This window comes from Canis lupus, chromosome 20, assembly GCF_003254725.2.
Source record: "Canis lupus dingo isolate Sandy chromosome 20, ASM325472v2, whole genome shotgun sequence".
Classification (NCBI taxonomy): Eukaryota; Metazoa; Chordata; class Mammalia; order Carnivora; family Canidae; genus Canis; species Canis lupus.
In genome coordinates, this window is record NC_064262.1 from 45,207,321 (window position 1) to 45,314,461 (window position 107,141).

Genomic DNA, 107,141 nt, shown 5'->3' on the forward strand with positions numbered 1-107,141 from the left:
TCCCCAGGATCTGCTGCCTCCTGCAGGCCAGGACTGTCAATAGCAGTCGGGACTGATGACCTCAGGTGTGCCCACCTGAGCTGGGACTTGGAGGGCTACCAGGCCAGCACAGTGATGGGATGGGCTCTAGATCCCCACATCCGTCATGGGACCTGAAGTCAGGTGGCCCCCTCCCATGCAGTGAATATGAACGTCCCAGAGCCATGCAAAACAGGCGGCAGCTGGGTGGGTCCTGCTTTATTCAGAAGGCAAGGACCCCTCTCCTGGTTGCTCCATGCCCACCGGGGGCCTGGGGAGAATCAGGGGGCCCGGGGGCCAAAGGAAGCTCCTAGCTCCCCCAGCTCCAATCAGGGAGGAAGCGGGCAGTGGCCCACCCCTACCCTCGCCTGCAGTCTGGCCCTGTCTTCTGCCCAGACAGTCTGGGTGGGGAGGGCCCTGGTCCGCTCAGCCCGACTCAGCTTCGGCTCCTTGAACTCCAAGAGGCGCCGCTGTACAGGGCTTCCTGGATGGCGTGGAGGTGGCGGCCACACGATGGCCAAGATTGAGGGGTCCGGTGGCAGGCAGGGTTGTCACCCACAGTCTGAAGGGGCCATGAGGGGCCACTGGCACGGGGGGCTCCAGGCTGCCTGGTCCAGGGGTCCGAGGCCAGGCCGGGGCGGCAGGGGTGGTGGGGGCGGGCGTATGGCTTGGGCGATGAGGCCGGGCAGGGCCTGCAGGGAGGCGCCCAGGGCATCCAGGCGGCCTTCGAGGGCAGCCAGGCGGGCCTCAAGCTCCTCGTGCTGGGCGTGCAGCTCGGACATGAGGTCGTACAGGACATTCTGGGTCTGCCGGAGACAGCGGGAGAGAAAGGAGAGGCCAAGTGAGAGACAGTAGAGGACAGACACACAGAGAGATGGGTGACCAGCCCCAGTTGGGTGGGAGGCCACTAAGAAGGACCCAAGTGGGGGACAAGTGCGAGGACACCCCTGCCCCACAGGTCTCTCGCTGTACCGCAGGGAATGGGCGAGAGGAGAGACAGGTCTTGAATGCCAGGCTGGGGACCCCCAGGCCTGGGGAAGGTTGGGGTGGTCCCGGGATGGGGGAAGGCATGCCGGTTCTGGGCTCACGCTGCTCCAGGCTGGGAACATGGTCGAGGGGGAGGAGGCCCAGTTGTAAACCACCGTCCCTCCCGCACCCCACATTAGACTGGGGAGGGACAAGGGTCAGCGGCAGGGTGGGGCAGGGCAGGGGGGCAGTGACCAGTCCAAGGATCTGACCCAATCACAGATCGGGGAGCACAGCAGCCACAACAAGGACTGTAACAGTCGTACAGGCGATGAGGTATCCCCACCGCCTCGCCTGCTCCCCACAAGCCAACAAGCAGGAGCCGGTTCTGCCAACGTCCAGTTGGACCCCGGAGGGGAGGCGGCCACTCAGACCTGGGCGCAGCGCCGCTCTCGCCACCAGACGGCGACAGAACACTGTTCCTCATCTCTAACCTCAGTGGGGTGTCCACCGGACCCCCAGGCAGGCAGCACTGAGTGGGAGGATTGGTGCTGAGGGGAAAAGAGCCCCCAGCCTCCCGCTGCCCAGCAGGGGGACAAGATGAGGCACCTAGCGCGGCGCCTTGCTGCCTTCCGCCTTCTACCGCTAGCCTCTGCCTTCCAGCCTCCGTGCCTGAGCCTCGGTAGGTCTTCCCGGGTCCCCTCTTAGGGTCACTTGACCCTCACCCTGGCCTGCATCAGGGCACCACAGTCCCCAGGGCCTAGGGGAACATCTGAAGGCACCTGGTCTCTGATGATTTTTTTCTGGCCTGAGGTTTAAATTCTTCAAAACGTAGAATATGCGTTTTACTTTTGTCAGAGATACACAAATTAAATCAGCGACGTTGGGTAGGAGCGCATTAAAGTTTAATACTGGAAAACATTTTAACCTTATTAAATTTTAAAAATTAGGAACCCTATAATCCCATCCAATTAAAGCCTTACTTCAAAGGAGGCTTTGTTAAATGTACGGAGAGGACTATACTACCATGATTGAGAGGTTTAAATAACTCTGAAAAATTCAAACTTCAATCATCTATACTAATGGAAGGAAGTGCGATATGGATAATCCCAATTATAATAACTAGTACCTGAGCTTTTCAAAGGCATTTCGTATGTATTTCTAGCTATAATCTCATAGGACATCAAATTAGTTTGGCAAGGGTTTCTGTATGCTCTTAGGATTATGTTCTTGCTACCACCAAGTGATTTCTTCAGGGCTCTACAATATGGTTTTTTTTTCCCCCTATCTATAATGTTTCTTTCCAAATTAAATATATGTAGGTTAATATCACACTGCATTCTCTTGATAATGATGAAGAGAATGAGTCCAAAACGCTCTGGGTATAAGAAGGAGAATAGGACTTAACATCTTCCAAAGATAATATTAAATTAACCTCAGACTAATTAACTGATTATGGGTTGGAGCCAGTGAGCCGAGTTCACATGTGAACCATTCGTGAAAGGTTTGCTGCTGCTCAGAAGGGAGCTCAGAATCACGTGGCAGATATTCTAAGAGCTTGCCTGGCTAAAGATGGGTCACCTGTCCCATCTTGTAGTGGATGAATAAAAAGCGGGGAACAGGGTCGGGCTTGACAATGAAACCAACAGAGAGATTCCAGAAACTGGTCTTAGAGAGCTCCTGCAGCCAACTTTAATTTCCTGAAAGATATTTAACTGCTGCACAAATAAGCTTTCTGCTAATGCTATCATTTGAATTTGTATCCATATATCCAAAAAGAATCTTGTTTTCTCTCCAATTTTAAAGCCTCTATGTAGATATGCCTAAAAAAATAAAATAAAACAAAAGGGTACTTTATCAGTTTAGCCCACTAATTAGATATTCTGAATTAAGCTATTTTATTAGATACTATTTAAAAAAAATAAAATAGCTGCCAAAGTTAAAAAGTGGTCTACATGTAGATATAGATTCCTAGCATCTCTCTTTATTGAACACCCCCTATCCTCCTGTGGGGGCCTGACCAGCCTCTGCTGGCCCCAGGGAACCCCCCACCCAGCCCGGCCCTACTGACCTTGGCCAGGTCGGCGAGCGTGTTGGCCTGGTCATTCAGCTTCCCCTGCTCAATCTTCACACTCCGGAGCCTGGAGGACAGGTGGGAGGGTGGGTAGGGGCTGGGTGGAGGCTGTAGAGGAGTGGGGTCCTTCATGCACCCACCCTGCCTGAGGTGGCCTTGTGGGACGTGTGGAGGGGGCATGAGGTGGGAATTAGGGTCAGGCCCCATGCAGCCCATTCCCTCCTAGCACACAGCAGGGGGCAGGGTCTGGGGGGTGGTTAAGCTGTCTCCCAGTGTCCACCTTCTGGCCACATCTAAGTGGCCTGATTCAGGATGTCCTGGGAACTTGGACCTGCACGCCCCCCCCCCCCCCCCCCCCGCCTCCCTCCAGCCCAAGTGAAGACTTCACAGGCCTGCAGGGTGGATACAAGCCCTGGCCACCTCCTGAGGTCCTGAGGCCAGGGGCAGTGCTCCACAAGCTGCCCTGGGGGTGTGCCCTGCCCCAGGACCACCATGCACCCTGCGCCCCCAGGAAGACACTTACTTCTGAGCTCTGGCAGGACCCGGCAGAGCAGAGAGAAATCACAAGGCAATTTTAATCTCAGTGCAACTGGGTGGCATGTGCCCAACCCTGTCCGCCTCCCGCATGCACAACCCCAGGACCAGGCTGGGGGCCCTGTGTGGCTGAGGGGGCAATGCCAGCCCCTTGGGGATGCATTTCTTCTTTTGGACTCCCTCCAGTAGTGCCCACTCAGCAAATGCGGCTGCTTTCACCCTGTGGTCCCATTGTATTCTAGTCTGTGCCGGGCACCTGGCCCCAGAGGTGGCCTTCAGTCCAGAGAACTCTGCCCGTGATGTTTCCCAAGAGGGAGAATGAGGCTCAGAGAGGCAAAGCCAGTGCCCACCAGCACTCCAGCAGGATTTGAACCGGTACCTGCCACTTAGCCTCTGCACCTGGGCCTCCCAACAGCTGCCTGTGGGTAGGAGGGTGGGGAATTGGCCACAGAGTGTCCTTGTCCCTCATCTCCATCCCTTGTGTTGTTAAACTAGCCTAGGGAAACTATACCAGATAGGACTCCTCTCCACTGGTCCAAACTCCATCTCTGCGTGCCCACATGTGACAGATGCTCAGGGAAGCCCCTTAGGGCCCACCCATGCTGGGTACTTCCGGGATCCCTGATAGGACCAAGCCCTCGGTCTGGAGAAATGCGGTGGACGCAAACACTCCAGCCCTGGGGGTATGAGGCTGCCCCGGAGTGCGGGTAGAGGCCTGCCAAGCTCAGGAATGCCTTTAGCGGGGAACTTGGTCTTGATGTCTTGGCAACCTTCCATGTTATGCATTGAACAGGGTTCCGCCAGAAAGGTATCTTGAAGCCTTACCCCCTCACCCAGTTTCTCAGAATGTGACCTTATTTGGAAATAGGGTCTTTCTAGATTTAATCAAGAGGAGGTCTTCGGGGTGGGCCTGAATGCAAGGATGGGTGTCCTAATAAAAAGGGGGATATTTGGACACAGACATGCACAGAGGGAGGGATGAGAAGACACAGGGAGGTGGCCATGTGAAGATAAGGGATTAGAATGACATATCTAGAAGCCAAGGACCACCCGAGGCTGCCAGAAACTAGGAAAGAGGCCTGGACCAGATCTTCCCCTAGTGCTTTCAGATGGAAAACAGTCTTGCTAACTCATTGGTTTTCTACTTCTGAACTCTGGAACAGGAAGATCATAAAATTTGCTGTTTTAAATCAGCCACTTTGTGGTACTTTGCATCCCCAGCAAATTCATATACTTTCCAAACCCATGCTATGCTCCTCAATCCGTCCTGAGACCATTTCTTCCTTTTCAGTGGCTGCTCATACAGTGCTCCTGGCATGGAGACTCCCCAGCTCAAGAATATGCCATGGCTCCCTCATGGTTGCATATCAGACCTCCGGTCTCCCTAGCACCATGCTCATTCCTACCTTCCCACCATTGCCCAAACTGTGGACAATCCTTGGTATGCCTACCCACCTTTTGGTTTCTTAACCAAATTCCAACCACCCTTCAGGCCCTAGTTCAAACTTCTTTGATTTTATCAGCTTTACAGGGCACCTTTTTTTTCTTTTGGCTGGGAAGGGAGTAGGTTTAGGGGGACCTAAGAATGAGTGAGGGGCACCTGGCTGGCTCAGTCAGTGGAGCATGTGACTCTTGATCTCGGGGTTGTGAGTTTGAGCCCCATGTTGGGTGTAGAGGTTACTTAAAAATAAAATCTTAAAATATATAAATAAAGAGATGAATAGATAGATGAATCAATATATAAGAGTGGGGCAGTCCTAAAAAAAAAAAAAAAAAGAGTGGGGCAGTCTTGCCCCAGAACAAAGGGACACAGGTAACTCACAGAGCTGGTACATTCTCCACAAACCTGGCTCTCCTCAATTCTCATCTTCCCACTTACCCCCAACAACCGTCTGGAACACCCATTGGGGCAAAGTCCAGGGCAGGGCCACATCTGTGTCCCCCATGCCTGGCACACAAGCTGGCAAAGGAAATGCCAGAGCAATCACCAAATGAACATATGAAGGGTGGAAATGGCAACACTGATAGTTCCCATGTTTAGAAAACACTGTATGGCAGGTAGGCATAGTTGAAACCCCAGTTGTGTTCGATCCACACCTCATCCCTGGAGAAAAGGCACATTAATTATAATTACCACTGTCTCCACTTTAGGGAAATGAAGCTTGGAATAGCACAGTCACTTGCCCAGGCCCCACAGTCAGTGGCAGACAGCAGCCTGGGTCCCAGTGGTCAGTGAACAACTGTACGAGCATCAATAAGTGAGGGGTCTCTGTCCTCATGGGCCTTAGGGTCTTGTGAGGACTAAGACCGGGACACAGTGAGACTGAGTAAGTGTGGTACCAGCTCCTCTCTCTGCTTTTTAGATGATGGTGGAAGCAGAAGCAGGAGTAGGGGTTGGGAGTCGGTCCACCATGTGTCACTAGTGCAAGTTCTGTGCCAGGGACTGTGCTGGGCATTCCTGCATATCATCTCATTTAGATCTCTCATTTAGATCTCCTTGCAGTCTTCTGATATAGAGACTTAATATTTGAAACCAATCCAATTATAATAGTAAACACAATAACTGTAAATGGACTAAATTCTCCAGCTAAAAGACAGACTGTTAAGAGCCCCAGGAAACTGGGGGCAACGGATCTGTTTTTTATCTTGACTGTGGTAATTATCTCATGGGTATGTACCTATGTTAACACTGACCAGACTGTACATTTTAAGTAGATACAGTTGACTACATGTCAATTATACATCGATAAAGCTGAGGCAAAGATTATTTAACAGGATTCAAAAGTTGAAGTCCAGCTGGCTGAGCTTCCTCTCCTGTGGGCTGGTCTCCTCATGGGCTCACTCCTTTACCTTCTGGCACCCCGGGAGCTGGGCTGCCCCAGCCACAACCCTAAACTCTCCTCCAGCCCAACCTCCCTAATTCCGCCACTCACACTGGGGTTCTCCATGCTGCCTCTTGTCTCTTTTCTCCACGGCTGAATCAGCAGCCTTCCTGCTGGACTAGTTCAGACTGAACACTATTCACTTCACTTTGTGACTCACTGGTCCCTGTGTCTGGCCTGGGAGCTCTTCAGGCAGGGAACATCTGATTTTCTTAGGGGAGCCCAATAGTGAATAGGTTTTCTCACAAAGTGAGAGATGAGAATCCATGGGCTCATTCTGAGAAGTGCCTAAATACATTTTTTTTCTGTTGTTTGCAATTTTAAGTCAGGTACCACATGACTCGATTGTAAATATAAACTAAAAGTGCCACACTCCACAGGATTTGGAGCTGTTTAAATTCTAGACTGGGTGCTGTCCCATACATTCTATATGTGGCTGCTGAGCCTTGAAATGTAGCTGGTCCGAATAAAAATGGGCTGTAAATGTAAAATACACAATAGGCTTTGAGGATTTAGTGCCAAAACTTTCTAGAATATCTCATTACTGATTTTTATATTAACCATGTTAAAATAATATTTTCCATATATTAAATAAATATATTAAAATTTGTGTCATTTGTTTTCTTTTACTTTTTTTTTTTTAAATGTGGCTACTAGGAAACTTTAAATTATGTAGTGGTTTACATGGTATTTCTAATGGACAGTGATTGACATATTAGAGCCTGGCATAGCCCAAATCTGGCTAGTTGCCTATTTGGGAAAATAAAGTTTTATTAGAGCATGATCCACCCATTCCTCTTCACTGCAATCCTGCTACAACAGCAGAGTAGAGTAGTTATGACAGACTGTCTGGTCCACAAAGCCTCAAATATTTACTCTCTGGCCCTTTATAGGAAAATTTTGCCAACTTTGGCTGCACACTGGACTCACCTGAGGAACTTAAACTTAAAGCCAAGGTGCATTCCAGAGTCTGTCTGTGCTAACTGGCATTACGTGCAGCCTATAGAATTTTTAAAGCCCTGTGGGTGATTCCAGCCAAGGATGAGAACTACTTGATTAAATAATTTTCAGGGCAAAGGGACAAGAGAGGAAATCAAGTAATTTCCAATTACCCCACATGATCACATGAATCAGGACACAAAGTTAATTCTGAGCTTTCTGGCAGCCAAAGCAAAAGAGGGAAATTGCATTGCTTAACATCTAAAAGGTAAAATAATTTTGGCTATTTTGGAGAATAAAATATGCTTCTTGCCATTTATGTTGTGTGGGTTGCCTAACTTATCAAAAGGTGATTGCCCTGGATAATAGCTGGGCCCATCTCTTGCCTCCTTCTGACCATCCCACCCAGCACAGAGGCTGCAAGCCCCAACCAACTGACCACCCAGAATGGGAGGGGCCATGACGAAGCCACACTGAGCTGTCTGGCCTGGCCTGTAGCCTCCTCCTGAGGACCACAGCTGCCTCCGCACCAGGTGGACACAGAAACGTGAGTGGGAAAGGTGCTGGACTTACTGATGGATGGCTTGGAGGAACTTACGCTGGTGTTTCCGAACCCGGGCGTGGTCTGGCTTCTTTACCAGCCTGGTGTGTTTGTAGATGAGCCACGTCTCCCTGAGAACGTTAGCAGCGGCATTTTTTACCTGGGGCCCGAAAAAGAACAATTCCGTAAGGTAGGCACAAAACTGTAGACAGTTCTGGAAACTTCCAGAAACTCTTAGAAACTCCTGGAAATGCCCCTCTGGGGTCTTGGGCCTGTAAGGCACGGCCATATTTACATGTCCACATCTGTGCTCTATGAATCTGTGTGTGTGTGCATGTATGTCATTTCTATCATTCAGTACAGGCCAGACCCTTGTTATACACCCTACAAATGTTAAATCAATGAATTTACAGATGTTGATATCTCTCTCACTTTATACATGGGGAAACTGAGGCACAGAGAATGCAACCTGCCAAGATCAGACAGCTTATATATTGTACCTGGAGGCCTGCCTGGCCCCAAGATGCCTGCCTCTTGCTGTGTGGTTCAGGGTGGGGCTATGACTGGGCACAGAGGTGGCCACCTGGGGCCACTGCCATCTCTCTGTGCATGGCTCATGAGCATTCACATGGGCAACAGGGCACAAGGCAGTGCAATGACCTGTGGGCATGTGGACATGCCCAGTGTATTCAGGAGTAAAGTGGGGAGGCTCTACTCTTGAGGACTGGGGAGGGGGGGTGCGGCCGTGAGGGAGGTCTTTACCCGCTTGGTGAGCTGAGTGTCCATCATGAAGTTGTGCACATGTTTCTCTGCCTTGGTGAGCTCCAGTTTCCGGGCCACCACGGCCACCACGAGTGCTGTGCAGCCGGCCCCCTGCATGCAGAGGATGAGGAACACATCAGTGTCTTGCCTCACGTAGTCCCAGGCCGCAGAGAGGACACCCTCCATCCTCCAGGAAGCATGCCCTGATTCCACCCTCACCTTTACCCTCCAAGCCCATAATAGCGTTGGCAGATCCCACCTGTTATTAAGCTCACTGACTCCCAGCCCCACCTGCTTAATATCAGTTGAAAGTCTGGGGAATGTGTCCCACTGATTAGCTTATCTGGTCCCCCAAGAGCTCTGGTAGGTAAGACCACTCTTCCTCCATTGGGCAGAGGGGCTCAGAGATGAGAAAGAGAGAATAGGGCAAGATCTGCAGGTACATCCAGGGCTGACAACCATGGAGGAGTGAGGATTGGAAGCATTTCCATCAAGGCTTTGGGGTCTGGGTGCTGGGGATAGAGACCCAGAAGACATGTTTTTCCACACTCAAGGGAGGGGTCAGCTGGCAGCGTGAGAAGGCAGTGTGAGCGAAGGGTCAGGCTGGCTGCCTATTGGTGGTGGTGGGGGGGGAGCATTTGCAGGTAGGAAAGAGCAAAGTGGAGGTCCCAGGAGGTGGGGAAGGGGAGGATGCCTCCCCCATGGTGAGCTCCCTGCTGGATGCAACCACATTCCCCAGGGTGCCCAAAGTGGCAGCCAGACCTCCCAGCTAGTGAAAGAGGTCAGAGAGGACTTGCTCGTCTATCAGGGAGCAAGCAGCCTAGGAGAGAAGGGCAGGAGTGAGGACCCAAGAGAGAGGAAAGGGCTGACAGGTGGAAGAAGAGGCAGCAAAAAGGGACATGGGAGGGAGGCAGAGTCTGCCACAAAGGAGTAGGGGCTGGGAGCCTAGAACATCTGGGAGGTGTCATCGGCTCCAGAGGTGCCCAAGGCAGGTGGCAGGAGCAGGCAAGGCCAGGTGTTCCCCACCTGCACTGAAGTCAGTTCCTGGTGCCTTACCGACCAGGTGCTTCCTCCCCAGGCTGCTACCTCTAAGGAAAGAGGGAGAGGCTGGGCTCAGCTCCTAGGCTGGGGGGGCTGGGGGCCTAGGGGGCCTGGGCTGTAGTTCAGTCTTGCTTGGGGATGGGAGACACTTATGGGGAGGGCTGGGCAAGGGCTAGGGACACCATCAGACAGTCCTGGGCAGGTACAGATGCCCACATGCCCAGCCTGGGCAGGACATGCTCAAGGTTACCCTCTGAGGAAACCCTGTCATGGGTTCCGGGAAAAAGCCCTGTCCACTGTGGCACAGAAACATGCTGGAAAGTTCCCGTGGCATACTATGCACAAGGGAAAAGGACATCTGCCAATTCCACACAAGAGCACAGAAACCACGTCTGGCCAGAGACACCGGGCTCAGAGGGGGCCTGACGAGGATGCCCTGGAGTTCAACAGCCAAACGCACAGCTGCTGAATTACTGGAAGGAGGGGACACACCTGGGCAAGGGTGGAAGAGGAGGGAGCTAACAGAAGAGCTTGAGGGCAGCCCTGGTGGCTCGGCGGTTTGGCACCACCTTCGGTCCAGGGTATGATCCTGGGGACCCGGGATCGAGTCCTGCATCGGGCTCCCAGCATGGAGCCCGCTCCTCCCTCTGCCTGTGTCTCTGCCTCTCTCTCTCTGTGTCTCTCATGAATAAATAAAATCTTAAAAAAAAAAAAAAAAGAAGAAGAGCTTGAGACCAGGGCGCCTGGGGGGCTCAACTGGTTAAGTCACCAATTTGATTTCAGTTCAGGTGATGATCTTCAGGGTCCTGAGATCGATCGAGCCCCATGTCAGGCTCTGAGCTCAGTGGGGTATCTGCTTGTCCCTCTCCCTCTGATCCTCCCGCTTGTGTTCTCTCTCAAAGAAAGAGCGAGCTCAAGACTGACCCAAGCATGACTGTTGGCGTGCACGCCAGGAGCAGAGGCAGCAAGTAAGCTGCAGGACACACAAGGAATTCATTTTCTGGCAGAAGCCAAGGTTCCAGAGAACAGAACTCAGCTTTTCCATCTAATCTTGGGCTTTCTGTGTTTGACTTCACCTTACCTGAGTACTTTTCTTTGTTCGTTTGTAAAGTTTACTTGCTTGTGGTGGGGGCTAGACTGTGGCCGATCTTTTAGTCTTTTCCCCTCCCCTCTCTTGCAAAATAGTGTAATAAATTGGTGTGTGGCCATTTTGCCAGAGAGGGGCCATGTCAGCTTGGCCAGAAGGACGGCCCCAGTGGAAGCAAGGGAGAGGACAAGGACCCCTAGTTTATGCCCAAACAGCTTAGAGGGGATGAAAGGTGAAGAGGAGACACGGGCCTTTGGGAGATAGTGACAACTGAGAGCAATCCACAAGCCATGAAACAGGACGGGCAAAGCCACGACAAGACAACCTCTCCATCTGCGAGAAGAAAGGAAACTTGTGGCGATGGTGTCTTATTTTCCCAAGAATGCATCTCTCTGTGTGGAGAAAAGGAAGGACACAGTCCAAGGAGTGGCCTGGGGTCGAACCTGGGGTGGGATCAGGTTGGTTTCTTTGGCCTACTGGTGTTCACTGAGTTTCAGAAATGAACATGTTATTCACTGGGGGCTGGGGAGAGGAGTAGGAGACTGTGCATTCAACAATTCATAATCCAAAACATGGTGAAGTGTTTGTGAAGGAGGTGGAAGTTTGGAAAAAGAAGGTTCCAGAAGGAAGGGATGAGCAGGAAAATTGGTGATGGAATCAGGGAAAGGAGATACCCAATGTCAAAGGTTACCCTCACCCACAGTTGGCCTTGAGGAGTCTTTGGGGAGATGGGGTGCTGCCAGGGCCCACTGAGTCACATGAAACAAACTTCACACCATGGCGGCTCTCCGTGGGGTGCTTGGGATACCTCAAAAGTCATGCAAGGATGGGGGGAGTTGGGCTGTGATGGCACAACCCAGAGGGTGTTGATTGGGTGTTCACAGCATTCACATAAAGGAAGAGACTTGAACCCTACAACGAGCAGAAGTGGGCACTGGTTACAGCTGGGGAAACTGAGGCATGGAAGCATCAAGCCCTTAGGCCTGGACCCAAGGGTGTGAATTCAGCAGGCTGCAGAGAATAAAGGGCAAAGAAAACTCGGTGCTAAGAGTGGACCACAGCATATAGCCCTGTGGGCACCACAGGAACTACATACCCAGGGCTGGAAGAAGCCAAGAAGAGAGGCCTCCAGGAAGCCCAATGGTGGAGATTCTGAGGTCATGGCAGAGGTAAGGAGGAGGGAAGCGAAGGGGCAGGATGACACAAGGAGGAACTCTGATGCATTATAGCTCGCAGTAGGGTGAGCTGCCTTTCAGCAGAGGGTATGCAAGGGCCCCCCACCCTTACCATGATGCCAGTGAGCAGACACACGCCCTTCCCGCAGTAGGTGTGGGGCACCATGTCACCATAGCCGATGGAGAGGAAGGTGATGGAGATGAGCCACATGGCCCCCAAAAAGTTGCTGGTCACTTCCTGCTTGTCGTGGTACCTGAGGGGAGCCGGGGAAGGCCCAGTCAGTCCACACTGGTCTCTCTGCCTTCGTCACAGCCCTGGGCCCAGCAGCACCGGGACACCAGGGCCCTGGTTCCACCAGCGTGGGGGGACCCTCACTGCAAATTGTTGATCACTCTGAGGGTTCCAAGTAATAAAGGCTCCACTGCTGGGGCAGGGAGAAGGGGGTGGTTAGCACCCTCCCGAGGGTACCACAGGGCAGAGGGCACCCACACTCCCCTCCCAGGATTCCTTCCAACATTTTCCCTTCACTCAGACCCCAAGCTGCTGCCCAGATTGTGCTCTGTCCCCAGGCCCTGGCTATGGGGCAGAGCGGTCCGAGTGAGGGTAGGTCCACGTGTCCACACGTGTGCCCACGAGCCCTCTCCCAAAGACAGACACACAGACAGATGCAGACACAGGTGGCCACGGGTACCAGAAGCGGCAGGGAGTGGAGGTGAGGATTCAGGTCAGACCCCAGGAAGAACTCCCCCAGCCAGCAGGGCCCCATGGGGGGTGGGAGTGGGGAGAGGACTACTAGGGACGTAGGACGCTGGAGGACTGCAGGACTGCAGGGCTAGGGAGAAAAAGGGAAGTCAGTATGTTTGGGTTGGCACCAGTTGCCCTAATCTGAGCCTGGGGAGGCCTAGGGCTAACCTTTGGGTCTGGGGCAGGCCTCAAAGGACCTGATTTTGTCCCTGGTCACAGCCAGCCCTGGGAACCTGGTCACGTGGGTCACAAACAAGTCAACCTAGGGTCAGCCCAGGCTGGGGGTCTGCAGGGTCAGTGCCAGGTTCTGCACCAGCCCTGCCCCCAGCCTGCAAAGCCCCTCCAGCTCAGGGAGCCCTTTCCAGGGGACTCCTTCCCACGCCTCAGGCTCTGAGTGTGTGTGTGGGGGGGTGTTTCAAGGTTAGAGGTCAACTGAGGTGGCACAGAGAAGGTGGGCCCTCTTCTGTGGGCAGTGGCAGGGCAGGGGAACTGGGGAGCAGGGGAGCTGCTCCAGGCAGACCGGACTGGAGTCAGGGCCTAGAGAGGGGAAGGCAACAGAAGCCCAAAGGTGGGTGGGAGGGATGGAGACCTCAGCAGGTCTGATGTTTGGGAGTCTCTGCCCAGCCCTGGGGGCCAGATGGCCATTCCAGGGGAGCTGGGACTGAACCCCATCTTTCACTGGGGCACCTGAGCCCCAAGTTTCCCTGACCTCCCCCTCTCAGTAGACCAGCACCCCACGCCCAGGGGACAAGAGGAGAGGGAGGCCCTTCAGCAGTGGGGAGGGGAGCCCTGGGCCTGGCTGGAGCTGTGGTGATGGCTGCGGGACCCCCGGGACTACCTAGGACCAGGGAGTGGGGGGCATGCGGGAGGCAGGGTGGGGATGGGACAGAGCCACAGGGGCGGAGCGAGGCAGGCGAGGGGGCTTCAAGCAGCATCAGAGAGCTCAGAATTTAGGATTGGCTGCCCCCCCGGTCCTGCCCCGTTCCCTGCCCCAACCTGGGGACCCCTACAATGACCCAGACTGCACCTCAAGGACTCCCGATGAGGAATACCCCCTCTCACTCCCCAGAACACAATCCTGACCCTGCCCTGACAGGGTCGGGGGGTGGGCTGTGGACACTGGCATGGTGGTATATCAGGAGTCCAAGGAAACCCTGTCAGGTCCCGAGACGGTAGGCTCGATGACAATAAGAGCTGGGCCCTCATCCCTATGAGCCCCACATCAGGCTGAGGCAAGGACCATGGAGGGGGGCTTAAAGGGATGAAGACTGGGGCCCCTGGGAGGCCGGTCCAGCCCAGGGACCCCCCACCCCCACCCAGGAAGCCCAGTCCCAGTACCACCTGCCACACACCCTTCCAGGGCCTTGCCCAGCGAGGCATGAGGTAGAAGAGGCTCCTTCCGAGGCAAGGTACTCCCATGCTCTGAGAGGCCCAGTGGAGACCCTCCCTTTCCTGAAGCACCCTGCAGGTCCAGAGAGCTGACCAGGAATCAGGCCTTGGGAGTGTCCCTTTGCTCCCGAGCCTCTGTTTCCTCATCTGTAAGCTGGGCTGGTGGTCTGCACATTCCAGGGCTGTTCAGAACCAACCCCATGCAGGGAGGGGTACTAAAGGCCTGGCCGGTTTTTATTTATCCCAGACCCACTAAACACTTGGGAGGAGATGTCCAAGTCCCCCAAGGTCCACTGCCCAAACAAAACCCTCCCCGGCCTTGGACACAAGGACCTCCAGGATGCCCAGTGGACGCGGCCCAAGAGCAGCCTGCCGCCTGCTGTCCTCGGCCCGACTCCAAACTTGCCTGCCCCGGCCCTGCTGGGACTCTGGGCTGGTGGCAGCCACCCCACCTCACCTCCCTATGCCCTCCCCTTGCGGCAGCTAATCTTAAATTCCTGGCGGGCGGGACAGCAGCAGCTCTGTACACACAGCTTGGCCAAGGGTAGGACTCACATGTTTTCCCTACAGTCCGGTGGGGCGGGCAGAGGGCAGAAGGAGAGCAGGTTAAACTGGGGGGAAACAGGCAGTTGGGAGCTATCTTGTTCCTGCTGCCTCCACTGCCCTGGGCCAGAGGTCAGAGGTTGGCAGCTCGCAGTGGAGGAGCACAAGACCCCCCCCTACCCAGGGGGAGAGAGCCAAGGCCCCAGAGGGGTGTGGATTGAGGTAAGGGTTGAGTACCCCCTGGAGTCCCAGGGATGAGGGCACTGTGCTCGAGGGCTGAGGCCAGGAAGTGGGTGCGGGTGGGGGGTTATCCCAGGGATAGGGTGTGGGGGTTTGATGGCCGGGGGAGCCCTGGGGCTCTGGAGCCAGGGGTGGGCGAGGTGGTCACTGGGGCCAGGACCATACCTCTCACAGACTCGCACAGTCCAGGCAGCGATGATCCAGGAGGAGATGCTGAAGACGAGCAGCACGGTGCCGGGGCAGATGGTCATGAGCGTCTTCATGACGAAGCGCGTGTTGAAGGTGATCTTGTTGAGCGCGCCGATGCTGCGGCTGGAAGCGTCCGTGAATATCTTGCTGTGCAGCAGCATGACGCGGCCCAACAGGTAGAGGCGCAGGAACATGGGGACGGACAGCAGCACGTCCACGTCGGCCTCGGCTGCCGACGGCGCGTATGTGAAGGCCAGGCGGGCCGTCCACGTGAAGCGGTAGTGGCCGGGCACCGGGTGGATGGCGCACACGGCTAGCTCCAGAGAGATGAGGAACACGCGCTCGCACGTCATGGCGATGCGCCAGTCATCCGCCCCGTTGTCCACCATGAACAGCTGCGGGGGGTGGGGGACAGGCAGTGGTGGTGGGTCTCGTACTCGTGCCTCTGCCCCCCACCACGAGACCCCAGCCCAAGAACCACCCCCACCCCCACCCCAGCCCCACCGGCTTTGCTTTTATGAGAAACACGGCCTCAGATGCGAAACTCCCTAGTTTGGGGGGGTTAGCCACAATTCCAATTAAATGTGGAACAGGCATTCTGGAAAAAGAAAAACACAGAGTGACCAATGACCCAGCAATCTCACTCCGAGGCATATATGCAAGAGAAATGAAAACAGGCATGGGAACAAATCCCTGTACACGAACAATTGCCAAGAGTGGAAGCCACCCAACTGTTCATCTATGAATGAATGGGTTACCAAAATGAGGTCTTTCCACACAATGGAATATTATTAGCCACCCAGGGGCACCTGATGGCTCAGGTGGTTAAGCATCTGACTCTTAATTTTGGTTCAGGTCATGATGGCAGGGTCGTGAGATAGAGCCCTGCCTCAGGCTCTGCGCTGGATGCAAGGTCTGCCGGAGACTCTCTATCTCTCTGCCCCTCCCCCCAATTCTCTCTCTCAAATGAATAAATAAAATCTTTTTTTTAAAACGATTTTATTTATCTGACACAGAGAGAGCGAGAGAGCACAGCAGGGGGAGCAGAAGAGAGAGAGGAAGAAGCAGGCTTCAGTGGGGACGGAGCAGGGAGCTCGATGTAGCGTTCGATCTCAGGACCACCTGAGCCAATGGCAGTCGCTTAACTGATTGAGCTACCCAGGCACCACATATCAATAAAATCTTTAAAAAAAAAAAAAAAAAAAAAAAAGGAATGAGCTCTGATACTTCCTACCACTCGGAAGAACCTTTTGAAAACATACTGAGTTGAAGAAGGCAGTCATAAAAGGTCACCACCCAGAGCCAAGGGGGTAACACTGCCAATCCAGGGGGTTCGGAAGCTAGAGCACAGAGCCCAAGATTCTTTTTTTAAAAGATTTTATTTATTTATTCATAAGAGACACAGAGAGAAAGAGAGATAGAGACATAGGCAGAGGGAGAAGTGGGATAGATTGCCCAGTGTGGGACTTCAATCCTGGACCGTGGGATCACGCCCTGAGCCAAAGACAGCCGCTCAACCGCTCAACCGCTGAGCCACCCAGATGTCCCCAGAGCCCAAGACGATTATTCTCGAGCAGGGCAGGGGGCAGCGGGGGAGGAAGGAGGGAATAATCTCAAGCTGACTTCACACTGAGCACAGAGCCCAACTCAGGGCTCGATCTCATGACCCTGAGATCAAGACCTGAGTTGAAGCCAAGAGTCAGACAGATGCTTAACTGACTCAGCCAGGCGCCCCAGGGCTTCGTTTTTTAAGGGTTGAATCCTATTTCATTGTAGGACACAGGACATGCACCACCTGCTTTGGGTTATTTCTGCTGTTTGGTTATTGTGGATAGGGCTGCTATGCACACACGTGTACAAGCTCCCTGTGGATGTAGGTTTTCATCACTCTTGGATGTCGTGGAATTTCTGGGTCATATGGTATCTCCAAGTTTCACTATTTGAGGAACTGCTTCCTCCCAGCTCACATATCACAGTCCCCTCCACTGCCCCCAGGCACATCCAGGGCCCCTCCTTCGTGCCAGACCCTGGGTGTCCCCAGGGATATCTGTGGGTGATGCAACCCAGGCAAGATTTTCCAACACCTGTCTTTTTTTTTTTTTTTTTTAATTTTTATTTATTTATGATAGTTACAGAGAGAGAGAGAGAGAGGCAGAGACACAGGCAGAGGGAGAAGCAGGCTCCATGCGCCGGGAGCCCGATGTGGGATTCGATCCCGGGTCTCCAGGATCGCGCCCTGGGCCAAAGGCAGGCGCCAAACCGCTGCGCCACCCAGGGATCCCTAACACCTGTCTTCCATCAGACCAGGGCTCCCTGAACTCAGAGGTCAGAGGCCAGACTCAGAAGCCGGCTCTGACACCCTCTGGCACCCCCAGGCGATCTCTGCCTACTGTGGGCACAGGTGCCCAACGTGCTCTGAGCTGGGCTCTCTGGGGCCCACTGAGGTTTCGATCAACTCCTGAAATAGGAGAACAAACTCCCTGACAGGTAATAAATCCTTCAAGTGCAGGGTCTGATCGAACAGGAACAGAAGCCTGGTGTTACAAACACTGGTTTCCAAGGTTGTAAACCCTCGGAAGGCCCCAGGGCTGTGAAGGCGACTTATGTGTGCCATACCCCAGCTTACCTCCGGCTCCCTTACTGTTCTTTTTTTTTTTTTTCCCAAATAATCAGTGAAAAGTAAAACATAGACAGGCATTCCAAAGAAATTTAGAGGGATCTAAAGGGCGTGTCTTCACAGAGGTCTTTTTTCTTTTTTCTACAAAGAGACTACTGGTCCTTTTACATTTTAGGGGGCTAGGGTCCCAGGTGGCTGGTGTCGAGGGATCTCTGGGACACAGGGAGGGGAGCTGCCCTGGCCAGCTGGACACTGACCTGGATCTCCCGGGCGTGGTAGAGGATGACCAGGCCCAGCAGGATGACTGTAGAGAGGCTGATGAGGCATTTGAGTGCAAATGAGTACAGGGACTCCTGAGCAGAAAGAGAGAGCAGAGGGACAGGAGGACAAGAATGCTGAGGGGTGGGCAGCCCTCCTGACCCCCCACCTGGGCTCTCCACTAAGGAAGCTATGCTCCTACCTTACTCCTTAGGCCTGGGTTGACAGCAAGGCTGGCCTATACTTTAGAGTTTATAAGGCCTGGCCTCACGTAGGCACAGGACTTCACAGTTTATAAGGCCTAGCCTCATCCACCTTCACTGTTTCATAGTTTACAGGCTGATATGCCCCAATCTCTCTCTGTCCTCATACACGCTTGGGCAGCACGAGGGGACACACAGCCAGGCTCATAACCCAGCCTGATGACTCTCAGAAGCAGCAGCTCTTTCCAGGCTCTGTGGCCCAGGCCTTCTCTGAGGCTCTTCTGTCCTGGGCCTGGCCTGGGGGGCAGCCCCCTTTCCCCACCTTAAGCCAGCGTGTGTGCCCTCCTGGTATAGGGCAGAAGGAATGGGCTGGAGCCTAACTCTCCCAGGAGGTGGACACAGTGGGAGGCCCAGTATCCACCTGACCCCACCTCCAGGTCCCCCCCGCCCCAGCTTCCTCCACCTGTTTCTCCCGGGGCCAATGTGGTCCCTGAGGCCCTGCCCAAGGGGCAGTGGGGAGCCAGGTGGGCCCAGAGGGGACTCCCTGGAGTGCCGACGGGAAGGGCCGTGCCTACCTTGGTGTAGACCCCCCAGGATAGCTCCGTCTCGGTCACCATCACAACAATGCCGAACATGCCGAAGATGAGGGCATAGTCGCTGAGGCGCTTCCGCTTCTCAAAGAGTGCCCGCCGATGGCCCAGGCGGTGGCCCACATTTGGGGTCTTCCCTGAGTCCCTCCTCCTGCCTGCCTCATCCTCTTCATCATCTTCTTCTTCTTCCTGGTCCTGGGGCTGCCCCCGGGGACTGCCAGGTGAAGGCCGGGCTGGCTCGCTCTTGGCCACCACCACCTGGAGGCCTGGGCCAGGTGGGGGCTGGGGGGGGTGGCTGGCCTCGGGCTCTGAAGGGTCTCTGCCCAAGGCACCTAGCCCACTGCCCAGCGGCCGCCCCCCACAGCCATTGTGGCTGTGGCTGTTCATGACTATGTGGGTGCCGGGGTTGGGCTCACTGTAGGCCACCCGGGGCCCAGCATGGCTCAGTGACTGGACTCCTGCGCTGACCTGGGGGGGCATAAGGGACACAGTCATGGAGGGGCCTTGCCAATTGACCAGAGGGCCAGGGACCATTGCCACCACCCCAAAACATTCTGAGGTTCAGGAAGCCCTGAACCCAGAAGGGCTAACACGTGGACCAGCCTCCCAGAAATACCCAAGTCAGCCTACATTTCTCCCCTGCTCAAAAAGCCTCCCAAGGTTCCCCAGGGTTGTTGCATAAAAACCAAAATTCCTCAGTCTGGCCATTAGGTCCTCTGGGGTCTGGCTCTTACCTACCTCAACCTTCTCACTCTCCCCAGTCATTGCCTTCCAGCCACATAAGCATCCTCATCACCAGATCCTGACAAGCCTGGTCCTACCATGGGCCTTTGCACCTGCTATGCCCTCTGCCTGGAAAACCCTCTTACGGAAACTTTGCCCACTGATTTTCTGTCTCAGAGTACCTAGAACAATGCCTGGCACATAGCTGACACTCCATAAATGCTTCTGAATGTCTGGAGACGGAACCTGCCAGCAGGTTTGCCTGGGAGGACCAGAGGCTGTATAAGAGTGTGGTTAGGAGGTGGTTCCAAACCAGGCTTGAGTCCTTCTGACATTTAGGCTCTTGGACAAGTTAATCTCACCCTACTGAGCCTCCAGTTCTTCCCCTAGAGCTGTCCAAAGGCCTGAACACACATCAGTGTGGGGACATGAGGACCATGGCTGTGGCTACAGAGCCCCCCAGCTACCTCCTGCCTGGGTGGAAGGTCTGAGATCTCCAAAGAGATTCCACGACCAAGGTGGCAACCCGGTAGTTAGCTCTAAGATCCCAGAGAGGATTCTGTAGGGCCCTGTGAGATGTGTTCACCCTGGCCCTGTGACCTCAGGTCAGCCTCGGTCTCCCCACCAGGCTGCCAGGGAGCAGACTGATTGCCCCGACATCCTTGGATTCTGCCCTTGGAAAGGGCAAAGACCCTGATGATAGTGACACATATATGATGAGGCTGCCTGGAGTCTCGCCAGGGTTGCAACTTGCTAGATACTCCCCTGCCCTACCTCACCCCCGCCAACTCCCTCTCCCACAAGCTGCTGTTTAGTGAACATCTACTACATGCCAGGCTCTGTCCTCACAAATTTTTTCCATCAGCTTCAATGTACCCCCAAAAAGGGGGTCCTAGAATTTGGCAGGTTTCATAGATAGGGAAACTGAGGCAACATGTTGTGAAGGGGCCATCTCCTTATAGGGCAGATTCTAGACTGGGCTGCCTTGTGAGATTCTTCCAACAAGCAGGGCAGTGGTAGGCAGTGGGCCAAGTGTTGTCCCCTGGCATGCACTGTGGGCCCCATGTTCCAGGCCCAGGAGAGAGGGCTGTGTGCCCAGACAGGGTGCCTCCTCACACTCTGCGGGTGACAGACCCGGAAACTGTCCCATCAGGATGAGCCATGCTACCAAGCAGCACACAGGCCACCTTGGCCAGGGCATCCACCGCATGCACCACAGGACCACCTACCTGTGCCATTTGTCTGGCACCCCACCCAGACAGTATCTGTCTTGCTCCCTACCAGCCCCAGGCGCTGGTACCAGCACCCAGCAGGAGCACAAGAGATGTTCCTTCCATGGCAGAGTGACCTCATGAGTTTACAACATGTCCCCTCCCTCGCCATTCCCATCCATGACATCAACCAGCCCATGGCCACCTGTGGCCTGACACTTCAGTTCCTAAGGCCTGGCCTCACACAGGTCTGATGCTTCATACGGACTGGTCTCCTGCAGGCCCAGTACTTCACAGTTTATAAGGCTGACCTTGGCCCTGATCTCTCTCTGCCACCACCTTCATGAACATTCAGGTGCCACTCTCCTCCTGGGCTGGGGCCCCTGCTTGCCACTCGCGGGTCCAGCAGCTGCCAGGTAGGGCCGAGAGCTTGTCACCAGGACACATGCAGGAATCCCAGACCCTGCTCTCACCCAGGAGATGGGGCAACCCCAGGCACCACTCCTCCCATCACTCCTGAGAGTGCAAAAGGTCTTCACCCAGGGCTCAGGGGCACAGGCAAGAGAGGCGAGTGGCTTGGAAGACACAGCCTGGAGGGGGTGGGGGTGCTGTAAACGACCTTCCGAAACGCACTGATGAAGATGCAATTTGGGGATGTGACTCAGCCGGCCGACGCACAGGCCAAATTCAGCCGTGTGTCCGCCATGCTCCTCCTTGCCTGGCAGCCTCGTCCTAAGGTGCCCTGGGCAGGAAGGGGTTGCAGGGATGGGTGCAGATGGCTTTTGGGAGGGAGAAAGGCGGGGGAAGGAGGGGAGGCTTCCCAGGGCCTCTAGCATTAATGTGCATCTGGCGCTTACTGTGTGCTTATTGGGCTCTTTATCAGAACCATCACATTGAATCTCCATTGCCACTCAGTGAAACCAGTGGCATTCCTGCTCCCATTTTACAGATGGGAGGCAAGGCTCAGAGAAGTTTAGCACCTTGCCCAAGGTCACAAAGCCAGGAAGGGCAAGGACTAAGTTGGTCCCACCCGGGGGGCAGTGGGTGGCAGGATCTGCCAAGTTCCCTCTTGACAAGCCACCATCTGGCCACTATCTGGGAAGGGAGCCAGCCTGGCCCTGACCTTGAGGGGCCACAGAGCTCGGGACACAGGCATGGTAGGTGTCTGACCCTTCCCATGACCTCAGAGGACACAGAAGGACAGAATGGCCCCCCTGAGATTCCATAGAAGGGGGCAGCCCACATTTGCAAGTCTGGGTGGGACCAGAGGGCCCAGGCAACTAGAGACCCCAACCTTTCCATGTCTGCCTTCCCCTCCCCCATTGCAAGTGGGCCTAAAGCTGGTCCCTGGGACCTTCGGAAATTCTCAAAGAACCAGGAGCCCCTCTGAAACTCTGGCCAAGGTTTGGGTGTCTATGAAAGGGTGTATTTTTCTGGGTGAAGGCTCTGGATTCACCAATGAATTCTAAAAGGTTAGAAACACTCTGTGGGCTACATCTGGTTTTGAGGGTCCCTAGAATCGCCAAAACTGCCTAATGTGTCTGAGGCATGAGACCTCTGTTCACTGAAGGCTGGGATGGGAGGATGAGCCGAGCCCCCTTTTCACACCATCCCAAGAGAAACTGTGGGAATGTGAGCCACACGGGGCATGGGGCCCCTGGGGGGCTCTTGAGGAATGAGAAAGGGTAGGCAGGTGGCAGGGAACAGGGCAGCTGGCTCCTCCAAAGTTTCCCACCCAACAGAAATATAATCTGGCCAGACCCCAGAGGTCCTCAAGTGAGCCCTTTCACCAATGACAAGTTGGTGCAGTGGCCGCCTGAGAGGGACCCCTGGGCGTCCTAGCCAGGAGGAAGTCACTGGCCCCTCCTCAGCTGCCTCTTTCAGTAAAGGAATAACTTGGTGCCCCCTGCAGCAGGTCAGCGGCCAGGATGGATGTGAGATCTCACAGAGAAAATGCTTAGCACGTGGCTGTGGGTATGCCTGTGGTGGTGCTGCTGCCCAATGCCACAGTCTGTCCTTCGGAGCTGAACCAGAAGAAGATAGTCTGTCATTCTCCAAGGCAGAGCCCCCTTGGGGTGAAATGCCCACCCAACCACTCTGAGGAACCATGGCCAGAGCAGCACATGGCACAACCTCCCAGAATGTGCGGCAAGCTGTGGGGCATGTGTCCCTGTGGAGAGTGGGTAAAGACCTCAAGACAGCCCCATCAGCATTCTTCGAGCACTAGCTCTGCAGGGTCAACAGGATCCACTTGCCCTCCCACCCCTGGGTGGCCCGGAAGTGGGTACATGAGGCTGTGACTGCCCAATTCCCTTGGCGCCCCCTCCCCCCAACCACCACCAGTCAAGAACCTGCCAGCAGTCAGCGGGGTGCAATTAGCCTGCCCTGCCCTCCCCATGGCTGCCTCCAACAGCGCCCTCCACTCTGACCCTCCACTCTGACCCGTCTCCATCGCCATCTCCCATTTGGCCCCCAGCCTCCAGCACTTACATCTGCAGCCCTGCCCTCCAGGACAGCCGAGGCAGTGCCCCAGCGTCTGTCCAGGGACAGCTGGGAGACCCGGCTCCTTGGCCCCGGCAGGGGCGACTGACAGCGGTGTCTAAAGGCCAGTGGTGAGGGTCTCCTCCCTCCGGTTCCCAAGTCAGTCCCCGGTCACTGCCTTCACCCCAAGAGCTCCCCCCATCGTATCTATGGAGTTTAGAGACTCACTGCTCTACCCCCGCCAAAGTGAACCCAGTACCTTCCCCCTCCGGAATGGGGGGTCCGTGAATCTCCGCTCACTCAGGCAGTGCACATACACACATTCCCCCCCTCCGTGTCCTCTGGGTTGCGGACCCTACGGAGACCCTCTGTCCTGTCCCAAACCGCGTCCCCCTCCGGGACGTGCCCCCCTCCTTGGGCGCTCCCGTCCATCCCACCCCGTACCTGCAGGGCTCGGCTCCCGCGGGCAGAAGAGGCTGGAGGGGAGAGGGTCCCGCGCGGCCGCAGACCCTCGCGTGGCGCCCGGGGCCGGGGCCGGGGCCGGGGCCGGGCCGCGGACGGGGCGGGCAGCAGACGGCGGGCGCGGGGCCAGGAGGCGGCCGGGCCGGGGGCGGCGGCGGGTGCATCCCCCGCCGCCCTGTCCACGGGCCCGGCCGGGGGCGAGCGCCCGCCCGGGCCGGGAGAGGAGGGGGCGGTGCGACGCGGGCGGCGCCGCCGATTGGTCGAGTCCGGGTTGGCACCTCCCTCGGCGACCCCGCAAGCCCCGCCTACATTTAAAGATCCCACATTCCCGGGAGCCCCCTTCAGCCCCCAGCGCTCAGCTGGTCCTCAAACTCGCTCTCCGGAGGGGCTCAGTGGAGGGGACCTTACTTAGCGAAGCGACAACTCCCGCCCCCGACAGCTCTCGCTAACTCCTAGCCACCCCCTTTCCAAAATCGGGGCTCCAAACTCCAACCATCCCCGCAACCCTTCAAATACACGCATATGCGGAGGGGATAACTTTGCAAAAGCGACTGGACATCTCCCTCCTGAAATGACCTCCTCAGACATCCTGCTTGCAGGATGTTGCCAAGTGGTGCGTGCCTAGGACCCCGACGTGGGGTCCTAGCAGTTGAGGGGGTGCCTGCTAGGGCCATGGGTTCAAGAGGCCATGGGCCTCTTTGGGACTGAGCCCCCACCTCCATTTCTAACCCCTACCACCAATACTAGGAAGGCCAGGCCAGCAGAAGCCTGCTTTGGGGGTATCCAAAACCATGTTCTTTTCTCCTGGCACAGAGGGTGTCCTTGGGCCACTCATTCATTCAACTTAATAATGGCTGGAAGGGACCTTGGGGATGGGGACGGGGGTGGGTGGGGGTGGGGTGGGGTGTTGGTGGTGGCATGGGGCTGTCTTTCCTCCTCCTCCTCCTCCCCCAGGCTGCCTAACTACCTAGGCCTCACCCTGTCCCTGCCTGGCTGGGGGTGACTAAGCCCAGCTCTGACCCCTCATCTCTCTCCCAGGCCCCCACTGTTTTCTTCCCAGCTCTGAGCTTGGGATGGGGTCAGGAGCATCTGATTGCTCGTCACTGCCTATTGGCAGCTGATCTGTTTCCGCTGTGGTGTCTGGAAAATAGCTAGACTGAATGAATACGTGATCGGATGCCTGCCTGGGCAGGGGCTGATCTCATGGGCCAGTGAAGAGGCTGAGCAGGGCCAGGTGATAGCCTGGGGTCAGCAGATAAGACTTCTCTTTCTCATCGCAGCCTGTTGGGGACACCCTGAAGTCCTGGCTGTGGTGGCAGTGGAGGCCTGGGGACCATTCATGCCCTGCCACACAGGGGTCCGCATGGGTGCCATGAGCGGGAACCCTAAATGGATGCATTCTCAGCCATACTCTAAGAGCAGCTATGCCTTCTTTATTTCCATCCACCCACCCACTCACCAGCCCCCCACCCCAGGGTAGAAAGAGCTGCTGGGGGCTCTTTCTATAAAGCAGGGTGGTGATGGAACCACCCACATCCCCTCGGGACCCGGCACATATCCTTGCACTGCATTCAGTGCCCCAGCCCTTGCCAACCAGAGCCTGCCCCTATGCAGATCCCTGCCCCATGAGAAGCACTCACACTGTGCTCACAAGCTGACTCCGGCCTGTGCAGGCTTCTGCGGAGTCCTCGCAGTATCTGATGCTTTTTGAGTTCAAGTCCAACATGTAAATGTCCAGATATTCACAAAAGCAGCGGCCACAGACCCTGGAGGCTTCTCCAGGCCTCCCACCCTGAACAGGCCCTGCAGGTTCTGTACCCATCTTCTCTCTCTGGAAAGATCTCTCTTTCCCCTTTGGGCTCATCAGCCCTGAGGGATTGGGGACCCCCTTCAAGGGGCTAAACTTAGGATGGTTGACCTGATGAATGCTCACCATCCACTCAAGTCTGCCCTCCTGCCAGCTTGAATCTCACCCCTTGGAGACAAGGCTGGCTGAGGTGGATTGGGTCAGGGTGAGATTTCATTCCAGACAGAGCCTCTTATCAGCCCATGGTTGGCTGAAAGACCCAAGGAGCCTACAAAGGAACTTGTCAGTTGGGATGCCCTCAGGACTCACAGGAAATGGTCTATAGAGCAGGCAGGAGATGGGGTAGTGGCTAAACAGGAGGCCCCTCTTCTAGGGACCTGAGGGCTGGGCCACAAGTCTAGAGTAGTGGCCAAGGGTCCAGGTGCAGGAGACCTGGGAGAGCTTCACAGGGGCTGAGGGACCGACAGAAATCTCAGACCCACCCAGGGCCTAACAGATGGCTGCCCAGGAGGAGGTTGTACCCTGAATCTCCCATGAGTGTGGAAATGGCAGGGTAGGGGGAAGATCTTCACTCACTTACTCACTCACTCATTCATCCATTCATATAGCCACTGAGCCCCTTTTCTGTGTCTGGTGCTGGGAACATAGAGTCTGAGATAGAAACCTGTCCTTGGAGCTGAATTTCTAGAACTCTGGCAACAACCCTCTCCAAACAAAAGGACCAGTAAGAATTCTAGATACACAAAAGTATTAGAAAGAGATCCAATGAAGTTGAGGAGGATAGGAACAGATGGGGAGACTTTGGGATGGTGCTAGCAGGGCTCCCAGGAGAGGGAACTTTCAAAAGCAGCCAAGGAGCCAGACCTGGAAGAGCTACAGAAGGGGACATCTGGTGGAGGGCACTGCAAGGATCAAGACACTGAGGGGGAACCAAGGAGGGCATGTGTGGGGAAGAGAAGGGAGACCAGTGTGGCCAGAAGGAAGGACCAAGTCAAGCCCTGGCAGGGGTCCCACCTGCAGGGATGCATGTGTGAGGACAGAGCCAAATGGAAGTCATGGAGGGTTAAGCCCTCTAGGATTCTGTGAATTGTAGGGGCAGGAGGGGGAATAGGAAGGCCCAAGGGACAGGCATCTCAGCAGGCTTGTTCCTGGGCTCGCTGGGATTCAGGGACTTAGAGAAGTTTTTATTGAGCATCTCCTAAATACAAGACATGTGCCTGAAGTGGACATACCGTGGTGAAGAAGACACACGGAATCCCCCCAAACTCATGTTTTCAGCAGGCAAGATGAGATCTTGAAGCCAATAAATAAATACAACTGGCCCCTGCATATTGTCTACAGGAGAAATGAGGATCCAGAGTGGTGGTTGTCACCAGGGGCAGCCCCTCGGTCCCTACTCTAGAGGAGGTGGTAGGAGCCTAGGGGTGACAGGCAGGCAGGGAAGCAGCTCTATCATAAGCATAGATTCCCCACTAGCAGCTGAGGCCCAGGAGCCAATTCCACCCACACCAGGGGACCTCCCCTGGGGCTGTCTTGTCCATTCAGCGGGCCCGTTCCAGACACCAGCATCCCCTCCCTTCTCACACACAGACTGGAAGGCTCCAGACTTACTCTCCCTTTCTAGCCACACTCTACATCCAACGGGACCCTAGGCTTGTCCATCCTTGCCCCTGAATTCACCCTGGGATGCCCCTTTGTCCCTGCTTCAGCAAAGGCCCTGGGGGCAAAGACATGACTGGGCCGCAGTGTCCTGCTGTGTGGCCAGCCTGCTGTGTGGCTGTGTGGCTGTGCTAGTTTGAAGAGTCTCCCCCCTCAAACTCCAGTCCAGCCAGGACCTCAGAATGTGACCTTATTTGGAAACAGGGTCTTTGCAGATACAGTGAAATTAAGATGTGGTCACGCTAGATTGGGGTGAGCCTTAACCCAATGGCCAGATCCTTATAAGAAGGTCATGTGAAGACACACACAGACACGGACACACAGCTGAAGGCCACGTGAAGACAGATGCAGAGCCTGGAGTGATGTAGCCAGAAGCTACGGGACACCTGGAGCCCCCCAGAAGGGGAAGAGCCAAGAAGAATGACCCTCCCCTAGAGCCTCCAGAGGGAATGTGGGCCTACCCACACGTGAACTTCAGGCTCTGGCCTTCAGAACTGCTAGAGAAGACATTTCCATTGTTTAAAGGCTGTGGGCCAAAAAAAATAAATAAAAAAAAAAATAAAGGCTGTGGGCCTTTGTTCCTGCACCCCTAGAAAGTCAGGCAGTGGTCACAGGCAAGGGCCCCTCCCTCACTGAACCTCGGTTACCTCAGCAGGGCAGTGGGGCCCTCTGAGGGCAGTGAGGGGAGCTAGGCAGCTAACCCCCCTCAAATGTGCTAGGTACACAACAAGCGCTCACTGGATGCTCCTAGTCTTGGCCTGATCAGCACCTGAACCATTTCAAGTGCCTTCCTGGCTTCTCGGGCTCCAGTCCAGTCTCTGCCAGGCCCCCACAGAGAGATCTTTACTTGCTAAAATCTCATCATGTTGCTTCTAATTCCGAGTGCTCTGTGGCTCCCGGTGGCCCTCACAGCATCCGTACAATTAGACCGTCAGCACGACTCCAGGTGGACACCAAGCAAACGCCTACTTGCCCTTCTAGACGTAGCTCAAAGAGCAAGAACACCTCTTCCAGGATGGTTTCCCAGATTTCCCAGGGCATGACCAACCCCTCCCTCTGTCCCTCCCTATGGTTCCTCAGCATTGGGCAGAAACCTGGCCACACACAGGCCATCCTCCATGCCCGGCTCAGTCCTAGAATCTGTCCATCTCTCTCCATCCCTGATTGTACCCAGCTGTCTCCTGGGTTCCCCTCTGGCCTTCTGCCACTTCCACTCCTGCCCAAATAGTCCCTGCTCCCCAGTAGTCACAGAGGCTTTTGAGAATCCTAAAGCAGACCACCATGTCTCTCCTCTGCTCACACACCCTACTTGGCTCCCCACTGTTCTGCAGTCCGTTCCTTCACCTCAGTCCCTGCCTGCAGACCCCTCTGTCTTCATCTTCCGTCCTCTCTCCCCGTCACTCATTCTGTTCCAGTCATAGCAGCCTCCTCACTGTTCCTCACACATGGCAAACTCATCTCTGCCTCAGGACCCTTGCACGTGCTGTTCCCGTGGCCTGGTATGCTGTTCTACCAGTTCCCACCTGGTTGGCTCCTCCTCTTTCAGGTGTCAGCTCATGGTCACCTCCCTGGAGAGGTCCCTCTGCCTCCGTCATTCTCTATCTATCACATCACTATCTTTTATTTTCCTCCTAGTACATCTCACAAGGGCTGATCTGGTCCTGCCTCAGTCCGTGCTATGTCCGTAGCGCCCAGTCCAGGGCACACAATACCTGCTCAGTGTTCCTTGACTGATTAAATGACCACACGTATCTAGAACTGTTGCCTCCATTCTCCCCACACACACACCTGCCCCCTGGGAGCTCACTGTTGACCATGACCAGCCAATGTTTGCAGGGGAAAGAAGGAGCTAAGAAGCTGCTCCCAAACAGCTGTCTCGGGGAGTAAGACCACAGAATCTGGGTGGTAGAGGCTATGGGGGTGCGGGACCCTCCAACCTGGCTCAATGCCCCCCTCCTGGCTATGTGACAGAAAGCAGGTCACCCAGCCTGTCTGAGCAGGTTCCCCATCACCAGTGACTGGAGAAAACAGACAGTCACTCTCTGGGGGCTCTAGGAGGCATAGCTGTTTTGTTGTTTTATTTTGTTAGTATGATGTCAAAGGTAGGCACTTTTTTTAAAATTGCCAGTTTTTCTATCCAGCTCCTGGGCCACCTCTACTCCCAAACAATACCTGAGTCTGGATTCACTCACCCTGGTGTGCAGGGGTCTCCCTGATGAGCCACCACCAAAGGGCCTGTCCCTTTCAGTCCTGCTGGATTACCACTTGGCTGGCAGGGGGCTGAGCTGCCTTTCTTCTCTCTTTGACCTGTAAGGACCAGACATGGGGTATGGGGTAGAGGCATGACCCCAGGAGGGTGGGGTGCAGATAGCTCCGAGACTACAATAGTCTTTAGAGTAGATCTGTCGTCTGACTAGCTGAATTGCCTTGTAAGTTTTAAGGAAACTTAAGATCAGTGGTGGGTGTTGTCTGTCCAGTGGGGCCATGTTTCCCTGCTCAGGCACCTTGATGAGCCCCTGCTCATACTCCTACCCCTTATCAGGCACCCTCCCTCAAAACCCCCCTTCCTTCCATTGGACACTGGACACTAAAGGCTCTATCTGCCTTTCCTCATGCTGTTCCCTGTCCTGCCCTCCCGGTTCCCCCTACCCACAATTCATTCACCACAGGAAGATCTAAATGGGTGAGGCTGGGACAGGCTGGTGCAAGGATGAAGGAGGTTGGGATCCCTGGCTCCCTGACTTGACAAGCTACATTCTTGGCCACCCTCAAGTCCTCCTTGGTCTGTAGCTCCCCTGGGGTCTGTAACTCCCTCAAAAATTCACTTTGCACTGGGTTGTTGCCAAAGACCTTCAGTACTCAGGCCTCACTTTGGAGGAGGGGGCCAAAGAGGACACAGAGCAGCCCCATGGTAGAGAGGGGTGAGGGAGCACGACCCTAGAATGGGACTGAAGGGGACACACAGTCTGAAGTGGCAGTCCCAGTTGCCCTTCCTCTTGCTGAGGGTCTGGAGTGGGACCAGGGGCCCCCTGGGCAGCTCAGGGGCTGCCTGTTTCACTCCAACTCCAGCCCTGGGAGAACAGGGAGATGTCCAAGGTCACCCAGTGGGTCAGTGTGTTAGAGTGGAGGTTACTCTACCAGTTCTGGAAGTACCCCTTGCCCTCCCTCCCCATCTCCCCCTCATCAGCGAGACTTCCTTTGAGGTCTAGGGCAGCCAGAGGAGGCTGGGGGGAGAGGGTCTAGCAGGGACAAGAGACCTGGGAACCTGGAGGGAGCCAGGTGAGGGGCTAGTGGGTCTGTTCAGTCGGGCCTCCAGCAGAGTGGAGAGACCTGGAGTGGGTAGGGACCACCCCTCCCTATTCAGTTCCAGACAGGGCCCTCAGCCCCACCCTGACGGTTCTACGCAGGGAGCCCAGGACCCTAGAGCTGACACCACCAGCTGAGTTCTGGGGGTTAGTGAGTCCACCACAAACACAGCTCTCTGCCTCTCTGCCCAGCTGGGTGACCTTGGGTAAGTGCTCACCCTCCCTGGCCTCAGCCCCTTTCCCAGTCAATGGGGGTGGGGGCAGGGGGGGGTGGAGCTTAGGGAAGAGAACAGAGCAGGAGCTCCCACGCACAGTAGGCTGGCAGGTGGGGAGGGGGGGTTCCCTTCCACTCTGCAGTGGGCCAGCCGGGGGAATCCCCACCACGCCGTGAAGTGGGAAGCACTGAGGGGCCGGGAAGGGGAAGGAAGCATTGGATCCGGTCCTCACTCCCCCGCCTCACCCCCCTGCGAGCCCCGGAGGGTCCCCTTGTCTCCACCTTCACCTCTGTGGGAGGACGTCTCCGCATTCCAAATTCCGAGAACGGTCACCCCCTCCTCACAGGGGTCTGCAGGGGGCGTCGGGAGTGACTCGGGGCTAGGAGTTGGGCGGAGGAGGGGGTAGGGGGGAGGAGGTTGGGGGATGGAAGGGGTTTCCCTCCCTCCCGCATCTCTCCCTTTGAATTCCCGAAGTCGGGGCAAACCCTGACCGAAACGCCCACCACGGAGAAGGGGGGAGCCGCTGGGACCTCCGCCCTGAAACCGCCCCCCCGCCCCCCGATGGCCCACTGCTGCCTACTCACCGGCCGGGGACGGCCGCCGCCGCCGGAGCCCCAGCGCCCGGCCCGAGCGCGAAGACAAGTGCACGGCCGGGCAAGGGCGTGTGAGCCGGGAGGGTGTGCGCGCGCCGCCGCAGAGCTGACCCCCTCCCCGCCGACCTGGGCCCCGCCCCGCCGCCCGGGAGGGGCGCCTACCCGGTGGAGCGAGGCGGGCGGACTGCGGCGGCCACCGGGCGACCCCCTCTCCCGCAAGGCTTCTCCAGAAAGGGTGGGGAGGGAATCCCCCTCCCCGCAGGGGTGGAACAGCCAATCCCAAAGAACGCTCCAAGAGCTGGGAGGACCCTCGGCCGCCGCGGGCCCGCGACGTTCATGTTACAGACGGGGAAACTGAGACCCAGAGATGGGGAGCCCCTGGCCAGGGCCCAGCGCCCCAGCAGCCTAGAAATGCGGCTGCCCGCCTCTCTCTGGGGGTCTCTCTCCGCGTCCGGGGAAGGAACGGAGCCAGGGAGAGAAAGGAAGGCAGTTACCCCTCAACCTTGAGCGGGTCGTGGGGCCTGGGAGGTACAGGGGGGAACCCGGAGGCTTCAGGCAGTTGGTGACGTTGCTGGGGCTAGAAGGTCCCAGTGAGGGAGGGGTACCCGGGTGGCCACAAAACCAACCACAGAAAACTTCTCTAATGTCATTGTTGGGCTGTGACGTCTCCCCTCTCCCCGCACGATTCGGGGGACCCCGCAGAACGTGAACAGCAGGGGCCTGGGCAGCGAGATTGTGAAGGTCACTCCGCCAGATTACAAGAATGCGGCTCCCGGGGTTTGGGTCACTGGGGGGGGGGGGGGAGGGCGGAAGGGGCGCTGCGCAAGGCTCAGCCCCTCCCGCGACCTTGGCCCTGCCCAGGCCCCTCTCGGAGCCTCTTTCTTTCTTACGAGTGGACAGCAGCCACTTCTGGGGTCCCTCCAGCTCAGAGGTCTTTGGGGCTGCCGGCTACGTTTTGCTGTTCTCCTCCAGCTCCCCCCCAGGAGGAGTGGGGCCCTCCCAGGCCTCCGTGTTCTCCCTCACTGCCCCTTGCCCCCCCGCAGCCCCACCCGCCCAGTGTCTGAACCCCCACCCACCTTCTGCCTTGGCCTGGGATGAGGGGGTTTCCTCTGGGAGCCAGGAGGCTTCCTCCAGCCTCCATCCCCTTTTTTTTTTGTTGTTTTTTTCCCCCTCTTTTCTTCCATTCATTCTAAAAATAGCCCTCCCTCTCCAACTCTTCCCCCCCCACACCCCCTGGCCGCCCGGAGCGTCTCCTGAAAGGTAATGCACTCCCTGGGTGGGGTCCCCGAGGCTGGGATTCCGCGGCGCGGGCGGGGCTGGAGGATGCGGACCGCGGTGGTGGGGGGGGGACGGGGGAGGGACGATTGGGAGCGCATCCCCCCCCCACTTTCCATTGTGTGTGAGATGCTCAGAAGGAGCCGCCGGCGTGACCGTGACCGTGTGTGGAGGGAAAGAGAACAAAGGGGCAGGGGACCTCTAGGGTAGCATTGTGGAGGCTAAGAGAGGGAGGTCTGGGGGAACCGCGGGTACTCAACTGAAGAGGGGTCTCACCCAGTACCTCTGTGGGAATGACTCTCCACCCATGGAGAGAGTCTGAGGTCGGGACCTTGGTGGGACACAGGGAGGGAGAGTCAAAAGCCAGCAGTTACAGGGTGGCTTCATGGAGGGAGGGGAGTTCCCGGCCCTTGAACCCAGACAACTGCCCTGTGGAGCCCCCAGAACGCCCCACCCAGTCCTGCGGCTGGTCTTGTCCACTGTCTCTCCAGTCCCTTCTCCATGACGCAGCTACAGAAATCTGTCCTCAGCTACGTGACTGATCATGTCTCTGTCATAACTAGCACCTCCTCCTTGAACCTAAGGAAGGACTTGATTCTCCCCCTCCTGCAAGTCCTGAGTGATCTGGCTCCCGCTCCCTTTTGTCCCAGCAGCACTAGGGCTACTTCCCTAGATCACCCACCACCCTGTGGCCACACTCAGCCTCGGTCTTAATTTGTCCAGCCTCAGGGCCTTTGCATCCGCTGTTCCTTCTGCCAGCATCGCCTTTCCCTCACCCCCTATTGTCTTTCAGAGCCTGGTCTGAAGTTACCTCAGGCTCTGGGCACATCCCTCTAGTTTATGGTCTTCAATTCCTGGTGTGCTCCTTCTGCCTCATTAACCTTCTGCCTCCCCCAGGGAATGCCCCCACCCACCCCCCCCCAGCAATTTAGGTCTGGCTGATGAGAGGAGGGGCCAACTCTTACCCAGCACCACCCCAGAAGCTACCCAGCTCCAAATGAACAGATGGCACCAGTGCTCAGCAAGCCACCCTGGAAAGCACCCCTAGGACATGGCACAAAAGATCTAGCACTTGCTTCTGCAGGGGCGTCATCTTCCACAGTGAAACCAAAAACACAGGCGCCCAAATGTTCCCCACCAGGGGACGGCTTAGCTCCTTTCCAGAATAACACGCCTCTAGGAAAAATGGCCCACAGGTACCGAGTTCCGGGCCTGTCGGGCAGAAGCCAGTACGGAGGTGTGTCTGTTCAGATGGCAAATAAGTATGAAGAGCAAAGATGAGAACTGCAGGGAGGGGGAGGCACTGGGGCGGCCCTGGGCATGGGCCCTGGGGAGGGGTGTGACCTTTCCTTTGTTATTAGCTTTTCCATCATGTTTTCTTATCTTCTACTTTTTGAAACCTAAGGGGAGGATAAAAGGCTTTGTTGGAGGGTACAAAAGCTGAGAGGGTATATGCCCCCATGGGACAGAAAACACAGCTGCCTGTGTTGAGAAATAAAACACCAGCCCCCCAATACTTGCCTCCATAAATTTACCCTGAAATGTTTGAGCACCTACTATAAATTTATATGCCCAGGGATTAAGGGTGAGTTCGGAGGGGTGGGGATTCAGGGGTTCCTGAGAGTACAGAGCCCTGGGGGTTCTGGGAAAAGGTGACAGCTGGGATGAGCAGGAACGTGTGGCCTCAGCAGGGCCAGGCCCAAAGCCAAGGGTTTGGGGGGGCCTTGTGTGGGCTGAGGCAGAGGGAAAGCCCCTGAAGATGGGGGAGTGCCTTTTCTTTGTGTATTTCACTGCCAGGCCAGGACTCAACCTCAGGCTGGTGTTGAAGGCCAGAGGGTGGGAGATGGCATAGGAAGTGGGGGGACCCAGCATGCAGGGATATGGGGAACATTGGAGGGAAGAGACAAAGGAATCATCTGAGAGGTTTCAGAAAGCCTCAAAGGATGCGGGGGGTGGGGGGGGGGGGGTGGAGGTTGGGCAGTCAGGGGGGTGCTCAATCAAGATTAGGGCTGCCAGATAAAATACAGGGTAGGGAATAGGACACACTTATAAAAATAAAAATTATTCGTTGTTTATCTGAAAGTCAAGTTTAACGGGGCGACCTGTAGTTTTCTAAATCTGGAAACCCTAGGCCCAGATCTTCTGGCCAAGCAAACCTGGGGTTCGCTGGGAGGCAGAGCAGGAGGGGCTCTATAGGTGTCAGTCCGCTCCCCTCCCATCCCCCACCCCGTTCCCCACGTGCTCCCTTCCTAGGCTTTTCTTTGTGCCCCACTCGTTGTCCACGTCCCTTAACTGCTCGTTTCCCCCCTCCTCCCTCTTCCTTTGTTGTCCCCCTCCTTCCACACACTCCCTCATTACCCCATCCCCCGACTCCTCCTCTTGCACCCCACTCCCCATCTCCCCCAGCCCTTCGCGTTTCCCCCGCCCCTTCTCCGGCGCCCACCCCTCCTCCTCGTCCCTCCACCGTCCTCTCCCTCCTCCACAGCCCCTCTCTCCGAGATAACCTCCTCCCCAGATGCCCACCCTCTCCTCTCCTCGCGAAACCGTCTCCCCCGCCCACCGCGGGTACTCCGGGCGCACGAGGGGGAACCCCGGCCACCCGCGCCGAGTTCCACGCAGGCGCAGAGCCGCCCGGCTTCCCTGAGGCCGCCGCCCCCCTCGCTGCGGCCCGCGCGCCCCGTTGCCAAGGCGACGGCGAGGGCCGGAGCGGGAACCTCCGGAAGACCCCGCTCTCCCTCCCTCCCACGCCACCTCCTCAGCAAACCCCACTCTGGTTTGAGCCGGTTTCCCCACCCCGCCCCCAGTGCGCACTGCGGCGTGTGAGGATTCCCTTGCCCACTGGGCGGGGGTCGGGAAGGGATCGACGCATGCGCGCCAGGCGAGGCTTTCCCTCCCCGCCTGGCGCTCGACGGGAAAGCCCTGGCGCGTGAAGCGAGCACCCCCGCGCAGGCGCAGTGTGAGCCCGGCGTCCCCACGGCCCCGCCCGGTCGTCCCGGCAACGCGCGCGGGGCGGGCTGGGAGAGCACGGAACTCCCGTCTCACGCCCCCTCCCGCGCACTGCAGCGGAGCCGGGGATTCCCTGCTGCCCGCGCGCAAGCGCGGGGCTGGGATTCCGCGGGGGCGGGGCCGGAGAGAGAAGGGGCTTTTCCGTGAAAGGGAACAAAGGCTGTTGCCGAAGTCCAGTCCTTTTGTCAGAGGACCGAAGGCGGTCCTCTCAGCTCCCGTCCTGAGTTTTATCTCCTTGCTGGTCCCCCAGCGTCCCTCTCCAGAAGAGCTTGCCACACGCCGCTCCGATGCCTTTCCTACCTTGCTCACACACCCGCCGTGGCTCCCATCGCCCTGCGGTGAATCCCCGTTCCTCAGCCAGGCGTCTGGGGCCCTGCACGCCCCGCTGGCACCTTCCTTCTGGTTAATCAGCATTGGTCGCCAGTCCTCCCTAATTCCTGGCCACAAAGGCCTCAACGTGGTCATGCAGGAGGCTCCTTTGCCAAGCCTTTCTTCAGAATATGCCTTTCCCAGGCACCATCTCGTTGATTCTCGAGATAGCCTGGGGTTTGACACTGTTTTAGTCCCATTTTATTTAAGAGGAAACTGAGGCTTAGACCCATGAAGGCCCTGGCCTAAGACCCCAGGAGACTCTATTTGTGGGGAGACATCAGGATTCCTCCACCCACTATTTAGCTGACACCTTCAACCCTGATTCCAGATCCCACTGCTGCCCCTGCTGGCTCCCCTGCAGCCACAGGTACTTTCTCCGGCATGTGACACAGGCAGGTGACTTAGTTTTCTCATCTGTAAAGGGGATAAATGGCTCATGGGGCTGTCCCTAGGGTTCAGTGAAATATTACCATATGCTAGGCCAGGGCCCCGCATCCAAGGGATGGTTCTCACAGCTGGTCTAGGTGCCATTCAGTGGCCATCTTCCCTCTCCCTATCCACTCCAGGTTTCTTGGTGGCCTTCTGCCTCACTTCCTAACCCCCACAGGGTTTTCTGGGGTACTTCCTGGTTTCCTCACATGCCTTCTGGCCATTGTCTTAGAGTTAGCACCAGGATCTCCACACTAAGCCAGTGCTCCATATATGTTGGTTAGTTTTATGCCAGCTACAATCGTTTCAGGCACCTTCCATTCTGCATTTTAGTTGTACCCAATTGTTAATGGTGCCCCTCCCTTGAACGGGAGAGTTGTGACCTCCTGGCCTTTGCACAGGTGGCTCCTTCAGCCTTTTCTGCCCCTGTCTTTGCCCCTATGCATCCTTCAAGTCCCTCCCTCCAAGAAACCGTCATGGCCGCCTCTGGTCCAGCCCTGGCACCACACAGTTGGGGGGAAATGGGTCTCAAAGGTCACAAGAGCAGGCTTGTGGCTGCCAGGATGTTAGTAGGAGCCACAGCAGTGACCTGGTAAATGTTTGGAACCTGCTGAACACATGTGGGCCCATCTGGCTGCAGCCCTCCCTTTCTGCCAACTCTCTTATGACCAACCAAGCTCTAGGAAGCGAGAACTAGGCACAGATCTCACCCAGCCCTTCCCAAACATGTGGCCTCTGATGGGACACTTATTCCTACCCAGAGCCACTGGAGTGCTCCAGCCTCCAGGCCCTTGCCTGCCTATGCAATGGAATCTGATTCATCTCCTACTCAGGCCCGCTCCAAAGAAATCCTCCACTGGGAAGCCTGCCCAGGACTTGACCCAGATGCCTCCCATGTTGGAATAACACCAGAACAGCCAGCATTTCCTGACCCCCAAGCACAGTATGTGACCTGGCTGCTGACTCTGAAGCAGAATCTCAGGATGCTAACTACATCGCCTCCAGCTTGCCCTGAAGTGCTCCATGACCCAGAGCCGGTGCCTCAACCTCTCTAAGCAGTCCCCTTGCAGCAGCCCAGCAAGGTTTCCAGGGGTGGTGGTACAAGTCCCTAAATGGCCCAGCCAGATGGGGATGCCTAAGAGCCAGACACAGGTCTCAGTTGGCTTTGCTGCAACACGAGGGTAGTTGGGGGCTCTGATCTTTTCTGGCTGTGACCCCTACATTCCCCTCATTCCACCACCCACCTGCCACCCACCTCCCTACCACCCCACCTGCTGCCCACAGAGACTTCAAGAGCACACCCTGCCTCACCAACTGCCTTTATTGGGCATCAGCCCACGGGCTCCACAGGCCCAGGAAGGGGGTAGTGGGTGTCACTCGAAGCAGGGACTCTCCAGCGGGAGGAATGGCCAATGATGCCACGTAGCCCCCAGGACACCTGCCTCAGCCCTGGACCTCTTACTGTAACCCATGTAGCTGACCCAGCGGGAGGGCGTGTAAGGTCAAGACTCTGACCGCCTGTGGGGCGGCTCCCCCAGTTCTGGGCTCACTTGGGGGCATTGAAGGGCACGGCCCGCTGGTTCATGGGGTTGTCTGGCGACCGCAGCCACTCCTTCTTGAGCAACTGCTTCAGCTGCGACAGCCGCATGTTGGGGTTTTCTTGCTTGAGCCGTGGCAGCTGTGCCTCCTCAAAGGCGGTGAAGGCCGCCCGCATGCGGCGCTCTGGGTGCCGGTCTGCAGCCTCTTCTGCCACACTGGGAGGGGTACAGCGGCGTTAAAGAGCGGGTCTAAGCTGTGACCCCGCCCCTGCGTGGGTCAGGTACCAGCCGCCAGACACGCAGCCCCGCCCCCTTGCTCAAGCCCCGCCCGTTACCTGAGCACCGCGATGGCATCCTCAATGGTGCGGGCCTCCACGCTGCCCTCCTCCAGCACTCGGCGGTTCACATTCTCCTCCAGCGGCACCTCCAAGTGGCTCTTGGCTTTCTCGGCTGGGGCGGGAGGCAGTCAGGTGACAGAGACATACACAGAGACAGAGAGGCAGGGATGCACAGTTCCAGAAAGACGAGAGAGACCCAGTGCGGGAAGAGAGGGAAAGAACAGGAGAAAGGCAGGCAAAGAATGATGGGGGAGCCCTCTGCCCAGGCCACACTGCTCTCTTGACTTCCCTGCAACTGGGCACATAGGAGGCACCCCACTCATGGCTGCTGTCTCCTTAGCCTTAGCACCCCATTAATGCCCTGGGGACCCCATGGGCACAAGCTGAGGTTGGATGCAGAGCAAGTAAATCCTCACGTGTGTGTGCCCATGCTCTCTGTGCCCAAAGCCAGGCCTGCCAGGCCAATGCCCACCCAAGGTTCACCATGCAGCCCAGGCAGCTTCTCTGGGGCTGAGAAGGGGCTCTAGACTCAGCCAGGGTCAGTCCCACAGCTTGTCCTTTACTGGATAAAACGGCAGCTCCAGAGTGGGCCGCAGCCCCACCTGGTTCTGGGGCCTCTTTGTGCTGGTGGTCTCGGCGGAGTGTCTCCTCAATCTGGGCCCGGGTGACCTTGCTGGGTGCAGCCACGCGGGGGGCCTTGCCACCCTTGAGCTTGGAGTCCTCCTCCTCCAGCAGGCGCTGTGTCTCCTTCTTGCGCTCCAACTGCTCCAGGCGCCGCTTCTCCTTCTCCTCCTGGGGGAAAGGGGTGATCAGGAGTGGACCCCACCACTGGCATGGGGTCTGGGTTTTCGTCTCAGCCAAGGTGGACTGAGGCCCTGCTGAGCACTAGATCCTGTGCTGGGCACAGGAGACACAGCTGCAGTACAATGGGACTACCTGAGGCTCCCAGCCTACACCACTATGGGAACAACAGGGAACCCTGCCCACTGCAGGTGGCTGGGTGGCTCCTAAAGGAAAAGTGACACCTGGGCCGGAGGAGGAGCCAGCCAGGAGGAGAGCTGGAGGACAGGAAAGTCCTTAGAGGAGGGAATGCAGGTACAAAGGCCCTGAGGCAGGAACCTCCCAGCAGGACAGAGGAGCAGCACAGAGGCTGATGTGGCTAGAACAGGGAGGGAAAATGTAGAAGAGGTGGGGAGGGCAGAGGGTGCTGCTACCAGGATCCTCAAGGGCACGGGGAGGGGTTTGTACTGGATTTCAAAGGCAACAGGAGCCAGAGAGGGTCTGAACACATCTGCTGGCTGGGGCAGGGGCAGTGTCCCCAGCCAAGTGTCACAAGGGACTGGTCCCACCTTTGCTCCCCAGGGAGACCCTGATGCCATCTGGCCATTGCCCCTCCACCAATCCAGGGGGCAGAGCCACATTCAAGACCATTTGTAATGCAGGGTAGTCATGGGCCTGGAATATTCTGCCTCCCTCCCACCCCCATCCCCATAGGGCCCTGCAGCCCAGGCACCCCCACTCTCCTGCCCTCAGCCTGCAACTCTGCCGTCTGACTCCCTTGGCTTGGGATGGTCCCCACTCCTTCAGTGCTCTGTGTGACACTCCTACCGTGGGACTAAGAGTCCCAGAAGACCCTCAGTGTGCCTGAGGATACCCACTGGGCCTCTGACCTTCATCCGGTCTGTCCAGCAGGAGGGTGAGGGAGAGGTTAAAGGTTAAGGACTCCCTGGGCACACAGGAGGTGCCCCTGTGTTTTCAGGCACCTCAGGCAGGGCCATTGTGCTCTGAGCCTCAGTTTACTTATCAATCAGAGGTAATGTCCTTCCCCCAAGGTCCCTTCACCCCTGCGTGGTGCTCATACAACCTATGCTCATTCTCCCCTGACAGGGCCCTGCCTTGGCCTTTGCACTGGCTGCTCTCTCCTCCTGGTGCACCAAACGCAGCCTCCTCCCTTGGCTAACTCTGGCTCCCCCTGAGCTCCTGGCTCCCTATCAGGCCTCTCTACCCCATGCCATGGCTTTTTCCTGTGTTCCACAAATTCATTTCTGGTGGTGCCTGGGTGGCTTCGTTGGTTGAGCGTCTGGGTGATGGTCCTGGGATGGAGCCCCATGTTGGGCTCCCTGCTCAGCAGGGCATCTGCTTCTCCCTTTGCCATTCCTCTGGCTTGTGGTCTCTGGCTCTTTCTGTCTGTCAGGTAAATAAAATCTTAAAAAAAAAAAAAAAATCCCCATTTCTAGTCTTCTGACTATGTGATTTGTCCCGGAGGCAGACCTTGGCCTGGGTTTTGAACAGCTGCCTTCTGGCTCCAGGCCCAGTATACAGTAGGTGCTTAGTAAAAGTATGCTGAATGAATGCATGAATTCCAAAAGGTTTTGAGGATCCCTGAGTAGCTCAGCGGTTTAACACCTGCCTTTGACCCAGGGGGTGATCCTGGGGTCCCAGGATCGAGTCCCACATTGGGCTCCCTGCATGGAGCCTGCTTCTCCCTCCCTCTGCCTGTGTCTCTCTCATGAATAAATAAATAAAATCTTTTAAAAAAATAAAAACGAAAACAAAACTCATAAAACTCAATAACTCACGAAAGGCATGCAGCTTGTGGCCATTAGTCACTAGGGATGCAGGACTGAGGAGGGAGCATGAGCATTTATACTTTGACATTCAGCAAAATTTTTTGAAAAAGTCACTTTGCAGTTTCTGAAAAAGAGCTATTAGCAGTTGGTAGTATCTGGTGATGGGTGAAGATAAGTCCACTTTGCAGAATATTCCAGAGCTGTAAGAAATGAGTCTCATAAATAATTGACATGGAACTCAGACAGTCAGGTGCTCTTTGCCCAGTTGCTTAATATGGAACAAGTGGAGATGAAATGCTGACTTCCATGTGGGATGATGAATTACAATCCCATCTGAGGCTGATGCCTGGTGACCAGGAGAAAAATGGCTGTGGGACCCTATTTAGCTGAGGACATGGGCTTTGGGTAGGACATTGGGTAAGAAAGGTCTCTGGTGTCACATTGGGGAAGGAGGTGTTTTATTTTTTAGTGTTTTGGAGTAAGCATAAATTTGCTTTTTTCTTTTCCTTTTTTAAGATTCTATTTTTTTCCTTGTTAGTTTTTCTTTTTTTTTAAAGTAGGCTCCCTGCCCAGCATGGAGCTCAACATGGAGCTTGAACTCATGACCTTGAGATCAAGACCTGAGCTGAGATCAAGAGTTGGAGGCTTGGGACACCTGGGTGGCTCAGTGGTTGAGCATCTGCCTTCATCTCAGGGCATGATCCCGGGGTCAGGGATTGAGTCCCATTGGGCTCCCTGGGCAGGGAACTTGCTTCTCCCTCTGCCCATGTCTCTGCCTCTCTCTGTGAGTCTCTCATGAGTAAATAAATAAAATGTTAAAAAAAAAAAAAAAAAAAAAGAGTTGGAGGCCTAACCAACTGAGCCACCAGGTGGCCCTTTAAATATTTTATTTTAAATAATCTCTACAACCCAATATGGGGCTCAAACTTACAACCTAGAGATCAAGAGTTGCATGCTCCACTGACTGAGCCAGCTAGGCACCTGGATTTGCTTTTTTTAAATAGAAACAATGTTTTTAAAGTAGTTGTCTTTTAAGAATAAAAAGGGGGGAGCTGGGGTGGCCAGGGTGGCTCAGCAGTTTAGCGCCGCCTTTGGCCCAGGCCCTGATCCTGGAGACCCGACTGAGTCCCAAGTCAGGCTCCCTACATGGAGCCTGCTTCTCCCTGTGCCTGTCTCTTTGCCTCTCTCTCTCTCATTAATAAACAAACAAACAAACAAACAAATCTTTAAAAGCGGGGGGCAGGTCTTGCACAGCAGGAGGAGGGGTGGACAAACTGCAGAAAACCACCCCATGTAAACCAGTCAAGACAGTGGACTGCCTTGGAGGGGAGTGGCAGCTAGGAACGTTCTAGAGAGCAGGGGGTGGCAAATGATGGCCCTCCACCTGTTGCAGTAAAGGTTTTAGCCCATTTGCGTGTGGTAGCTTTGTGCTAGAATGACAGGGTCAAGTGGTTTTGAGAGCTCATCTGGCCCCTGTACCCTATCTGATCTCTGTTCTTCCAGATGCATACTACACAGCTGAGCAAACAGACAGCTCCCTAAACTACACACCCAGGACACAGACACTTGCTCATTGGTTAATCCAACCTCGTAAGAACCCAGAAGGCAGACCCATGGCTTCAGCTAGCACTAGCCCTTCCTCACAACCCTGTGACTTGGGCTTCCTGCCTTATCCGTGCCTCACTTTTCTCATCTGGGGACCCCCCAAGGCCCAAGACGCCAGCCTGGGGAGGGTTCCTGGGGCCTGGGCTGCTGCCTCCCGGACTATTAAAACGTCTCCGGCTTTTCTCTCTGCCTAATGGCTCTTTGGCAGGCATTGTTTTTTCTTTTGGGTTTTCAACTTTCCTGTGTTGTTAAAATACTGACGGTTAAAAAGAAAATCTGAAGACCTCCATGGACCCACTACAGCACAGGCCGTGGGAAGGGAACCAGTAACATTCAATGTCCAACTAAAAACAAGGCAGGATACAGGCTTGCATAGAAAGACGGTGGAAAAAAACTCACAAAAGTGCCCAGGCTTGCCAGGAACGGGCAAGCAGGGATGGCATGTCACCACTGCTATTTTCTGCCACCCTCACCAGTCTAGGCAGGAGCTCTGACCAGCCCTGGTGGAGGAAGCGAGGAGCGACAGCTAAAATGGGTCTCTGGCGCCACCTGCTGGACCCAGCGAGTCAGCACCAGGCCTGATCCACGCCCAGACACTAAGTAGCCACTGTGTGTGATGCTGGGGCCCATCAGGGGACAGATGGCCATCCCTGCACTCTTCTGTGTTTTTACACACACCTGGAGGAGCCTGTGAGCTCTGGCGCCAGCAGGGTGGATACGGAGGCCCTATTACAGCAGTTCCCAGCCTTGGCACTGCTGATGCGTGGGGACTGGCTCATTCTTTACTACGGTGCTGTTCTATACCCTGAAGGGTGTATAGCAGCCTGCCTGGCCCCCACCCACCAGATGCTAGTAGCACCTTCCACCCACTGGCTGTGACAACCCAAAATGTCTCCAGATGTGCCAAGTGTCCGCTGAGTGCAGAATCATGCCAGGGTGAGAAGTGCCAGTCTAGCCCAACACTCTTCGACATTACACGAAGAGAAGCCCATACAGGGTAGTGGCTGCCTCGCCATTCCTGGCCACCACAGGGCCTTTGCATGACCCACTGCCTCCACCTCCTCCTTGCCCTTGCTCCACGTCCAGTGCTTTCTCATCCTTTAAGCCAAAGCCCCAGAGGCCTCCTGCCATCTTCTACCATGCTTCCACGTGGCAGACTGCCCACCTTAGCCACAGATGCCAGAGCCTGGGAACCACCCACCTTGCGCTGTTCCTTCCTCATGACGTGTTTGTCCTCATCCTTCCAGTAGGCATCCTCCAGCTCCTTCTGCTTCCTGGCATCAGCTGCTGCCTTGGCCTCAGCCCTCCGCGCCCGGGCCGCTGCCGACTTGGTGTTCTCACCCTGGAACTTCTTGGGCATCCCTCAGCAGGCTGCGGGAGGAGGGCAGGACCAGTGAGTGGGGGGCATCCACCCTTGGTAGCCCCAGGCTCACACTTGTAGTCAGGCTCCCCCTTGGGGCCTCAATGACCTTGCCTGTAAAACGAGGGCTGCAGACTTAGTGATCTTTTTTAAAAAATTTTTATTGAGGTAAAATTCACACAACAAAAAAAGAACCATTTTAAAGTACACAATTTGGTGCCATTTAGAACATTCACGATGTCGTACAACCATCACCTTTACCTAGTTCCAGAATAATTCCATCCTCCCAAGAGGAAACCCCAAGCCTGAAGCAGTCAAGTAACCCCTTCTTCAGCCCCTGACAACTGCTAATCTGCTTCCTGTCTCCATGGATTTGTCTCTTCTAGATACTTCATATACATGGAATGATACACCCTGTGGCCTTTTGTGTCTGGCTTCCCTCACTGTGTGATGTTTTCAAGGTTCATCTGTGTTTTTCAGTGTGGCAGAGCTTCATTCCTTTTTAGGGCTGAGTAATATTCCATTGCATAAATTGATGTTTTGCTTATCCATCTGCCACTGATGGGACACCTGAGCTGTTTTGGGATTTTGGCTTTTAGGGTCAAGCTTCTGTGGCCTCTCTAACTCTGCCACTGATGAGGCCTCAGTCCCCAGAACTCTAGAGGCCAAGTGCTCCTCACCCTGGGTAAGCAGCAGCAGCTGCGAACTGCTCCCAGTGACCCAGCCCAGGTTCGCACAGCTGAAGATGTCTAACAACTGGGAAGCTGCTGTCCAGCAGGCCTCTGGTCTGTACGACTCCCACGCTGGGTGCTGGGGAAATGATGCACGCAGATGGCAGGCACCACCCTCCCTCCACTAACCCCTATATTCAATAGTATGCCTCCAAAGCTTTAACTGTGGGGACTGCCTTTGTTCCCATTCTGAGGTGGGGAAGTCAAGGTACCTGGCCAGGTTGCATAGCACTGAGCTGAGGGTCTCACCTCCAAAGCCTGCCTTCCAGATGCGGAAGGGAAGGCTGTGCAGCCCAGGCACATACCTTCAGCTCTCTAGGGTCTCAGTTTTCCTCATCTGGGAAATGGGCTGATGTCCCCCATTCCTGGGTTGTTTGCTTCCCCTAAACATATCCAGCACAGTCACCTTGGGGAAACAGACCTGGCATCCAAGAATGAGAGAATATGGGGGCCACTCTGATTCAGGACCAGGTCACCTCATTCTAGCCTCCTAGCTGTGTGATTTGGGGGGCAGGGGGCTCCCACCAAGGGTCCCACTGGAAACTCTAACATCAGCTCCCATCTGCAGCTGTGCGCACCAGGCTCTGTACTTTATACACAGCATCTGAGTGAATTCTCCCAACACTGGTATGTGGCAGCAGAGCTGAGACCTGAAGGGTGGGTCAGTCAGAGGTAGCGCTGTGAGGATGAAGGGATGACTTCTGGGCAGACGGCACAGGATATGCAAAGACCCTGCAGTGGACCCTCAATCCCAACTCTGTGCTCCTAACCACTGCCCCACCACAGGGTCCCAGCTGGCCCCCTGGGGGAACATCAATGCACAGACCACTGGGGTTGCTCACTTAACATCAAGGGGTGGCCCCTTGGCCAGGTGCTCCAGGCTGAGACTGAGGAGAGAGCCCCATGGGGCAGAACAGGGCAAAGTGGGAGAGGTCAGTGGACCTAGAGGACTCAGGGTTGAACTCCAGCTCTGCAATCACAGCCAAAGTGCTCCCCCTGAGCTGAGATACAGGGTCGAATTCCCATTGCTCCCCGCATGGGATGCATGAGCTGCCACAGGGGAAATGCTAGCCTGATCCTGCACTTCTCCCAGCTGCTCCTTGGCCCCTAAATCAAGCATTTATTACTGAGCGTCTACAAGGTACTCAGCAGAACACCCCCACCACAGATTCCTAGGGAAGTGCCAAGAATTGAGAGTCACTGTCCAAGTTACAGATTAGGAACCCTCCCCCTACTCTCCTCCGCATGGTCCACTCACGGGAGGCAGCCACACCAGCCTCCCTACCATTTTTCAAACATTCCAAGCAGGTTCTTACTTCGGGGCCTTTGCACTTGCTGTGCCCTCCACCTGGCCGCTCTTCATTCCTCTTTTTACCCAGTTAACTCAACTCCTATTTAAAGTTCAGGGCTGAATTCAGGTGTTTCTGCCTCCAAGAAGCCTTCCCTGAGACACCCTCTCTCAGACCTCAAACTTCTTTGAGGCACCACTATTAGCTGTCCAATTATATGATTATTTGACAAACGTCCACCTTTCTTAGCAGGCTGGGAACTCTGGGAGGGCATGACTACCTTGGTCACTGCTGTGTCCCTAGTGCCCTGTACAGTCAGGGCTCAATAAATGTTCTGAGCACATGAATGAACAAGTGTCTATTTCCAGAGTTCCCTCAGTATTTACTTCACACTCTGGGGTGTGTCCAAGCTCAGCTTCTCACGATTCTTCCCACTCACCTCCCTCTCCAGCCTCCAAGCCTTTGCTCTTGCTGTGCCCTCACCCAATACACCCTCTGACATTCCCTCCCCCCTGTGAAAATCCTGCCCGCTCACAGGCGCTCTGCCCCAGCCTCCTCTCCTCCCACATCCGGCTGCTCAAGACCCCCAACCTCATCCCAAAGCCTGACCAGGCTATTTTGATCCTCTCTTCAGGCCAGGACTACGTGTTTATCTTCCCTTAATGTTAATATGTTGAAGCCCTAATCCTCAGTGTGACTGTCTTTGGAGACAGGACCGGTAAGGAGGTGACAGATTAAATGAAATCATAAGGGTGGGGCCCTAATGTAATGAGGCTGGTGCCCCTGTAAGAGCAAAACACCCCAGCGCTTGCTCTCTCCGCCTTGTGAGGACGCAGTGAGAGGGTGGTTGTCTGCAAGTCAGAAGAGTGTCTGTACCAGGAACCAAACTGGTGGGCACTTTGATCTTAAACTTCCTAGCCTCCGGAACCGTGAGCAAATAAACGTCTGTTGTCAAATAAATAAGCAAATAAATGTCTGTTGTTGAAGCCACCCAGTCTGTGGTATTTTTTATGGTGGCCCCAGCCAATACAGACAGCTCTTCTGTGTGGCAAATACTCACACACTTCTGTCATTCAGTAAACATGAACTGAGCACCTAGTAGGAGTGGGGCGCTGGGGAAAGAGGCAGCACCCATTTACTAGCCAGCTAGGCTAGCTGAGAGATAGACAGTAAAGGGGACAACTTGCCATGAGAACTGTGATGGGACTTGCGGGGCGCTGGGCAAGCCTCGAGGGGGTTTCTGACCCAGCCTGGGGGCTAGGGGGCGTTAAAGGGCTTCCCGAGAAGATACCGAAGAAAAGGCCTAAAGGAGCGAGGAGCTCCAAGCCCCCAGGAGCGGTGGGCGAGGCACGCTGGGAAGCGTCGATCTGTATTCCGCGGCGACGAGGAGATGCCGCCGAGCGCGTTAGAACCGGAAAGAGCAGATCTGCGAGTAAGAGCCCTGGGGTTGCTGAGGTGAACTGGAGGGGTGAGATAAGCAGGGCGCTCCGGCAGGGAAGCTGGGGGTGGCTCTGGATGGGCAAGGGGGTACACTTAGGAGGGAATCAAGCCCCACGTGGTTGACTGGGTGTAAAAGAAGGTGAAGCTCAACACCGTCTGTTCCAAGAAGCCCTCCAGCTACCCCTCCTGAGCTCCCCCTGCCCGTCGTCCCTCTCCCCAGCCCTGACCCTACTGCAAGAGGCTGGGGGGCATCCGACCCAGCTGGGCCACCCCCAATCCTGGAAGGTGCTCAGAGTCAGGACCGGAGCTAGCTGGCCTCGTACAGGACGCAATTCCTCCGGGTCTCAGTCGCCCGCTCCGGGAAATGGGCACAGACCCCGCGAGAGCCCTCTTGACTGGGCGCCAAAGGTGCCCCTGTCTCTGAGCACCCCGCCTCCAGCCCTCGGGTCGGGGGGCTGCTCCCAGACCCAGCCGCCCCGCCGGGCCCACCCGCACCCCGCCCCCCACACCCCGGCTCCGCCCGCGCGGCGGCCGCTCCTACCTCCTTCCCCCAGCGCCGGCCCGGTCGCGAGTCCGTGATGTCACCGCCGGGCTTGCGCGCCGACCTCCCGGAGGCGCGCGCTGATTACGCCTCGGCGCCGTCGCCATCTTGGTAAGGGAAATGCCACCCTCGCCTCCCTGAACCCGAGTCCAGGTCATCGGCCGTTTCTTTGCCTCTTCGAGCGGAGGCTATGTTACATAAGGCTCCACCTCCTTCTCTCACTTCAGATACTGGCAAACTAGGAGAGGAGGGTAAACACTGTAATTTAGAATAGTGCCTTTACCAAGATGGCCGTTGCCCGGATGAAATATGGCCGCCGCCACTTCACACGTGGTCCGGCGGCGCCAGGCGGGAGCTGCCCGGCCGCCAGGGCGCGCCAGAGCCCGCGGTCCTCCCGCGGGCCTTAGAGCTGCCAAGCCCAGAGGAATCCTCTGAAGCCTTTGCTGTCGCTTTGCGCTTGGAAGGCGCTCTTCTAGTCCACCCTCTCTGCTTCTCACCTGCGAAGCTGGAGAAGGAGAGGGCAGGAGAAGGGAACCGGGAAATTAACACACTCCACCCAGCTGAGATGGGAAAACAGGCCGAGAGACACCAGGAACTGGATTTAGCCAAAAATGTAACCACAAGCAGCTCAGATTCCTCCCCTGTCCCTCCTGAATTGCTCCCCTCTTCACCCACTCCCTCCAAACATACCTTGCTTATTTTATTCAAAAATTAGGTTTGGAAAAAAAGCAAAAAAACAAAAATTAGGTTTGGGAAAAAAAAAATAGGGTTCGGAGGCCAAATTGTCCGAGGCACCTGTAGAATTTTTTCATTTACTGAGGCTCAGTGACCTCATCTGTAAAAATGGTGGTACTAGGGGTCTGAGGTTGGTTACACTGAACCTGGCCGTGGGGAGGAGGCAGGCTTTGGATCTAAGTTCAGGAGGATGAGCTAACCACAGAGTCATTTTCTGAAAGGCAACCGCAGAGACACGGCTGGGACCTCTCTGCTCTAAAGCCTGGTGGGTTCCCACTGTCCTGCAAAACTCCTTACAGCTCCCCATCCCATCTCCCCCCTCTTCTCCATTCTCCCTCAGCTCTAGCCACACCAGGCTCCTTTCTCCAAATTGCCAGGGATGACCCTGCCTCAAGGGTTTTCCCAGCGCTGTTCTCTCTGCCCCCAGCTTTTCCAATAGCCAGCTCCTTTACTTCCTTCAGGCTTTGACCCAGATACCCCTTCCAGAGAAGGACCTCCCTGACTTGCCCATGTAGTTGGTGCTCCATCCCCAGACTTTTTCCCTTTTGTATTTCTGTCACAGCAGCAACTTGCTTTATCCATTTGTTGACCTGTTTGTTTTCTGCTTCTCCAGTGTCTGTGATATCTGGAGGATGGAATCCATGCAGCTGAAATGGTGTTTATCAGCAAGAAGGGGCTCGGTATAAAATAGGTACAACTGACCCTTGAACAACACAGGGTTTAGGAGCACCCACCTCTATGTAGTCAAAGATTTGTCTATAACTTTTGACTCCCCGAAACTTAACTACTAATAATCTGTTGTTGATCTGAAGCATTACCAATCACAATCAGTTGATGAACATATATTTTGCATGTTGTATGTATTATATAATGTATTCTTACAATAAGGTAAGCTAGAGAAAAGAAAATGTTAATAAGAAAATCGTAGGGTTGGGGCACCTGGGTGACACAGTCAGTTAAGCATCTGCCTTGGGCTCAAGTCATGATCCTGGAGTCCAGGATTGAGAACCACATGGGACTCTGCTCAGTGGGGAGTCAGCTTCTCCCTCTGCCCCTCACCCCACTCATGTTCTCTTTCTCTCTCTCTAACAAATAAAATCTTTAGAAAATCATAAGGTAGAGAAAATACATTTATATACAGTATTGTATTTTTTAATTAATTAATTAATTAATTTATTAATTTATTAAGTAATCTCTACCCTTAATGTGGGGCTGAGCTCATGACCCGGACTCATGACCCTGACATCAAGAATTCCGTGCTCTACTGGGACGCCTGGGTGGCTCAGCGGTTGAGCGTCTGTGAGACCCCGGTGATCCTGGGGTTCTGGGATGGAGTCCCTCATCAAGTTCCCTGTGAGGAGCCTGATTCTCCCTCTGCCTGTGTCTCTGCTTCTCTCTGTGTCTCTCATGAGTAAATAAATAAAATCTTAAGGAAAAAAAAAAAAGAATTGCATGTTCTACCAACTGGGCCAGCCAGATGCCCCAAGTACTCTACTATATTTATTGAAAGAAAAAAAAATCCTTGGGTAAGTAGACCCACAGATTAAATACCCATGTTCAAGGGTCAGCTGTATTGTTCATTATCAGGGTGTGGGATGTGTGGAGGTGGCAAAGCCAACACCACCTCGTGAGCCTGCCACTGGTAAAGAGCCAGGTTTAAAAAAATAATAAAAATTTTTAAAAAGATTGGCTTGTCACGCCTTCTTGGGGCAGGAAGCCTCTTACTTCATATTAACATAACTTTGAGGTATAGGTCAAGTGAATCGTTCCAGAACAAGCTCAATCTTCTGCAAGGTGACTTTTGCCATCAATCAGACACCCTTGCTATGAGGTGCGGCTCTTAGACCTGAGGATTCTTTTTTTTCTTTTTTTTTAGACCTGAAGATTCTTGACTTCTATCATTGTGACATTCTATAGCTTTTGGATATTCACATTTTCAATTAAGTATTGAGTGTCTACTTTGAGCCTGTGCTGGAAATACAGTGACAAATTAGACAGATATGGCCCCTGGTCTCCTGGAGCTCACAGTCAGGAAGTCACACACAAAAAACTCACACATACATGCCACCCGGGCATCCAAATAAATAAAATCTTTTTAAAAATTATGATCCGGGGCAGCCTGGGTGGCTCAGTGATTTAGTGCCGCCTTTGGCCCAGGGCCTGATCCTGGGGACCCAGGATTGAGTCCCATGTCAGGCTCCCTGCATGGAGCCTGCTTCTCCCTCTGCCTGTGTCTTTGCCTCTCTCTGTTTCTCTCATGAATAAATAAAGTCTTAAAAAATAAAAATAAAAATTATGATCCTAACTATAGTCAGAAGATAGTCCCCATGTTGAGAGTGGGTTATGGAAGCCAGGAGGCTGGGTGATCAAAGAGGCCTTCTCAGAGGAGGTATCATTTAAGCAGTGTTGGGTGAAGAAATGGAGCAAACGGACAGAGGGAATAGCATATGCAAAGGCTGGGTGATGAGTGTGAAGTGAGAAACAAGAAAGCAGACCCTGACTTTGGCAGCTGGGAATTGGCCCAATGTCCACAGCTAAACCACTGTGTTCTCCTGTTGAACATACTTTCACAGAATATCATTATCAGAAATGGCCAGTCTGGCCAGCATGAAACAAGACAAAAACAATACCCCTCTTGTTTATCTGACCACAGACAAAAACAAGGGCATTATCCAAATCACAAAAAGGCCCTCTCCATCTGTCCCCTGGCTAATGTGAGTGACAGCTCCTTCTCACTAATCACAGTATTGGCCTCACTTGGTTCCCCTGACTCCTAGGTAAAAAGGATTAAAATAAGTAGAAAATTGTCCTCACTTGCTATTTGCTACCAATCCAGAGCAAAGTCCACTTCCTTAAGCACCCCCAAGTCACCTAACATAAACTTCAGTTTTATAACAAACCCTTCTTCACACCGTCTTTCTGGGATGCTCTGTGGAGCCCCATTGCAACAAGACAATACACCCAACTTTGTCTGACTACAGGTGTGTTTCTGGTGGGTTTTGGCTGAAGGGAGTCAATAGGAATGGAGGTCCACCAAGTAGACCCTCCCTGCCCCCATCTGGGACCTTCCAAGAGCTCGCAGGAAGCATCTTTCCTTGCCTTTACACCATCTGGTAGCCCCAGGCGTCTCTCAGCTTATTGGCCACATCACTGCAATCTCTGCCTCCTTCTTCACATGGCCTTCTCTTGCATCTCTCTCTCTCTCTCTTTTTTTTTTTTTATATTTTTAAAAGAGTTTATTTATTTATTTGAGAAAGAGAGAGAGAGAGAGAGAGAGAGGCAGAGACACAGGCAGAGGGAGAAGCAGGCTCCATGCAGGGAGATGTGGGACTCGATCCCAAGTCTCCAGGGTCACGCCCTGAGCTGAAGGCGGCGCTAAACTGCTGAGCCACCTGGGCTGCCCTTCTCTCTTTTTTAAGATTTTATTTATTTATTCATGAGAGACACACACAGAGAGGCAGAGACATAGGAAGAGGGAGGAGAAGCAGGCTCCATGCAGGAAGCCTGATGTGGGACTGGATCCCGGGACTCCAGGATCATGCCCTGAGCCAAAGGCAGACGCTCAACTGCTGAGCTACCCAGGTGTCCCTTCTCTTGAATCTCTTGTAAAGACACTTGGCATTGGATTTAGGGTCCACTCTAAATCCAGGATGTGGCTTCCCATAACTCCGTGCACTCGCCCCTCCCGTCCTCTTTCCGCCATCTCTTGGAGCACCACAATGGTGTGCATGAATGTCCTGGCAGATCCTCTCAAGAGCATTAACAATGCTGAAAAGAGAGGTAAGAGCCAGGTTCTTATTAGGCCATGCTCCAAAGTCATCATCCGATTTCTCACTGTGATGATGAAGCGTGGTTACATCGGCGAATTTGAAATCATTGATGACCACAGAGCTGGGAAAATTGTTGTGAACCTCACAGGCAGGTTAAACAAGTGTGGAGTGATCAGCCCCAGATTTGACATACAACTGAAAGATCTAGAAAAATGGCAGAATAACCTGCTCCCATCCTGCCAGTTAGCTTTCATTGTCCTGATGACCTCAGCTGGCATCAAGGACCACGAAGAAGCAAGACGAAAACACACAGGAGGGAAAATCCCGGGATTCTTTTTCTAGGGATGTAATTCATACGTGCAAATAAAATGCCTCAATGGAAAAAAAATCCAGGATGCTGTCATCTTGAGATCCGTACCTTAATTACACCTACAGAGGCCTTTTTCCAAATAAGGTCACAGTTGCAGGTTCTGGAGGTCAGGACCTGAACATATTTGGGAACCATCATCACCTCAATACAAGTGCCTTGAGGGTTGTGAGTCCGTGAGAATAAAGATCTGCTGGAAGAGGAGAGGCCTAGATCCAGTAAATCACCCTGGACTCAGCTCGGCTGGCTGAGGTGTTTGGAAGTTCTCTTCAGAGCAGCATCCTTTGGACGAACTGTTCACCGTTCTGAAATATTAAAGGGAAAAGAGAATACCCCAAAAGGTCATCTCCTCCAATCAATCCTATCTTTGTGTTTCTGAGAACTGCTTTTTTAAGCTCCAACTGCCTGGAGCTGGGGGCGCGTCCACCCTCTGATAGGTATCTGCTGGCCTTTAGCAAAGTCCTGGAGATCCAAGGTTGCACAGGCGCTGTCCTTTCATCAAAAGCTGTCCCTTTGGGACGGACGTCTGAGCAGCTCAGTGGTTGAGCACCTACCTTTGTTGGCTCAGGATATGATCTGGGGTTCGGGGATCGAGTCCCACGTTGGGTTCCCCGCAGGGAGCCTGCTTCTCCCTCTGCCTATGTCTCTGCCTCTCTCTGTCTCTCATGAATAAATAAATAAAATATATAAAAAAAAAAAAAAAGCTAGTCCTCTTTTGGACCAGGCACCGTGTCTTTCATATTTCCATCAGGTTAACTCAGACATGGCCCTCTCTGCTGGTACTGTCCCCATCAGGGACAATTTGGAATGCAGTATAGAATTGCCATGGCCGCTGTGGAGACTTTCATTGGACAGGGATCTAGAAACAGGAAGGAAAAAACTGTCACAAAGAGATCATTTGTTAAAAAAAAAAAAAAAAAAAGAGATCATTTGTTGCATCTGTCTAAATAGACCATTTGGCCAAACATAAGAGACGCCCCTTTGTTTGTTTCAGACCTCGGGGCATCTGTAATAAGTGCTGGCTCTGCATTCTAGGGCTCCATAAGGTTGTCAAGGACCCAAATTAATCTTTTAAACTGAGTATAATGACCCTATTTTGTGCTTGCATGCATGTGCCAAATGGATTTTCCTCCACCGAAACTTCTCCCCTAAGGATCCTAAGGATCCGTTGACAGTGGAAATGTCATGTCTGAAGATGATTCCCCTCATTCTTTTTTTCTGTCTTTCTCCGTTTTCTCCTCACCTGGGAAACTTAAAAGCTGATTTAATGGAAATATCATTGTCTTTCTGTGGGTGTTCTCAGTGCCTACTCCAGCAAATGGGACAAAATGGCCAGAAGACACAAAAACCTGTACATATGTGTTTATAACAGCGCTGTAGACACTCATCAAAAGATGGAAAACAGGGCACCTGGGTGGCTCTGTCAGTTGAGCATCTGCCTTCAGCTCAGGTCATTATCCCAGGGTCCTGGGATTGAGTCCCACATCGGGCTCCCTGCTCAGCTAGGAGTCTGCTTCTCCCTCCTCTCTGCTCATGCACCCTCTGTCTCTAATAAATAAATAAAATCTTAGGGATAAAAATGGAAACAACCCAGATGCCCATCAACAGATGAACGGATGACCAAAATGTGATTCATCCATACAGTGGAATATTCTTCAGCCATAAAAAGGAATGAAGCTCTGACACGTGCGTGGTGTAGAAGAACACGGAGCACCTTGTGCTGAGTGAGAGAAGCCCAACACAAAAGGCCACACATTGTAGGATCCCATGTATATGAAATGTGTAGGACAGGCAAATCCAGGGAATGCAGATTGGTGGTTGTCAGGGGCTGGGGGAGGGGGAGGAAGAGGTGTCTGCTCATGGGGATGGGGTCTCCTTTTGGGGTGATGGAGATGTTCCAGAACTAGACAGAGGTGATTATACAACATGGTGAATGTATTAAATGTTGCTGAATTTCACCCTGACTTTGGTATTGTGAGACTGTGAGCACAAACTCCTGTTGAGCTATGCTGCACCTGGACTCTGGACCCACAGAAAGTCTGAGATAAGAAGTTTCAGCTACTAAGTATGTGGTCATTTGATGTGGCAGCAAATGGAAAAAGAATTCCATTTCTAAGTAAGAAAGAGATACAAGGAACTCCTGGGTGGCTCAGTCAGTTAAGTGTCTGCCTTTGGCTCAGGTCGTGATCTCAGGATCCTGGGATCAAGGCCCCAGTCAGGTTCCCTGCTCCGTGGGGAGTCTGCTTCTCCCTCTCTCTCTCCAGATCCCCCCCACCCCAACTGTGAGTGCTCTCTCCCTCTCTGTCAAATAAATAAATAAAATATAAAAGAGAGAGAGAGAGAGAAAATACTGGCCATTAAACATAATTGTGATGTGCCTTTTTAAAAAATTTTAAAAGATTTTATTTATTAATGAAAAACACTGAGAGAGAGAGACAGAGACACAGGCAGAGGGAGAAGCAGGCTCCATGCAGGAGCCCGACGTGGTGCTCGATCCCGGGTCTCCAGGATCATGTCCTGGGCTGAAGGCGGCACTAAACCGCTGAGCCACCCAGGGATTCCCTGTACCTTTATTTTTTTGCCATGTTTTTACTTAACATGCAAACACGATGTATAAATATATAATGTACATGTGTCTGTATTCTGTGTGCATAAATACACATAATTTATTTTGTCAACATTTCCCAGTTTTGAAAATGTACTAAAGTTACCTAAGATGTTAGTTTTCTGGGTAGCTGCGTGATTGGTATAGGGGACCTCTCTGTACTATTTTTGCAACTTCTTGTGGGTCTTTAACCTTTCAAAATAAAAAATGGGGAAGAAAAGAACTTTAAAAAAAATATTTTATTTATTGGGACACCTGAGTAGCTCAGCGGTTGAGCATCTGCCTTTGGCTCAGGGTGTGATCCTGGGATCTGGGATTGAGTCCCACATGGGGTTCCTTGCAGGGAGCCTGCTTCTCCCTCTGCCTATGTCTCTGCCTCTCTCTGTGTCTCTCATGAACAAATAAATAACATCTTAAAAAAATAAAAGAAATTGTTTATTTATTTGGGAGAGAGTGAGCGAGAGAGGAGAGAGCACAAGCCAAGGGAGGGGCAGAGGGAGAGGAAGAAGCAGACACGTCCCTGAACAGGGAGCCCAACATGGGGCTCCATCCTGCACCCTGGGATCATGACCTGAGCTGAAGGCATCTGCTTAACTGACTGAGCCACCCAGATACCCAAAAAGACCTTTCCATAACCATGTCTGAGCACAGAGAAAAGCAAGAACACCATACAAACCACAAAAATGGCCAAAAATCCCCCTTCCTGGCTACCAGGAGCAACTGTCACTTGTCACAGCTATAGCTGTATCCTCACCCTGTTCCTCCTATCTCCTAGATAAAAATCAAGATGCCCAAATAGTCATTCCTCCCACCTCCTGTTTGTGGTCAATCCAGAGTAAAACTATTCTTCTTTGAACCCAGTAAAAACAAGCCCCTTCTTGTCTGCATGTGGTGTATGTCTCCCTTGTTGCAGCAAGCCCATAACCGACATACCCAGCATTGTCCAACCAGAACTTCTGCTAGGGTCTGGCTGGGCCCCTGAGACATGGCTGCCATGGACAAGGCTGCTGGCCTTCGTCAGAGCCCGGAGTAGCTCAGAGGGACACGTTCCAAGGTTACTGCCCCTAAGAGCCTCAAATTCTAGGAATCTGACACTTGAAGACTCTGTATCCTTTATTCTCTTAATATAAATCACATCCATTTTAACCATGTTTAAGAGCATAGTTCAGTGGCATTAAGCACATTCACATTATTGTGTGGCCATCACCAGCCTCCATCCATAGAACTTTCTCCTCATGTCAAACTGAAACTGTCCCCATGAAACACTAACTCCTCCTTTTTCTTGGTTGCGGGTTGGTAAGTTTTGTTTATCTTCTAAAGGAACCAGCTCTTTGTTTCATTGATCTTTTCTATTGTTTTTAGTCTCTAGACATTTATTTCCATCCTGATCTTTATGATTTCCTTCCTCCTACTAATGTTAGGTTTTGTTTGTTCTTCTTTTTCTAGGTCCTTTGGGTGTTAAGTTAGATTGTTAATTTGTGTGTGTGTGTGTGTGTGTGTGTGTGTTTTAGTTTGGTTTTTGAAGAGAGCCTGTATTGCTATGAACTTCCCTCTTAAAACCCCTTTTGCTGTGTCCCATAGATTTTGGTATGTTATGTTTCTATTTCCATTTGTCTCTGGGTAATTTTTTTCTCCTTGGATTTATTTGATGACCTATTGAATATTCAGCAGCATTCCTGTTGAATCTCCATATTTTTGTGATTTTTTCAGTTTCCTTCTTGTAATTAATTTCTGGTTTCATACCATGATGGTTGGAAGAGATGTTTGATATGATTGCAATCTTCTTGAATTTATGGAGACTTGCTTTGTGACGTAACATGTGATTTGGAATGTTCTATAAAATGTATGTTAAGTTCATCTGGTCTAATGTGTCATTTAAGGCCACTGTTTCCTTTGGTTTTCTGTTGGGATGACCTACCCCATGATGTAAGTGGGGAGTTAAAGCCCCCTACTATTATTATATCACTGTCAGTTTCTCCCTTTATGCCTGTTAATATTTGTTTTATATATTTTTGCCCTTTTTGAAAAAAAAATTTATTTAGGGGCACCTGGGTGGCTCAGCTGGTTAAGCACCTGCCTTCTGCTCAGGTCATGATCTCAGAGTCTTGTCTGAGTCTCCCACATTGGCCTCTTTGCTCAGCAAGGAGTCTGAAGTTGGTTGCAAAGACTACATTTGTTGGAATGTTGCTTAAACCATGATAGATTTCTATCTTCACTGTGTTTGCTTTTTTTTAAGATTTATTTATTTATTTATTTATTTATTTATTTATTTATTATATTCTAATATATGTGGGAGATACACAGAGAGAGGCAGAGACATAGGCAGAGGGAGAAAGAAGCAGGCTCCCCACAGGGAGCCTGATGTGGAACTTGATCCCAGGATTCCAGGATCACACCCTGAGCAAAAGGCAGACACTCAACCACTGAGCCACCTAGGCATCCCTATCTTGACTGTTTTCCATCAATGTCTTCTAATAACCACTTAAACTATAAAATTGGGTCATTTCCCCTTGGAAAACTTTTCTACTGTTTTCTATAGATTAAAAATGGCACGGCTTTCATAGCACAGCACAGCACAAGGCTTCATGGCATGGCATGGCATGGCATGGCATGGCATGGCATGGCATTTTGGTTCGTTCACCAGGCACCCGTCTGTACCCTAGAATGTAATGGGAAAGGGGGGAATGCTAGCATCTCTCCTGCAGAGACTTTTACAGCAGGACAGTGATCATAGTGATTTTGTTCGAGGGATGCCTCCAGTCACTTTTGACACCTGGAACCTCTGACATATCCTGCATGGGACACCACCTGGGAGTCTGGGGGATTTTCTTGGAAATGGACCTGCTAGGCTTCTTTTTCAGTTCCCAAGGGCTCTCCCTTGGGATGCCTTTGAACCACTGGAAACCATTCAGATTGCAAAATTTAAGAAAGGACTGATCTCCTGTAACACTGCATGGTCTCAGTATGGTCTATCAGTTAGATCTCTCTTTTGTTGGAGACAGGGCAAATGGATTGAGGCACCCTAGGTCCAGGCCTTCATGGCTCTAAATCAGGACCTGGACCTAAGGGCCTCTTGCAGAACATGTTTGGTCAGTAAGCTCCGTCTGATATATTGGATGATAATTATCTAAATAGGCCTCCTCCTGGGGCCCCTGGGTGGCTCAGCCAGTTGAGTGTTTGCCTTCCACTCAGGTTGTGATCCCAGGGTCCTGGGATCTAGCCCCACGTCAGGCTTCTTGCTCAGTGGGGAATCTGCTTCTCCCTCTCCCACTGCTGCTCCCCCTGCTTGTGCTCTCTCGATTTCTATCAAATAAATAAATAAAATATTTAAATAAATAAATAGGCCTTCTCCTGATAGAATCCAGGTTGCTAGAGGAAACACAGACCATCCCTGTGTTTGAAGGACTGACCTTCTCTCACTGTTCCTCCTCCTAATAGATGTGGGGGCTTCTCCCTCATTCATTTACCAGGTTAATGGGTACAATAATTAGAGCCAGCTATCTCTGGTTTGTCTACTTTGAGAACAGGGACTTTAAGAAATATTCCTGAGTAGCTGCCAAAACTTTTGTTTCAGGGACGTTTCCTATCTTCTCTGGCCCATATGGACTGCTTATTTCCACTCTGGTGGAAAAAAAATCATGGTATCTGCTCATCTGATTGAGATGATGGGGTTTAGGACCAGGAAATCTTTTTCTCTGCCTTCTGGCAGCACTTCACCTCTTCTGCTTCCCCCTCCCCCTCAACCCTTTTCTGCATCACCTTGGGTGCAGCCTGCATACCTGGCTCCTATACCATCTGGGTGCCTCCAGCACTATTGGCTCCTTCTCCTACCCTGTTGTCAAGGAGTGAAGAGCACCCTCTTGAGTTTACACCACCCACTTCAGATTTCTCCACTGGTGCCCTAGGTTAAAATCGACAATGGGGGGCAGCCCGGGTGGCTCAGTGGTTTAGCATCGCCTTCAGCCCAGGGCGTGATCCTGGAGACCCCAGATCGAGTCCCACATGGGGCTCCCTGCATGGAGCCTGCTTCTGTCTCTGCCTCTCTCTCTCTCTCTCTCTCTCTCTCTCTCTCTCTGTGTGTGTGTCTCTCATGAATAAATAAATACAATCTTTAAAAAAATTATTTTGAAAAATTGACAATGAGGAACAAAGTGACTTTTAAGTGGACCCAGGTGGAACATTTTTTTTTTTTTAAGATTTATTTATTCATGAGAGACACAGAGAGAGAGGCAGAGATATAGCCAGAGGGAGAGGTAGGCTCCCTGTGCGGAGTCTGATTCGGGACTTGATCCCAGAATCCCGGGATCAGGATCTGAGCCAAAGGCAGATGCTCAACCACTGAGCCACCCAGGCACTCCTAAAAAGCAGATATGTTTTTTTTTTTATGAATTTTTATTTATTTATGATAGTCACAGAGAGAGAGAGAGAGAGAGAGAGAGAGGCAGAGACACAGGCAGAGGGAGAAGCAGGCTCCATGCACCGGAAGCCCGATGTGGGATTCGATCCCGGGCCTCCAGGATCGCGCCCTGGGCCAAAGGCAGGCGCCAAACCGCTGCACCACCCAGGGATCCCCATATATGTTTTTTTAAACGATATTATTTATTTATTCATGAGACACAGAGAGAGTGAGACAGACAGAGACATAGACAGAGGGAGAAAAAAAAAAGACAGAGGGAGAAGCAGGCTGCCTGCAGGGAGCCCGATGTGGGACTCGATCCCGGGACCCCAGGAACACGCCCTGAGCTGAAGGCAGACGCTTAACAGCTAAGCCACCCAGTCCCTCAGATATGTTTTATTAAAAAGATTCAAATTCTGCTTTCTCTCTGTTAAAAAGACAAGTTTTTTTTTAAAATTATTGGTCTGCTCTTGATAAGAAAATGTAAACAAAGTTGTTGTCTCTTTTCTTTGCTCAGAAAAAACAATTTCTTTTTTTTTTTTATATTTTATTTATTTATTTATTCATGAAAGACACATAGAGAGAGGCAGAGACAGACAGAAGGAGAAGCAGGCTCTTCTCAGGGAGCCCAATGAGAGACTCAATCCTCAGATCCATGATCATGCCCTGAACCAAAGGCAGACGCTCAATTGCTGAGCCACCCAGGCAACCCAGAAAAAACAATTTCTATGTTTTGTCTTTATTAAGTCTTTGATAATCCATAATCCTATTTATTAGACATGTGCTTTAAAACTTGCTTCAGCTTTAACAAACTTCCCTAAGATTTAAATTGTAAACAAAGTCTCTGATGAATTAGGCTTCTTTATTTGGTATGTTAAATTCTGGTATAAGGCCATCAGTGGATATTCTAATTATTGAAGTGTTCTGTGTCACAGAAATAACTGAATTTCCTTGTCAATTGCATCATAATGAACTCATATTAGGTTGTTTACAATGTCCATTTTTGAGTTTTTGTCAGTTATAATCATTCATATTCTCTTGAAAACGTGGTTTGTCTTCATGAAGATTCATTGAAAAGGATGAATCATTTAAGATCATAGAAATAGGGGGATCCCCGGGTGGCTCAGTGGTTTAGCACCTGCCTTCGGCCCAGGGCATGGTCCTGGAGTCCCGGGATCAAGTTCCACATCGGGCTCCCTGCATGGAGCCTGCTTCTCCCTCTGCCTGTGTCTCTGCCTCTCTCTTTGTGTGTCTCTCATGAATAAATAAATAAAATCTTTAAAAAAAGATCATAGAAATAAAATGGATAAGAATTTCCAGGACTATGGGACACCTGGGTGACTCAGTGGTTGAGCGTCTGCCTTCAGCTCAGGGTGTGATCCAGGTCTGGGAATTGAGTCCCACATTGGGCTCCCTGTGAGGAGCCTGTTTCTCCCTCTGTCTCTGTCTCTGCCTCTCTCTGCATCTCTCAGTCAATAAATAAATAAAATCTTAAAAATCTTAAAAAAAAAATTCAGGACCAGAAAGCTGCATTCAAACTGAACAAGAATTAGAAACATGAAACTAAATGAACTGGGATGCCTGTGTGGTTCAGCAGTTAAGCGTCTGCCTTTGGCCCAGGGGGAGATCCTGGAGTCTGGGGATCAAGTTCTACATTGGGCTCCCTCCAGGAAGCCTGCTTCTCCCTCTGCCTGTGTCTCTGCCTCTCTCTCTGTGTGTGTCTCTAATGAATAAATAAATAAAATCTTTAAAAAAAAAAAAAAAAGAAAGAAACTAAATGAACTGAGGAAGGTGATTACAGTGTTTGTGACTCATGATTAAAGCATTGCTGGTTCTCTAATGTTTACTCTTCCAGATTAAGGAAACTTTCTCTTAAGATATCTATGACTTGGGATGCCTGGGTGGCTCAGCGGTTGATTGCCTGCCTTGGGCCCAGGGTGTGATCCTGGAGTTCCAGGATTGAGCCCCACATCAGGCTCCCTGCATGGAGCCTGCTTCTCCCTCTGCCTGTGGTCTCTGCCTCTCTCTCTCTCTCTCTCTCTCTCTCTCTCTGAATATCATGAATAAATAAATAAAATCTTTTTTTAAAAAAAGATATCTATGACTTATAAAAATGTGATAGAGTATTCATTTATGAACAAACTGAAGCATTTCCGTACTTGAACCTCTGAAATTCAGTAAGTCTCGGTGAGTATTCTTTCTTCCATGGCTATCATAGTCATTTGCATAAATTCAGTAAGAATCTGTTCCCCTTGTAACAGGACACCATTGGAAACACTGGTTACTCTACCAAGGCTTTGACTGGAAGTCATATTTGAGAGGCATGCATAGGCTCAGATATGACCAGACAGCTTTAAGGAACTAATAATGTTGACTTCAAGATATCTTTATAGAGCCACAAAGCCCTTTGGAACTGCTGGCCTGATACTTGCATACAAAGTTCCCAGCAGCCTCACCTTATAAGTAAAGAATGTCACTTCCTGGCAGGTGCAGGGACCTCAGGATACTTTGGGGACCACCCAAATCCAGAGGTACTACAGGCATGTCTAGTGACAAGTATTTGGCTTAGCTTCTGGCCTGGCGAGACTACTAAAAAAAGTTCAGTGGAATCTCCATTGAAAAAAAAGAAAAAACTATGGACTTGTGAAGATAATGGGTGATCCCACTTTCCTTATGATTGGATTGGATGATGCGCTCGGGCATCCTTATTTCCTGAGACAAGTTTTTTCCCACTTACCAGTGATTCTTCGGAACAAGGGTATTGTTAAGTCTGCACCTCAAAGAGGGCTTCTTGATAGTTTTATTTCTTAGTCGTATTTGTTCCAGGAACTTTTTTTTTAAGATTCTATTTATTTATTTATTTTTTTTATTTATTTATTTATTTATTTATTTATTTATTTATTTATTTATTTATTTATTTATTTATGACACACAGAGAGAGAGGCAAAGACATAGGCAGAGGGAGAAGCAGGTCCCCTGCAGGGAGCCCAATGCAGGACTCAATCCCAGGACCCTGAGATCCCAACCTGAGCCAAAGGCAGATGCTCAATCACTGAGCCACCCAGGTGCCCTTGTCCCAGGAACTATTTTTTAAAAAAAAAGATTTTATTTGCTTATTCATGAGAGACAGAGAGAGAGAGAGAGAGAGAGAGAGGCAGAGACACAGGCAGAGGGAGAAGCAGGCTCCATGCAGGGAGCCCTACATGGGACTCGATCCTGGGTCTCCAGGATCACACCCTGGGCCAAAGGCAGGCACTAAACCGCTGAGCCACCCAGGCTGCCCTGCTCAGGGATTATTGATCTTGTTTATTTTAGCCTATCAGACTTCACAAATTCCCGCATTGCAAATGCAGATAGCAGTTGATTTACTGATGGCAGTAGTTTCATGGAAAAGGGGGCAACAAAAGCTGGGTATGCTACAGTCAGTCTCACTCAGATTGTTGAGGCCAAAGCCCTCCCAGCAAGTATATCTGCCCAAAAAGGAGAGTTAAGAGTGCTCACTTGTGGGGTGCCTGAGTGGCTCAGCCAGTTAAGCATCTGACTTCTGCTCAGGTCATCATCTCAGAGTCTTGGTGTTAAGCCCCAAATCCCCAGTCAGCAGAGAGTCTGCTTCTCCCTCCCCTCTGCCCTTCTCCCCACTCGTTCTCTCTCTCAAATAAATAAAATCTTAAAAAAAAAAAAAAAAAAGAGTGCTCACTTGTGCTTTACAATTGGCAGAGGGCTTCAAAATTAATATCTATACTGACTCTAAATATGCCTTCCTGGTCCTATATGCTCATAGAGCAATTTGGAAGGAAAGGGGATTATTATCAAGCCATAAGTTCCCAGATAGAGACCTGAAATTATGACTTCTCTGGAAGCCATACACTTACCTAAGGAGGTAACTATAACTCGCCTCAAAGGACATCAAAAGGATATGAGGATATGACCTCAGAATCTAAAGGGAACTATCTGGCATACCATGCAGCCAAGCAGGCAGCACCAAATAAACAAATATTAAGTTTTACATCAGTCTTCACTCCAATAAAGTCCATAACTCCAGTCTCTTCAGACCAAGAAATTCACATAGCCCAGGAACAAGGATATTCAAAAAAAAATGCACAGGACTGGCTTGTTAATAAGGGAAAAATCTTTATGCCCCAAAATAACTAATGGAAGGTAATACAGGATTTACACCAGGCTACTCATTGGAATAGGAAGGCTACTGAGGTGACAAAAACTTTGCCCAAAGAAACTGTCCCTAGATTGGGACCCCTTGATCCCTACAAAGTGAGAATGGACTGTCTTTTATGGCACAAATAATTCAGCCAATAGCTTGGGCCTTAAAAATTAATTACTAGGGCAGCCCCGGTGGCTTAGCGGTTTCGCGCTGCCTTCAGCCGGGGACGTGATCCTAGAGACCTGGGATTGAGTCCCATGTCGGGCTCCCTGTATGGAGCCTGCTTCTCCCTCTGTCTTTGTCTCTGCCTTTCTCTCTCTCTCTCTCTCTCTCTCTCTCTTTCTCTCTCTCTCTGTCTCTAATAAATAAATAAAATCTTTTTAAAAAAATTACTAGCTACATTTGGCCCAGTGTCCACAATCCTCTGGAAAAGTGGCCCTCCAAAACCAAATGGCCCTTAATATCCTGACTGTAGTTCAAAGAGGCCCAGAACTAGAACTAGATGACTGGCTCCTAATGGGGTCCAGTGGCTATGCTAATGGATACACACACACACACACACACGTGCATGCGCACATACATATACACACACACATATATTTCCCCATTCATCTGTGGACATCTGGGTTGCTTCCACCTTTTGGCTATTCTGAATGATGTTGCTACGAACATGGGTATGCAAAAATCTATTCAATATTTGCTTTCAGTTCTTTTGGGGATATACCCAGAAATGTATTGCTGGATCCTACAGTAATTCTGGATTTCATTTTAATTTAATTTAATTTATTTATTTATTCATGAGAGACACAGAGAGAGAGAGAGAGAGAGGCAGAGACACAGGCAGAGGGAGAAGCAGGCCCCATGCAGGGAGCCCAATGTGGGACTTGACCCTGGGACTCCAGGATCATGCCCTAGGCCAAAGGCAGGTGGTCAACCACTGAGCCACCCAGGGATCCCCCCTGCATTTAATTTTTTAAGGAATTTTCAAATAGTTTTCCATAGTGGCTACTGATGTGGTTTGAAGTAGGGTTCAGGAGCCAATGGCCAACAAAGAAATTCTTGAGACTTTCTTGGTGCAAGGTATTTTTTTATTTGTTTTGTGTGTGTGTGTGTGTGTGTGTGTGGTTTTTATTATAGTGCAGGACAGGACCTGTGGGCAGAAAGAGCTGCATTTTAAGTGTGAGAGGTGACTGATTATATACTTGGGAGTTAAAGGAGGTAAAGAAATAGGAAGCTTCCAAAAGGATTGTCACATATTAAAGAAGACTCAGGATCCTGGAGGCCCGGCTGTGGTCACCCTTAGGTTGTTCTGCCTTCTAGCAAGGCATTAACAGCAAGACCACTGGGGAGTTTCCTGGTGAAAGATATCCTTGGCCTGCCTCAGGTACTTGTCAATAGGCTGCAGGTTATAAGGAGATTTAATTTTATCTACGTTTCTTTTTCTTTTGCTCTCCACATCAGCTGTGATTTTTTTCAGTACAGTATTTTACTTATTTATTAATGTTTGTTAAGGTGAGATTCATATGACATCAAATTAACCAATTAGAGGGCATCTGGGTGGTTTAGTTGGTTGAGCATCTGCCTTCTGCTCAGGGTCCCAGGGTCCTGGGATCAAGTCCTGCATTGGGCTCTCTGTTCTGCAGGGAGCCTGCTTCTTCCTCTGCCTCTCTCTCTCTCTCTTTCACGAATAAATAAATTACATCATAAAATTTTTTAATTATGGGCAGCCCCAGGCAGCTCAGCGGTTTGGTGCCTGCCTTCAGCCTAGCGTGTGATCCTGGGGTCCCAGGATCGAGTCCCACATCGGGCACCCTGCAGGGAGCCTGCTTCTCCCTCTGCCTGTGTCTCTGCCTCTCTGTGTGTGTGTGTCTCTCATGAATAAATAAATAAAATCTTTTTAAAATTTGTTTTAATTAACCAATTAGAGTGTACAATTCAGTTACATTTACTATATTCATGATGTTGTGGAATTAATGCAGGGAACAAAGGCAAAAAGGAGATATAGCTAAATCTCTGGAACACTTGAGTGGCTTCGTGGGTTAAGTATCTGACTCTTGGTTTCTGTTCAGGTCATGATCTCAGTGTTGTGAGATTGAGCCCCACTTCGAGCTCCATGTGCAGCAGGAGTTGGGTAGGGAGAGGGTCAGCTTTAGATTCTCTCCCTCTCCCTCTGCCCCTTCCCTACTCGGTCTTGTGTGTGTGTCTGTGTGTGTGTGTGTGTCTGTGTGTGTGCGTATGCTTTCAAATAAATCTTTTAAATTTTTATTTATTTTGGGATCCCTGGGTGGCGCAGCGGTTTGGCGCCTGCCTTTGGCCCAGGGGGCGATCCTGGAGACCCGGGATCAAATCCCACATCTGGCTCCTGGTGCATGGAGCCTGCTTCTCCCTCTGCCTCTCTCTCTCTCTCTGTGTGACTATCATAAATAAAAAATAAATAAATAAATAAATAAATAAATAAATAAATAATAAAAATAAAATTTTATTTATTTTAATTTTTTAAAGATTTTGTTTAGGGACACCTGAGTGGCTCAGTGGTTAAACATCTGCCTTTGGTTCAGGGTTTGACCCTAAAGTCCCAGGATCAAGTCCCACATCGGACTCCCTGTAGAAAGCCTGCTTCTTCTCCCTCTGCCTGTGTCTCTTGTGAGTAAATAAGTAAATAAATAAATAATAAAGATTTTGTTTATTTGAAAGAGAGAGCACAAGCAAAGGGAATGGCAGAGGGAAAGGGAAAAGCAGGCTCCCCACTGAGCAGAGGGTCTGATGCAGGGGGCTCGATACCAGGACCCCAGGATCATGACCTGAGCCAAAGGTAGATGCTCAACCAACTGAGCCACGCAGGCGCCTCTAAAAAATTTATTTTTTAAAATTAAATCTCCTTATAACCTGCAGCCCAAGTACTTGAGGCAGCCTGAGTATAATTCCTCCAGGAAACTCCCCAACGGTCTTACTCTTAATACCTTGCTAGAGGGAAAAACTACCTGAGCTTGACCATAGCCAAGTGTCCAGGATCCTGTGAGTCTCCTTTAGCCTATGAAAATCTTTTGGAAACTTTCCTTTTCTTTACTTCCCCCAACTCCCAAGTATATAATCAATTACTCCTCATAATCCCAGGACAGCTTTTTGTGCTCATGGGTCCCATCCCTGTGCTTTAATAAAACCACTTTTTTGCACCAAAGACATCTCAAGTATTTTTTCTTGGCCATTGGCTATGGTCCTCACCCCACAAACACCCCAAAAAACGACATCACTCTGGGTGGTGCGTGTTCTCCCACCACAGGACTCCTGGCACAGTCTCAGGCCTGGAGAGAAGCCCGCCCGGACATGTGCCTCTCCTCCTCCTCCCCCCAGCTGTGGGCTCTGACCCCAGCTAAAGGGCATGGGGCCTCTGCAGGCATCTTGTCTTGAAAACAAATGTTTGAGCAAGGACTGAATTTAGCAAACATCCTGCACCTTTGTGTGGATGGCACTTGCCCCAGGATGGCTGGGGTGGGGACCAGATTTCAACAGTTGACCAGGACACAAATCTGCTATTTGCTTTCTGGGGTTGACCCTTCCTCCCAGTAAATGCAATCTGTGGGTGCCCTGCAGCCCTTGCACACCTGGGCTATTTTTGACATGGAGACCAAAGGTAAAAGGAAACATAAATACAATTAAATTCCCTTAGGGACGCCTGGGTGGCTCTGTGGTTGAGCAGTTGACCGTTTGCCTTTGGCTCAGGGTGTGATCTCATAGTCCTGGGATAGAGTCCCCTTTGGGCGCCCCACTGGGAACCTGCTTCTCCCTCTGCCTATATCTCTACCTCTCTCTCTGTCTCTCATAAATAAATACATAAAACCTTTACAAAAACAGAGAGAGAGAGAGAGAGAACTTGCAGAGAGAGAGAGAGAGAGAGAGAACTTGGGCTCATCCACAAATACTTGAGGCAAGCAGAGTGTAACCTCCCTCCAGAAATTCCCAATCTGACTGTTAATGCCTTGCTAGATGGAAAAACAACCTTAGTTTGACAAATAGCGGGGCCTCCAAGATCCTGTAAGTCTTCTTTAACATGTGAAAATCCTTTTAGAAGCTTCCTTTATATTATTTCCCCCAACTCCAAAGTATATAATCAATTGCTCCTCATAATCCCAGGGCAGCTCTTTCTGCCTATGGGTCCCATCCCTGTCCTATAATAGAGCCAACTTTTTGGACCAAAAACGTTTCAAGAATTCTTCCCTGACCACTGGCTCATGAAACCCCACTTCACATCACATCATTTTCACTTTGCCCTGATAGCAGCTATCTGGGTGCCTTTTTCCCTGCATCAAACATGGACCTCCATGAGCAGCCCTGGGCTGGGGTCCCCTCAGAGCCTGCAGTCATCCTGGCAGTGCCTTTGGTCATGGGCAGTGCCTTTACTACCCATGTAAGGAGAGAGAGCCCAGAACTATCCACCTCCTCAGAACACACACTCATTTTTATGGACCAGGAAAGTGAAAGTTCAAGGCAGTGAGATGCCCATGCTTAGCTGGTAAGCAGTAAAGTCAGGATTTGAACTCAGCTCTGCCAGGCTCTAAGTCCAGAGCCTCACCACCAAACTGGGGGTGGGCATAAGGAGAGAAAGGAAAAGGAGCAGTAGGGGATTAGAGTTGGCTTCATGCTACCAGATGCATTTTGTTCTGAGGGCAGTAGGGAGCTATGCAGGATGTGTGAGCTGGGGAGGGAGTCTGGGTGTTAGATCCCTCAGGCATAGGGGGCAGGGTAAAGACCAGAATGCAGGGAGGGGAGACCAAGGGGCTGATTCAGAGTCTGAGTAAAGAGGATCTGGGATCAGCAGGTGTTGGAGGGAGGCAAGAGGGAGGCTTGTCCAGGTGTCTGGCTCCAGTTCAAACACCCTCATTCCCTAACACCTGTGAGTCAGATCCCTCCAACACCGTTCATGTTTCTCCCATGATTGTGTTGATATTTTTCTTGATTTCATCAAACATAGGAGCTGTAGGGGGCTACAGATTTTCATAAGCCCTCCAGAACAATCTGGCTCTTTAAATTTAATGCTGTGTGTTAAAAAAAAAAAGTAACAAGAAAAATAAAAAAATTTTAAAGAAATCAAAAGATGAGGGACACCTGGGTGGCTCAGCGGTTGAGCATCTGCCTTTGGCTCAGGGCCTGATCCCGGGGTTGGGGAGTGAATCCTGTATGGGGCTCCCTGAGAGGAGCCTGCTTCTCCCCCTGCCTATATCTCTGCCTCTCTCTCTCTGTGTCTCTAATGAATGAATGAATAAATAATTAATTAATTAATTAATTAATTAAAATATTTTTAAAAAATCAAAAGATGAATCAGATTTATAATTACTGCTCAGGAAACATTTCTATGACTTACTCTTGAAAGGAAAAAGTAGATTTCAGAGCAAAATTAATATGACCCATTATGCATTTAAAAAAAAAAGGAAATCTTTCCCTCTTGATCTTTTTTTTTTCCATGATGTAGGAGCTCTGTGTTGTCGGGGCAACAATGAGTTTGACCTGCTTTTTGAGTGACCTATTGCTAGGTCAGAATTTGGAGAAAGTGATGTGAATGACCCAGGGAAGGGCAGCAACTGCTGCAGTTGCTTCAGCAATTTCATTGAGATTCTATACTGCAGGTTGGGCTGGTGTGAGGGGAGCTGTCTCCTCAGGAGCTTCTGATTTAGGGGGATCCCAGATTCCTGCTCCAGTCTGAGACCTGGCCCCAAGGAGGACAGGATATAAAGTGGATCCTTTATCCTTGTACTGCTGTGCCCCAGATGTCCCTGGAGCCAGCTAAGCCTGAAGCTGACACAAGTTGTGGACCCGGAGAGGACACAGGTAGGGTCAAACCAGTGGAAACTTACCTACTTCCCACCAGGTCCTGTCTTTTGCTCAGTTTGGCTTCTTGACAACTCTCTCACAGCACCAGAACAACAAGAATTTAAGGCCTCTGTTGGCCTCAGCTGCGGATGCCAAGATCAGCAGGGAAGACGGAGACAAGCCTGAGGCCCTGGGGTGTTGTGGGGGGGCGGGGAGCTTTGTAGCTGGCCCCTCCCCCTCACTTAGTAGAATGAATCAACAGTACTAAGGAATGGGGTGTAGAAAGTGAGCGGGAAGCAGAAGGCTTCCCAGGATGGCAGGGTTACCTGGAGGAGGAGCAGTTCTGAGAAGGGTGCTGGGGAGCTGCTGAGTTGAAGTCACCTGGTTAAGCTGATGTAGATGTTCTGAACAGACCCTCCCCCACCCCCTGTGGGAATCAGCTCAGCTGCAGGATAAGCAGATGCCAGGAAGGGGTCAGGAGCCTGGCTGCATGCAAAAATGCTAAATAAAATATTAGCAAATTGAGTTCAGCTGCACTTTAAAGGACACCATACCAGGGGCATCTAGGGTTGTTGTTTTTTTTGCTTCCCGGAAAAGGCAAGGAAAGTTCAGCATCAGAAATCTCACTTACTCAATGAAGAGATGAAAGGAGAAAAATACCAAACGATCATCTCACTATGCTGGAAAAGCATTGGATAACATTCAGCAACCACTTCTGATTTTTCAAAGTTCTTAATTCAAAGTAGGAAAAAAATTAGTCTGACCAAAGATCATGCTTAGAAAGAAATCATCTGCATTGTGCTGGATGGTGAAACAGAAGGGGCACCATAGTCCAGGACAGGGCTAGAATGCCCGCAGTCATGGCTACTATTAAATGCTGATGCAGAGGTGCTGGCCAATGTAATAAAATAAGAAAAATAATTGAGACCGGATGATACTATCATTGATAGAAAATCAGAAAGAATAAACAAACAAAATAGATAAAACTGATGAAGAGACTGAATGCAAGACCAATAGAGGTGGAACACACGGGATTTTTAGGGCAGTAAAATTATTCTGTAGGATATCATTGGTCAGGATTTCAATATCAGGTGGAGACATGGCATTGCACCTTTGTCAAAACACATATACAACACAGAGAGTAAACTGTGAATTTCAGTTAATAATAATGTACCAATACTCACTCATCAACTTTAACAAACATGCCGTACTAAGGAAAGATGTTAATAATAGGGGAAACTGGGGCTATAGGGGAGAGAGAGGTCTATGGGAACTTTCTAAGCATTCTGCTCAATCTTTCTGTAATCTTAAAACTGCTTTAAAAAATAAAATCAATTAATTAAAAAATAAATCAAGGAAATAATTACTAAAAAAAGGGTGCTTGCTACTGAGTCACTGTTCAATAAACACTAACACTTCTAATATGAGAAAACTACTTGGCACATACAAGCTCAATAAATGTCAACCATTTAAAAATATTCCTCTATTTTGATTATAAAAATGAATGACTTTAAAAATTAAATACAGGGGCGGCTCAGTTAGTTAAGCATCTGCCTTTGGCTTAGGTTGTAGTCCCGGGGCTCTGGGATTGAGCTCCACATCAGGCTCGCTGCTCAGTAGGGAGTCTGCTTCTCCCTCTGTCCCTCCCTGCCTCCTCATGCTTTCTCTCTCAAATAAATAAAATCTTTAATAAATAATAAATTTTAATATTAAATATATACTATGAAAAAGGAAACCCTACATATGCCATCTTGACTCTTTTTGAGCATGGAATAGTGGTGTTCAACTGGGAATGATTCTGCTCTCCTGGGACCACTGGTGATATCTGAAGACATCTTTGGTTATTACAACTTAGGGGGAGGGAGAGTGCTACTGTTATCTAGTGGGTGAAAGCCAGAAATGCTTCTCAACATCCTATAATCCACAGAATAACACTCACAATAGAGGCTTCCTCAGCCCAATATGTCAACAGTGCCCTGACTGAGAAATTCTGGCCGTGACTTTTTTTTTTAATCAGAATGAGGCCTGATTATGGGTATCACCAGGCAACTTGCTTTTTCTTCCTGTCACCGGGAGTTCTGTGAAGCCCCACCCTGATATTTTTATCACCAGTCTGGTTTTCTTCCCCCTGAAAGCACCGTGTCCTATATTCCAGTCTCTTGAGATGTACATTTGGACTGTCTTTTTTTTTTTTTACCCTCAGCCCTTGGCTTTTCTGAACCCCAGTATATTCCCCATACACACTAGTGCATTGTTTTGGGCCAGGGTCAGGCAACATCATTCAACGGCTCAGAGTCCCTGATTTCTGCTGATGCTGGGAGGTCTTACTATAAAGCTATGGTGATCAAGATAAGGTAGTACCAGTATAGGCAGGGACCTGCTGTTCTCACTCAGGGCTGGCTCTGCCCCCAAGGGACATTGGGCAATGTCTGGAGACATTTTTGGTCGTCATGACTCAAAGGAAGTGCTATTGGCATTGGGTAAGTTGAGGCCAGGGATACTACCACATGTCCTATAGCATTGTAGCTATAGTAGAACAGTCCCCACCACAAAAGATGATTTAGACTCAAGTATCAGTAATGCCAAACCTGGAATCGAGAAATACACCAGTGAATAAAAATAGAGTAGAGAAATAACCCACAGATGTACTGGCCCCTTGATTTTTTTTTTATTTTTTTATTTTTCATTTTTTATTTATTTTTTATTTTTATTTTTTGGCCACCTGATTTTTGACAAAGGTGCCAAGGTAATTCACTTGAGACTGGGAAGAAAAATGTTTCATACAAAAAGCTTAACTCTTAAAACAATATAGCTTCTAGAACTAAATAAAGGAGAATGTCTTAATGATTATAGGTTAAGCAAAGATTTCTTTCATTGGCACAAGAAGCCTCAACCTTCAAAGAAAAAAAGAATTTGGGATCCCTGGGTGGCGCAGCGGTTTGGCGCCTGCCTTTGGCCCAGGGCGCGATCCTGGAGACCCCGGATCAAATCCCACGTCGGGCTCCCTGCGTGGAGCCTGCTTCTCCCTCTGCCTGTGTCTCTGCCTCTCTGTCTCTCTCTGTGTGACTATCATGAATAAATAAATAAAATCTTAAAAAAAAAAAAAGAATTTCTAGCCAAAGCAATTAGACATGAAAAAGAAATAAAAAGCACCCAAATTGGAAAGGAAGAAATAAAATAATTTCTGTTGGCAAATGGCATGATATTCTTAGAAAAACCTAAGGATTCCATAAAAGAAACTAAGAGAACAGGGGATCCCTGGGTGGTGCAGTGGTTTAGCACCTGCCTTTGGCCCAGGGCGTGATCCTGGAGACCTGGGATCGAATCCCACGTCGGGATCCCAGTGCATGGAGCCTGCTTCTCCCTCTGCCTATGTCTCTGCCTCTCTGTCTCTCTCTGTGTGACTATCATAAATAAATTTAAAAAATTTTTAAAATAAATAAAAAAAGAAACTATGAGAACAAATAAACCAAGTCAGCAGTTTCAGAATAGAACTTTGCAAGATACCAATCAATATACAAATTCAGCTGCATTTTTATACACCAACAATGAACAATATGAAAAAACATTGAGAAACAATTTCATTTATAATAACATTAAAAAGAATAAAATATTATGAAACAGTCAAGAAGGTGAATGTCTTATACACTAAAAACTACAAAATGAAAAAAAAAAAAAAAACTACAAAATGTTCCTGAAAGAAATCTTAAAAGACAAATAGAAAGACATCCCATGTTCATGCACTGGGAGACAAAATTGTTAAGGTATCAACACTAAGCTATCTACAGGGTTAATTCAATACCTATCAAGTTCCAATGGTATTTTTTTAAGAAATAGAAAACTCCATCATTAATTTCATGTGGAATCTCAAGGGACACCAAATAGCCAAAATAATATAATAGACATCATGATGCTGAGATTTATGAGATATATTCATATATATTTGGTCTTCATTCACAGTTCCTGATTCATAGCTCTCAAAACCCTTGGAATTTCTAGGGGATAAGAGCGATGGGAAAATATTGTGTTATAACGTTTGGTCTCTTGTCCTCAGTTCATTAAAATGCTTCAGAGTCATAGAAGTGAAATAGGTGTCTTGCTGTTCATAACAAGCCCCTTTCCATCACAATGGGTTTTGTGTTACTGAGGTGACTTTTGAAAAAAACTTAAGGATGGAGCTGATTGCCAGGGGAATCAGTAAAGGGTTGGAACTTTGAGGCCCATCTTCTGATTTCTGGGAAGGGAAGAGGGGCTGGAGGTTGAATCAATCATCAATTGATGATTGCATCAATCATGTCTATGTCATGAAGCCTCCATAAAAACCTCCATAAAAATCCTCTGTAAGGAGCACTTGGGTAGCTCAGTCGGTTAAGCATTTACCTTCAGCGCAGGTTGGGATCCTGAGGTCCTGGGATTGAGCCCTGAGTAAGATCCCTGCTCAGTGGGGAGTCTGCTTCTCCCTTTCCCTCTGCCCCACCCCTTGGCTCGTGCTCTCTATCACTTTCTCTCTCAAATAAATAAAAAATCTTAAAAAAAAAAAACCTCCATAAAGACTATGTTATGAGCTTCCAGGTTGGTGAACATGAAGATTGGAGGAGAGTGTTGTGCTAGGAGAAAGCATGGAAGCTCCACACCCTTTCTCTCTCTTTATTTTTTTTTTAATTTTTATTTATTTATGATAGTCACACACAGAGAGAGAGAGGCAGAGACACAGGCAGAGGGAGAAGCAGGCTCCATGCACCGGGAGATTTGATCCTGGGTCTCCAGGATCGCGCCCTGGGCCAAAGGCAGGTGCCAAACCGCTGCGCCACCCAGGGATCCCCACACCCTTTCTCCAAACATTGCCCTATGCATCTCTTCTATATGGCTTTTCCTGAATTACATTCTTTTATGATAAACTGACAGTGTAGTGAGTAAATGGGTTTTCTTTTTTCTTTTTTCTTTTTCTTTCTTTCTTTCTTTCTTTCTTTCTTTCTTTTTTTCTTTTCTTTTTTTTTTTTTTTTGAGTAAATGGGTTTTCTGAGTGCTGTGAGCCTCTCTAGCTATTTAATCGAACCCAAGGAGGGGGTCATGGGGAACATCTGATTTGTAGCCAGTTGGTTAGAAGTACAGGTAATGTGGTGCTTGTGTGGTCCTATTGATTAAATATCCGACTCCTGATCTTAGCTCAGGTCTTGATCTCAGAGTCCTGAGTTCAAGCCCAGTGTTGGGCTCCATGCTGGGTGTGGAATCTACATTTAAGAAAAAAAAAAAAAAGTACAGGTAATAACCTGGACTTATGATTGGTAGCCTGAGTTGGAGGGTATTGTTGAAACCTCCAATCTATAGCTGATCAGTCAGAAGCATGAATGACAACCTGGACTTGTAACTGGCATCTGAAGAGGGTGGGGACAGCCTTGTTGAAATGAGCCCTTAACCTGTGGAATCTGATACTATTTTTGATAAGTAAGTGTCAGAATTGAGTTCATTTGTAGGAGAGCCATTCAATGTCCTGAGAATTGCTTGGTATGGGGAAAACCCCTTCTATATGTTGAAATTGGATCCAGAACGCAAATAGACATGTAGACCAATGGAATAGAATGAAGAACCCAGAAATAAACCCTTGTATATATGGTCAAATTATTATTATTAATTTATTTTATTTTATTTATTTATTCATGAGAGAGAGAGAGAGAGAGAGAGAGAGGCAGAGACACAGGAAGAGGGAGAAGCATGCTCCATGCAGGGAGCCTGATGTGGAACTCAATCCTGAGGTTCCAGGATCAGGCCCTGGGCTGAAGGTGGTGCTAAACCACTGAGCTACCCGGGCTGCCCTTATTATTAATTTTTAAGTAGGTTCTATCATGAGTGTGGAGCCCAATGTGGAGCTTGAACTCACAACCCTGAGACTGAGATCTGAGCCATGCTCAAGAATCAGATGCTTACTGATTGAGCCAACTAGGTGCCCCTATTGTCAAATTATTTTTGACATGGGTGCTAAGACCATTCAATGGAGGAGGCAGGAGAGGGTATTTTCAATAACTTATGCTGGGAAAACTGGTTACCCACCAGCAAAAGAAAGAAGTTTGACTCTTGTCTTACACTATATACAAAAATTAACTCAATATGAATCAAAGACCTAAATATAAGAGCTAAAACTATAAAATTCTTGGAATAAAACAATAAGAAAAGGCTTTAAAACATTGGATTTAGCAATGATTCTTTAGAGATGACACCAAAAGGACAGACACCAAAAGAGAAATATTTTGGACTTTATGAAAAATAAAAACTGTTGTGCATCCAAGGACACCATCTAAAGTGAAAAGAAAACTTAGCAGAATGGTGGGAAATATTTGCAAATCACCTAACTGATAAGGGATTAATATCCAGAATTTTATTTATTTATTTATTTTAAAATTTGCTTTTATTTAGTTTTTAATTTTTTGAGAGAGAGAGCACGTGAGAGGTGGGGAGGGGCAGAGGAAGAGGCCAAGAGAATCTTAAGCAGTTTCCACACTTAATGTGGAGCCCAATCTCACAGCCCTGAGACCATGACCTGAGCCAAAAATCAAAAGTCAAATGCTTAACAGACTGACCTACCCAGATGCCCCAGAATTAGTTGATTAATTAATTTTTAAGATTTTGTTTTTTAGTTATTTCTACACCCAATGTTGAGCAGGAACTCAAAACCGGATATCAAGAATTGCCCCCTAACCAACTGAGCTAGTCAGGAACCCCTCCCCTTTAAATTTTTTTACAGAATATATTTTAAAACTCCTATAATTCAACAATAGCAACCAAAGAAACAACCCAATTTTTAAAATGGCAAAGGGGTTAAATAGACATTTCTTCAAAGGAAATGCACAAGTGGCCAATAAAAACATGAAAAGATACTCAACATCACTAATCATTAGGGAAACTTAAAACCACAACAGATACCATTTCACACCCACTGTTACAAAATAACAAGTGTTGGCAAGGATGTGAATAAATTGGAAGCTTTGTTCCTTGCTGTGGGAATGTACACTGTGCAGCTGCCTTGGAAAACGCTATGAGGATTCCTAAAAAAGTGAAACATAGAATTACATTGAAAACAAATATTGAACAGATATTCTACATCAGTGTTTACAGTAGTGTTATTGACAATAGCCAAAAGGTGGAAACCATACAAATACAAATGCTGATTGATGGAGGAATGAAGAGAATGTGATATATCCATACAAGGGAATATTATTCAGCTTTGAAAAGGAAGGACATTTTGACACATGCTACAACTTGGATGAACCTTGAAAGATTATGCAAAATGAAATAAGCCAGACACAAATGGACAAAGATTGCAGGATTCCAATTACATGAGGTCTCTAGAATAGTAGATCTCAGGGGTGTCTGGGTGGCTCAATCAGTTAAGCAACTGACTCTTGATTTCAGATCAGGATGTCATGATCTCAGAGTCCTGGGACGGAGCCTGCCTCAGGCTCACTACTCAGCAGGGAGTCTGCTTCTTTCCCTCTCCCTCTTCTTCTGCGCCAGCTCCCCCCTCACATGAGTGCGTGCTCTCCCTCTAACGTAAATAAATAAATACTTTAAAAAAATTTTTTAAAGAATTATGACAATAATAAGAGAATAAACAACTCAGTTTAAAAAATGGGCGAAAGGCTTGAGTAGACACTTGACCAAAAATACATACATGGACATGAAAGATGCTCATGATTAATCATCAGAAAAATATAAATCAAGACCATGGCTGTATACCACCACACACCTACTAGAGTGACCAAAATTAAATGCATGATCCATGTACGTGAAACAACTGGAACTTTTTAAAAAGATTTTTAACAATATTTTATTTAGGGGAGCCTATGTGCCTCAGTGGTTGAACGTCGGCCTTTGGCTCAGGTCGTGATTCCAGGGACCTGGGATCGAGTCCCACGTTGGGCTCCCTGTGGGGAGCCTGCTTCTCCCTCTGCCTATGTCTCTGCCTCTCTCTCTCTCTGTCTCTCATGAATAAATAAATAAATCTTTAGATTTATCTTTAGAGAAATATTTATCCTTAGATTCTATTCACTTATTCATGAGAGACACAGAGAGAGATGATTCTCTTGAACTGAGCAGGGGATGCTCCCTTGGGGACTACAGGAGTCATAGCAGGTATGTGGGCAGATGTGAGTGCAGCCAGCTCTCAAGGTCACAGAGACCCCAAGGGACTGGTGCAGGGACAGTGTGGAGGCTGGCAGGGTCCAGGCAGAAAGGACAGTGAGGAGGGGATGCTTCAGGAGCAAATCGGGAGGGGGAGAGAAGCTATGCATCTCAGGGAGGGCAGCACAATGTACCCCGCCACAGCCAATTGTCACCTTGCTCTGATCCTTATATACCCAGGTTTATTCACTCACAGGCTTGGGGGCAAGAGACTCCGAGATTCACACTAAGATCTGACTGAGGAGATAGGAGTTAACAGAATGATTTTTTAGAGAGTACAGAACATCAAGCGTCAAAGTCCGTTTATTTGATGTGCATGGATTAAATCTCCATCCAAAGTCAAGCGTGTCCCCAGGACATAGGTTTGCCCAACCTATCTGACCCTGTCTACCAGTGACATGCTGGCAGTAGAGCTTCAGCATCATTTGACTCCCAGGTCTGTCCCTGCCCAGATCCAACTTGCTGTGACCTCAGGCTACCTCACTGAACCTTAGTTTATTCCTCTGTGAAGTGGGTTCATGCTCCTTAATGGATGAGATAGTGTCCAAGTGTAAGAGGAAGATCGAAAATGTGATTATCCTTTATCCTCTCCTCTTGCTCCCAGGGTCAGGGGCCATGTGATGTCTGACCCTCCAGAGGGAGGAAAACAAGGAGGAGGTAAAGGTAGAAGAGCTGGTGTCCAACTCTCAATGAATCTCTGATATGCTCTGTGACCTTGGTCAAGTTGTTGACCCTTTCTAGGCCTCAGTTTCCCCATCTGTGAAATGGGGTGCAGGGTTGTGCCTGAGGACCTCCCAAATCCTTGTTATGATTCAGACATGTTCCAGAGGGGACTCCAACATCTTTCTATCGTACATAGAGAGAAATCTGGCTTCATTTTAGGGGAGCAGGCAAGAGTGCAGCATCTAAAACTAGGGGCTGGCTAGAGGGTGCTGGATAAAATGATCTCCTAAAGGCAGGGCTTCACCTCTTTCCATAGGGCAGGGACACACAATCCCAAACTCATTTGCACAGGACACAGTCTAGCTGGTCAGAGCCCGAGGCTGTTCTTCTGTGGCCTGGGAGGGCCCATCTTGAGGTTCCATCCCAGGTGGTCAGTCCCCTCTGCTGGCTCAGAGGTCTGTCTCCCGAAGGTCCTGACCATGGTCACGTGCACTTCTGGGGGTCCAGGAGCCAGCTCCATTCACCTCCTTCTGCCCCAGGAAGAGCAGATGGTCCTCGTCATTGGGCAGGAAGTCAGGGGGCCTCTTGGTTCCAGGGGGCAGTTCCTCAGCACCCTGGAATGAAAAGAGAAGAAAGACCCCTTCAGAGACCCTGTTCTGCTCTGTATCAGCTCCTCCCCCAGAAGGGATCACTGAGGCCTACAAGGGCAGAACCTGGGCAGGGTTGTACAACTGTCCCCTTGGTCAATGCATCAGCCAGTCCTATCCCTTCTGCCTCTAGAACCTCCATTTTGCTCTCTGACTTTCTCCCTGCTCCCTTTCAAGAAGATCAATATTTCCCCACAACAGCTGAAACGAGCTTTAAAAACACTCCAGCCAAATCCCTTCCCTCTCCATATCTCCCCTCTCAAGCTTCTGGCCTCAGCCTTTGCACCTGCTGTACTCTCCATCAAGAATGCCCTTCCCCCGAGTTTCTTAGGGCTGGCTCTTCCTCCTTAGGGGCTCCCTCTCTTACCTCTTCCAAGAGGCCACCCTCATCACAATACCCTGTTTTATTGTATTCATTACCTGCTGAGATCCTACTCATGTCTCAGTTTAGCTTTCACCAGCTCTTCCTAGACAGTGGACAAAAACCCCCACCTAGCATAGGGTTGGGGCCACAGCAAGTTGTAAGAAATGAGAAAATGAAACAGGGATTCCAGAGCAGGGGCAGGTCTGGATCAGGGACAGCATTTTCCAAATTCAGGGCATTCACATAGCAACCACATGACTTTGGCTGAAGTTGGCCTACCCCAGTCATGTTTCTTGTGTAAGATTTTCTCTAAGTTGACTCACTTTTGAATTAAATACTTTTATAGGAGAGACTTTATATCAATACCGTAAAGGTAAACCAGTTTCACCTGCCACAGCCTGGAAGTAATCCAAGGAAATAAATAGTATGAAATTCTGCTCAGTCTTTGTTAAAAGGTGTAATAACAAGTGTTGAAGACAAGTCAGCTCTCAACTGAGCCTTTTCAATGGAAGATGTTGAGAAAGATGGTGGCCCATCATGTCCCTCCCCTGAATTATGGCCATGCCCAGGGCACCTCAGGTCATTTCACTGCCCCTCCCCCTGCTCTGGGAGCCAGCCCTGTGACTCACCTTCCCCAAGCTGTCATCCAAGGTAGCCACTTCCTCCTTGGGGGCCACCGATGCTGTCTGCCGTGCAAGGTCCCACCACAGCAGCCCAGGACCCAAGGCACTGCGCTTGGTGGGGCCTGAGGGAAATGAGGGTATTTAGTAAAGGAGTGACGGCAACTGGAGAGGGAGGGGAAGGGAGAGCTCTGATGGGTTCCAATCCAAGATTCAATAATGACCCACTGGCAGGCCTGTCCCCTTCTCTGGGCTTCAGTTTTCTCATCTACACAGTGAAGGGAGGTAATATCAGTGGGTGGTTCACTATCTCCCCAGCATCTAGAGTAGCGTCTGGCACAGGGAAGGACTCAGTAAAGCCCCGGTGAAGGTAAAGGCTGAGACACAGGAAGAAAGAACAGGTACTGTGATCACTATTGATTTCTCTTGGTCTCTTTCCACTTCTCGGTGGCGTTCAGAATTCCCGGAGGGACACGGAAGCGCCAAGGCCCTGCTGAGAAGACATTTCAGCACAACGGACAGCGCCTCGCGGTTCCGGCCGGAATCCTCCAGCGAGGACTTAGTTTTGGAGGCACGTAAGGGACTAGGAGGCAGGAGGAAGGGTGGGGCGGGTGGTGCCTCAGTTTCTTCTGCCTTTGCAAAACGAGACAAGCGCCGCGAGGTGCGGGGTCGTCCCAAAAGCGACACAGCATAAAGGGTGCTGATGCATCCAGCACGCAGTGGCCATTTGGCTGACCAGAATGTCCTTCCTCTTCTTCCTGCCCGGTGCGTCCTGGAGGCAGGGGGACTGGTGAGGTGATCTCTGAGGAGGCCATCCGCCCTGCTTACCTGTCAAGCAGCTGACGAGGGCTCCACATAGCACAGTGCTCATCGTGCCCAGGGCGCCATAGTAAAGATAGGAAATGGCGTAGAAGCTGTCAGCCAAGGCAGGTCGGCCCAGGTCCACTCCAGGGCTAGGGATGGGAGAGGTGGGCATGAGTCCAAAAGCTTCTCCCAGTCTGTCCACTTCCTCCCATCTCCACTGTCACAACCTAGCCCAGTCTTCCATTTTTTTTTTTTTTTAAGATTTTGTTTGTTTGTTTATGAGAGATACAGAGACACAGGCAGAGACACAGGCAGAGGGAGAACAGGCTCCATGCAGGGAGCCCGATGTGGGACTCGATCCTGGGACTCCAGGATCATGCCCTGGGCCGAAGGCAGACACTGAACTGCTGAGCCACCTAGGCATCCCCCAGTCTCCCATCATTGCTCACTCAGATGTGTGCAGTAGCCACTTCTCTTTCTCTCTGGCTAACCCACTCCCACCCACAGGGATTCTCTATACACAGCCAGAGGGAGCATTACTGAAATGTAACTCAGATGACCTTCTGCCACTGCTCACCACTCTCTGTGGCTCCCTATTTCCCTCAGAATCTACCCAAATTAAACTCTTAGGAGAAAATATAGGTGTGCATCTTTAGACCTTGGATTTGGTAATGGTTTCTTAGATCTGACACAAAAAGCACAAGCAACCCAAAAAAACATAAATTGGACTTCATCAAAACTGAAAACTTGTGTGTGTCAAAGGACACTATCAAGAGAATGAAAAGACAACCCACAGAATGGAAGAAAATATTTGCAAATCATACATCTGATAAGGATCTAGTGTACAGAATACATAAAGATTTAAAGAATATACAAATTACAACTCAATAATAAATAAAAAATGAGCCAATTGAAAAAATGGGCAAAGGGTTTAAATAAGCATTTTTTAAAAAGATTTTATTTATTTATTCATGAGAGAGAGAGAGAGAGAGAGGCAGAGACACACACAGGCAGAGGGAGATGTAGGCTCCATGCGGGGAGCCTGACGTGGGACTCAGTCCCGGGTCTCCAGGATCAGGCCCTGGGCTGAAGGCGTTGCTAAACCACTGAGCCACCCGGGCTGCCCTAAATAAGCATTTCTCCAAAAAAAAGGGAGAGAGGTGCCTGGGTGGCTCAGAGAGTTAAGCATCTGTCTTCAGCTCAGTTCATAATCTCTGGGTCTTGAGATCAAGCCCCAAGTCAGGCTCCCTGCTTGGCAAGGAGTCTGCTTCTCCTTCTGCCTCTGCCCCTGCTCATGTGCGCACTCTCTCTCCCTCTCTCTGTATCTATCTCTCTGTATCAAATGAACAAATAAAATCTATTTTTTAAAAAAGGGATAAATCCGGGACGCCTGGGTGGCTCGGTGGTTGAGCGTCTGCCTTTGGCTCAGGGTGTGATCCTCAGTCCGGGGACCGAGTCCCGCATCGGGCTCCCTGCATGGAGCCTGCTTCTCCCTCTGCCTGTGTTTCTGCCTCTCTCTCTGTTTCTCATTAATAAATAAATAAAATCTTTAAGAAAATAAAAAAAAATAAAAAAGGGATAACTCTGGCTAATAAACACATGAAAATATGGTCAATCATTAGTTATTAGGAAAATGCAAATCAAAATTACAATTGGTAATTTTGGGGGATGGAGAGACAGGTGAAACAGGTGGAGGGTAGAGGGGAGTACAGGCTTCCAGTTTTGGAATGAATACAGCACAGGGATAAAGGCACAGTATAGAGAGTACAGTCAACAGGATTGTAACAGTGCTGCAACGTGACAGACAGCAGCTACACTTGTGGTGAGCACAGCATGACGTACAGAGATGAGGAATCACTATATCATACACCTGAAACACAAGAATATTATGTGTCAACTAAACTCAACTAAAAATTTTTTTAAAAGATTTCATTTATTTATTTATGAGAGACACACAGGGGAGCCTGAAGCGGGACTCGATCCTGGGACTCTGGGATCACACCCTGAGCTGAAGGCAGACGCTCAACCGCTGAGCCACCAGGCGTCCCATCAAAGAAAAATTCTTTTTTTTTTTTTAATTCCTTAAAATATTCTGGAGTTGGAAAATATTTTGGAACCTGATAGTGGTATGGATTGCACAACTTTGGAAATATATGAAAAACCAATGAGGGGTGCCTGGGTGGCTCAGCGGTTTGGCGCCTGCCTTCAGCCCAGGGCGTGATCCTGGAGTTCCAGGATCGAGCCCCCCGTCGGGCTCCCTGCATGGAGCCTGCTTCTCCCTCTGCCTGTGTCTCTGCCTCTCTCTCTGTAGCGCTCATTAATAAATAAATTTAAAAAAAAAAAGAAAGATGAACTAAAAGGTAAAAGAACAAAAAGCCTACAGTGAGATATCATTTCACACTCACTAGGATAGCTAGAATTTTAAAAAATGGAAAATAGCATGTTTTATCAAGGATGTGGATAAAGAAAATGTGGTCCATCCATACAGGGAATATTATTCAGTCATAAAAAGGAATCGAGCCCCACTATGTGCTACAATGTGGATAAACCTTGAAAACACCAAAAACAAAACAAAATAAAAACCGTGAAAACATCATGCTGAGAGAAAGAAGCCAAACAAAACAGGCCATATATTGTATAACTCCATTTATGAGAAATGTTCAGACAGGCAAATCCATAGCAACAGAAAGAGGATTAGCAGTTGCCAGGGGTTGGAGGGAGGGGGAGATGGGGAGTGACTGCTCATGGGGATGAGGCTTCCTTTTGAGGTGATGAAAATGTCCTTGAGTTAATGGTGATGGTTGTATAACCTTATGAATACGCTAAAAATTTCTTTTAAATGGTTAATTTTATGGTTTGTAAATTATATCTTAGTAGTAATAATAATAATACAGAATCAGACCAAATTCTTCTGGCTGGACTCCATCTCCTATCCTTTCTCGGCTCACTAAATACACCCCATCCTCACCATAGCTGGAATGCACTAAACTGGACCCGACCTCAGGGCCTTTGCACCTTCCCTTCTCTCCATTGGGAATGCCCTTCCTTCACCTCCTCCTGAGCACATTCCTCCTTTTCATTTGAGACCCAGTTTAAGAGTCCCCCGTTCCCCACCACACCCCTGAGGCCACACCCACACTCAGACCAGTCTGCTCACCTGGGGTTCCTGCTGGAGGTGTTGTTGGCAAGGAGCAGGCCCATGAGGTCAGAGGCGTTCGCTGAGGGCACAGCACAGCCAGCAGACGATGATGGCAGGACTCCCAAGGACTGGTTGCTAGGCGGGTATAGCGTGGCACCCACGGCCACCCACAGTGAGAGCACCAAGCCCGAGGCCAGCCCAGAGAGGACACCCTGGGGGGAGAGCCCAGATCAGGAGAGAGAGGCCTTGTGCCCTCCCGGCCGCAAGCCACCCCCCTCACCGGTCCCCACTCACCGGTATGTTGCAGGCCGGGAGAAACATTCCCAGGATGAAGGCTCCAAGGAGGGGGCCGCTGATGACTCCCATGACGGTGAAGGAGCCCTGGGAGAGGGGGTGGTGAGCTGAGGCAGAGGCGTCCTACCTCTCCTGGCCTCCGTGTCCCTAAAGAGGGGAGGCGGTACTCCCCATTCCTGCCTTTCTCCCCTGTGTGGGAGGCAAAGATGCCACATTCTCTCTGTCCTGACAAATTCTGGTCCCCCCTCCAAGCCATCACCCCCTACCTCCCACCTCCCACTGCCACCAGCCAGGTGGCTGCAGAAAGTATCAAGCTGGTGGGAAAAGTAGGGTCCCCCACCCCCGGGCTTCAGTTCCATGCCCATGATGCAGCTCCTTGCGGAGATGGGGCTGGGTCAGGGAGGGGGGGCTCACCTGGAGGACGCCTCCCCCCAGCAGCGAGGACAGAGCCGCCACCGTGAGGCAGGCTGAGCCATAGATGAGTGCTACGGCAGATGGAGGCGACATGGTCAGCGGGGAGATGTCCTCGTGACCCCCACCCTCAACCCGAGTCTCCCCAACTCACAGAGCCCCTTGGAGATGAGTACGAGTCTCCGGGGCGCGAGGCTCGGCAGCCGAGGTTTGATGAGGTCCTCCACGGTGACTGCAGCCATGGCGTTGATGCTGGTAGAGGCGGTGCTGAGAGTGGGGTGGGGAGGGTGGTCAACAGGCCTCCTCGAGGGACGGGCCACACCTCCCCTGGGTCTACCTGCTGGCGCAGGCCCCAGCTGCTCATACCATCTGACTTTCCTGCACCCCACGAGGCGCGGTGACAAAATTCCCTAAGAGTGGAGGCGATGTCCACCCCCCCATCCCTGCCCCTAGACCCGAGACACCCCCACGGGAGCAAGGACACACATGACCACGGACACGAATGACACAAGTTCTCATTACACAGCAATAGTAGGGTGCAGAGCACTGCTGCATGGCACCCCGGTCGCAGCAGAAGCAGGGGTGTGCCAGAAGTCATGGAGTATTTGAAAACACTACAATGTGAGGCCCCCGAGGGCAGGATCAGGGGACCACTTGGTCACCGCTGTATCCTGGGATCTAGAACAGCAGTACCTGCCACATAGTAGGTGCTCAGTAAACAGTTGTTTGGAGGAGGAAGGAAGGAAAGAAGGAAAGGAGAGGGGGGTCAGGTGTGGCCCTGCCAGGTGATAAGATGGAAAACCCCACAGCTGGGGTCCTTGTCCCCAGGGTGTGCCTTCCACTGGAGCCCACCTGAGCTGGGCGCTGAGGACCAAGAAGGAACTGTCAATGATGGCTATGCCCAGAACATTCCATCCCACAGGGGGACAGCCAGTAGGGGCAAGGAGACCCCATGGGGCTCAAACGTGGCGGGGTGAGCAAGCAGGGCCGCTCACCTGAGGGTGCCACTGTAGGCACAGGCCAGAAAGAGCCCAGGGACTCCAGGCAGGTCCTCGAAGATGTCCAGCACCAGCAAGGGCATGTACTGGGGGGAGCCAGGCATTGATCTCTGGGACAATGCACCCCAAGGACTGGGGATTCCTTCCTCACGCAGCATGTCCCCAGGGCCCCGTGCAGATCGGAACTCAGGTGGGCACTTAGTGTGCGTTCGTGGGTTGACTGCATGCACCGAAGGACTGTCACCGAGCCCGACCCTCCCCACGCACAGGGCCCTGGGATCCCAGTGAGGCAGAGTCCCGTGTCACCCCCGCTTTACTGACAAGGATGGTGAGGCCAACAGGTGCAGGCCATGGCTGTGGTTGCAGAGTCAGCTGGGGGGGCGGGGGGGCGGGGGGGCAGCGGGCGGGATAGCCTTCCATCTCCTGCCAATTCTGAACTGACTCTGAACAAGGCATGGGTCCTGGCCCTGGTGCTGCCCCGGACTCACCTGTGGACCTCAGGCAGCTGCTTCCCACCCACGCCAGCCTCAGTTTCCTCATCTGTAAAGTGGGGGCCATGACAGCCTTGGCCTCATCACATGCTGAAGGATTTTATGGGAGACTAACCGCTCGTGAAGGGAATAGCGTGAGGCCCAGGGTAGGTGCTTGGGGCACGAGAGCTGGCGATCATGTAATTCTCAACACCATCATTGCGTGCTGAACCGTGGTCCCATCTCCTCCCTGCTGTCCCTCAGGGAGTCTCTGACTCTAAATCTGAATGTGCCCTTCCCCTGCTCACACACCCTCTGTGGCTCCCCATTGCCTCTCAGCCTTGTCTTTCTCACTCCTTCCAGAACCTCCTCTGAGCCAAGCTCTTTGTTGCCCCTGGACCTGCGCTCAGGCTGTTCTCTGCTAGGAATGCCGTTCTAGCTTGGCCCCAGGGGTCCATCCACGCAGAAGTTCAGAGTCGGGGTGGGGAGGGCCGGAGTGGCCTAGGAGCCTGGGCCGAACTCACCTGGTCCGGGGCAGAGATACGCCCTGCAAGGAGAGGGTCACAGTCTATATAGATGGCGAACATGATGATGCCACAGCCAGCAGCGCTTAACACGATCAAGAACAGGCCCAGCTGGTTGATGAGCAGGGCCCTGTGGGGAGGGGCAGCCTTCAGGCTGGGGAGGGGGCAGCTCGTCCCAGAGGCCCTCACCCTGCCCCTCCTAAACACTCACAGCTTGGCCTGCTTCTCTGTGCGACAGGCCACATAGCGCTGCACCTGGGCTTGGTTCACACCGTACATTGAGAGCCACACCAACGTGCCACCCACCACAAAAGTCCAGAATGTGTAGCGGCTCCGCGGGTCCAGGTCAAAGCTGGGTGGGACAAGACAGCCATATGGGAAGGCCACACAGACTTCCCCCTCCCAAGGGCCCCAGATGGCCGTTCTGAACCTTAAGGGCCTCAAAGGGACTTTTGGGGTGGGTTTTGAAGTGTGAGTAGGAGTTGGCCAGACTGAAATTTTATTTGTTGACTGAGTGGTCCATGTGTGCATTCAAAAACCTTTCTGTGCCCAGCTAGGACCTCAGAGAACCTTCAGTCTCCAGCCTGGGCTGGGGGACAGATGGTGGGACAGATGGAGGGATGGGGGCTAGGGCAGTCTAGAGAGGGGAAGCAGATGTTTGGTCTGTGGGGAGTCTGGGAAGGGAAGCAGGGAGGGCTTCCTGGAGCAGGAGGCATTGGTTGGCTTCTCCCAGGGCGGAGGGATGTCAGCTCCACCTTTTTCAGTACCCTCACTACATTTTCACTCACTCCATCAGGTTGATCCGGGAGTGATTCTGGGCAATCTCAAGCATGTGCCTGGGCCCACCCGCCAGCATGGTCCCGCGGGCCAGGACCACCCAAAAGCCAGTTAGCATCACCACGACCTGGAACACATCAGTCCAGACCACAGCCTTCATACCGCCCTGCAAGACGTGACAGATGGGGAGACAGGGGGTCAGACAGGGATCTGTCTGAGGCCAACCCAGCTTGGCTTTCGGCAGTGGCTGGGACCGATGCTCCTCTCTGCCTGTTTCCTCATTTGCAAAATGCAGCTGTTGTGAGGATTTAATTAGTTCATTAATTAGGAAAATCTTTGGAATAGCACCTAGCACGTACCAGTTCCTTGAGTAATGGCTGCCAGCAGTATCATTACTACGACGACGACGACTACTACTACTATTACTACTATTACTACTACTACTACTACTACTACTACTACTACTACTACTACGATTACTTAGCTGTTGCTTTTACCTTTCCAGCCTCCGTATCTTTGCCTTCCCCTGGGAGCCCCTGGATTTTCCCTTGGAGAAGCCCCTTCTCCCTCACAGGCCATTCTTGGAAAGCTGATCCTTCTACTCCCAGCTCCAGAAACAGCCAACCAGAACATCTTCCCCGGCCCCCCAAACTTCTGTGATTGGTTCATCCTGCACCCAAGACTGAGGCCAACCCATCCTGAAATAGGAACCCACTTCTTGAGCTGATGGGATCCCCGAGACATGGGAGAGGGACCCAGAGGACTCTGTGGCAGCCACCTGGATGCAGCCACTCCTGAAGCTAGCCTATCCCTGGACTCTCAGCAGTGAGCCGTTCAACTGACTTGTCCTCATTAAGATGAGGAAACAGGGGCCCAGCTGAGATGCAGGCTTGCGGGGCAGGAAGGGAAAGTAGGGAGTGGATGATGGCTTCAGGGTCTCCCCCACACAGTGTGCATGGAGCCCCCACCCCCCGCAGTGGGGCGGGGTGGGGGTGTCACTCACCACCGTCGTGTAGAAGGTACAGATGGCTCCAGTGGACAGGATCGATGCCCAGATGTCCAACCCAGTCACTGTGCAAGGAACTCCCCCCATTAGGCCTCCAGGCAGGGTGCAAACTTGGCCCCCAGTGTCTAGGGCCCTCCTCTCTCCAGGATTCTTCCCTCCCCAAGTCTCTCCTGGGGCTGCCCTGCCCCTCCCCTTCGTCTCAGAGCCTTTGCCCCCTCCGGTCACCCTCCCTAGATCTCCCAGAGTCAAACCTTGATTCAGGATGAGCGCGGGGGCGTAGATCACGATGCCAGTATACAGCACCTACGAGGAGAGCCGGGACCAGGTGAGGCCCGCGGACGGCGGGGAAGGGGGTAGGAGAGGAAGGTGGTGGCGGAGCCCGTGGTGCCTGGCGAGTAGGGGACAGGGCAGAGTGGGGGCGCGGTCAGCAGGCCGGGGCCAGAGAGGTGGAGGATGCGCCCTGGAAGGGTCTTACAGGATGGGGTGGGACCCACGGGGCGGGGCCGAGAGGATGGGGGCGGGCTGTGGGCGGGGCCGCCGCCGCCGGGATCCCAGGCTGGACCTGAGAGGGACCCCGCGGGCGGGGGCGGGGCCGAGGCCACTCACTGTGGCCACCAGGTACTGCAGGGTCCCGCAGAGCCGCACAGCGCGGCTGAAGCGCAGCTCCAGGTACTGCAAGGAGGGGCCGAGGCTCGTGGTCACCTGGACAGGTCCTACCCAGGAGGTCGAGGCCTCTGGGGTACTTCCCCCGCCCTCGCGGCTTCTCCCCTCCCTCCGGACGCCGGCTTCTCTCTCCGCTCTCGCCCGTGGGGGGGCCCCCAGCCAAGCGAACACATTCCGATCAGTCTGCACACACCTGTGCACACGGAGTGTGCCCAGGAAGACGGATCCATCCAATGCGCACCTTCCTCCGCCCCCACCGGTGGCTAATTGGCCCCCCGGGGCGGCGCCGCTCTGACCCTACAAGCGCACTCTACAGTGCCTGTGGCCAATTGTTATTGGTCGCCTACTGTATACGGGTCACGATTTTAATCACAGTACCCACTGCCCTGGAGGGAGGTCCTCTAATTAGCCCAGTCTGACACTTGGGAAGCCCGAGCGGAGTAGGTGGGGGGAAGTCGGGTTTCGAACCCTCGGCTCGCTGCCGATCGCCCGGGTGTGCGCACGCCCGGGCATGTGGGGGGCAGGTTTGTGCCTGTCCAGGCTCTGTGCACACCTGGCTCCGCCTTGCGCGGGCTTCCACGGAGGAGAACCGGGACGGTGGCTCCTCTTCCTCCTTCCTGCCTCTCACCCCATTGCCTGGGGCTACTTCCCAGAACCCTCCGCACCCGTCCGCCTGGGGCCTCCCGGCTAAAGCACCGGGGAGCACCAGGGAGCCCGCCGGCGGCCCCCCGGCACGGCACTTCAAAGCCCCAGGGCCTCCCCGCCACATCCCCGTTCTGAGCCGGGCAGGTCCTGCCTCCGGGCCTCTGCCCGGTACCTGGTAGGTGCTGGTGAGGCCCAGGCGGTAGAAGACGGGCATGAAGAACACGGCCGTGAGCAGGCAGTTGAGCAACTGTCCCAGGCACATCCCCAGGAACTTGAAGCCGTAGCGGTAGGCCTCGGCGGGCACGCCCAGCACCTGTACCGCCGACATGAAGCTGGCGGCCAGCGAGAGGCCGACGGGCAGGGCCGCCAGGCGCCGGCCCCCGGTGAAGAAGTCCTCGGCGCTGCGCTGCCCGCCCCGCGCCAGCCCGACCCACAGCCCGATGCCTGTGGACACCAGCAGCATGAGCGCGAAGACCCCGTAGTCCCAGGCTCCGAACGTGGCCCGCGCCCCTGCCTCGACGGCGGCCATGAGGTCGCAGGTGCGGGGCCAGGCGCGCCCTCGGCCCTTCCGCCACCCCGCGCCCGGGTAAGGGAAGCGGGCAGCGGCCGAGGACGCAGGGCGGCGGGCGCGGGGAGATGCTCGGCCTCTGCGGCGAGGCCGCACACCTGTGTCCTTCGGCCCCTGGCGGGAGGCGGCCAAAGGGGCTCGGGCCGGGGCTCCCGGGCGGGGAACCTGGGTCCTCGCTGCGGTCGTGCGCCTCTGTCCCTGCTCTCCGTCTGCGCGTCTGCCTCGCCGTCCGTCTGTCCGTCCCCCTCGCCCCCCGCGCGCTCCGGCCGGCCTCTAGCGGAGCAGCCGTCGGTCCCTCTCCCTGGGAGCTGGGCTCAGCGCCGACAACCGGTCTCCGTGGGGCCTGGAGGGGTGGCTCCCGGCGACCCGCGGCGGATTTATTGGGCTCCCGGGTCCGCGAAACCCCGCCCCTGGAGTTGGTGGCGGGCGGGACCCGCACCCTTTCAGCCCGGGACTGGGCCAGATAGGCCAGGCCCCGGCACGTGGATGGCAGCTGGGGTGGGGGTGGGGTGAGGCTCCCACATACCCCTCTTACTTCGGTGGCACTTCCCCTCACTCCGGGCTGTTCAAGTCTCCCGTGGACAGGTGGGGACCTGAGGCTCACGGAGCCTGTCGCTCACCTGGGGGACGCGGCTGGGAGCAGGGGCTGCAGCGTTCAAATCCCCGCCGTGCTTCTGTACCCTAAGCCAAGCGGAGCTAGTGCTTGCTCCCACAGACAGGGGGCACTTTCTGGGTTGCCCTGGCACTGGGGGAGAACTCGTCCTGCTTGGACCCCGCCCCCAACCGGCTCCTGGACCCTTTCTCCAGAGCCAGGGGGAGGGCCTCACCAAACCGCACCCCTACCCCCCCCACACAGGCCAAGCTGAGAGACATTGGGGTTCAGATCCTAAATGCATACATACTTGGGAGAGTCTTTGTTTGTCATTGTGCCTCAGTTTCCTCATCTGTAAATGGGGATAAAGTAGCCTCTGGCTCGAGGAATAAATTGAATCCACATAGTAAGAGCCTGGCACAGAGTAAGCCCCTCATCTGTCAGTGTCTTCATTCATTTGTTGTTTCCTGCACCAAATATTCATGGAGCCTCTGTCCTGTGTCAAGCGTTAAGTGTCTAAAGTAGTCATGGGGGAAGAACTGTGAGTGGCCTTGAATCTAAAGAAATGGGGGGGCCCATGACTACTTGGGAGATGGTGTCTGGCATTCTCCCTGGCACGCAAATGGGGAGACCCAGGTTGGGGAAGAGACATCCCTTGCGTGGGGTCATGCCATCAAGGGACCCAGACACTGCTGTCTTGGGGCGATTTGCTGGTGGACCAGAGGGACTTTGGTCTCTGGAGGCTCTCACCCTGGGTTCAAGTCCTGAACTGGTCTCCCAAAACTGGGTTCCCTGCTCCACAAGCCGGAGGGATCTAGACTTCCGCAAGGTGAATGCCCGGGCCTTGGAGTCCTGTCCAAGCCTCTGTCGCCTCCTGGTGGTCCCTGGCTGACAGGCACCACTCCAGTTGGTCCAGCATCCCCCACGGATCCCTTCGAGTCCCCCGGGCTCTCCCTCTCCACCCGTGCTGGGGTGCTGGCCTGACCCCCACCCCTGGGGACTGGGATACCAAGGCTGCCACACATGCCTCTGTTGCCCGCTGCCATGCACTCCTCCCCCTGGGCCAGGAGGGTGGGGAGAGGACACTGAGTTCCTTTTCCTTCCCTCACCATTTTTCAGTCCCTCCCGCGCTCACCTTCATGGAAAACCTGGTGAGAAAGGAGAAATCCGGGAGGGGATCCCTTCCTGAAAGCCATACAATCGAATGCAAACATATGCCAATTGTTGCCGAGCTTACAAACCAGTCCTCCCTCCCCAGGGAGGCTCTGGGAGTGGTTACCATCTGCTGCCCGCCTTCTCTTCCTCTAGAGGTGGGAGGTTACAGAAGGACACTTGGGCCGAGGCCCATTCATTGAGCACCTATTGTGTACTGGACCATGCACCCAGCTGCTGGGGACACAGCCGGATCCAGGCAGACTCATACTGCTCACAGGCACTTGACACTGACCGAGCCAGGAGAGGAACACATATTCCAGAAGCTGATGGATGACAAGAGTGAAGCAAGGTCAGAGATGGAGCTGGCCTGGGGGACACCTTTATGTGGGGTCTCTGGGAGGGAGACTCTGAGGAGGTGATTGCAGACCTGCAGGCGGAGAATGAGCCAAGCTTGGAGAGAGGCAGGGGGAACAGCTGATGCAAAGGCCCTGAGGTGGAGCAAGTGGAGTGAGCAGAGTGAGGACAGGGAAGGCTACCAGGGACCTTGAGCCTTGGCAAAGGGTGTAGATTTTATTCTGAGGGTGCCAGGGCCACTGGAGAGTTTGGAGGAGGGGCCTAATGAGATTTGTGGACTGAAAAGCCCGCCATGTCCAAGGCAGCGACTGTGGGGTGGGGAGAAATGGGTGGATTCAGAACGTGTTCTGGAATTCCAAGGTGTGAGAGAAGGCCCAGAGTTGGGAACTCTGAGGGGTGGATGGGCACATGCTTTCTGGGGTCGGACGGGTACAGGGAGCAGGGTGGGGGGATGCAGCGGCACCTTCCCTGACTGTCCAGTTCTGACCACAGGTTGGGCAGAGGCAGGACCCCGGTGGTGACGGAGCGGCAGGGAGATCCCGAGGGCCCGGCACCTGCAAGTCTTACCATGAGGGGCAGGAATGTCAGGGTGTCTCATGGCTGGCTGCTGTCCCCACCCCCACCTGCTGCCGGGGCACCGCCTAGTGTTCCCATGACAAGGCAGGGGGCAGGGGTGAGACGCTGGGAGCTACTCTGACTCCTACATGACCTTCTGGGTGTCTGGCCTTGAACTTCTCCCTTGCACTCAGTAAAAGCAAACCATTATTACCAATGGTGCTGTAGCTTTCTGTTGAGCCCACCATCCTGAAGTCCTGAGGATCCCAACTGTGATTCTAGGATTCCAGGATTCTCAGATAGTCCCTCTTGGTTTAGGATTGGGGTCAGGGGGGATCCCTGGGTGGCGCAGCGGTTTGGCGCCTGCCTTTGGCCCAGGGCGCGATCCTGGAGACCCTGGATCGAATCCCACGTCGGGCTCCCAGTGCCTGGAGCCTGCTTCTCCCTCTGCCTGTGTCTCTGCCTCTCTCTCTCTCTCTCTCTGTGACTATCATAAATAAATAAAAATTTAAAAAAAAAAAAAAAAAAAAGGATTGGGGTCAAGTCTTCTGGGGCCCCCTGCTCGTCTTGCTTTGGTGTCTGCCCTTGCCTGATGGTTCCGACCCAGGAGTGGGGTACAGGGAGGGGCAGCTGGTGACCTCTTTCCCCAGGGCTCCTGGCCTGCCAGCCTGGGCACCTGGCCAAATCCAGGCACAGGACCTGGGAGCACCTCAGCACCTGAGGTTGGAGGGGCCCACTAGGGCCATGCTGGTTCCAAATTCCTGTCCTTGTCATCCTCAGTTGGCTGGGTGACCCCAGCAGAGTCATCCCCTCCCTGGGCCCCAGGCAACCAGAGGGGTGTCAACGGTCCCAGAGGCCGGTTCTGACTCACAGGCCCCACAATGAAGGGCTCATCATTGCTGGTCTCCAAGCTTCTGCTCTGCTTGGATCCAGCACAACACTCTCTGGAGGATGAGGGCACAGTTCAGGAGTTCTCACATCCAGCCGGTGTCCAGACAACTGCTCTGTGCAGGGTGTATGTGTGTGTGTGTGTGTGTGTGTGTGTGAATTCCCAGGAGGGTTACAGGGTAGAGGGTCTGTGGCAACCTTGCTGAGTAGATGGCAGGGTGGGTGGATGTCTAGGTGTGAAAGCTGGGGCTCACTCATCTTCGGTTCATAGGTCCCTCAATAAGGGACTGACCCCATCCTTTGGCTGGTTGAGGCAGAGCCCTCTCAACTGATTGCCATGAAGCACTGATGAAGCCCCAAGGTGGGGATGGGGGTGCACAGTAGGCCTTCATGGGGCCCTCATAGAAACTAAAGCTGTGTGGATAGTGACCTGGCCCGGCAAAACCATAGGGGCCTACCTCAGGCCTCCAGATTACAGCTTAAGCAGGACTGGGGTTTCCTTCTCCCCCTTGTTCTCAGCACGTGGACATAGGATCAGGTACCCAAAGTTCTACCTTGTTGCTCTAGGGTGGCTTGATGACCAAAGAAGGCTGGCTGCCAGAGCACCAGACCTTGTGCCTATATTCCAGCCAGATGGGTATTTCCTGGAAATGGCACACATTGCTACTCTAGTATCACATGGTTACCCCAGATGAAAAGGCTGGGAAATGTATTTCTTTGTGGGTGGCATCTAGATATGGAAACCCTATTATTGAGGAAGGAGTATTTGGGGGGCAACTAGGGTTTCTGCCTCAAATCACAAGATTAATGACACCAACAAGGCAAAAAATTCTAGTCTGGTTCCCAAAAAATACCTTAAAAAAAATCAAGTGCCCTGGATAAAAAAATTTGTACCATGCATGGGGTAAAACCCATTTAGTTATTTTTCCTGTTTTTTGCCCCACCTATGAAAGCTTTTACAAAATAGTAACTTAAAAAAAAAAAAAAGATAACCAGCAGTCCTATGAAGAAAAGAACCAAGTCCATACAAATGATTTTTATTTTAAGGCAAAGTGCTTACTTCCTGAAAAGAAAAAGCAAACACAAATCCTTAGAGGTGTTTTTTGTCTTTTTTTTTTTCCAGCTGTCAAAGTTTGCTAACCCATGGTTGCTGACATGGTTAAATGCTATCAGGAGAGTAAACTGGAGTGTCTACAGGGTGCTGGTGCAACAGATTTTGGCAAGGTCAAAATACAAAACTTGGGTCCAGCATTGCCAGACCTAGTTGTTTACCACCATCCTTACTCCTCGTGGTGTGTACAAACAAAGCAATAGTCACTGGCTGTCATAGCCCCTCTCTGGGCCCCCAAATTACTGAGCCTGTCCTGGGGCCAGGGAGTGATAAATGTGGTCCCTACCCTCTCAGATTCAATCTGGTGGGGCACAGAAAACCCACCAATTGTCACTCTTATATGCGTGTGACTTACAAACTTTAGGAGGCCCAGCCAGTGATGATATGGAACGGCCCAGGGAGAAGGCTCAGCGAGGTCAGGCACGGAGGTAGGGAGGAACCACTTCGGAGCAGTGGGCAAAGCAGCCAGTGAAGTCCAGGAAGCCTAGTACTCTGTCCTCAGATCTTTCCCTGTGACGATGGCTGCTGGCTGTGCCCAAGCTCTGCCTTGGGCACCTCTCCAAACACAGGTGGGGTATGAAGTGACCTAGTTTTCTGGAAACCACTGGGACTGTTCCTGCCAACTAGCCACCCCCACCCCCCCAGTGGGGGAAGGGAAGCTGTACCCTTGCCTGCAATACTGCAGGCCTGATTGCTGCCCTGGCCCCTACCCCACACTGCCTTTTTGTGCTCTGGCTTCTTGATCTATTCCATGGCTCTCTGGAAGAGAAGTCACATCTCTGACTGACCTTTGCCCCCCAGTGCCTACAGTTGACTCTCCCAAGTATCAAGTGAATAAATCTGCTGAGCCCCCTAACTTTCTGATGAAGACTCATTCAGCAGACCAGGGTTGCCCAAGTTCATGCACTGAGGACTGATGCTTCCCAAGATCTGTGCTCCTAGCTGTGCCTCAGCGTCCTGATTGAGGGGGTTCAGCCAGGGTGGGATTAGCTTCATGCCTGGAATTCCCTCGAGCCTCAAGTGGTTTCTTGGAGACAGAGACCCACAGTGAGACCTTGACCTTCTTGGGCAGGATCAGGGTGTCCTTCAAGGGGGCCCCACCTAGTGAAGGACAACAGCCATAGCACAGCAAGCTGTTGGTCCTCTCTGGCGCCCCCTCATGTCTGGCCTGAGTATCCTGGACTCAAAGACCAGGGTTCTGAACCTGGAGAGGAAAATCTGCATGTGGCATGAACCAACCCTATAATCCTGATTCCTTCCAGGCACCGGACTGCCCACATCTCACCAAAGACATGGTGGTTGTGGTATGGGAAGCCAAAGCTTGTTATCTAACAAGGAAGGACAGGTTTAGGGACCAAATCTTGTGGCCTGCAAGACAAAGATCACAGCAGAGAGCCACCTGATAGGGCGGAAAACCGGGCCCTCTGGCTCTAGGATCCTGCTAACAGCCCTGGGGAGCCAAGTAGGCAGGAGAGAGAGCATTTGGGGGGGTGTGGCCTCTGCCATTCTTGGAGGCTCCCATTCTGGAGAAACCAGGTGTCTGGGCCCCACTTCAAGAGAGGAGAAGCCCTCCCAGGGCAGAGAACTCACAGCTTGGCTGTGCCCTTTTGAGTTCTGCAGGGTGTACAAAGAAAACAAATGTGTCTGAGCGCCTTGGTTTTACCCGAGGAGTTTATTTGAGCAGACTTGGGCACCGGCACGCTCTGCATCTAAAAGAAGGTGTTGGGCCTCTTGGTGGTGAAGCGTGGCTTGTGCTGACGACGCAAGACCCGATGGGGCAGTGGGAACTTGATCTTGGAGTCCTGTGGTAAGGAGAGGTGGGTGAGGGAGGTAAAAGCCTCTCAACCTTGTCTTCCAGGGCCACTGAAGTGTGGCCACCCCCCACTGGGCTCCTGCGTCAAACCCAGTCCCTCCCTGCAGCTCCCAAGGCTAGGGGACAGGGGAGCAGCTGGGCCAGCTCCATGTTCCAAGGGAATGTGTGTCATCCCCCTGCCCGCCCACCTTACCCAACAGGGCCCTCAGAGCACTCACGTGGAACTGCTTGACCGCTGGCCGGCGGCACTTGCTGGCTGCAATCTCCTCCACCTTCATGATCTGGATAGAGTGGGCCCGGGCACGGTGTCGGGCACCCATGTCTCGGTCTGCAGGGAGGGAGGCAGGGCAAATGTGTACCCCAACATCTGGGCATTCCTGAAACCTCCCATTGAGTGCTGGCCTAGAAGTACCCCAACTTAGGGACCAGGTGGTTATAACCTCTGACTCTAGCAGGTGCTGGCATTATCAGGGGTGTAGAACCTCCAAATTCACTTTGAGGAGCACAGCCACAGCCCCCCAAAGGCGACGAGATCCACTTTGCTGTTAGCACCTCTGTTTAAACTGCTGCTATGAGAAACAGCAGTTCTTGGGTTGAGGTGCTGGGGTCTGGGCCCTGGCAGGTTAACTTGTTCTATGTGTGCCTGGGGCCACTAGCACCAGATCCTGACTGACAGGGCCCGGGCTAGACTCTGGGTGGGAATTATGTCTACACAAGTCATCAACTCCACAGGTTCGCCTGCTGCCAGGTTCCAGAAAAAGATGTACCTGGAGCATCCTCTCTACTCTTGCTCCCTACACAAACACCTCCTCTGCATCCCCCATCACCACCCCCAGGAATCCCCGCCCTCCAATCCCAGAAGCCTCTTGCATTTGTCCTGCCTCAGTCTGGGGAAGAGGGGAGCGCAGGCCCAATGGGCTGCAGATGGCTGCAACAGGAGTCTAAGGAGGGACTGGGCACAGGCCCCATGGCTCACAGCACTGGGTGACGGCGCCTGCGGTGGTCAGATCCCGGTATTCCCGGTACATGTTGTGGGTGCCACTGCGTGAATCATAGCGCAGCCAGATGCCGAAGTTCTTCACCCGCAAGGGAGATTTCTCGAACACCTAGATGCCAAAGACAATAGCGGAGGACAGGGTGGTGAGTGGGCTCCGACCCAGGTCCAACTCACTGATCCTGTGCCCTTGCTGTTCCCAAAGAAAGCCCAGCCCCAGGCCTCTCTTGCGTCTGTTTCCCAGTCCTTGAATCTGAGAGCATATGAAAGAAATCTGCTGTACTGGACAAACCCCATGGCAACAGCAGGGTGTACGGAACAGTCCAGGCTAGCATACTTCTCCCATGGAGACCATCAACTCAACTCCTCCCAAAACTACTCTCTCAGACCTATCTGGGCCAAAAAGCAGCTGCCACCCAGTGCAGCGTATGATATACAGAGTCCAGTGCCTATCACTGCAAATGTACCCAGGTGACAGCATCTCTCCGCACTTTATACGTGAGGCCCAGCGAAGGTGCTGGCCTCAACCAAAGTATCCAAGCATGCCAAGGCACAGCTTCCTGGGCCTTGGGCTCTCTCATTAGGAAAAAAAACAAGAGGTATCCATTACATTCCAAACTAGGGCTTAATTAGGGCATGTGAACAAGCCAGGGGTTATGAACTCTGTGGGGTGAGAAATGCCCCTCACAAGAAGGTATAAATCCACTCCAGCTCCTCCTAACCCCCCAGTCTCAGACATCCTGTACCTGTCCACAGTAGACAATTTCTCCAGAAGACTTCTTCATCTTCTTCAGTTGAGACACAAAGTACCAGAAGCGGGACTTGGCGACAACATGATTAGGTGCAAAGATTCGCATCCGATACAGGGGCGGAGTACGACATTTAGGGGTGGGCAGACAGCGCCCTACCACCTTGTACTCTCGCAGCTGAAACAGAAACAGAGGTGAGGTGGGGCCTGACCCAGAGCCCTGCCACAACTGTCAAGATTCACCTTACTCCCTTCCCCAAGCCCAGGTGAGAACTGCATCCCCAAAGTGACAACAGGATGCCCCATCCCAGGGCATCCATGAGGAATCTGGGTGACTGGATCATGCCCCACCGTTCCAGACTTCCCAGAATAGGTACTGAGGGTGGGGAAGATGAACTAAGATGGCTAAGTATCCTCTGCCTGGACTCAGGAAAGCTGGGCAAGGCTGTCAATCTCACTGTCCTTCCCTTTCCATTTATATTCGTGAAAATAGCTGCAGTCTAGATCTGCAACCTCCTTTCTCCACACATCTTTGCAGCTCACATCTTCCCAAAGTCCTCTTTAGCTCTGGGACCCAAAGACAGTGACCAGCCTGGGATCTGACAGCCCACACCAGGCAGAACCAGGACAAGAACCCAGTTCCCTTCCCAGTCCTGCTGCTATGGGACCTGCAGCTGCCTCTGTATTCCCAGCAACAATAAAAATGGTTTGGATTTCCCAGTGGAAACTCTGTTTACACGGATGCAAAGACAAAAAAAATCCGCCAAGGCCAAACCCCGTGACATAGTGCCAAGAACCCATCTTTGTAACGGACTTGCCAACGTTTTATCAATATGAGAAAAAGCTAGCCCTAAATACCACCCGCTCAGGAACGGACCTATGCAGCTGGCCTCTTTCCCAGATGGAAACTGAGGCTGGGGAGCTGTACAGGGCCCGCCCTGTTTTCTCCCGAGGGCTTGCTCTTCCATCTCTGCACCACAGCGCCCTAGGATTTTACCCAGCACTTGCCACAGCCATAAGGCTCTCACTCCCCGTGTCAGCTCGAGTTTACAGTTTCCTTCTACCTTTTCACAGCCCCGCCAGTAGGAAAGAAATACTACTACGTCCTCCCACCATTCCACTTTGCAAACGGGAAAACCGAGGCTTGAAAACTCGAGGTCCCGTGACTAGAGCGTCCAAGCCGCGTAACCTGTCCCTTCCCCTGGAAAGGAGACCCGGCCTCCCCGGCCCCCGCGATTCCTCAGCGGGCCGGGCCCACGGCACAAGCCTCCCCACGCGGTGCCCGCAATGGCCGCCATGTTGGCTTGCACCCGAGAGCGATGGCGCGCGAGGGCGCGGGACCCAGTCAAGAGTGTGCTTCCCCTACGCGACCTACACCGCTGGCCGGGGCCCCCGATTCGATCCGCACTGCACTCCCCGGCCCCCCAGCCCGCCGCGCGCTCGCCTTACCGTGCCCGAGGCCTTCATAGCGTACTCTCTGCTCTCGCCGCCACACCAAAAAGGAAGTAGATGTCCTCGCGCAGCCGCTCACCAAGACTTCGTTGCCGGAAGTCCCGCCTCCCACAAGCCGCACGCCCATTGGCTTCTCGATCCGACGCTCAGCAAGATGTGCTTTTTCATTGGCTCCAGATCCACCAACCTTCCACAGCCCCTCCTTCCTTCGCAGCAAGACTACAACTCACAGGAGGTAGCTCCATTAGCCCCTCCCTTTCCACCTTGGCCGTGGGGGAGCGTCGCATGAGGCATGCCGGGAATTGTAGGCACCCGGGGAGGTCTGGGTGGCAGAGAGTGCCACTCCCCGGGTATGGTCCTGTGTAGAATTTATTTCCTTACTGCTTTATATTGCACGAAGTGACTATTTCCTAGTGCACTGTTTTAATTCCTTTAATGATCTTTTGCTATGTATATTTAATATTTTTTCTTTTAAGATTTTATTTATTTTTATTATTTTTTAAAGATCTTATTTATTTATTCATGAGAGACAGAGAGAGAGGCAGAGACACAGGCAGAGGGAGAAGCAGGCTCCAAGCAGGGATCCCGATGTGGGGCTCGATCCCGGGACTCCAGGATCACGTCCTGGGCCAAAGGCAGGCGCCAAACCACTGAGCCACCCAGGGATCCCAAGATTTTATTTTTTAAGTAACCTCGGCACCCAAGGCTGGTTTGAACTCACAACCTGAAGGTCGAGTCCCGTGCTCCACCCACATACCTTAATTTTAATGAGATTTGGAAATGTCACTTCTATATAGATTATTTCCTCTTTCTCCTTTTGTCTCATTATTGTTGCTATTGTGCTATTATTCTTATACGTATTACATCCATATATGTTACAAACATAACGATACATTGTTATAATTGTTACTTAAAGTTGTACAGCTGTTAAAGAATCTGAGAAAATAGAAGAGGACAAGTATGTATTTATAGAGTTTGTTACATTAATTTTCTCCGTTTGCATTTCTGGTTCTAGTCACTTGATTTTGTGGATTAGCGTTACTAGCGGGTGTCATTTCCTTATTCCTATACTTCGCTCACCTGCTTTGTACTATTGTCAAATGTATTATGTTTTGAATGTTATAGAGAGCTGATGACACAATTATTTTTTAAATATTTTATTTATTTATTTATTTATTTATTTATTTATTATTTATTTATTTATTTTATTTGTTTATTTGTCAGAGAGAGAGAGAGCACAAGCAGGGGGAGAAACAGGCAGAGGGAGAAGCAGGCTCTCTGCTGAGCAGGGATCCCAATGGGATGCTGGATCTGAGGACCCCGGGATCATGACTTGGCCGAAGGCAGATGCTTAACCAACTGAGTCACCCAGGCATCCCTCGATGACGCAATATATATATATAAGATATGTATTTTAAGATTTTATTTATTTATTCATGAGAGACTCAGAGAGAGGCAGAGACACAGGCAGAGGGAGAAGCAGACTCTATGCAGGGAGCCTGAGGTGGGACTAGATCCTCAAACTCCAGGATCACTCCTGGGCCAAAGGCAGATGCTCAACCGCTGAGCCACCCAGGCGTCCCAAGTAATATATATTTTCATACAATTGCTTTTTTAAATCAGCTAAGTGACCACAAAAATGCATTTGTGCTGCTTTTTATAATTACAGAATGGTCTTTTTTGTGGTCTTTTCATTTTTTTGTGTGTGTGTTAGGATTAACATCTAGGGTCCTTTTTTAAAAAGATTTTATTTATTTATTCAGTGAGAGAGAGAGTGAGGCAAAGACGCAGGCAGAGGGAGAAGCAGGCATCATACAGAGAGCCTGACGTGGGACTCGATCCAGGGTCTCCAGGATCACACCCTGGGCTGCAGGTGGCACTAAACCGCTGAGCCACCAGAACTGCCCTCTAGGATCTTTTCTAACTTCAGTCTTGAGCCAAACATGAGCAGGAAATAGGCAGTGCCTTCTTGGTGGATATTGAGGTCTTGAAAAATCGGGAAATTGGAGGGAGAGGAGCATGGGGGACGAAGTGTAGTCAGGGAACTAGGCAGCCTCCTCCAGGCTCTGGCCCCTTCCCTGGGCAGACGCTGCTGCGAGTGTCCACGGGGTGGCAGCAGAACTCTTGCCTTGCCTGCAGGGCTGAGGCCAAGTGCCAGGAGCTGGTGTGGGTGGGGCCAGCACAGGTTCGTATCCCACAGAGCATTATCTCTCTGGGCCTCAGTTTCCCCATCCATCAGATGAGGCTAGTAATAGTCCCCAGCTCCTGGGGTTATGAGATTTAAATATTTGGTGTCTAGGGTGACAGAGGCCCTAGCCCTGGGGCTGTGTGGCTATGGCAGGGCTGGCTCTGGGCCTCAGTTTCCCCAGGCTGCAGCCAGGAAATGGGAGAGTAGAAAGAGGTCCTGGAAAATGAGAGCAGGCCTGCGGCACAAATGAAGCAAATGGAGTGCTGGGAGGGCCAGAGAGGAGCCAGAGGAGGGGTTGCGGGGAGGTACAGGGTGAGGGAAGAAAGGGCCCCAAGCCCCGCCGCAGCCTTGGAGTCTGGTGCTTGTATCTCCAAGGCCCCGGGTCAGGGTGACCCTAGCAGCTGGAGCAGAAGGAGGAATCCCGGAGGTGAGAGGCGGGTGTGTGTTGTCTAAAGTTTGTTAAGAAGATAGTTTTTTTTTCCTTTCTGGCTCTGCTTGGAGAGCGCTGCCCTGGCCCCTGCCACGCCTCCCATCCTCCTACCTGCCCCCTCCCTCCCAGGTACTCCCTCCTGGCTGCCCCTGCCCAACCTGGGTCAAGTGGGGAGCCCAACTAGGCCAGCTGGTTCGGGCTTGGTGTCCCTTGGCCTGTCACCACCATTCAGGCCCAGCCGAGTTCCTGTCCTCCCAGTCTTTGTTCTTCCGTTGGACCTGGACGGTGCCCGACCTTAATCCAGGATCCTCGGCCATACCCAGCCTCACCCCAGCTTGGATCACCACCGTGGTGGTCACAGCCTGAGCTGCCCCCATCCGGCTTCCCACCTTCCTGGTTCCAGGCTACCAGCACCTCCATCTTTCCAGGACTCCATGCAGTGACCCAAGATTCTGCTCCTGTCCCTTTGTCCCACAATTGCCCCCAATCCACTCATTCCCCTGGACTCCAGTTGCTGCAAGGCCCACAGGCCCTGGCCTTCTGCCCCTAATTGTCCCTGCTCCTGACTCTCCTAAGGCTCTCCTTCCCAATTCTATCATTCATTCATTCAAGTATCTCTAGGTACCAGACACTGGAGGTCACCGCAGTGATCAGGACAACCAAATACTCCAGGCTTGCAAGACATCCTAATACTCCAGGCTTGCAAGACATCCTAATGGGAGAAATGGACAAAAACAAGATAAATAAGGGCCACCTGGGGGGCTCAGTCGGTTTAGCATCTGCCTTCCACCCAGGTCATGATCCCAGGGTCCTGGGATGGAGCCCCAACCTGCCTCTCTCTGCTCGGTGGGGAGCCTACTTCTCCCTCTCTCTCTGCCTGCAGCTCCCCCTGCTTATGCTCTTGCATGTGGGTGCTCTTTCTCTGTCAAACAAATAAATAACATCTTTAAAAAAAGAAAAACAGAAGATAAATAAGAATAGGCACCACAGCAGTGTGATGTGTACTGGGGAGAAAAATAAGCAGGGGTGTCTCTTTAGGCTCCATGCAACTATTGTCACCCACCCCCAGCCAGGGGCCAGGTCCTATTTCCCTTTTCTCAGCCTAACTGGAAGAGGATCCTGGAGCATTGTGAGTAGGGAAAACACAACAATCTGCAGGCTCTTCTATCCTGTCAGTGGGCCCTCCTGAGCCGGTTTCCCTCCTGTATGGGGGGAATCACAGTCCATACCTCTGAGGCTGGTGCAGGGATTAAATGAATTGCTCTGTGTGCAAAGCTATAGTGCACTGGTGAGCACTCCATGTGTTTGCTCTTCTCATGATCAATTTAATTGCTTTGGTTCAAGGTCAACTCCTGAACAGCAGTTCTACTCATTCCTATTTCCTCTCCCGTCCCATGTGCTTACATACATTCCCTTTTTTGAGTAAACACTTACCTTTAAATGCTATTAACAAATAGAAAGCTCAACAGGCATGAAAAGGTGACTGACAACTATCTCCCTCTTTTGTCTACCGTAGCTCCCCAGTGGCCACCACGGGAACGAGTTCTATAATTCTGTTTATGTTTCCCCAGCAAAGGGTCTCCGCATCCTCATCATCTCTTTCTATGCAAACCAGAGGGTCTTCCCACACTGTCAGCATTGTGCCGCCTTGTTCTTTTGCACAGTTGCATAATATTCAGTGGTGAGAATGGCCAGAGTTTATACTGCAAATCCCCTGTGGCTGGACCTTTAGGTCATTTCCAGCTGGTTGCTGTTACAGAGAGCCCTGTGATGAATCCGTAGCCCTGTACAGGTATCACTCCCACGAGGCTGATTTGCTGGAAGGAGCCTTGCTGGGGCCAAGGGCATTTTCTCCTGCTTTTGCCTGATTCCTTCCATCGGGCTGGGCCATTTCCACTCCTGATGGCACTCATGAGAATCGGTGCAGAACCCTGGGATAATACACTGAAGTCTTACATTTTTATCTGTGTCCGTCTAACAGGTGGGAAACAGCCCCATGTTATTCCTTCCTGGCCCCACCCTTTCAACTTTGTTATTTATTTTATTTATTTATTTTTGTTTTTTAAAGATTTATTTATTTATTCATGAGAGACAGAGAGAGGCAGAGACACAGGCAGAGGGAGAAGCAGGCTCCATGCCGGAAGCCCGACGGGGGACTCGATCCCTGGTCTCCAGGGTCACGCCCTGGGCTGAAGGCGGCGCTAAACTGCTGAGCCACCCGGGCTGCCCTCAACTTTGTTTTTTAAAAAGATTTTATTTATTTGAGAGAGAGCAAGATTGAGCACGAGCAGGGGCAAAAGACAGAAGGAGAGGGAGAAGTAGGCTCCCTGCTGAGCAGGGACTCCAGTGTGGGACTGGATCCCAGGACCCCAGAATCATGACCTGAGTGAGCCAAAGGCAGACGCTCAACCAACTGAGCCACCCAGGCGCTCCCCTTCTCAACCTTTTTAAGTGTAATTGGAGTACACTAAATCGCACATAAGTGAAGTGGGCGCCTTGTGCAGTTTTGACAAGTATGTGAATCTAGGAAACCATAGCCACAGTCAGGATGATGAACACCCAACATACCCCCGCCAGTGTCCTGCACCCCTTCACAAGTGCCTTCTTCTCTGCACTTTCATTGCCAGGCTATCTGATCTGCTTTCTACCACTAAGAATAGTTCGCATGTTCCAGAATGTTATACATAAGCTTTGTGCTTGGCCTCTTTCACTCAGCATGATGATTCTGAAATTTTTCCAAGTTGTTGCCTGTATCAGTAGTTGATTACCTTTTGTTTCCTTTGAGAGAGAGAGAGAGAGAGAGTGTGTGTGTGAGAGAGAGAGAAGGAGCACACATGTTGGGGGGGGCAGAGGGAGAGGAGGAGAGAATTTCAAGCAGCCTCCATACTCAGTGCTAGCTTGATGCCAGGCTCCATCTCAGGCCCCTGAGGTCATGACCTGATCCAAAATAAAAACTTGGACACTTAACTGACTGAGCCACCCAGCCCTCTTCCCTTTTTTTTTTTTCAACCAAGTTGTATTCCACTGTATGGCTGGGCCACAGGTTGTTCATCTACTCACCGGGATGAACATCTGGGTTGTTTTCAATTTAAAACTGTCACAAATAAAGCTGGCGTGAATGTCCATTTAGAAGCCCTTGTATAGACGTAGGCTTTAATTCCTCTAAGTACTTAGGAAAAGAAAGGCTGGATCCTATGGTAAATGTATGTTTAACTTTCAGAAACTCCTAAACTATTCACCACAGTGGCTGCACCATTTTGCATTGCCACCAGCAGCACTTGTCAACACTTGTTATTGCCTGTCTTTTTAATTTTGCCCAACCTACTGGGCATAAAGGGCTATCTCACGTTGGTGTAGATCTGTGCTTACCTCATGGCTAAGGATTCTGTGTATCTTTTCATGTGCTTCTTGGCCATTCATATATCTTCTTTGGTGAAGTATTTACTCATATCTGTTGCCCATGTTATTACTATTATTTTTTAAAAAGATTTTATTTATTCATGAGAAACAAAGAGAGAGAAGCAGAGACTTAGGCAGAGGGAGAAGCCGGCTCCATGCAGGGAGCCTGATGTGGGACTTGATCCTGGGTCTCCAGGATCAGGCCCTGGGCTGAAGGCAGCGCCAAACTGCTGAGCCACCGGGCTGCCTGTATTGTTGAATTGTAAGGATTATTTAACACACATATTATAAGTATGTTCTCCTGATCTGGATCTTCCTTTCTGTTTTCTCAGTGCTTTCTTGGAGGAGTAGAACTTTTTTTTTTTTTTTTGAAGATTTTATTTATTTATTCATGAGAGACACAGAGAGAGGCAGAGACATAGGCAGAGGGAGAAGCAGGCTTCCTGTGGGGAACCCGATGTGGGACTCGATCCTGGAACCCCAGGATCATGTTCCAAGCCAAAGACAGACACTCAACGGTGGATCCTCCCAGGCGTCCCAGAGCAAAACTTTCAAATTTTGATTTACCCTAATTTATCATTTTTTTCCAGGTAAGAAAACATTGCCTACCACAAGTTTGTTAAGATTTCCCCCTATGTTTTTTTTTCCCCTAGAAGTCTTATAGCTTTAGTTTTACACTCAAATCCATAATCAATTTTGAGTTAATTTTGTATATGGTGTGAGGAAAGGGTCAAAGTTGTTTTCTGCATGATGTCCAGTTGTTCTAACACCATTTGTTGAAAAGACCTTCCTTTTGTCCATTTAATTGGCTTAGTATCTGTGTTAAAAACCAATTGGCTGTACTTATATGGGTATGTTATCTATTCTGTTTTATTTTTTTAAATTTATTTTATTTATTTATGATAGGCACACAGTGAGAGAGAGAGGCAGAGACATAGGCAGAGGGAGAAGCAGGCTCCATGCACCAGGAGCCCGATGTGGGATTCAATCCCGGGTCTCCAGGATCACGCCCTGGGCCAAAGGCAGGCGCCAAACCACTGCGCCACCCAGGGATCCCCTATTCTGTTTTATTGATCTACATGTGTATCTTTTCACCAATGCCAAATTGTCTTGA

At 51.8% G+C, this 107,141-nt stretch overlaps 5 protein-coding genes, 1 long non-coding RNA gene and 1 other non-coding gene across 17 annotated transcripts; 2 read left to right on the forward strand and 5 right to left on the reverse strand.

Annotated features, from left to right (window-relative positions):
- Positions 1-222: 222 nt before the first annotated feature.
- On the reverse strand, positions 223-31,390 carry KCNN1 (potassium calcium-activated channel subfamily N member 1). Of its 4 annotated transcripts, none has more exons than XM_025458022.3 (10): positions 31,241-31,389; positions 29,329-29,443; positions 18,779-19,261; positions 18,000-18,095; positions 15,102-15,520; positions 12,132-12,273; positions 8,717-8,827; positions 7,987-8,114; positions 3,056-3,125; positions 223-824 (listed from the first exon to the last, which is right to left on the reverse strand). In XM_025458022.3, exons 3-10 carry the CDS (start codon positions 19,178-19,180, stop codon positions 570-572), a joined length of 1,623 nt encoding a protein of 540 aa, XP_025313807.1. In that variant the 5' UTR covers positions 19,181-19,261; positions 29,329-29,443; positions 31,241-31,389; the 3' UTR covers positions 223-569. The 4 variants fall into 4 exon arrangements, with proteins under 4 accessions (XP_025313807.1, XP_048953886.1, XP_048953888.1 ...); XM_049097929.1 differs by lacking the exon at positions 31,241-31,389 and adding an exon at positions 30,944-30,962; XM_049097931.1 differs by lacking the exon at positions 18,000-18,095 and having other exon boundaries at positions 31,241-31,390.
- Positions 31,391-37,634: 6,244 nt separating this feature from the next.
- On the reverse strand, positions 37,635-47,894 carry CCDC124 (coiled-coil domain containing 124). 2 transcript variants are annotated; one of them, XM_025458015.2, is made up of 5 exons: positions 47,744-47,894; positions 43,584-43,753; positions 38,810-38,999; positions 38,205-38,319; positions 37,635-38,085 (listed from the first exon to the last, which is right to left on the reverse strand). In XM_025458015.2, exons 2-5 carry the CDS (start codon positions 43,740-43,742, stop codon positions 37,878-37,880), a joined length of 672 nt encoding a protein of 223 aa, XP_025313800.1. In that variant the 5' UTR covers positions 43,743-43,753; positions 47,744-47,894; the 3' UTR covers positions 37,635-37,877. The 2 variants fall into 2 exon arrangements, with proteins under 2 accessions (XP_025313800.1, XP_035558469.1); XM_035702576.2 differs by having other exon boundaries at positions 43,584-43,856; positions 47,744-47,785.
- On the forward strand, positions 46,890-50,152 carry LOC118351586 (uncharacterized). Its single transcript, XR_004807238.2, has 3 exons — positions 46,890-47,194; positions 49,092-49,169; positions 49,668-50,152. It is a non-coding gene; the product is annotated as an uncharacterized LOC118351586 (long non-coding RNA).
- A 2,045-nt stretch (positions 50,153-52,197) lies between these two features.
- On the forward strand, positions 52,198-52,636 carry LOC112666953 (40S ribosomal protein S15a-like). The gene has a single exon (XM_035702577.2). It carries the CDS (start codon positions 52,198-52,200, stop codon positions 52,588-52,590), a length of 393 nt encoding a protein of 130 aa, XP_035558470.1. The 3' UTR covers positions 52,591-52,636.
- A 25,404-nt stretch (positions 52,637-78,040) lies between these two features.
- SLC5A5 (solute carrier family 5 member 5) lies at positions 78,041-90,395 on the reverse strand. 7 transcript variants are annotated; one of them, XR_004807239.2, is made up of 16 exons: positions 89,953-90,395; positions 89,079-89,144; positions 88,724-88,775; positions 88,470-88,537; positions 87,478-87,632; positions 86,901-87,041; positions 86,690-86,819; positions 85,693-85,781; positions 84,852-84,964; positions 84,701-84,771; positions 84,287-84,373; positions 84,011-84,204; positions 80,878-81,002; positions 80,278-80,426; positions 80,059-80,174; positions 79,009-79,032 (listed from the first exon to the last, which is right to left on the reverse strand). XR_004807239.2 is itself a non-coding variant. In XM_025458013.3 (15 exons), the coding sequence occupies exons 1-15, from the start codon at positions 90,307-90,309 to the stop codon at positions 78,868-78,870; spliced, it is 1,884 nt and encodes a 627-aa protein (XP_025313798.1). In that variant the 5' UTR covers positions 90,310-90,383; the 3' UTR covers positions 78,041-78,867. The 7 variants fall into 7 exon arrangements, 4 of the variants coding, with proteins under 4 accessions (XP_025313798.1, XP_025313797.1, XP_035558471.1 ...); XM_025458013.3 differs by lacking the exon at positions 80,278-80,426 and having other exon boundaries at positions 78,041-79,032; positions 86,690-86,774; positions 89,953-90,383; XM_025458012.2 differs by lacking the exon at positions 80,278-80,426 and having other exon boundaries at positions 78,041-79,032; positions 89,953-90,381.
- Positions 90,396-96,656: 6,261 nt separating this feature from the next.
- RPL18A (ribosomal protein L18a) lies at positions 96,657-100,157 on the reverse strand. Its single transcript, XM_025458011.3, has 5 exons — positions 100,008-100,157; positions 98,557-98,736; positions 97,793-97,922; positions 97,035-97,144; positions 96,657-96,805 (listed from the first exon to the last, which is right to left on the reverse strand). The coding sequence occupies exons 1-5, from the start codon at positions 100,023-100,025 to the stop codon at positions 96,713-96,715; spliced, it is 531 nt and encodes a 176-aa protein (XP_025313796.1). The 5' UTR covers positions 100,026-100,157; the 3' UTR covers positions 96,657-96,712.
- LOC112667013 (small nucleolar RNA SNORA68) lies at positions 97,288-97,421 on the reverse strand. Its single transcript, XR_003141006.1, has one exon. It is a non-coding gene; the product is annotated as a small nucleolar RNA SNORA68 (small nucleolar RNA).
- Positions 100,158-107,141: the final 6,984 nt, after the last annotated feature.

Excerpts from the sequence above, each read along its gene's own strand:
- SLC5A5 (XM_025458012.2), bottom strand. The coding sequence starts at position 90,309 with ATGGCCGCCGTCGAGGCAGGGGCGCGGGCCACGTTCGGAGCCTGGGAC. Across the intron at positions 87,633-88,469 it reads GTACCTTCTACACGACGGTG|GGCGGTATGAAGGCTGTGGT; the intron begins GTGAGTGACACC and ends CACGTCTTGCAG. Across the intron at positions 81,003-84,010 it reads ACCTCCAGCAGGAACCCCAG|CCCTGGAGTGGACCTGGGCC; the intron begins GTGAGCAGACTG and ends TCCCATCCCTAG.
- RPL18A (XM_025458011.3), bottom strand. Across the intron at positions 97,145-97,792 it reads AGGCGCCGTCACCCAGTGCT|ACCGAGACATGGGTGCCCGA; the intron begins GTGAGCCATGGG and ends CCCTCCCTGCAG. Across the intron at positions 96,806-97,034 it reads CAGCGGTCAAGCAGTTCCAC|GACTCCAAGATCAAGTTCCC; the intron begins GTGAGTGCTCTG and ends TCCTTACCACAG.
- KCNN1 (XM_025458022.3), bottom strand. The coding sequence starts at position 19,180 with ATGAACAGCCACAGCCACAATGGCTGTGGGGGGCGGCCGCTGGGCAGT. Across the intron at positions 18,096-18,778 it reads CCTGGGGGGTCTACACCAAG|GAGTCCCTGTACTCATTTGC; the intron begins GTAGGCACGGCC and ends CTTTCTGCTCAG. Across the intron at positions 8,828-12,131 it reads GTCTGCTCACTGGCATCATG|GGGGCCGGCTGCACAGCACT; the intron begins GTAAGGGTGGGG and ends CTCTGCATGCAG.
- CCDC124 (XM_025458015.2), bottom strand. The coding sequence starts at position 43,742 with ATGCCCAAGAAGTTCCAGGGTGAGAACACCAAGTCGGCAGCGGCCCGG. Across the intron at positions 38,320-38,809 it reads CAAAGAGGCCCCAGAACCAG|CCGAGAAAGCCAAGAGCCAC; the intron begins GTGGGGCTGCGG and ends CTCCCGCCCCAG. Across the intron at positions 38,086-38,204 it reads GATGCCATCGCGGTGCTCAG|TGTGGCAGAAGAGGCTGCAG; the intron begins GTAACGGGCGGG and ends TACCCCTCCCAG.
- LOC112666953 (XM_035702577.2), top strand. The coding sequence starts at position 52,198 with ATGGTGTGCATGAATGTCCTGGCAGATCCTCTCAAGAGCATTAACAAT.